General features: G+C 39.2%; 3 protein-coding genes across 3 annotated transcripts; 2 read left to right on the forward strand and 1 right to left on the reverse strand.

Moving 5' to 3' along the window:
• Window positions 1–5,229: 5,229 nt before the first annotated feature.
• LOC139739766 (ras-related protein rab-6.2-like) lies at window positions 5,230–6,843 on the reverse strand. Its single transcript, XM_071650363.1, has 2 exons — window positions 6,652–6,843; window positions 5,230–5,727 (listed from the first exon to the last, which is right to left on the reverse strand). Exons 1-2 carry the CDS (start codon window positions 6,841–6,843, stop codon window positions 5,230–5,232), a joined length of 690 nt encoding a protein of 229 aa, XP_071506464.1.
• Window positions 6,844–10,144: 3,301 nt separating this feature from the next.
• On the forward strand, window positions 10,145–20,008 carry LOC139739767 (uncharacterized). The gene is made up of 9 exons (XM_071650364.1): window positions 10,145–10,190; window positions 12,339–12,504; window positions 13,392–13,441; window positions 14,336–14,391; window positions 15,136–15,354; window positions 16,897–17,007; window positions 18,019–18,063; window positions 18,973–19,078; window positions 19,614–20,008. Exons 2-9 carry the CDS (start codon window positions 12,350–12,352, stop codon window positions 20,006–20,008), a joined length of 1,137 nt encoding a protein of 378 aa, XP_071506465.1. The 5' UTR covers window positions 10,145–10,190; window positions 12,339–12,349.
• Window positions 20,009–25,441: 5,433 nt separating this feature from the next.
• LOC139739764 (carbonic anhydrase-related protein-like) lies at window positions 25,442–101,360 on the forward strand. The gene is made up of 9 exons (XM_071650361.1): window positions 25,442–25,607; window positions 53,981–54,175; window positions 55,118–55,165; window positions 56,453–56,577; window positions 76,798–76,893; window positions 82,110–82,172; window positions 92,165–92,216; window positions 100,035–100,147; window positions 101,226–101,360. Exons 1-9 carry the CDS (start codon window positions 25,442–25,444, stop codon window positions 101,358–101,360), a joined length of 993 nt encoding a protein of 330 aa, XP_071506462.1.
• Window positions 101,361–144,179: the final 42,819 nt, after the last annotated feature.

Here is a 144,179-nt window from a genome sequence, read left to right on the forward strand (position 1 = left end):
AAAGTGCGTATGAAAAAAAAAAGGTAATCCAACTTTGGAGGGCTACCGATTCTATAATTGCCAGCTATGGAGAGCGCAATGTTGGTTGTGAGGAAAGGGAAACTCTCCCTCTATCCATTGATACACTGTATCTAATTATGCTGACAAACGTCATGCATGAAAGAGCACATCGTTGTCCACACATACGTCTTAACTTCTAGTGGTCTCCTCATCAAGCGGTTCCAACACCAAAACTTTAAAAATTCATAACTTTTGCATCGATCGTCCAATTTTCCTCAAAAGACAACAATGACAAATGAAGTGGAGGAACAATGCATCTCTTACTGCATGATGAGATCTGTCAATGAAAGTGGCCAAATCATGTGGCCAGCCTGCACGACTGCAGGTTCGTATTTCGGGTTTCTTCTAACCTTTTATGCTTCATATAACATTCAACATGGCCGTGCTGTCGATAACTTGGTCCTTCCCATGAAGGCTAAACCATTATCCATTTTCTCTCTTCATAATCAAGACATGGTTTGTCGCTGCCAGCTATGTGTTGAATATGAACTGAGAAAATGGAAAGTGTGGGTTGGCCGCTGTGGGAGTGACCAAGTTATCGGACAGGTGGCCATGTTCAAGGTTATGATGCATAAAATGTTAGGAGAAACCCGAAACACAAGCCCTAAACACAAACCTGCATTCTTACAGGCTCACCTATTTGGCCACCTTCATTGCCAGATCTCATGAATGCAGTGAGACGTAACATAATGTCGATCTTCTGTTTGTAGTCCGATGGGACCATAACCATGTACGTTATTATTTTTCGATCAGTCTGCCTGTTGCGCTCTCTAAGCACTTATTGTTACACTCGATTGTTGGAATTCTTGCGCGTGGCAGCTATCTGTTACCATGGCCACACGGCCTGCATGGTTTAGGACCCCGCTGGAATTTGACTCCTTATGAGCTCCATTGTCCTTGTGTGTATGTTTTTATATTCACGACAAATTCTTATTAGCCCACCTTCCATTTATGTATTTATGCCAAACTGTTACGCCATCATCTATACCTTCACACCCACTTGAATCCGTACAATCTCAGTCGTTGTTCTCCCAATGTCCTTACTTGAAGTAGGTTATAGTTGCAACATGTGACCTTTCTGTATTTTATTTAGTAACACTTATTTGATCTGATCTTTGTTCGTTTTAACCGGACCCCCCAGTTATAGTGTGGTCTAAAAAAATATCTGTACTTATGCTTCATTCAATGTACTGTAATGTAGCTTGGGGAAATATAAGACTCATATAGATAAGTTGATTGTTCTTCAGAAAAAAGCTGTAAGGTATATTACAAATTCAAACTATAGAAGTCCAAGTTTGCCATTGTTTATTCAACTTCATATTTTGCCATTTGAAAAATTAGTTATTTTGAGTTGCTTGATTTTTATGTTTAAGACACAAGGTGATCCGAAATCTTTCATGAAGGATGCGTTTGTGTTAAATTCTACCGTTCATGCTTATAATACGCGTAAAAGTTATCTCATTCATCGACCTTTTGTAAGAACTCAAACTGCCCAAAATTCATTTGTATATGTTTGTATTAGAGAATGGAATAATTTGCCATTGAGAATTAGGTCAGCCTCAACACTATCCAACTTTAAACGTACATGTCGCATTTATCTTGAGGGAAATTTGTAAAACAAGAATTGATAAGGGAAGCTGAATTTAAAAGTATAGTAAAATATAAAGTATCTTTCTGCAATTTCATGTGCACTACATGTATGTGCATGAGCGTTTTTGTGACATGTGTTTGTGTGATTGAATGTGTGTGTGTGTGTGTGTGTGTGTGTATGTGCTTGTGTTGCATCTGTCCCATGTAAATATGTTACTATTATACTTCTTGTTAATATGTTTAAAACTTTAGTATGTTTTGTCTTATATGTTTATCCGGGACCCCCTTTTTTTTACAAGCTCTGCTTCTTTTGGGGTCCCAAACCATTCATTATTCTTATTCTTCTTATTCCCCTAATCTGATTTTATCACGGGACCTGCGGCTCTATACAAGCTTGCTTTTACGCAGGCCCCATCATATTTTCGTATTATGATCTCAGTTTAACTCGCATGTATCTATACAGACCTTGTGTTTATACCAAGACAAACTTGTGAATATTCCGGTGAAGTTCTATTTTGAATTATGTTCTGCACAATTTTCGTATCAATATACTTTAATATGATATATGTGAGAAATATGAAAATGAATTGAATTGAAATGAAATGAAATGAAATGTTCCTTCACAATAACACACAAACTTGGAAAAAGCGCAATTTGTCACTGTTGTCTTCAAAGTTCATGTGCTCAGCCATGCATGACATTTGTCAACACTATCAGGTAGCAATGGAAAGAGGAAGAATTCGTCTTTCCAAACAACCAACATTTTGCTCTCCACAGCTCACAATTATGAAATAATAGCCCTCCAAATTCGGATTACCCTTTTTTAAATATATACGCACTCTATAGGGGTCCAGTACTGATATCTACTGGGTATATGGGTATATCTTACAACAACCACTGCATCTAGATTTCAAAATTGCAACGGAGGCCGATTTTATTACTACTATAAAACTATGACCTAAAAATGTAACAACGAACACCATAACAGACAGATAATAGTACAGCAGACCACTGTATCTTACGTCATGGCAATAAAAATATAGTTGAGGTGAAAGTGCTCAATCTTCTTAAGACGTAATCTAAATATAAATCAGTTCTGAGTTCCGGGTTGAATAAAAATACTTCACGTTACATCATTGCGTAATCTCCATAGATTTCATCGTAAATATGCGAATGATTAACCTCTATGAAAACTTATGTTCACTCGATTATGATGTCTATGTATTGAATCGAAATACACTGCTCTTTTGTTTTCAATGTCTTCCAAAATGCAACGGGTGCACGTCACGAGATCGACATCCACGAGTCATACAGCTCACGAGTATGTCATACAGCCCATGAGTTATACAGCTCACGAGTCATACAGCCCATTAATTCGACACTAAGCTAACAGGGCCTACGAGACCGACACATTAAGCCCCGTGTTGTATCTGTCGAACTCGTGGGCTGTTTTTACCTTGTGTCGAACTCATGGGCTTTATTTGCCTAGTGTCGAACTCATGGGCTGTATGACTCATGGACCTCTTTTCAATGTCGAACTCGTGGGCTGTATGACTCGTGGGTGTCGGCCTAGTGGGATGACCCTAATGTGCCGGTAAGTTGTGAGCCTTCTATGTAATTGCGTAGCGACTCTTCTATTCTTACGGCTCTTTTCAGACAAGCCAAGTCAACTCATCCAGAATGATTCGCCGGAACATGATGACTTAACGTTCCATGTCCGTTTCCGGCTGCCATCGACTCAATAGGGGGCCTTTTCGCTCTATAATTACCTGTCACGATGTTTCGTTTGTATCTGGGGATTCTTTTTGTTTTGCCGACCATCGGGTAAATTGGCAAATTACGGTTACAGGACCATAGGAAGGCAGTACGGAGTGCGTGCTTATGGGATGTAATTAGCATTACTACACCCGCTGCAGATTTCGCATTTCAGGTTTCTCCCTCTTCCTAATAACACCGTGTTACTTGATGAGATAAACGCGGCAACCCAGCCGCTGTGTTGACTGCTCAACACTGAGGTTGTTCAGCTTTTCTCGAAATACAGTATACATGTACAATAAACCACAATTAACGAGTGATGCGATTGAACTACCAAGTAGGCCTAAGCGGCGACACCCCCTACAGAAGAAAAACAAAAGTTATATTATCTGTATCAAAATTCGTCGCTTTGTCTTGTCGCTTTTATTAAAGCTGTTGATCCTGTAGTTGTCAGGAAAATGAGACATTGCAATAAGATCTAAATCACACTTTTAACCCATCGCCTCCGGACTATTATAATTCCCTACAAGATTAATTCTTGGCACATCCGGCCCTGTGGCTATGAGCTCAGAGTTTTGAAAAAAATGTCTACAGAAACTGGAGATCGAGTTAGGCATGTTAGATGGTACACAGAACTGCTACGTATGCTACAGAATCTTAAAAGTGTGGAGAGAAAGCGACTTACTGACACCCACTAAGCCGCCTTCTTCCGGACGAGAAGGCGGGAAAGTGACTCGAACCCTCTTTCACGCCTTCTTGTCTTAAAGAAGGCACCTTAATGAGGCGTGATCAGACAGACACCAGCTCTCCGTAGGATTACATTTCCAGTGGTAATACCCCATAATGAAGTCGAATTTCCTCCTCCTGTTTTCTACTCTATATAAAGTACCTTTGAGGAAAGACTACAATCATTGAATCGCTTGTGCTGCTTACGATTTCTTTTTTATTTCACTGACAAGATGCTGTATGGATTTGAGGCAAGAATCTCCTCCATTACTGTCACGGCTTCAAGAGGTTTCACTACTGAACGTGACTCTGTGGTTGCAATTGTGAGAGATTAGCAATATATAGTGTGAATGATTGTCATTCACTATCTCAGTGACGTCACGAAAGGTATCAGTTTTGAATTACCGTATTGAGAGTCTCTTTACAAAGAGTAAGAGTGATAATTTTAAAAAATCTGAATACAGTCTCATGAGGTATAACTCTGTATAATGTTACAAAAACAAACAGATCAAGGGAACACTGACATTGAATTGTGAAAAACTTTTTGAAAATACATTTTAGACTTCAATATTAATATTCTTAGCCATAGAAAGAGATATTGCCATGGCATCAATATTTTCAAAAGTCCTAAGAAATAGATGTAATAAATTCTATCGTTGGCACTATAAAGCGAACCACAGAAAAAAAACTCGTGGTTAAGTTTACTTGAGGAATGCTTATAATGGCACGTGGATCTAGACCTACTACGGAGCAAGTCTGTCCTGTTTCTATGTATTAGAAATGAAAGGGACCCTCTGTACACACCACAATATTAGATGGACCCATTTCGCCTGCAATGTGGACTGATCAAGTGGTTGTTCGCTCGACGAAATCGAATACTGCAATGCAATCACTACACTTTTATAGGCACAACGTACTTTATGAATGAATACTACCCATATATAGTCAATTATTTAGTCATTTATGATGATGTGATGATGGCGAAATGTAGCTCACTGCCTACGAGATACCACAATGTGTAACGTAGTAAATATTTATATTCCCTTGGCTTGTTCAGCGTATTTTCTTCAGCGATCTGGCTGCTGGAGAAAAGGGGGATCAATGACAGCATTTCTCCTTCCTCCGCAAAAACCTCAGCCTCGTACCGCGCTGATCCCTGCCGAGCCTGATGGTATGCATTCCTTCCGGTACATCGGGAAGGCTCCGGTTGCCCGTGCTCTCGCGTTCGTCCTTGTAATTCTCCCAGAGCGATTGCGCGATCCGATGGAACATCTCCTCCACTTTCACGTCCTCCTTGGCCGAGACCTCGTACGCGCACATGACGTCGTCAACATTGGCAGCAAGTACTTTGCGCGCATGATCCACTGTCGTCTGGCCGCCCTCGTACTCCGTGGGTTCGAGATCGACCTTGTTGCCGACGAGGAATAGCAACGTCCGTTCTGCGTGGAATCTGAGGTCGTTCCGCCAGTAGGAGATTCTACGCAGCGACTGCGCGTCGGAGATATCGTAGACCAACAACGCGGCCGTGGTCTCGCGGAAGTAATTGTCCGTCAAGGAGTGCATCCGCTCCATATTTGCAGTGTCCCACAACTCCATCTGCGGATGAGATGAATTAACGCTAATCAAACGTTCCAGACTAGGTCTATTTAGAGTTAGATATTTCTACAAAGTTTGTTTCAAATCGCTGTTCCCCTCATAAATGTGTCGTATAAAATGACCTAAATTTCAATGCATGAATTTGGTGCAGAGTAATCCCTCTTGTTGGTTGCACTAGATTGACTTCTTTTTCTTCACTTTAAAATTTACTCTACAATATCATCATAAACTGCTTATGAGTACGTACAATACTTGAGAGTGGTAGCCAGTTCTATTCACTGGAAGCTACAAAACAATCTTTTCTTCTTTTTGGGGGTAGGGGTGAAAACCAACTGAAGGGAATGACCGTACAGTTGTAGACACACATCTTAAAAGCCTTCTCCATGCAGTGTGTTGTTTTCCGAATTGGTTTCCGAGGGATTTTTTTTTTTTTTTGGCAAGGTGTCACTAATATTTCCTAGCGAAACTATTGACATGGCTATTTCATGCCCCTATTAGTATAAGCTTCCTTTCATGGAGCTTCATTTCTTTTTATTTCATATCAAGTCTTATCTTCCGTCATATTAATTATCATCATTGATGGTTTCAAAACGGAAATCAGTCGGTCTTTAAAATTAAATATAATATACGTTTATTGTGTCCTGACTATTCTATCAGACAAAATAAAAATGCATTGATGGAAACGGCACGTAACTAATAATGGCCATTTACCAATGCATAAGTGACAGCACTACACAAGGGTAAGGGAAACATTTGTCCTATAGTTAAGGACTGCATTTTTACTGTTAGAAATCATAGTGATGAAAATATAGGCCTTATTGAGTTATGCCCATTTGTTGCGTCTGAACGTGATGAAATGTCCATCATTATAACATTCGCTTTCATATTCACTCAACTAGACTAGCAATAAGTTTACTCAATTACCTGTACAGGTTTGCTTTGTGGGCCGACTGGAAACTGTCGACAGTACTGGTAGCTGTCAATGGTAAGGGCCGTTCGCTCCGTGTTCGGAATGTCACGGGCGCGAAATCGCTGGTAAAGCGACGTTTTTCCGACTCCTGATTCGCCGAGCAAAATGACTTTGAAGGTAGGCGGGCGATGAGTACTGTACTGCATACTTCTCTGTCTTTAGGCTTCGAAGAATTCCCCAACCGTGGTCGCTGACTTGAAGAATGGCCCAAAGAGTATAGGCCCATATGCTTTTCCTATCAAGAATCACATAATATATCACTGTATGACAATATAGTCACACGTATCTCCATGGTGATCGAACTTGTTCCATTAGATGATCACAGAACAAGGCTACATTTTCATCGTGTTAGCGCAATTCGCTTTCCAGTCAAGATAATATGGGGACAAGAACGCAGTATATGTTCCCTCGTCTTCCCGCCAACCTTTTGCAACGCCTCGTAATGTCTTGAACTTCGATAAGCCACGGCATAAGTCTATACAGGGAGGTGGGAAGCTCTCTGGTCTGTAGCACATGTAGAGATTTGACACGTACTTCAGTTCCGGCTGAAATCTACAGGACAGGACATCCACGGATTTCGTGCCGAAGCGAGAAAATTAGGCAAGAGGAACCCGCACAGTCCGCGGGCAGGCAGTTTGTCACTTCGTCTTGAAATAACGTGAGGGAAAGGGAGAAAACAAAAGTTGTTAGCAGGTGTGAGTCATGATTCCTCATCGAATCAACGTGTGAGCAGAGCTGAGAGCTCGTCACAGAGGATGTGTTCCGCAACTCTGTCGCGCGTTGTATGAGATTTTGCCAGGGACTGTTAGCTGATCTCATATTGGAGGTCGTGACGATATACCCTGGAATCTGAGATCGTCGAGTGTACACCATGTGTACTGCGATTTTATTTTGATAAACCAATCAAATCAGGAGAATGTATAATCATTAACAAATATGCTGCGCATTCGGTCAGTTGAGTTCTTGGAACAGCACATTTTAAGAGCAAAAGATAAGAGTTAAACGACAATACTAAGCAAAATGTTGATTGTTTGTGTACGTGTATATTCTTTAAGTAAGAGCATCATAAAGACTTTATTATTCATCACGTATAATGTTCACGAAAAATAGGAGATATACTGATGAAAATAAAGTATCAAGAACAAATCTTTAAAAAAAATTAAAGCTATAATAGTGTACCTAGTGGAGTACAAAAGAGGGCAACGGCAAATGTGATTACCAATCCGATTTGCTATTTCGATATTCCTGTGGTGTAGAGCACGTTACTTTCTTCTTGATGGGGGAGGGGTTCAAAGTCGGAAATAGTAGACCTTTCGGAAGGCGTAAATTGACTACGATTGGTAAGGTCTTCAAGGGGCATATGGCCGTGCTCTGGAACCCTTTTCTTGGGGAGGGGGGGGGGGGGCGGGGGAGAGAGAATGCTTGACCATGGGGGAAACCACGCAAATGGAGGGAACGTTTGCGCCATCCAAGAGCAGCACAACAAAGCAGGGGAAGGATGGGGGGGGGGGAGGGGTAGCTCACCCCCAGGGGATTTTGCATTTTAAGAATTAAAAAAACAAAAACCGACCAAGCAGGTAAAGGGGGCGGGGGGGGGGGGGGGGGGTTAGCCCACTTACCCCATGAGGGGATCAGGAGGGGATTTTGTATTTTAAGAATTGAATGTCAAATATCGATCACATACTTTTGTTGGCATATTTGGAAAAAAAAAATTGGTCCAAAAAAAAAAAAGGAAAGACGATATGCTGATTACTTATATAGATTGTAAAGGGAAGAACAAACTAAGTACTTTAGTTAGGAATATTATGTTAGATCACGAGGACAATGATTTGTTTAATGACATTGTTATTGTTCAGTAGGTGCTAAGTCCACTTGATCTCGAACCACTGCTAACCTCTTGAATAAACTATGATCATAACTTATAAAGCCACACTGAGATAGGACCAGATGGATTTCCTACTGGAATCGAACAATTTGATTAAAAGCAAATATTGGGTGATTAGTACATAGTTTTACGTGCATTGTGATCGAAGACGAGAATGTCACGCAACTCAGTGTTCAAACAGGCCGACATCTTTTTATTGGTTGTGTCTATGAATATAGTAATTATTGTAATAAAAAAACACAAGACGTTATTATGCAGTTGGATATGGATATCAAATTCCCCTTGTTTTCAACGGCCCAGGTTATCAAGAAGATATGAGCAATTTGTGGAAAATGTTTTAACTTTGTGTGGACTTTGTAAAATCATTTACCAAACAGGTTATATAAAATTAGTTACGTCAAAGACAAGCGAATGATCAGATAAAGAAAAAAAAAATCGAAGCAAACATCTGAAAGTAAACTAAACGAAGCCATTCGGTGTTGTGGAACACTGGCTGTAGAGAAGATACATTGTATTGGACACCGAAGAACGGATCAGGCTACAATAATGAACGAACCAGCCACATCAAATCTTGATTATAAGCATTTCATAGTTTTGTTTGTGTGTTTCTATGTTTTATTCATACCAGATTTGATATACTTGCAATCAGCCGTTCGGCTGTTTTTCAAGAATTCCGTATGATATATAAAAACAGCGTTATCAACGTAAGGTAATACGGACACAATTTATCTTTAAAATGAAACACACCAAAAAAAAAAAGATGAGAGAAAAAAACATCTCAAATTATCACACAACACTCTTTGGCAGAATCAAGTTCAAAAGCGGTAAATCACGAAGAGAGATATTCTATCTCGGAATTAAAGAGTGGAACTACAAAGTATGATGAGCAGTTCAACAATTTGTCAAGTTCAGAATAGATCAGCAAATCGTTAATGCACAGATGAGCACAACAGCTGATCGAACTTGTAGTGATTAAGTTTTCTATGAAGAACGAGACAAATATTTATTGAGAAAGTACACTAGCGCCTTGTTCCTTTCTTCTGCCATGCGTTCACAATACAAATTAGATCAAAATAGAACGAAATTATCGATATAAGATACAACATAAACTATATCACTCAGCAATTAAAGCAAAGTATCAAATTAAAAGTGTCTGTACCTTCTATTTCAAATTCAATTTCAAAAACAATTCATAATCATAATGTAATGATGGAAGAAGATTACCTTGTTATTGCCCCACCTCCAAACCAGCTCTCGGCTCAGGCAGCAGGAATATACTGCGGAAGTTATGCATCCATCGTAAGTTATGCAGCGCCCTCTTCCGCTCACTTCCAAAATATTTGCTGCTGAGCAACGACCGAAGCGAATCTTACTTGACAGAATGATTCCAACGTCAGATGACAGCCTTGTCCTGTCGTATTTGTAGGGAACTCGTAGAATCACTTTTGATCACTGCTTGGTCGAAGTTGTTTATTCAAAAAGGTAATTTTCGCGAAGCAAATTATAGCAGTCGTCAATCGTAAGACCGACCTGATGCAGTATTGAGAGCGTTGCTATTTTATCTTCACCAAGTGCTCGACAACGGTCCCGTCTACTGGATTTGCTGTGGTAAGTGTGCTGCGTGAAGGTAGGCAAGATTTATCAACTGCGACCATGTCATTACCTACGATGACGCCCAGTAAGTTGAAAACTTGTAGAGGGCCATTCAAAGGATTTAAACCTGAGCCTGAGGAGATCCATGTGTTGTACTGTATCCACGGAATTATCAGTTAATGCAATCTGGATGAAATTTGTTATGCTTCTGCTTCCAGTGATCATTGAGCTTGGACTTGATACGTTGAGCTTGGACTTGATACGTTGAAGCTATTCACAGATGCAGATGTTGCCACGACAGCATCTGCACAAAGGCTATTCCAAGTATTTACTACTCTCTGACTGAAAGACTTCAACCTTTTACTTGTTCGACACCTTCCTTTATACAACTTCAACTTGTGACCGCGTGTAACATGATCATTGATGACAAAGAGAACAGCTGGATCAAAGTCTTCCATACCATGCAAAATTTTGAACACTTGAATCATATCTGAACGTTCACGTTGATACTCTTACTAGTTTGTCTCTGGGGATGGAATCCCCAAATGCTTGAGTCTCTCAGGATATGACAACAATTTAACCTCTGATACCAACTTTGTTGCTCTCCTCTGAACTGATTCAAGCTTCTTTGCATCACTCTTTGAAATTTCATTCCACACACAAGAGCAATATTCCAAGAGAGGTCTAACAAGGGCCTTATACAGTAGGACAAACACTTCCCTACAGTTGTAGTCAGATGAGTAAAAGTCCTTTTGATCAGACCAAGAACTTTATTCGCCTTTGCAGCTACTTTGTGTACATGAAGACTAAAATTTAGGTCAGGAGAAAAGTACACCCCGAGATCTTTTTCCTCCTTGACTGTCTCAATAACTTCAACATTATCGTAGTTATCATATGAATGCATCTGATACGAATGCATCTGATATGAATCCATCGGCATCGACCTACCCAAACGCGTAGCGTGTTTGGGCTGCGGATGTAAGGATTTTTTTGTCTTGTACGTATCGGCTTTGTCCGTGAAATTCAACATCAAAATATGATTTTATTTTAAATTTGAATACATACAGATCAGATGTAATTCAATTGAATGATGACAACTTGAGTCTATGGTGTCATGGCTCATGCTATGCAAAATTTAACCAGTGTTAGTTCCTCCAATCACTTCCCAATACTATTAGGCCTAGTTCCTTTCTGTCCTAATTCGGTAATTGATGATCCGATCAGTAGTAATGTTAGACCTGTTGGTAGTATGACAACTGCTCCACTTGAACCTGTGTGCATATGCCTGCGCACAGCCGCAGGTTCCAAATTCTTCAAGTTTGATCAGTCATGTACTACGGTAGGGATGGGTTGACCGAATTAACGAATGAAGAAAAATCGTCATTTTGGACATACATTGTAAAGAACTAGACAATCTAGAGCCATGATTGGAGGAACCAAATTTTGCACGACATGAGTTGTCAACAACTGAATTCTATCTGTATGTATTCAAATTCAAAATAAATCAAATTTTAATGTTGAATTTCATGGGCAAAGCCACTAAATATGAAGACACCAAATCCTTATTTGACCTAATTGATCCTTGACTTAGTAGCCCGAACACACTTCGCATTTGGGTGCTCACAGTTGCCCTAATAAGAAGACTAAAGTGGCCAATCAGCTCATAGAAAGCTAAATTGGGATGGTTGATGCAATGACGGCATTGGCCAACGATGTTTGAAAGTACTTTCAGTTTTACTATTTACAATAGGATGATGTGTGTGCAACTACAGAAAAAGCTTTCAGGCTTACTCTTAAGATTTACAGCATTTTGCCCATTTTGAACCCTCTGTAATACCACAATTACAAATAAAAGAGGCTACAACCTCATTTTGGGGGGAATTTCATGAAGCGTTTTGGTCGGATATTTTTAATGTTCTTACAAGCTACTGAAATCCTTGCATCTGATTGGTTGAGAGCAAATTTGTCTGACAACTTTGTCGGACAAAATGCTTCATGAAGATGAAGCATCAAGTAGATGAAGGGACAAATACTAGATGTACTGGACTTTTTATATTTTCTGATTGACAGCCTGTTTGCAAACACTTGCACACAGAGGAGTAGAATAAAGGTGAAAATGTGAAACTTGACTCTATGCCTGATGTAACATTTCTGCATGTACAGGTTGAACCAGGATGAATCGCCTACACCAGCGGGGATCCAGTGCTGGCATCGATAATCGCGCCTTCAGAGAGGCCATCGCCAAGATGCGAAACGATGTGCTGGACAGTAAAGCTGAGACTCAGAGAGTGAGAGATCAACTGAACTGTCTCATCATGCTGGTCAAACGGTGAGTGTCCAGTTTGGATGGATGCCGTATGATTTTGATGTTCAATCTATCAAAAATTTGCATTAATTTTTATTCTGTATTTAGGGGTTGGGATGAGGGAAAACACCAAAATCATGATGCTGTCTTGAAGAGGTATGTTTTTGGAAAGTGTCAGAACCTAGCATTTTCAGATTTAAGGAAATGTCTCTCTTTATTAGGCAACTGATATTGGTATTTGGTAGATAGTATGTGTAGTGATATAACATGAATGTGGTCTCAACTTAACTAGCCACCGTGTATGTCTCTGAGATGGGGCTTCCTGTATGATTATGGAACTACGTATTAAAGAAATGTATAAATTGTATCTGTGTGCTTCTCACATTTGTAGATAAGCAGTTTAAACCCGTCGCATTCATTCTGTGCTTTTCTTGTCTCCATGTTTTTTTTTAATGGATTTTAAATCAAATGTACAGAAACACAAATGTGGATTTGAGAAAATACAAGTTTCTTTACAAGCCTTCTGATTCCTCCTAGGTACAGCCTGTATTAATTACATTCGTAAAACTTGCCCCAATGCATAACTTGTAATATATAGACGTAGTAAAATACAAATTTGCTGTCATGTTTTGAATTAATGTAAAAGTAGTTACATGCATTATAACCCCATGATTAATGTTCTGCAGCAGGATATACTTGAGACAGCTTCAAATGTTCTTGATTAAGTGGTTTAGGTCAAATATACATACCTGTAAGCTGTCAAATGTGTTATTTTAGTTTGTTTGAAAAACTTCAAATCTTTTACCCCTAGTTATAAGCAATGTCACACTTAATGATTTGTGTATCGGTGGCATTTTTTTTTTCATACTAGTGAAATACAAGTGTCTAATTCAACTTCTTTGCCCTCACAGCGCGTGGACTGGTGACAGTGCAGCTGCTGTTCATGTTTCAAATATAGTCGGTAAGTAAAGAACATGGCCATTGTAGATGTTCTTTATAATTGTACATTATACATGATTGTTACTCAGCACTATACACAGAATCTCTATGATTTTTGATTTTTTTTTTTAGTAGCATCTCCTTCCACAAAGATACAAATTGACCAAATAATTCCAGACTCACCCAAAATGTACTGGAGTCGGCTGTTTGATAACATTTTCTGTACACCTCTTCAGACAGAGTGCTTTGTTACATTCAATCTCAAGTTATATCGTACTCTCCATATACTCTATACGCCATGAATTTTGCAAACAAAATATTTCATGAATTGGAAGTTGTATTAAGACAATTTTTGTGTTTGATTGAATTTTTGATATAGATCTATATTAATAGAATGAAAAAGCAGTAAAAATCACTTTTAAAAGGAAAAATTTGCAATTTCCCACTGTTCAAGCAATACATGCACTTCTGAGTATCTTAATTGAGTTAATTTGTTTTTTTAGTTGTTAATTTTGTAAATATTAGCCAACTCATGAAATTTACATGTGCAATACAAAAACTGAAATAAATAAACACCACAAATTGATTACCATGCACATAGTCTTTGAATTGTTCAGTATTGTCAGAATTTACCCAGGATTATTCAACCAACTGGTTCACATTTACATGTGGGGATTGCTGTAGATGTTTAGCACTACCCTGAATGTTCAGGTCTGTATAAGATAGTCATTTGTTTTAAGGTTTAATGTTTACTTTATGTGTCCTGTGATTTAATGCTGCACAGTTCATGCAATTATGCATGGTGCCTTTGAAGTCTTCAGACCAGCAATTCAAAGATAGGGTCAGTCCATCCATTAGACCAAGGCTTGCTTTAGACAGTCAGGTTCCTATCAACTTGTCTTACATTTATGCACAGGTGTTCCTCCTCCGGCATTCAAGACTGAAGGAGAAGAGGAGGAAAAGCAGTACAAGGTAGTTGTTATGATGTTTGTCCGAGTCTGAACAGGTCTTGAAATGTTGTTGTTTTTTTTTTCCCCTCAGAAAAGCATTAGTGGTTCAGTATCCCAAGTTTGGAGTCAAAGCAACGATATTATGCTGATGGTAGAATCTGTGCAGTGAACACCTTTTTGTAACCATGATTATCACATAATCTTCAAAATCATGTCATACATTGTTGGCATTTAATGATTTTCCCTACAAATGCATTCATATGAGGGTTCAGAGGGACTATTTGTGTGTGTTTTTTATGTGTGTGTAGCCTAGGAATGTTTGCTAAGTGTGTATGACCTAATATGACCTTAATAATGCATTAGGTAAAGTTTGAAAATATTCCCAAGTGAATTGTAAAACCATAAGCAGGCTGAATTGCATTGTGGATATAGAGACCAAAATAATAACTATCTCAGGAAATGACTTATTGTGAATTAGAATGCACAGGTTTTGTTTTCACTCTGCCGATGTAATATGTACTGTTTTGTTTTATGGATAATCTACTGTACTCTTCCAATGTTGACCCTCCCCAGTACAACCAAAAAGAAAGGGCACTCAAATCATTATTGATTACTAAAATCTCTGCCATATCATCACATAATTTGGATTAAATGTTTTGCATGTGTCTGGTATGACATTAAATTGGCGCTGCAAAGAGGAGACACACAAAAGTTTGTATCTCTGCCTTCACCACAACTGCTTGTCCCTCTTGCACACTCTGAACAGAATGCACCCGTCCACCACTGGGCGATGCTGACCATTGGCCTCCTCAACCGCCACTACCAGCAGATGGAGGCGGAGGGGCTTGCCCTGGCCAGGGCCCGACTCCAGCACCGACAAGAGTTCCTGGATGAGCAGCTCCAGTGCCACCGTGAGATGCTGCTCAAGGAGAAGCGAGCCCTGAAGAAGAGATTAGCATCTGCCCCGCCCAAGTCTTATGACCAAGTGAGTCCTCCGTAGGGGAGGAGGTGGGTGAGGGGATGGCGTTTGGGAGGTGTACTTGCTCCGACTGCATACACAAGATGACACTTAACAAGAGACTGATGAATTATTAATATTCAATTAAAACCAGCGAGAAGAAAAAAGTGCTTGCCTTGGATATCTGATCCATTTTCATTGTGTCACTGCCATTAACTGGCTTCAGGTCAGTTGGAATGGCCACTACCGGGTAAGCAGCAGACGATGGGTTCAAATCCCAGGCTGGTTCTTTTTCTTTCATTATAGCTTTCTTTGTCTGATTGTATTCCATTTATTTCAACAAACTTAAACACTATGAAGAATTGCACTCAAAAGCATTTTCTCTATGAAGCATGTTTGATTTAACCGCAAAGAACAAATGTATCCTACAAATCTTAATTGCTGAACCCTTTGGCTCGAAATCACGAAGGTGGTACAAATTTTAAACCATGGTGTATACAAATTTTAAACCATGGTGTATACAAATTTCTTCTGTGTAAATATGATTTTCAGATAGCGAATGCCAACAGACATCCAGTAACAAACGCGCATTGATAGAGACATGTCAAAGGTACACCTATTTCATGCTTATTAGACCCCGTTTACAGTGCGGGGCTGGGCCAAGCCGCGGCCGTGCCGCAGCCGAGCCCAGCCTCAATTGCGGGGCCGAGCCCCGCAATTTTGTCCGTTTACACTGCCGGGCTCGGCCGCGCTTTTAATTCAAACCTTTCAATATTTTGTCATAGTGGCGCACTGCTTGTAAACAAACGCAATTTGGTATAGTCTGGTTTTCAGACCCTTTGCCAACTAGATTCCGTGGCGACAAAATCGCCGTTCGGGCAAAGGCCTTTGCCGAAGGAAAAATCCTTTGCAGGACAAAACCACCTTAAATTATACTAGCTTTCGTCGTTGAGGGGGTTAATATCCTGAATAGCAAAATAGTACAGGCAGAGGGTTTGGAAGCCAGACTAAAATTGGCCGCGCATTTGGCCCAGTTTGCGTTTACACTGAGAAAAGGCCCGGCTCTAGAGCGAGGCCAAATGCGAGGCCAATTTTGGCCCCGCATTTGGCCTTTTGCGCGTTTACACTGAAGCGGGGCTGGGCCGAGCTGCGGCCGAGCTGCGGCCGAGCCTCACACTGTAAACAGGGTCTGAGACCATGGTCTAGGTTTAGACCAGGTCTAAACCACCTCTGGTCTAAACCACCTTCATGAATTTGGACCTTTTAGTCTAGGCTGCTGGTGAATGTATGCATCAGTATTAGATCAATAAGGGGGGGGGGGGGAGAGATTGGTGTAAGCCAGGTAACCTCGAGCAATCAAATGCAGGATGGATGGTATTGTTTGGTCAGAATATGTATTGTCTGTTCTGTCTCATCGTCTTCTCAGTTTTGTTTTTGTTGTTGTTTTTTTGCAGGTGCCGATGACTTGAGATATTTGAGATTTTACGATGAAATTATGAAAATTTAGGGAGTTTGTATTTTAGTTTTTGTTGATGAACATTTTTGCTCATCATTATCAATCCCTTTCAGCTCTTTCACCCCGCACAGAGCAGACTTAGGGACAACAGTAACTCAGAGAGGGTGGCTCACCCAGGCACTCTAGTGGAATTCCTCTATCCTGGGACCAAGATAGATAACCAGGTACTGCAAAAAAAGGAATCTTTGCTTGCATTTTATTTCACAAATTTTGCACTAGCCAAGATTACCGAAAAGTTCTTGTCTACACTGTATGCATTGAATGCCAGTGACAATTCACAATAATTTCATGCCGCAAAAAAGGCCATCACCTCCAATTTACGAAAATTTCCTGCCAGGAAAATATCTTGCTTTGCAGTACGACATCTGCAACTAGGCAACAAAATCAGAAGCACTGATAATGGCAAAGACAACATCGTCATCATTATCATCAACAATAGCAACACAAAGATCATACATGTAAGTTATGTGAAAGAAAACTTAACTAGTATAGCAGAGCTGCTGACTGGTAAGCTTTTATGATACCACATGTGCTTTTCTTTATGAAAGTTAAGAAAATACATTTTTGAAATGGAAAATATGCTTGATTTACTATCCATAGTATGCTCACTTTTTCAAATTTCAACAAAACTATGATTTGTTGTTTGTTTGTTTGTTTGTGTGTTTTTCAGCAAGATGAATTTGTTGTTATTGGTTGTTGATTTCTACTGTGCACCTGCATTTTTTTTTTATATATACATGCATAGTTTGGCAACCCTGATACAAGTGAGAGAAAACATCAAATGGAGCATGTGGTCATCTCCTGAAACTTGTTACTTTTGATAGCCCTCTGGTATGGGGTACATTCAAACCCCGTATGGTGGTGGGTGCCTTCTTAACAGTACCTCTTTGTTGCTGATGGGGCCAGGATTATTCTGTGCTTAACTTTCACAACATAGACTCTATAAAGAAACAACAAAAACAAACAACCAAACAAAGAAAACATGCTAAGGTTTACATTCCATCCCATCTCTCATTACAGTCAGATCAAGAGATGGGAGCTTACTGTTTATTTCTGTTTGACTCCTAGATCTATGCAATTTGGTCTAGAAAGCTTTTAAGTGCTGGTATTGCAAACCACTCAATCACAGAGACTTTTATGTGTGTGTGTTTTGTTTTCTTCATTCCAAGCAGCAGAAACCCTCAAAGCAGAACAGACAGACAGGCCGAAGATTCTCTCAGGTCAGCGAATGAAACTTTTGTTGTTGTTGTTGTTGTTGTTGTTGTTGTTGTTGTTTTGTGATATTTCAGAATGTACAATATTCTGATTCCTGATTTTCCAGATTGTTAAGAATATTCAAATATTTTAGTTTTTACGGCAAAAAGTGATTTGTACAGTGTATGTGTGTATGTGTGTATGTGTGTGTGTTGTGAAAATAAGTGGCCATCATCGCTGGGTGTCAGTGAGCAGCTGCAGGGTATATATTCCAAATTTATTAGATGTAAACCACAAAGAAGAGGTTAGTTTACGAACACAGTGTTTGTTTGTTTTTTCATTTTTGAAATATTTGTACCAGAAGACAAATTAACAATACATATAGTTACGTAAGTAGTGTCCATGTTAGGTGCATCAATAATATCCCTGACAGGGTGGTGACAAGTGTGATATCAGCTCCAGGGTCATTGTTGTAGCAACCCATTGTTATAGCCTGTATTTCGGATACATTTCCTTGGGTTTAGAAGAAAATATATGCTATTATATTTTACCTTGAAATAGGCAACAACTCCTGTGAGTTACAAATGGCAACTTCTGACAATCATGCACTTTCCTCCCGAGTTGAGTGAAATGCAGAGAACTGGCCCATATCCTTTTGCAAGTCCTGCCAGAAATGCAAATCTCTGGAGAAGATATTATTCTCACATTATCCTTTTGGACTGAGGTATAACAATCATTAATAATACAGTGCATGGGTAATAAATGTTGCTGTTTTGGTGATGATGGTGATTACTGTCAGTATCATTATCATTGTTATTTTAGTTATATGTGGTAGTAGTAGTGGTATCCTCTTCCCCCTCCTCCTTGTCAATATCATCATCATCATCATCACCACTATCCTTCATGTGGCATATTTGTGTTGTTGCCTCTTGCAGCCAGGGCTGTTTGAGAGTGAGGGGATCGTGGAAAAACCCAAACGTCCTGTCAGCGCCATCCACCAACAGAGGACAGATGCCCAGAGGTCGAGACCTAAGAGTGCAGGTGAGAAACGTTGAGAGTTGACACAAACAAATCAAGCAAAGCCAGGGCAGAAGATATCTTGCAAAGTTTGCATCAAGATTGAATTTGTCTTAAAGTTCAGGTTAGCATCAACACTGCCCCCATTTTGTTTTCCATTGCAGTAGCATTCATAGTTAGATAGAAGATAGAAATAAAACAAAAGAAGGAATAAAGAACTGAACTGTACTGTATGTAATTTGTACGTTTTATATCAAGAAAAGAAAAATATCTAAAAGATATATAACTACTGTGAAGAAAAAAATCTCCTGAAATACAGTTGTAGGTCTTGTGATATTTAGAAGCTTGAGCACTGTGGTTTATCGGTTATGGCTCTGGATTCTACAATGAAGAGCCTGGGCTTTTTGATGATGGAATGGTTTACCAACCATACTCCTCTTAACCCAAGTGTTACCCAGCATTGCCGAGGTATTGATAATGGTACTGCTCTCAGGGAGAACAGGCTTCTCTGGGTACAGAAGACTGTGTCACTACCATCTTATTATCTCCTCTTTTTCAGTGAAATCGGTGAACGTGAAAGGGGAGAGACCTCTCAAGTACGAGACGACTCGGCCGATATCCGCCAAGAACATCAGCACCACTTTCCTCACCAACCCCACCAACCCAAATCTCCCCAATGCAACCAGAGATGGCAAGAAGCCCAGGGCCAAGAGTGCCAGGGCGTATCTTGGCATCAACTCGGGCGACGCCTTCTACCAGGGCGAGGCAGCCGGAAGCCACCCAGCCCCCACGCCCATGCGGGACCACGAGGCGGAGGATATGGGCCATGTCAGTCCCTTCAGGGACGGGGTGTCGGAGGACCTCCGGAAGATCGAGCTGATGGAAGAGGACTTCCGGAAGACGGCTTCCCTGCTGCAGCAGAAGCTGGGTATCTCAAATTGCGGTGCCATATGACCGGAGCAAGGAGGAAATTAACCCGTTCATCACCGTCTAGCTGAAGCGAACACTGCTCTGGTTGATTTACACAGAAAGTGCTCTCTATTGTCTGCATTGTTTACCCCACCCGTGATCCCCCCGTACAGAGTAAATGCAGCCCCATTATATATCATTCTCTCTTTAATAGACCAGTAGGTGTTAAGGACTCCCTCACTCTTACAGTACTTGATGTCGTGAATATGATAAATAGACTTTCTGCCTAATTTTGTAGTTTGATATTTATGCTTTTAAATATAGTGCTGCTGTTAATTTATCACTTGTGGTGTTACAGAGTCAATAGAATTTGTACATAAAGTGAGAGGTTTGATTTTTGTACCCCAAAACAAAAAAACGTCTTTTTCAGTCAAGCCAAAAAACCATCAAAAAGGTTGGTTTGAGAATACCAGGTATTTTGTCTTGACATTATTTATCAAGTAGCCTCCGTTATGTCAAATGATAGGGCAATATGGATCTTGCAAGTCTATCATCGCTCAGATCATCAACTGATGACTACAGAAGAATTTTAGAGTGGTGAAATCTACAATGTGATTCGTGTGGCGTACACATTACAGAGTCATCTTACAGTAAAGTTTGTTGCTAAAGTCGTATGTATGTGCTTCACTTGGCTGCAAGGTTTCATCCCCATAATGATTTCCATGGAAGGTCTTGTTAGGGCTTTGAGAGATTATATTTGTAGAAAGCTGGGCATGTCTAAACAAACCACATCTATAGGCAAAAGCAGCAAAATGGCAAGTGGTAGTTGAGGGACTCGTGTTGTAAAAACATTTACAACATATTCAAATTACATGAATGCATGCAGCTGCAGCACAACCAATGCGCTTGGAGAGTCTGTGTCGTTGTGATTGTAACATCAGCTGTTGCAAGTACCGTCTGTTGCACCCATCTTGAAGGCATAATTTACCATTTGCAAATGAAACAAAAACCCAGCAATAGTGCTTCAAAATAGTTCTTAAATGTGAGTTAGGGATAGAAACAACCACTGTAATAATTTGAATCCGTATAATCAATGTCAAGTATTGTTAAATACACAAAATGCGAACAATAGTTATAGTAAAAATGTTTCCAGACTAAACTGTCTGCAGTTACGGTTTATTGAGAAAAATACAGATAAAAACCTCCTTATTTTTAGGCTTTATCGCGAAACTTTTATATGATAGGATGTTTTGTTATACAACTGACGTACACGTATGCATCAAATATGATATCTTGAACATTTTTAAAATTACTGCTCCCAAAGGTAAATAGGACCTTTAAATGGAGTGCAAGTAGGATACTTGTACCAAGTGAGGATACCATCAACTGTCAGTGAGTGGGGTAATGTAAGGGGTAAAGGTTGGATGTGGACAGAGGAGTGAGGATTTATCTCATATGCTGTTTTAAAGTTTTATGTGATTGTGACTTTTAGATGATGTCACAAAGAGTAGTTTTAGGGTTTGATGGATAGCAAAATGCATTTTTGGCCTAGGGAGTAAATTTGCGTGTTTCATGGTAACACCTGTGATTCAGTGGATTTCGGACCCTGTAGCTCCTAGCTTGCCAAACTGCAATATGGCATCTTATATACACTACAGTTGCAGGGATTCGTTTGTTTTGTTAGTACATGTGATGTGACTATGGCTTTATTTATTTGGTTCTTTAATCCCTCAACCATGAAGTTTCCTTGGTGCCACCTTCTCACTCATGTAAATGATCAGGTCCGAGGTTTATTTTGATGCAGAAATTATCACTTTGTCCTCTAATATGTGCAACTCTGAATTTCACAATGTATTCTATGTTGGAGAAAGATTGGATGGAACTGGTGTTATTCATCGAAAAGGTTGTTGTGCACAAGATTAAAAAGATGTGTGTATATATACTGTATATTACACCCTGTTAAAGGATTTTCTCATTTGAGAAAGAAACAGGAATTGAAAACTTTGAAAATGATGGCAAGATGCTAGTTGCCGTGGCAAAATTTCCCCAGAACACTGAGTTAAGGTGATCCCAGTTCAACGGTGGGAGCCCTCTATAGTTAAACTTAGGGGAAGGAGTCTGAAACAAAAATGGCTTCTTTTGGCTTGACACAGCATTTTATGTGGTGAATCAGAATGCATAAAAAATTCAGTTGAAAACATGTAGACTTTATTATCTACCGGACAGCACTGACTGTCTTGTCCAGCAGCCCTTTCAAATCGAGCTATCAGTTTGCTTATTCCTGCCAAATACACTTCATTACTTAGAATGTAGTTTGCAGGCATCAGTAGTGTTGCTGTGTCAGGCAAGTCTCAGGGTAGGCTTTCTGGTTGTTGGGGATAACCCCTTGGAAAATTGTGCACGACAATTTGATATACAGTGAAATGTAATGAAGTTGGATATAGCAAGATACCTGATATTGCAAAGTACTTTTGCTGGTCCCATTCCTTTTATATGCTTTTGTTTTTATACCTGATATAATGAGATACCTGATATAACAAGGAAATTTCCTGTCCATAGCAGCTCGTAATAAAGAGGTATCAATGTATCAGTTAACCCATCCATTGGCTACAACAGCTCCATCCTTTGCATACACATGTTGCAATAGAGGCTGTGCCGATTACATCGAGGACTCTTTGATGTACAATATTTGGTGGTAGTAATGAGAGTAGAGCCCTGTTATTACTACCTTTTTTTTCACACTTATTGGGACTAGCAAGTGGATAACGATGATGATGAAACAATCTATAGAGTGCCATTTATCTGTAGAAACACTCGAAGAACAAAGAGTATGCAAGAAGAAATGGCATAGAAACTTTACTATGGCAATAAAGTGAAAATCGAACCTATGCAGCCTTTTGTATGGTTCCTTAGGGACGAAATGTTGTTATGTTATGCTGTAGAGGGCTTTTAGCAAAGCAGTATGATGGAATGTTACCATTCATTCACTTGTAGACGAAATACTATAATTTGAGACATGCCTTTAGAGTGTAAGCATGCTCATTTCTGTTGAAAAAGGAGCTCTACCTCGCCACACATACACTTCGAGAAACTCGATTCAATGTCCTTATTGATGCTTGAAATATGGTCTAAAGTAAAAACAGAAAAGGGAAGATGTCATAAATATCCTTTGGATTAAAATTCTAGAGTCTTGATGCTTAATCTGAATTAGAAGAAGTAATGGCTTAATCATTGACCAGCAAGTGATTTTAAGTACAGTACCTTTGAGGTGCAAACCAATATTTTAAATGTGATGATATTACCACTTGGTCTTATTTTCTCATCTGTTTTTGATCCAATATAGATATTATTCAAAATGCAGATGTTTTGAGAATTCCTATGATGCAATATTAAGTTTCCAATTTCAGTTAAACTTTCACCATTTTTGCTTGCTTGCCTTTGCTGTATCTGGTGAAGTCAACTTTAATATGGACTGGACATTCTCCTGTAAATCAATTATGGTTGTAGATGCCATTTTACCAGGCAAATACTAGTATAGTCATCTTATGAGCGTCATCAGCATATATGAATGTGGCTAACAGATGTGTATAAGAAAACATTACCAGTACTTGATGCTTCATCCTTTTTTCCTTTTTTGATTGGGGGTTATTGGTACAAGGTATGGCATTTGCGTGACTTATTTCGGCGAGATTCCATGTATGGAAAGCTCTGTTTCATCATCTTGACAATCAGCTAAATTCTTCCAACTAGTGTGTTTCATCAGTATTTCAGCATACAGACCATTTATGCTTGTTTTTTTTTTTTCATTCGAGTTACACTTGACGGCATAGGACATAACTGTACGCCATAATAATGGTGTCTTGAAGAACAATAGCAAAATTGAATATCATTGTGTCCTGTAATGTACCTTGGCATTAGCTTTTTCAATAAAGGATTTTTTGATCCTACTATCCACAAGATGTTTGCAGAATGTTTAATTAAGAGTGATAAGTTTTGTGATGCATTCACCGTGATTTTAAGGGCGCTGGGTTGTCATATCATATTCACGTTATTTTCCCTTTGAGCTTCACATGGAGAACTTGCTTAGTGTGTGTGTGTGTGTGTGTGTGTGTGTGTACTCTGTGCGTGTGTGTGAGATTTTGTGTATCTGCTTGTGTGTGAAGTAGATATGTGTGTAAGTGCGTTGGCGGACTGTCTACCAAGTTATTTTGCAAGATTGCTGCGCTTTGAATTGGGTCAAAACAATTCACGCTACGCATTTTCCCCTCAGAACTATACAAAACAACAATGGCAACCCCAACCGCTTTCTCAAAATTTACATGATACAGGTGTAACTGCGAACAGCTGATGACTGCAAACACCTTTTTGTTATAGAAAATAGATCTATAGAGAAACAGGTGATTTAGATTACTCGCCACCAGACATTAGACCAGACTGTACCTTGCATGGGTCCGAAATAGTTGAAAATCTGTCTGCCGTATGAAAAAGAATTGCACAGGCTCTCCAGGTGTTGTTAGATGCTATTGGTATCTTAAAGGGATAGTACGGTTTTGATTGAGACGGGACTTCTGGTTTTCAATTTTGTGAGGTAGTGAAAAACATGAAATAATGAGCATACATTTGTAGAGAAATTAAAAGTTTATTTGATAAAATTGGTTTTGAAATGACTGAGATATCCAAAAACAAAGTAGTCCTTATAAAAGGCGAGGCTCAACTAATATTATTTTTTAGGGCCACTTTGTCTTACTCTTTTGCAATATCTAAGCAATGCCAAAACTAATTTTCATCAAATAAACTTTGAATGCCTCTTGGAATTGAATGTTCTTTAATATTTCATAAGTGATTTCTAATTATGTCGTAAAATGTAAAAATCTGAATCTTCCATATCAAGCAAAACTATACGCATCCCTTTAAGGTTTGTCTGTGTTTTTTTTTTCTCTTTGTTTTGTTGTATAAAACGAAAGGCCTAGGCACAGACTTGTTGGAAGTTGAGTAAGTGCTCGTCAGTTTGACTTTTGTCTCTGAGGAGTAAAAGGAAATAACTTTCTCAATCTCTAAAACGGCACTGACATCGCGACAAAAGAGGGAATATCAACAGATCAGTTAACACAAGAAAGCTATCCCTTTCGAGGAATGCGGTCTGGGCGCAACTCTACTTTGTTCCACAGGCAAACGTCGGCAGTAGAGCTACCATTAAAGCAGAAGTCACGCAGTCCTGCCACCATGCCCTCGGAACATATTGAACTCAAACCACTGCGTACTGGAATACTGGGAGCGAATCTTCCATGCATTAGATAATCGTAAACGATATTGAGCACTTTCTGGAAGGCAAGGGTTTTTATTCTACCAAGTCTGGACCTGGTGTTGTCATCGTATATACATTTTACCATGAGTCGCAAAAGCTTCAGAGCTAGGGTGCTACTTTATTAAGTTTGTTGACTGATTAAATGAGTGCGTTTACCAGCGAGGCGGAGGGGCATGACGTCCATATTGAAGTTCACCAAGTTTCGAAAGCGCTATTTGCGCGGGAGAATCCTGACACGACGCAGCGCCTCCCGAGAGAAACTCCTGCCGTGGGTCAAGGATGAGCTGTCCGAGGAGGCCGTTATGACAATTTTCCCGGTCTCAACTTATTCTTACAAAGGTACGTATACTGATTCATATCGTATCTTGAAAACATCTCAAATTGTAAACCAAACAATTAAATCATAAAGAATGCCACAAAATCTTGCCACGCGGTCCCTTTTTTTAAGCTATCTTTTCAATGTCTGATTTCGTAAATTACATGAAATTAATGTAACTTGATTTGTCTGTAATCCGACTTTACTAAATACATCAACGAAAAATTGTTCGTTATTCCATGATAAAATACATGTAATTTACAGTGGTTGAGACTAGTCTATATGCATTTAATGTAAACAAATTTACATTCTCTGCAATAGTTCTGCAAGTACAATCTAAGACAAGTGCAGAGTTAGGTAAGGGCAGGTTAAATTATGGTTACGTGACAGCACATTTTCCGTATACCATTGGCCATAGGACTCCTTAATCATTTTTTCTTTACAGTTATGCAATGGTCAAAACCTTCACCTGAGTTTGTTTTTTTAATCCACGTTGACATTAGATCTTGGCCCTTGGGTCCTAGCTCCAGGCAACTAGGCTACTTGGTAGTATCGTGCTTTTTGCCACTCCATTCACTGCCGTTCAGTCATTGTATGTAGCTTTACGTGGTGAGATCTCTCAGCTCTAGAACTCGACTTTAACGTAATGGATGGACGTCCACTGAACGGGTGCCATGTTTTACCATTAAAGGGTGCATCACATTCCCTCTGAAACATATTCTGTCTGAGCTCCGAAAGTCAGGAATGCCCTGGCCCAAAGCCATTTTGAGAGCCCCGTTTATGTCATCACACAATCGCGTCATTATTGATAAGGCTCGTTCACTAATGAGGAAATTTTATCATTTTATCATTTTATCTATTTGTTTGTACTTTAGTGGGGTTTTTCCTTTTGTGTTGTTCTTTAATTGATTTTTGTTGTTTGCTTTCGATTCTTTGTGTTTTGTTTTTGTTTTTGCTGGGGAGCTAGACGCAATATCGAGTTATTCAGTTGTTATTGTTCATACTTAATTTGATTCCCGGAATCCTGGTTGCATGTGTCTGTTGTAACTATGTCGGGCGAGCCTCGAGCAGCTGTCGGAAAGTTCCTTATGTCCCTTTTGAGACATAACCTTTATTTAGTTTATCATTAGTAAAAAAAAAAATAGTAATTTATTTATTTTGTGCAAATCAGTGGGGGGGGGGGGGACATAAGGAACTCTTCCCCAGCTGTCTAACTATTCGTCTACAACAGTAACGCAGATATGTAAATGATGTCTGCAAACTGATCTATTGTTACTATTGTTTTTACTGCCCTTTGTGGTCAATAAATATGTCCTTTCGCTGATTTCGCTAATGGTTTAAGGTACAATGTACATTCATGGAACTTAATGAATATTCATGTTCTGATTGGCAGTGATTGTCTTGGAAACTTTAGAGTCAGCGATCCACGTCAATTCAAACTTTCATTATTTTTTGTGTATGCAGTGCCTGAGAGTTTCTTTCTTGTTCGAATTGTTCTTGTTTTGTGTGAGCCTGCGTGTTATTTTGATTTTGTAATTTTACATTTGTATATTTATGTTATACTGTGTGTGTATATTTTTCACTTTTGTAAAATCATTTGTAATTCAGCCCCTGGCTGCGATCAATGATTCGTTGAAAAAAGGTACCATTGATAATAAAAAATATAATAATAATAATATTTCAGTTGCATTGCTGTTCTTGTCCCGTGTGCTCTTTCCACCTAGGAATTGAAATAATTATACTCTTGTTCTCGAGTAGATAGAAACAGGAAGGTGTTTCCAATTGCTTTAATGTTCCACGCTCCAACAAGCCGCTCTTCCAGAGAGTCTGGGTACATTGTCATTGGGGCATGGCGACCAAAGATAAGTGATTCTTAATTCAAACGATAATTTAAAACCGTATTTCAGAGGAAATGTTGGAATCCTCCACTGTAAAAACATCGGTGTTAGATTTAACACCATGGGTGTTAAATCTAACACCGATCAAACTTCAATAGAGGACCACACCCACAGGTGTAGAAAATGTATTGTGACGGTGTTAAAAGGTGTTCACCTGGCACTTCGTGGTGTTGATTTGACACTGTGGCTGGTGATATTTTTGACACTGCGCTAGAGTTAATTCAATAATGACACCGCATGGTGTTGATTTGATATTTTTGGTGTTAATTTCAATGGTATAACACCCTTCCAGCTTCAATAGGGGACCACACCAACTGGTGTTACTATGGTGTAAATGTATTTTCACATTTTTTTTCAAAAATCAAGTACTTTATCAGAAAATGCTTTATCGTCTTGTTGAAGTTCGAAATTACCAAGAAGTGCAGTAACTAAGAAACTATTCAAAAAACAATTTTAAATTTTGAAGTGACACCCGGAGGTGTTAATCTAACACCATGAATGAGCACCGGAAATTTAACACCAGCTCGGTGTTTCATATTTAACACCGGACTTTTTGCAGTGTGTATGGGATTAGGGCATGATATTGTACGTTACCTTGAACTTTGGATCTCGAAGTACTCTCACTGAAAAAAAAAAGCGTAGATGCTGTCCTGGAGAGGGTTGCGCTGTATCAGGTGCTGCTAGTGCTCTGGATGTTACAAGTGCCTTGTGGCATCGGTACCCTGATATTTACATTGCATAGTGTGCTATAGGTGTAGTGTGCAGGTGATGTATGTGTGTTATGGGAGGCAGCATGTCTCGAATGACAGTTAATGTTACTCCCGGAATCTAGCTACCTAGAATTTGAAGCTACGACAGAGTTTGGAAGAGTATTCTATAGATGCAAATAGATCTTAGATCTCGAAGCGGTTCACTTACTTCTTGACTATTCTGCTGCGTTTGACACCATCAACCATGTACAGCTCCCCAACAGACTAGAGTCTGGAACGATCTTAAAAGATAGATTGCATCTTACTTATATGACCGCCACCAGATGGTTAATGGCGCCTTTTCCCGCTCGTTTCCTCTTAGACATGGCGTCCCCCAACCAGCCATGATCCGTATAATTAGTCCTTATGCTGTTTTTTTTTCTGTTAGACACAGCCACTCTTTCCTTTATAGTCGTTGATTCTTGGGAAGATGTATATATAAATCCTGCTATGTATGCCCTACGCTGACTATACTCGTGTTCTACAGTATAGTATTTGTAATGAGTAAATAATATTTCGCAATGGTGTTTTAATAAATGTTCAAAACCTAAATTGCTTTAAACCAGAGTTTTTACATATATATTCACCGTTCAGGCTACGCGTATCTCTCCCAGAACTTTCTTTTGAAAACAGTGCCTTCCATGCAGTCCATCAGAGATATTGTATTCATAGTCATTTTAGATAAGTATCCAAATCGTCAACAGCACATTAAGAATTCATTCGTGCTGCTGTACGGGGTGTTTGTAAAGCTGGTAAAAACCAAAAATTATTCAATCAGTTTCCACTGAACTTCTCACTCATGCACTCATGGTGTCGTCTCATCTCGATTACTGTAATTCCCTTCCTGCTGGCTTTTCTACTTCAACGTACAAAACTCAGATAATTCATACTACAACTTCTACGCTACCCTCTCAAAAGATCTGATTATGTGACTCCAGTTCTCCGATCCCTACATAGGTTTCTCTTAAATCAAAGTATCACCTTATACTGTAGTCCTTACCTTAAGGCTTATAAGATATGTAATATAACGTTGCCACATCATAATAGTAAAGACTTGATTGTCTCCGCTCCTCTATTTCAACCCGACAGCACATTCTGTTCTTCCTCTACTCTGCAATTATCATAATGAGTCTGCCATTACTCCGTTTCTTTTGAACAAAGCTTATCTCATATTCAAATCGCTCAAAATTTAGACAATTCTTTATCAATGCTCAAAACTCACTTATTTTAAAGCCTTTTTTTCCCTTTGCTATATACATATCAAAATTTTTGTGATTATCGTAATCTACCTTAATTTAATTTTTCAGTTCTGTATTTGACAATGCTCCTAGAAATGCCTTTCTCAAGCGCAACATTAATGTTCTTTATTAAAATATGTGTATGATTATTTAGTGTCAGGTTATTGAGAGCCATCTGATTGTTTTGTATATTGCTTATCTCGGTCCTTGGATCCCATAAGCATACACACAAACACAGATACAAACGTACATCATCACACAAATACACCTATACACAGAGACAGAGAGAGATACGTAGAAGGAAAGAACACGATTAAAGCTCACTCTCATAACCCACAAAGCAGAAACATAAAAGCTGCAGTGCTCTGGGGGAAACTTGTTACGCACCGAATTATGACTAGGACCGCCTGAACGTCTGAGATAACGTCTGAGATTTTATAATGCCAGTGTCTTTATGACACTAAAACACCATTAACATACGCTGTGCTTTCAAGTTGAAGCGTTTGCGCGATTACCACGGTGTTTCACAGCATCACACACAAGTTGTACCATATGCGTTTTTTTTTTAAAGTTTTGCTGTAGTGGTATAGTAAACTTGTGTATTATCTGAGTGAGGTATCTGCCACCTAAAGTAACAGAAAAGAACAACAGCAATGCCTCAGTATATTTCTTTGCTTCATTATGTTTTTGGTCAGGTTTTCTTTGTTCACATGTTTTTGCCCATACGCAACAGTTGTGTTTAATCTTTGCTTGACACCATGAATTCACCTTGATTAATTTGTCTCCTGTGGCAACGAAAAGTATTTAACTTGCTTGTATTATCGCCTTGTGCCAATTCTAGCATATCTTTTAATGGCATGACTCGTTCAGCGTATCGGTATTATAGCTTCACCGATAATTCCATATCGTACTTTTTCTCGCCAACAGCTGACGCTTGCGACGTAATGCATTTTCCATGGCGCTGTATTCCAGCATTAAGCAGCCGACCGTTCCTCCTTGAGATACAATCGAGCTAAGGACTTATCACGCTATCAAAGTTGCAATATCTAGTATGCCGTTTTCATGGCAACAGCAATCTACCGTCAGTCCGTCCGCTATTTTTTTTCTTTTTTGCCTTCACCTAAGTAATACGAGCATTATGCATGTGGAGTCTTTTCTCCCTCTCCCAAACGCTATTTTTAAAGCGAGTCAAACTGACAGGACATATTTTTCTCTTACTTATTGTGCGTGCCTCATTGAGATGCCAGCAGCGAAACCCGCGATATTCTGGTTCTTCGCCTTGGATGCTTCAGTATTCTCATAGGAAATAGAGCAAGAAAGAGAGAGATGGAGAGGTAGAGAGGTAGAGACGTCTATCTGAATCAAGGCTGCTTACAGACGAGCATCCATCACGGGTTGGGAATGTCCATCGTTTGATTACCGGGAATCATCTTTTTCTGACGGCTGCGGAGAAATTAATCGCTTCCCATGCACAAGAAGAGCTTCTTGTCGCGCACTCCTGTGTGATGCTGATGCGGTCATCTTCGTGTTTTTACGAGGAATACATATTTAAGTACACTGCTATGCGTGGATAGATAGCCATCCGCGGCATGTAATTAATATTGCACGAAAGATGGAAGTTTGACACGTGAATAGCACCTGTCTCGACATCTTCTTCTTCTTCCGTCTTGTCTCTACCCCTCCTCTTCTTTCCTGTACTCTTCTTGTGATCGTTTTCTGCTCTTTTCGAACCGACGTCTGCAACCAACATTGCATCGTCTTTTGAAATCTGAAATATCCCTAAATAAGACTGTGAGAAAAGCAGGACCACAACGACTCTTGCGTTCTGTCTGCATCTTGCGAAGAGTCCAAGCAGCAAGTCGAGGTCGGAAGAAACCATGACGACGCCGACGAAAGTCAGGAGTATGGCCTCCTCGTACGGTAAGACATCCGTTTGGTTCTGTGTGCCCATGTGTAGGAGTGATTAATAGCTAATTATCCGTTGTCGTGGCTGGAGAGGAAAACATCACATTACATCTAGATCTTGATGGTGTTGTTTTAATGTCTCCTCTTTGGAGACTTGGCTTCTTTCTCGACCCCCAGCCTCCCCCTTTTCTCAATCACATCCATGTTGACTCGTAATGTTTATGACTGCTCCCTCTCCAAGCACACAAATCAGTACCTCATTAAGCTCACATTTTATGGCCTTTGGCGGATATTGCGGCCTGGAGTGCGCAGTCTGGCGTGACAACCAAGCCAAACATGTCGTGGGAGTTACGAGAGAGAGAGAGGGAGAGCGTCAACAAGTCATGGCGACTGCCCTGCGGCCAGGCCTTTCCTACGTGAACGGTGAAAAACAAAAATTAACGCATCCAGTCGCATTTATGGGGCCGCATGGAGTCATTTTCTTCCTGGGCGCATGCGCATTGCGAGTAGCCGAGGTGCGTTCGTATGCGTGCATAGTTGCTCTCGACTCGGGGGGAGGTTCTTGTTTGCTTTCATCTAGACATCAATCGGCGTTAGCACGGTCATGGTGAAAGAGACGAGAGCGGAAGAGAGAGGGTGAGAGCGGAGCCGATGTCAGTCTAATTCGTGTGTGACGTGGGGTAGGAGGTTGCGATCTACCGAAGATGTCCGGTTTTGAGCAGACCACCTGTTCTGAGCAGACCACCATTCGGTGGAGCTACCTTGATGATGGTAAATATCCATTTCGGCAATGCTTATCCTGGAACTTATCTTTATTTATCTATTAGGCCGTGCGACCGTTTCGGTCAGCTATTCGCTTTTTCATTCATCTTCCTGCCAGCACGCCTTTTTGTTGCTGCGGCTTTTGTTGCCGCTGCGATAATGGAATCGTTTCTGTCACTATAGCAACGCGTGCCTACCTCGAGCAAAGAACTGTGCAGATTTAGAGAGAGAGAAGAAAAAAAAAGAGAGATGCATTTTGTGTGTGCATTGTTTCAGTGTAAATCTTTCTTTCACGAAAACAAACGAGAGCCGAAAATATAAACTCTGTATACGGAAACCAAATGTTCTAAATGACCTTATCAAAACAAAGTAAATTGTGCTGTGTATATTCTGTGTCTAGACTACGAGGATTGCCATAATCCTAGAGAAAATGGTTCAAGAAATCTCTGATACGAGATATTGTAAAGAAATGTAATTTACCAACTGCTGATTTGCTATTGCTTAGGCCATACTTAAAACGCATTGGTGCAAAGAATCATTATACTCATATAATACTAGCTACTGCCATATGTTGCATTTTTATTCATTTGCCACAAAAAAAAAAAACAGCGGCAAGAGAATCATACTGGCCCAACTCCATATCTACCTGTCAATCAAGATTTTCCTCCGCGAACAAAATACGATCGTTTTAACAGTGCCATGTCGAAAGGCTTGTTAGCCGATTCGGCCGCAACCGGGTCCTTGCCTAATCATGTACCATTGTAAGCGAGTTCGCTAATTGGAAAATTGTGGCAACCCCCATCATCCTTTCTGTTCATTATCTCTTTCTCCCTCCGCCTCCCCCTCTTCTATCTCTGAATCTCTCCCCTTCTTCCCCGCTTTGATTTCTCATCATCTATACGTACATCTTGATAAATTCGCGTCGCTTAATGAGGTCGATTAGAACTACACTAATTTGCTAAAGGGTCGGGAAAACATGTGTGGCGTGTTTCTCAATCCGTTGCTACCATGCAGCATCAATTGAAACAAGGTTGCATGGGAAGAGGAGAAGATGAGATTGCACGGTGAAAGACTGATTTCTGATATGAAAATGATGTAAAGAAATTTCTCTGTGGGGGGCTTGCAAGAACAATATCACAACACCGATTATTTGCAATGATTGACCAGAGTGTCCTAAATGCAGCAATTTCAAAGGAGGTTCGCCGCAAGTCTGAACAACCCCTTTAAGGCTTCAATTTGTTTACTAGTATTTGCTTGGACGCCACAAATGTTTTATTGGTCTAAATCGACTGTCATGTTCACTGTTGCTAGGTTGAGACAGTCTGTGCATGGCTTTGCTTGTTATGATATACCTAGACCCAGGTCTATCATCATGATCATGATTTTTTTTTTCTACAGTCTGATCATTGTTTGAGGGTTTTTTTCCCTGACAATTCCAGCATAGCAAAATAAAAGAATATCGTTTTATCATCTACTCCCCTAATTTTACTGCATCAGGTGGTTAATGTATTTCTGGTCCGAGTTTTCTGAGAAATGTATTCAGCGTGAGAGATTGTATCCATTAATGTCTTACCACTCTAGCAGCATCAACGTTGTATAACTTTCTTTTCTTGTACAAGTATAAAAATAAATGAAGTCCTATTGTATACCAAATGCACCTTCAGGTATAACAGCCGCGCTCGCACTCTTTATTACTTCTTGCGGGGATTATGGCAAGATCTATGGCACAACAACGAACGGCGAATAGTAGGGCGATACATCATAGGTATCACGAAAAACTCTTTTTTTTCTTTACTGCTCCCTCATTAACTAATAATTTGTTTACCAACTCCTACATCCGCCTTAGAAGCAGATCTAATGACTTTTGAAAAGTAGCTTGCTTGACCCACAAACTAAGACCCCCGCATGATGCGAACTGAAAGCATCTTAATCTCACTCCGTTTCCTGTTATTTTGATACTGCATATGGACTGGGATTCTGCATCATACAAAAAAAAAAGACACACACACACAAAAAAAAAAAGGTTGCACGGGCTGCTTTTCCACTAGCGTGAAAGTAGCATTTTTGTTAACCAAGGAGGTAGACCTACTAGTACGAAGCGAGTCCATTTTGAATCCGATGTCACCCCTCCTGTCCTAGCTGTCATGAAGCAGACACTCAATCCACCTCTGATTCGGATGTTATTATTATTATCATTATTATTATTGTTATTATTATTATTATTATTATTATTATTATTATTATTACTATTATTATTATCATCATCATTATTATCATCATCATCTTCATCATCTTCATCAGTATCATCATTACTATTACTATTATCATTATTATCATCATTATCATTATCATCATCGTCATCATCATCATTTATTCGACCAGATAAAGTGTACATACCACAAACTTTACAAACACCAAACAGAATCTAGAGTGAACATTACAAGAGGATACACTGTACTATTACATGTAGCACAAAATCACAGAGGTAAAGATGGACAGGTGACAACTGTGGGTCGGGGCACACATAAGTAAAGACATTTACTATTGCCCGTATTGTATAGCAGGTGACCCAAACAGTCATCTTGCCCCCAAGGAACATTGATAAAATCCAGAGGGTGTAGGATTTCGATCCCAAATGTGAGAAAGTCGCGCACCCCTCCTTCACCCCTCTGTGGAGAGGAGTAGGTCTACCCCTCTTTATACCATCCCCCACATGCAAGAGAGCAACCACACCCATGATCATAACCACGCCCTCATCATCACCCATCAGAAGCACGCACACGAACATAATCTGGATACAAGTGGTTACTGAAGGAAGACAAAAGTAGGCATTTTGTGACATACAAAAGAGGAAGAGGAGAAAAAGAAGAAGAGAGGAAGAACAGGGGAAGAAGATTGGAAAAGAACGCGAGAATAGGAGGAAGATAAAGGAGAAGAGAGAAAGGGAGCAAGAAGAGAGAAAAAATAAGAAAATACGAAATAAACAGAGGAATAGAAAGTATAAAGAAGAAAACAAGAGACAAGATGGCAGATACACGTGAGAAATGACATAAATGTCGATCAAGTATCTCTATTATCAAAGGGTCTTTGGGTCATCTGTGAAAGCATTTAATGATTTGATGTGATCTTATCGAATCACTGCCAAATACTGTGATGTGATGGTGATACACGCTTACCAGATGAGCTCCCTCCTTTTCTTTCTTTCTCTCTTTCTCTCTCCCTCTTCTTTTGTTTTGTTCATAAGCTAAGATAAGCTAATGATGAGTTGAAGATTGTTACTTTATCTCGCTTGTCTGGGTTGGAATATGATTTAATTTCGAGATGAAATCACCATTTTTAGCTTAAAGATGTACTCAAGCTTTTAACTCCTTCTTGCTGTTGATGGCGATGAAAAGAAACGTTGCCGTAAATTAGCCCCTAGAGCTGTGGTTCGCTTAATGGATTCCCTAACTGCATGAACTGGTTGTTCTGTGTTTGATTAGAACGAAGACTTATGATCCCCAAAGTTTTTGTAAGTTTTACCTGAGCGACACCTTTCCGATTCTTATCCTCGAGCCGAAAGCTGATGTTTGCATGCTTCAGCTTTCCGAGAGATTTGACATCTTTGCCTTAAGTGTCCTTTCCCAACACGGTTGATCTCAGTCGTTTCCGCTTTAAATCAATTATGTCAACGCGGCAAAAGGCGGTCTGCAAACATGAATGCGTGGGCACTACCTTTGCTCGGCAAGCAGAAATCGTCGGCGTATCCACCACCTTTCACAAGATCATTACATGAATGATTCTCACGTTTTATTTGTGAAAGATATATTGCTAGAGATTTTTCCCAAAGGAAAGTGGTAAAGATAGGCCAAGGGCTTGAAGGGGGGGGGGGGGGGGGGGATGTCATGGTTTTATATTTTTGTCCCCTCCCCAAGAAAGACGTTCTTAAGACGGACACACATACATGACCATGCATCACATTAATTTCATTTGTGTCTCCATGGCAGTATGCGACCGAAATTTATGATACCACGAGCAGCGCGTGATAATAATTCTAAGCAAAACCGCATCGAGTAAATGCCGTTATGAACAATTATTTCGATCTTCCTATTTGAGAATGAAATTATATCATGAATGAACTTACAATGACGCCTAATGACGTGCCAGCAAAGGACGGAAGTCACACACAGAAATGATTTTAGGGTGTGGGTTAAGATATTGGAATAGCAACAACAGTCTGTGATATATAGTCTTGAGCTTTTTCATTCTGTTCTACTTTAGGTCAACTCATTTTATTGATCATAATTATAAAAACAAAAACAAATACGTTGGCTCCAAATGCTACAACTGTCTTTACACTTTTTGTATAGGGTGGATGCCCCTTGTAATGAGGTCTCCATGCGCTGAGACAAAGCGGTCACAACTAAACAGGGATTTTTTTTTCTGAGCGATTTATTCATAACGCGTAAAATCAATAACACAGTTGACACCTGTGTAGAGGTTTCTTGACACCTGAGAATGTAGATTTTATTGATTAATGCAAGCTTGGGAGAACAGTCTGCGCTCGTGTGAATAGAGAGCATAAGATACTGAAATGAAATCATTTCCCTCGCCCACGCGCGTGCTATATCAATCTTGCGTGTGCTCGCACTTTTATGGGTTTCGTGCAATCAAGGACATGGACACTGCGAGGGCACCATATACACAGAGATGATACTGGTGTCTCCATAGGCTGGGAACATCACTCTCCAGTGTGTATAGCTGTGAGTTAGGAGAAGGTCAAGTTTTTAATAAATAATGACAGCGTGACACTCATGTAGTTCACTCCAATAGACTTGCATTATTAATGGCTATACTCTGTGAATCCCCTCTCAGATGAGTTCGAGGAGCGTGGCGCTCCACAATAACTGGCCGGATGGATACTGTGTATGTATGTGACGCTGCCAGTCGTTCGCGGTAATGGAAGAGAATTACCGTTCCCATGGTTACAGATGATACCGCACCGAATCCACTCGCATCACCGCATTGCAGGTGGTTATAGGTAGATGGGGGAGGGGCAGTCTGTTTCCAATAGAGATTCCCCAGAGATTGTGGTTCCATTAATCGTTAATATCAGTCTGCTAATAGAAAACACTGGGGATCCGTGTTCTCTTCGTAGCGACTCTGCTTGTACATGCATGCGAGCTTCATTGTATTTAAACAAAAATAACCAAAACACACACTAATACGACTAAACAAAAAACACGAACACACGCATTACACACAGAAGAAAGCACGATACAACATGATAAATAAAACTGCGTTTGTTACACAAGCTAGTATGAGAGTACTGTATGCATGAATATCATCTGTGCACTTTGAAGTTGTATCCGTCAGAGATTGATTCTGTTCGACGTTGCTATTGAATACGTCACCAACAAAGCGCGATTATGGACCCATTAGGAGTTAACTAATTACTTACGGGAGACGGGCGCTTTATGTATCAAATCTCATGGAGATTGCCACATCTCGGAAACATCGAGTTAGTATCATACAATCTGATATTATTATGTGTGTGAGCGTGTTTTTTTGTAAATACAGTAGGGCCTATAATGAAAGCACGCTCACACGCACATATCATGCATATTACCAAATTTTACCATATTACCATGTTACCCAAACTAATAAGTATGTGTGTTTATATAGGCCTAAATAGATTGTATTAGGGTATATGCCAGGGATTGTAAGGTTAAGGGCTTTGGTGTGGTTCGATGTCTGATACGTTGTATGGGGTGTTGTTGTGGTTGTTTCTGCTCGCATTCAGAAGCATGTATTAAATCGGCAGTTTGTTTGGATAAAAACAAGCCCCGTATTGATTGTAAGTGGAGGTGCCCGGTATCAAAGTTAATGATGTTACAAGATTTTCAAAGGAGATTGTATGGTGTTTGGGCAATAAGGTCACAACATTTGGGAATAATTATTTGTTTAAAATGGCGGGTTTAACTTTAATTTCTGTTAATGTTAGAGGTTTACGGAACAGGAAAAAAGAAACAGAATTTTTGAATGGGCTAAAAGTAAAGGAGGGGATGTCGTATTGTTACAAGAAACGTATAGTTCACCCGATATCGAAGATTTGTGGAAACGAGATTGGGGAGGTGAAATGTTTTTTAGTCACGGCTCAAGTCACAGCAGAGGTGTTCTAATTTTAATAGCTTCTGGTGGTAATATTAAAGTTGATCAAATAAAAGTTGATGATATGGGTCGTTATATTTTTTTAAAAGGAAACATTTTTGACTCTCAGTTGTTATTAGGTAATGTTTACTTTCCAACAAGAGATAAAACATGGGAACAAACGGAATTTCTGGGAAAAATAGATGCACTTATATCAGATTTCTGTCCTTGTGAATGTTCTCTTATTCTAGGAGGAGATTTTAATGCAATTTTGAATGAAACTTTGGATTATATATGGCCTAAAACACCTTCAAAGAGTAAATTTATAGAGAATTTGAATTTTTTTTTCTTAAGAAATATAGTTTATTAGATATATGGAGGAAAAGAAACCCGGACAGTAAGCAATTTACTTTCAAACAGTTAAACCCTTTAGTACAAACTCGTTTAGACTATTGGTTCATATCAGACCACATGGTGCGATTAGTAAGAAATTGTGAAATTATGACATCTGTTACTCCTGATCATTCCGGTATTAGATTAGAATTACAACTTGTTCCGGAAAGTTATAACTGTAGGGGCAAATCGTATTGGAAATTTAATAACAGTTTGTGTAATGATAAAGAATTTGTAGAAGGAATGATAACGGAAATAGAAAGTATTATGAAAACGTGGGAAGATGCATTTAATGATAAATTAGTTTTTTGGGATTTTTTAAAAATGAAGATGAGTGAATATGCAAGAAAATATTCGAAAGGAAAAGCAAAGGAAAGGCGAATGAATATTGAAAAGTTAGAAAAGGAATTAAAAATTTTAGAGCAAGATTTATTAACTGCTGCTGCTTCTTTAGAAATAAATACACAATATGTTGAAAAGAAAAAAATGTTGAGTGAATTATATGATAGATCATTGGAAGGAATTAAAGTTAGATCACGAGCAGCCTGGTATGAAAACGGGGAAAGAAATAAAGAATATTTTGAACAATTATTAAAATAAAAAGAAAAAGAAAACTATAATATATGAAATATATAGTGAAGATAATTCTGTTATAAAAGATAGAAATGAAATTTTGAAGTTAATTCGAAATTTTTATGAAACATTATATTCAAAGAAGAGGGGTGCAGTAAAAGAGGTTTTAAATGAAAGTTTTTTTTAAAAAGTATTCCAAAGTTAAGTGAGGAAAGTCAACAATTTTGTGAAGGAAAGATTACTATAGATGAATGTTGTGAAGTTTTAAAAGAAATGAAAAATAATAAAGCTCCAGGTAATGATGGGCTTTCGGTGGAATTCTATATCATTTTTTGGCCATTTTTAGGCAGGCATTTAGTTGAAGTATTGAATGAAGCGTATGATAGGGGTAATTTATCAGTATCACAGAAGCAAGGGACCATTACATTAATAGAAAAAGATGGTAAAGATCCTCTTTATATTAAGAATTATAGACCGATTACACTTTTGAATGTGGATTATAAAATTCTTTCAAAGGTTTTGGCGAAGAGAATGAAACAAGTTTTGAGTGAGATAATACACATGGATCAAGTGGGATACATGGAAAACAGAAATATTGGGGAAGCTATTCGATTAATAGATGATATGATTTTTCACTGTCTGTCATATAACAGAGGTTGTTATTTAATAGCTGTTGATTTTGAGAAGGCCTTTGACTCGGTATCTCATTCGTTTTTATTAACCGTTTTGAAAAATTTTGGATTTGGCCCTTCTTTTTGTTCTTGGATAAAGACATGTTATACTGATATTAGCAGCTGTGTAATGAATGAGGGGTTTTCAACCGGTTATTTTAGAATAGAACGGGGTGTGCGTCAGGGTGACCCATTATCACCTTATTTATTTTTAGTAGTTATTGAAATTTTGGCACATGCTTTGAGAAATGAGACTACTTTGAGAGGGATTGATCTTGGTGATTTTGAAGTAAAGCAGATACTGTATGCCGATGATATGACAATTTTTATAAGAGATAAAGAGTCAGTTAGGTTACTACAAAACTTATTTCAGATTTTTTCGGAAGTCAGTGGTTTAAGGGTTAATATGGATAAAACGAAGGTTTTGATTATTGGTAAGGATGAAGAGAATGTAGCACAATTTCAGTTTGGAAGTATAGTTACAGAAGTTAAGATTTTAGGGATTACATTTGCTTTAGAAAGGAAGAGAATGGAGGAAGTTAATTATAAAGAAATATTAAGTAAAATTAAAAGACTTTTAGGTTGGTGGAAGCAAAGAGATCTCACCATCATGGGGAAAATTCACTTACTTAAAACTTATGCTTTATCTAAATTGATTTATGTGGCGTCATCCTCTGTTGTTCCAAAATGGTTATTTGATGAAATTCAAAAAAGTTGCTTTGATTTTGTGTGGAAGGGCAAGGATCGCGTCAAACGAGCCATTATGTATCAGGATTACAAGGATGGTGGATTGAGAATGATGAATTTTGAATTGTTTGTGAAAACTCAGAGAGTGATGTGGGTAAAAAGACTTTTGTATGGAGAACGAAATATGAGTTGGAAAGTATACTTTGATCACAGTTTTAAAGCTGTAGGAGGTAGAATTTTATTTCTTTGCAATTATGAGACTAAAAAACTTTTACTTAAGGCACCATCGTTTTATTTAGAAATGTTAGCTGCCTGGGAAGACTTATATAACTGCAGAAGTTTTGAAGAAGGGAAAATTAATCCAATTATATTTAATAATAAAGATTTTTTATTGAGAGGGAAAATGATATTTAATGCAGATTTATATGAGCGGAAGGTTTATCACTTAGAACAATTATTTGATAAACAATCCATAAGACCAATTAGTTATTTTCAAAGTTTAGGTTTACAAAGTGAAAATATTGCTTATGTATGGAGTTTTTGTGAGTCCATTTTGAAAAGTGGGAAATATGATGGAATTTTATGCAATTGGTATGAAGTAGATGTCAGTGATTTTAATATACCTTTAAAGTTTTTTGGCCAAATTACAGATTTAAAAAAGATACAATCCAGGAAGATTTATTCACATTTCGTGTCTCTTTTAAAGCAGTCTTACTGTTTAGAAATTAGAGATGGACACCAAAAATTTGTTTTCGCTGATAAAAGTATGAGAGATATTTTTATAAGGCCCAGAAGTTCAACTCTAATTGGAGACTTAAGAGAATTTCAATATAAGTTATTACACGGGGCGATTTATACTAAGGAACAGCTCCTAAAATTTGGTTTTGTGGCTGATAATTTATGTTCCTTTTGTGGAAAAAGCTCTGAAACTTACTCGCATTTATTTTGGAACTGTGAAAAAGTTAAATCTTTATGGCATGATTTCATTGAGTACTTTCAGTTAGAAGAGTTACGTAATTTAGCTTGGCGGGATATACATATTGGTTTAGAAGGAACTTCTCACAGAATCAAACTGTACAACACTCTTATTCTTATAGTTAAACATATGTTTTATAAAGCGAGGTCACAGTTAATAACACCGACATTGGTAGAATTAAAAAAGGCATTAATGACATGTCGAAAGGAAGAGAATGATATTGCCATAAGAAGAAATAACCGGGTTTGCATTTGCTGAAATGGGAATGTTTAAAAAATTTGTAAAGGATTAGTTTATTTATGCACCCGTACTTCTCCCCTTTTGTGTGTGTTTGATTACTGACTTCTTTTCTTTAGATATTTTTGAGTTCAGAGATAAGTATTGTGTATATAAAATATATATGCAGGTATGTGGATATGTATATTGTGTGTATGATATGTGTATGTGCATGCATGTATTGTGTGTATGCAGCATATATCCGAAGCATAATTAGCATAATTATTATGTTCTGAATGCGAGCAGAAATAACTGTGTGTTGTGGTGAGTGAATGTGTGTGCAGGGGGTGTGGAAGTGTTTAAGTGGATGTGTGTGTGTGTGTGTGTGTTTAAGCAGATGTGTGTGCAGGGTGGGTGTGTAAATGGGTGGGTGGATGAAAGGTGGATGAGATGAGAGGTGGATGAGAGGGAGTGTGTCTGTCTCGGGTAAGGAGGTGGATGTAGTGTAGAGGGTAGGGAGGTGGTTTAGAGATGAGAAGGACTTTTTTTTTGGGGGGGGGGGTTTAAAGTTTAAAGTTATGAGTAGGTGAGGGTTGGGTATGGTGGAAAGGTGGGAATGAGGGTGGTTTATGTTGTTGTTGTTGTCATCGTTCTTTTGATATAATAGAAATTTCATTTCCTGTTATTTTAGTGTTTGGCTAAATTGCTCACAAATGCATATATGAATTCTGCTTGTTTGTTTTGTAGTTAAAAAGGAATGATCGGATAATTCATTCTATTTCCTCTCTTCTGTTTGATATCTGCCTTAAAATGAATTGAATGATTATTCTTGTTTTATGGATTATGGATTGTGTGTAATTTTTTTTGAATTGTTATATTCTCAAAGGAAATGGAATTAATAAAAAGATCACTGAAAACAAAAAAAAATGAATGTACACACACACACACACACACATACACACCTACACATCTATATATGATGATGATGATATATTACATAATCTGAATAGAGAAAGTAAAATTATATGTTTAATGGAGATTTCAATATAGACCTGCAACAGGATAACAACAATGTCAATCAATTCAAAAGTGTAGTATACTCGAACGCCTGTTTCCCCGTCATCGACAAACCTACAAGAATTGTAGGTATTCGTCTACCCTTATAGACAATATATTTATCAATGTACACAATTGTCATATTCATTCAGGTCTTGTATATTCTGAAATCTCAGATCATATCCCTGTCTTTGTAATGATTGATTCCCCTCCTCCTCGTAGAAATGGACAATCATTTTATGCTCATAAATTCACCACTGAAAATGTAGCTAGGTTAAATGAAAATTTGCAGAATGAAGATTGGGAAGATGTTTTAACCTGTGACGATACCGAAAGAGCATATCAGTTATTCTGGGCTAAATTTGAGATATATTTCAACATTAGTATACCTAAGACCAAGGCAGGGAGAAAACGTAATAAACCTATAAAACCTTGGATAACAAGAGGAATTTTGAATTCTATAAATAAAAGAAATATTTTGTATAAAATAAGTCTTTATCAAGCTAGCCCTGAAAATGTTTCTAATTACAAGACATATCGAAATAGATTAACAAGCATTATCAAACAGTCCAAACAAATGTATTTTTCTAAAAAGATAGATAATGCTCAAGGTAAAAGTTCAACTATATGGAAAATAATCAATGAAATTCTCAATAAGAGTAAATCATCATCTGATTCTCAAGTGTTTTATAAAGATGGCAATACTGTAAGAAATCCGGTAGATATAAGTAATATGTTTAATGAGTATTTTGTGCATATTGGTCCACAACAGGGCTCTAAAATCGATAAGAGTAATTGTGATTTCGCAGATTTTCTGCCACAATCAATAGATTCATCCTTATTTTTAAACCCAACTGATTTTATTGGAATATTAAGAATTGTTTGTGCTTTTAAAAATAGTTATTCCGTCAGTTATGATGAAATCAGCACCAATTTACTTAAGCAGATTATAGGTAGTATTTTGTCTCCCTTAGTCCATATCTTTAATCTATCTCTTTCTTCTGGTATTTTTCCAAGTTCCTTCAAAATTGCTAAAGTAATACCGATTTATAAAAAAGATGATCCCACGTGTGTAACTAATTACCGTCCCATTTCTATTCTCTCTAGTTTCTCCAAAATACTCGAGAGAATTGTGTATAATAGGTTGTATGGATTTTTGTGTCAGAATGATTTCTTCAATCCTGATCAATTCGGTTTCCGAACCAATCATTTTACTGATCACGATGCAGTTATTTGATAGAGTATCGAGTGCCTTGGCAGATCGCAAACATGTAATTGGTATATTTATGGATCTGAGCAGGGCATTCGATACTCTTGACCACAAAATATTATTATATAAGCTACGACATTACGGGGTTCGGGGTACTGCACTTACATGGTTTGAAAACTATTTGTTATGTAGAAAACAATTTGTTTCCTTTGATTCAGTATCCTCCAATACACTACCTGTAACATGTGGAGTTCCCCAGGGTTCGATCTTAGGGCCGTTATTGTTTTTAATTTACATTAATGATATTTCAAACGCATCATCTATGTTACAGTATATATTATTTGCCGATGATACAAATGTGTTTTACTCACATGCTGACCTAAACCACCTAGTTGCTACTTTGAACAATGAATTACCGAAATTATCTACATGGTTTAAAAGTAATATACTGGCACTTGATTTAAGCAAAACTAATTTCATTCATTTTAAATGTGAAAAGTCTGATCTACCAGAATATGAATTGTATATTGATGGCATATCTCTTGAAAGGAAAATATTTAATAAATTTCTTGGTGTGTATATAAATGAAAACCTAAAATGGGATGATCATGTAAAACACATCATTTTGCCTATATCCCGAAACGTTGGCCTGTTAACTAAGCTTCAGTATTTTTTACCAACTCGTGTATTGTTTACCCTGTATAATGCCTTAATCTTACCATATATATCGTATTGCAACATTATCTGGGCAACCCACAAATGTAACACAGACCGTATACTTCTCCTACAGAAAAAAGCAATACGAGTGTGCAGTCGAGCACGCTCTCGAGATCACACCGACCCATTGTTTTTCCAGCTTAAATCCCTTAAGATAAATGATATAAATTTTCTCCAAAAAGCTGTATTTATGTTTTGTCTCAAGTCAAACCTCTTGCCTCCAATATTTAACATAATATTTCGGTCAAATTCAGAGATTCATTCTTATCCAACCAGACAATCCACAAATTTACATTTATTTAACCCCAAAACCGCACTCGCGCATCATTCTATCAGACACTCCGGCCCTGACACTTGGAATTCCCTTCCCATTGAAATTAAAAACATGACCACTGTATGTATTCATTTAAGAAGGCTGTAAAACTTCACCTCCTTAAGCAGTATTCCCCAGGATAACATTCTGATTCCTTTATTGTATTATAATCAAATGTATATGAATATGTACATGATACATAATGCATGGATGTGTGCATACATATATCGATTTATTTATCTATCCATATTATGAATATGAGTATGTATATGTATGTATAGGATAGGTACATCATGTATATTATATTAGCATGTATGTGTACGATGTGCCTTACCATTACTGCGTACATAAAACAAGCACGATATATTTTATTCAATGTCAGATAACAATATGTATAAGATATTTTGTATTCACACATTATTATTTTCATAGTGCATATTCGGTCATTACTCCGGCAAAGGCAACTGAACGTGTTAACTTTAATATCATTATCATATTGTATTTATCATCATTACTATTATTGTAAAGTAGTTGGAGTGGTACCCATACACTCTGTAACTTTCCCTATTCCCCCTACCCTTCCCTATTTCTCTCTTTCTCTATTCCCTATTCTATTCAGAGTAGGTAAGCATATAGTCTCCATACCGTCAAGCCTCGGCTTATTTTGGAGACCCTTCTGTTTAAGTTCCATAAGCTAGTATGTTTGTATTTGTCTTGTATAATTGTACTAAAAACTATGTGTCGATATACTGTTTGTCATAAATATATATGTATGTATATATATATATATATATATATACATATATATATATACATATCAAATTATACATAAACATGTATATAGATTTTATATAAGCTTTTCTCCCATTTCAAGACCAGTCATCGATCCACCAATCTCTGCGATGAGACATTTATGAGGGCTTCGTGTCTCGATTCATAGTTTACAGAATGGTAGATTCCATTTTGTCTCCTTTTTTGTCGAACGTTAAGTTCATACGGTGAATACAAAACAAAACGAGGTGATTTTTTTGTTTTGTTATAAAAATGACTTTGGCCGTACTATCCTTCAGCAGGTACTTTTAACAGCATGGATGGATAATCTGATGGCTATCCATGGTGTCTTAAAGATATTTACGTCAATACTGAAACAGGTCTGATGTCGAAGTTTGGGATGCATCATGTTTTACCGGCTTTTCTCTTCCTGTATAAACGTGCAGCTTAAGCCTAGATTCTAAAATCATGGTAAACCAAGTTTGAATCTCGGAAGACTTTCAAATTGGTATGGTGTGACTAGTATTCTAAAGATACACTGAAGCTCATTAACAGAATTATCGCACTTAAAACACTCTGCGTGGATTCGACTAAAACCGATGGAGAGTTTGATTTGAACGTTTGAGTGCAGATTAATACAGAACAATCCCATAGCATAAGACACACACTGTCGAAAGTGTCTGGCACAAAAAGGGTTAAAGACGAACTATACTTTCTCTTGTGGGGACAGTGTTTACCCCATCGTGGTTAATGATGCGAAACATCAAAACAGAGCAACACGCACAATTGCAGCCACAAGATCAACGTCGTGACGTCACCTAAAGTGAAAGACAGCCCCATCATATTCCGCAAGTTGACCCAAAGGAATTCACTAATATCAAACGGGTGCAACAGCGAATCCTTATACAATATATACATATCATAAAAGATAAATAATGGAATTTCCAGCTTTCAAATGTTCTCAAGGAATACGGAAATTTCAATCAAAATAACATTGTTATACTTTACAGTTGAGAAGATTTTATACTCTTACAAATTTCCCGATGGCTCGCACTCAAACGTTGACAGTCAATATTTCAAGAAATATGAAATAAGAGGAAAATAAAAACGAAGAATATAAAAATTCTGTTTTCATCAAAGCCTACTGGAGTTGTTCAGCAGTAACTAAGGAAATTAGAAACACTGAGTTCTTTACAAAGGATCTGCTTTACCCAGGGTAGTATCTTCAATGTTGCCACTGTTCTACCAGAGGGCCCTGAAATTATTATTACCCTAGCGTTGCCAAGTATACCCATTAGGTCGCGAGGGACATGGTGGGTAAAAACATCTTGTCCGAGGACGTAAGCACTCGACTGGATTCAAACTCGGCTCCTCCGATTGGGAGTCGGGAGTCTCATCCATAATGCCACAGCGCCCCCACCCTTTTTCGACTCAAACTAGATTTTTGAAAAAGATTCAATAATGTTCGATCCAGAGAGAGATTGTTTTATGTGACGCATTGATGTCCTCACCTCATCTCATTTAAATATGTGATTGTGAAATAATGTTTCGTGAAATAAGTGAAACTTAGAAATGTCAAGATTTCATTTTCTTTTCCTCCGATTTGAACGAAACTTTAATTTCCTGTCTGTTTGAATTATACACTGCACTCCCGTCATAACAACTTTGAGTCCTCAGGGAAGGCGGTATTCTTTCGTTGTATCGAAATATCCTTATAGCCGAACATTCTAGTATACCTAAAGATAATTATAGAGATGTTATCATTTATTAAATAGTCATGGACCTGAAGTTTAACTTCGTTGTAAGGAAAAAAATTCGTTAAAATCGTGTTCGTTAAAACGGGGAGTGCACTGTATTCCTAATGATTAAAGTCAACCTACTTCAGAGTGGATATTCCCTTTAAAGCGCGCTGTCTGTACATGGACTTGCAAGAGCAACTGGCGGCGACATTCCGATTTCTGTCTAGTCAAAATGTCAGTGTTATTCCTGCAAATGTTCGCCTTTTAATGGATGGGATGTTTCATTTTATTTTCTTCAGATTTGCTGCATTATCAAATTTTGTCCTCGTTTGGAACGCATTTCTTCTCGTTCAATTTTCCGAGTAGAATAGTGATAGTCTGTCGCAGCAGATTTTGATATTCACGATTATATTTACGATTATCGCAGGATTGCTAACGTCGCTCCCCGAACTTTGCGACTCCTCTCTCAATCTACCAGGTCATCGAATAGGACGCGTTCCGATGGCGTAGCAGTTTTGTTTATTCTTCTCTTGTTTGTGCGTGTATGTGAAAGAGAGAGAGAGAGAGAGAGAGAGAGAGAAAGGGGTGGTAGATAGGAGGGCTTGTTGCCCTGTCACGTGACTCCCCGAGCTCCTCGGCGTTCCTCTTGTCTGGCGCGCGCGCGGAGGCGGCTAGCTGATGAACCAGAATACACAAGGCCGAATGAGTTGAACCATGTAAAGCGTAATGGGCTACACCGACCGTGACATCCCGCGTCGGTTTGAATCGTGTCTCGCCGGCTGGCGTCGCAAACGAGGCAAATGAAGACGGAACAACGGATTGTTCCGAGGTGACTCGCCCCGTAACTATCCCGTCATCAGCCGTAAAAAGATTCTTGTCATGGCGCGCAGGAACCGGAAACGGCGGGCGAAAGCGCGCCTTGACCCAATGTCTGCTGCTAATCGCCGAGGCTAGTGAACACGCGCCTCGAGAGCAGACAACCCCACGACGGAGAGTTAAGTGCTGTATAAATTCAGTTAACCCGGCAGATTCGCTCGGCTCACCGCCGTTTGATCTGTTTGATATTACGCACTATCTCTCGGGAGAACTCTTATCCAGGGACCTCATTAGCCGATGATTGAAGCTAAATCTTCCAGTGGCCGATATTGTGCCAGGGCTGATTACCGTCTCTTTACAAGATGCAGCGGAAAAAGGAGTCGATATTTCTTCCCCGGCTACATAGCTGTTGTATCCATTTTTCTCAGAGATATTGTTGTTGCGCACCGATGTGTTTTCTGGTCCCTTTGGACCATTAAATCTATAAGCTGATTTTATTGAATAGGACAATCACAGATAGAGACATTTCTCTTGTGACTTTTCTAGAGAGCTAGTTTTGCTTCACTATGACCGATTCTTTGCGTGCATGTTCTCCTTCAACTCGTGGACTGGATTATCTTCCGTTGAGACATCCCAAGTACAAAGAAAGATTAATTAGAATGCATTTTCTTGTATTGACACCTGACGAGCCATTCACTGCAGAACGACGTTTGGAAGCCTCATGTTTAGATTTATTATACGTATCTGTTTGCTTGTTTGTTTGTTTTCCACAGTGTGTAATATTATGTTTAAAGAGATATTGATATTCACAACCATCGTCATCATCGTCGTCAGCGTCAGCGTCTTCGTCATCATCCTTATGACCACCATGCAATAATCGCCAGTCCACTGGAATATCATCCAAATCATTGTCTGGGAATCTACTGGTGGACAAACACGACGAGATTAAAGTGGAATGTTGTTTTGCTGTTAATACACTGCGTAGACAAGATTCGTTTTCACTGTCACAATAGAATGTAGATGGTTCTCTGTAATGACGATCGTTTTGCGTGTGTTTGTGTCGTGTGTGTGTGTGTGTGTGTGTGTGTGCTTTCGTCCAGAGACTAGATATAATTTTCATATACTCTTACGGAACGAGAACATCAGTTTTCTGGGAAAGACGAATTTTCAGGATATTTTGAGTCCTTCCACTGACGGACTTCACGGATAGATTACTGGCGGAATTCGCTGAAAGTCTTTCTGCAAACGTTTGATTGGTATTACCGGATGAAATCGAATTCACAAGAGAAAATATTGCCGCCAGAATACTAAGATGTCATTGGCAGTTAGTTAGGCTCATGATATTCTTTAAATTTCTTTACTTCGCACACAACAATGTTGTTTCTGTCAGCAAAACGTGTACGGCTACCAAACAACGCGGTCACCATGCAACAAGGGTACAATCGACGCGTTGGTCAGCCTTTACAGTCTATCATGGAATGCCATACTTTTACTATTTTGAGGATGTAAAATTCATCTCCGATAAGAAAAGATTGAAATCGACAATTAATATCGACAGATCGTGTCTTAGTATTCAAGTTACTATGAAGGTTTTTCGCTGGCTTTAACAAATCCTTGGTCGTGTTTCAGAATCAAAGAGGGGACAAAAGCACAGACTTTTTGCGATGTGAAAGGCGCGTTTGTGAAACGGACGAGTTTTGACAAACTCCCATTCTTCTCATCCATCACACTTACGGGGCTGCGGTTGACTTATCTCGCTCCTATAGCGAATCAGAAAATCTTCGGCCGTTAAAGACGCCTGATCGTCCGCAAATGATCCAGCGGGTCTCCGCCTTTTGAGGCAATCAATTGCCGTAATTGCTGGCAGGAAATTGACAAAATGTACTCTTTTATATCCCTTTGCTGCTCTTTTTTCGCCCTTTCGACCCCGAAAGCAAAGAATCTTAGATGCACGGAGCATGGCGGTTTCATGGACTGACATGTCTTGTAGAACCATGTGGACTGGGGCAATTGATTGGAACTGAATGTGCGATGGCCGAGTTGGAACTGCACTTTTAGTCAACTAAGAATAGAACTTCTGCCTCGAGTATGGCGTTATACTTTTTTTTTCTTAATTTTGTCTATTTTTGTATAAACTTGTTTTGTTCTCATTATATTATTTCTTACTTTGATGAAATCCATTTACATAAAAAAAAAATTGTTTATTTGTTTCCCTTGTATTCGTGTTCCCTTGCACAATCCTGAAATAATGCATTTCATTCAGCGGTATAGCTCCTCGGTTTCAACTTCGGCTTCTGACAACAGACGTGCTTTCGACGTCATTAAAATGGCCCTTCTGTCTGCACAACACACTTACTTTTGGCACCGTATATCAACGTGGCATTCACAATCACAATTTGACATTCCATGACACAAAGTCATGTTCATCACCACAGTGTGACGCCCATCGTGCGAAAAAACCACAACAAGCGTTTGATATTAAGTCAACATTTAGGCCTATAAAGGAAATAAAATATCAATTTCATGTCATCAATTTTGAGAGCAAATCCAGGAGGTGTTATGATTTGAAACCATTCTGATTTCATCCAGCAATGTTAATGTCGTATGCCGAGTTAATTACGTTAAACGAAAGTACATTCACCAGAAATACGCCGACAAAACAAACCGTACGGGTGAGCGGAAGAGTGTGTAAGGCTGGAGCCCTGGGCTGGAGTTCCCGCCCATTTGGTAAAATGGGTGTTGGGATATGGTCAACATTTTACGGCTTTTTGCTCATCATCGACTAGAGCTGTGGAGAGAAATAAGAAATGGGTTACCGCTTCTCAAAATATGCCAGCTGAATATATTCCATCACTTACCTATCTGAGACCACTTCAGCTAAAGAAAAATATATTGAAAAAAAATTAAAATGGCATCAAGTTTTAGATGTCTGTCAGGCGCGTGCCATCATTGGAACCAGTTGTTCATTTCGGTGTGGTAAAGCAATGAGTATCCACAAAACGGTGCTTCAAATATTCTTCAAGTTCGTCATCTCTCTCATTCTCTCTTTACGGTACTGTATATAGCGGCCACTAACCCATACCAGCCGCAGCCTAGCCAATAATTCAGCGTGTTTCTCTGCTTTGCCAGTCGAGCATGCATGGCGAACAGTTCAATGATCGCCACCATCACTGCATTTACCCGTCGTTCAAGCATAGTCATGCAAAAGTGGAATTAAAGCTTGCTTGCTGTATTGTGGTCTCTTATTATGCACGCTAGTGTGCAATAACGCGATCAATAACCGCATTGTTCAATGTGTGAAAAACATGAATATTTCTCTACATTAAAGGACAAGTTCACCTTCATCGACATATGGGTTGAGTGAATGCAGCAATATTAGTAGAGCACATCATTGAGAGTTTGAGGAAAATCGGACAATCGGTTCAAAAGTTATGAATTTTTGAAGTTTCTGCTTACTCAAGGCTGGATGAGAAGACTACTATAGCTTGTAATGTCACATGCGTACAACGGTACAAAGAAAGAATAAAGAAAATTCAACATATTTTCACTTTTCTCGCATAACAAAAGAACACTTGACTTCTCTCTTTCAGAAGGCAGGGGGAATAATATTACCCTTAATATATGTCAGTAACAAGTCGAAGAAATGTGCACTTTATTCAAAAAGTCAAATTTTGTGAAATTCTCTTTTTATTTTCTTTATACAATGGTTGTACGCATATGACATCATGCACTGTAGAAGTCTTCTCATCCAGCAGTGACTACGCAGATACTTTAAAAATTCATAACTTTTGAACGGATTGTCCGATTTTCCCCAAATTTTCACTGATGTGTTCTACTAATATTGCTGCATTCACTCAATCCACATGTCTATGAAGGTGAACTTGTCCTTTAATGTCCATGACTATATCATCAATATACTTACACATGTGTACAGCAATGATACAGCTAGACAGGTTTGACTGTATAGAATACAAGAGTGTGATGTCATAGTTATTCATTGCCATTGAAACTGGTTCTAAACAACAACCTCACCTGGACCAAATATCTGTGAACACTATAGTTGCTAACCATGCTCGCACCTGATTCCATCCAAAGCTATAACAAAAGCCTCTAGCATTATCACTTTGATACTCATGGGTAACAGCATAATAAATGAATACATGCATCAACAACCAGATTCCAAGACAGTGTATAAAAGGTTTCATTATATCATATCTGTTGATTGCTTCATCGTAATCCCTCTACATAAGTATCATCTGTTTGATATCATCAGAAACTACTGTCTTGGTTTTGCGAGCTTAAAGAGCTGCGTATTCTTTGAAGAAAGAAAAACATGAACAGAACATGTTTACTAAACGGTTCATTAACATTTTCATATTTTTTGCACTCCTGTACAACAAAGGGTGATGCTATCAACTGGAAAATGTGTTTTCCCAGGCTTACCTGACGTAGCAACATTTACTACTTGCACATTGCATTACAAGAATAAGCCATTTCACAGTTACAATCCGAGCATGTGCAGATTAAGATCATTGCAGACCTCTTTGAAATTGACCTGCAACTGAGGTATTATATATAAAAAAGTATAAGTCTTCATTATAACGATATTGTAAACATTTATGTGTGTACCAGGTGAATGATATTGGAATGTACAGGTGCATAGCGTTGGAATGTACAGGTGAACGTGTATTCTTTTCAACCAAATTAACAAGACATTCTTTATGCAGCACTTGCGTGTGTATTACGCTTTCTGCTTTGACTATTTCAAACTGCTCTTCTTAAAGAGAATATCTCTCCTACATTTTAAATTTGAGAGGTGTGAGAGCATGTCCTAAGAACTCTAAAGAAAATTATTCAATGTTTTGTGAAGTCTGTGGTTCTAGAGATTATTGCAGATTATAAAATGGGTTCAAGAATGTAGCCAATTGGAAGCGCTGAAATGAGTCTCGTGTGCGTGCATTAATATTTACTATCATGCACGGCCTTGCAAAAAAGCGTAAAATCACTGACGTCACAATGTTTACACTAGCAGAGCGCACTTAATCAGTTGTTACAAGTGCGTCGCGCGCTACATACACGCTGTCAATCCTGTAAACAACTTCTCGTTCGGGCTGCCAGCCGGCCTTTCTTGTGCACAACAATCATGTGGCGTACGTATACGCTTATACGTACAGTACTTACATGTGCGGGATTTCCGAGTGCGACGTGCATAAATGTTTGGGACGAACATCCTCGGACGTCTTGACCCACAAAGGTACGTGAAAAACGCTGACAAATGCTGTTAGTTTTCGAATTTTCGACCCATTTTATAGCACAAATGATGCACAGGATTATTTCGTGGCGTTAGTGGAGGCGTAGCTCACTCTCGGGTATTTACAATGTAGTGCAACATGTACTCGGCTTCGCCTCGTGCATGTTTCACAATTGTAAATACCCTCGAGTGCACTATACGCCTACACTAACGCACTCTATCCTGTGCATCATTTGTATACTAGTGCCAGCTGTGAGTGAGCTGTAATATTGAAATGCATATTGTTTCATTAACGCCTCTTTCTCACCTTTACCGTGATTACCTAGGAACGGCCGAGTGGGGGCTCCATTTCAGCGAGGCCAACGGTGACTGTCAGTCTCCGATCAACATCAACTCCCGCGAGGCCGTTTTCCGCGACAGCCTCAATCACCCACCGCTGGAAACCAACTACGCCCTCTGTCGGGAGTGCGATCTCATCAACATGGGTACGGGGATACAGATTATCTTCAAGTACAAATCGGGTGAGAACCAAAATTACATGTGAACTTCGAAATTCCAAAACTTCCGTTATATATCATCGATTTTAATGAAATGTATTTCATTTGTGTGTGTGTGTGTGTGTGTGTGTGTGTCTGATTTAAAATGTTCTTGTAAAGTTAAGTTAGACATGTTGTGAAATTGTACCTTACTGGAGCGGCCGTCACACACGCCTCAAAACACACACTTAAACCTACAACCCACTTCACGGAAGTGAGCACCATGTGCTATTCATGTAGCTGTCTATGTTTTTTTTTTTTTGAAATCATGATGACATAATAATTAAAGTAAATTAAATCAAAATAAAGTATAATGACTTCACTATCAAACAATTTGTACAAAACAGGGGCGGATCCAGGAATTCTGTAAAGGGGGGGGGGGCGTGACTAATATTTCTGGTGCCACTTCCGGGTTTCATTTCATTTTTTTTTCTTTTTATTTCTTTTGTTTTTAACGAAAAATAAAGGGGGGGGGGGCGTGCGCCGGTTGCGCCCCCCTCTGGATCCGCCACTGCAAAAGAAGCAAATGAGTCTTGGGACCAATGTGGCAAAAATAACTCAAATTGTCAGATTATCTTCATAAATCTTGTAGTTGACTTCTGTCGCAAATGTGGTCATTGCTATCATCGAATCGATAGGAATGAATAGTTGATAAATTTATTTACAGATGTTTTCATATTTGACGATATTCTACTGAGCACCTGGTGAAGATCAGGGCACTGTTTCATGAAAGTTATCAGCCCTGACAAGTTGTCAGTTTCTGACAATTTTAGTAAAATCCTTGGTTTTGATTGACAGAGAAGCTTTGGTCACTGACTGCTACTATGGTGATTGTCAGAGACTGACAACTTGTCAGGGCTGACAACTTTGATGAAACGGCGCCCTGAATTCATTTGTTACCATAACCTTTCCTTTTCGACATCGCAGATGGAATATCGGGTCTACGGGATACAAGCATAGATGTACCCAAGTCACGTAAGAAAACACTTTCACAAAGTTCTTTCTTCAGTAGATGTTAAACAAAGTAAGAGCAAAAACTATTTGTTCCGATGTTTATGGACGATAGCATCGCCCCAGAATAACAGTTTGTAAAAGCATCATTAACCAGACCATCGTAGATATCACAAATTCATGTCACATTGTTTCATGAAACAAACATGCCGAGGAAAATGTAAGAAAAAAAAAAGAAAACAAAACAGCCATGGTAGCGATATGAATATATGAACTGGCAATAAATTATGTAGGGCCTAGTTGTATCAGGGCCTTGTTCTGCGTCTTTTGTTCATTTGTCATAAATCACATCATATTTTGTTTTAATTCAACAATGACGAAAGCTTTTAAAAAATGCAATTGCGTCACCTCGATGATCTCCATGATCTTGTCTTTCTACAATTTTTGTAGAATAAAAGATCAATTTTGTGAGAGAAAGGAAGATTATACGTTTTCAAAGTAAAGTTTGTCGTTTACTCGTTGACAAAATGAAATTCATGCACGGCAGAAACACTACTATAGCGCCCTCTTTTGTGTTGGAATGAAAGGCGTTGCCACAATTTCAGACAAAGTAAACGATACATAACACTTTCATTGCGAATCACATGTAGGCCTACCGCTTCGCACTTCCCAAGTACAACAATGCTGACCTGCGTACCTGCTGCTTTAAAAAAAAATAAGTAAATAAACACACACCTCGATTTCTCCTTGGAAAACCCTGTACTGTTTATTCCGTCAGGGGATCTTTCTTCCCATTTATTTTCTGATCACCGCAAATAAATTTTACGTTATGGCGGAGTAAAATGGAATTTGTGACGCGTGCATGCATGCTTTGCAAATAATCGTCATAAAAACATATCACATTGACATGCACAGGGACAAGAAAAGAAAAGAAAAATGCAATCATGACATGAATGCCAAGGTATAATTCCGATATTTGTGATCTGGATTATCAGTCCATAGTTAAGAATTCTCTCCAAAAGAAAGACGTCGTTTTACTCTGACTGGCCGAAAATAAAAGAATTTCGAACCGGAAAAATATATACCGGTCACTGTCTGCGGCACGCAGATTGATCAAATCAACAGATCTGGATATCTTCCGAACCCCACCCAGTCCAAAATTTTTGTGATGAAGTTCTGTTGCATAATTATATTAAAACTGTTAGAAATATAATGTATACATCAGTAACTAATAGTTTCGACAGGATAAAAGAAAACACCAAACGTAGTGAATTATAGACGTTCTCCATTCTTCCCATGTCCACTGCACAGTGCTGTCTGGTGGACCTCTCCCACCAAATTCCAAGTTCGAGCTGGCCGCCTGCGCCTTCCACTGGGGTCAGAAGGATGACCGTGGGTCAGAGCACACGGTGAACTTCAAGGCATACCCAATGGAGGTTGGTGAACACAGTGACAGTCTTTGGTTAAACATTACAACATAATATATATGAAAGCGGACTCTTCAAGTTGCTACGAAAGTTTCGAGTGCGATCGTCAAAGTCTTAGTGCTGAGTGAACGCAGTGATTGGGTAAAGTTAGGTATGATGTCACAGTGAGAACAGTTCTTCATCTCGAACGACGGGCACGTTCAGGGTGGGATGCTATCCCGACCCAGATGGCGAACAAGTGAGATGACAGGGAGCACGCACAGAGGTTAACGTTACGTTTAATGACCAATGTGTTGCCGGTATTGCTCTTATTGAGATCTATTTTGTGTGATTAGCACTATAAACCTTATAATTATTCTTACTATTGGTACTAGAATGTCTTTCAACATTCAGCGTTGTTCTTGTTTATTTTTTGTTCGTTTATTTATTTATTTATTCATTCATTTGAGGGAGAGGTTGAGGGAGGACTGTTTTTTTGTCTGTTTGTTTGTTTGTTTGTTGTTGTTGGAACATCGTCGCAAATAAGTAGCTGCGCAAAGGATCACCCCTGAAAGTTAGTGAATGAGCGCCCTCTCTTGTCATATTTTTGTCACTAGCGTACTCAGTCGATGGCATTGTGCGTAGTACATTAACGAGAGAAAAAAAAAAAACATAACAAAACACAATCATGTTGCTTGGTGATTACACTGTCTTCCTAAGCACTCCCGTGTTCCAAAGCGCCACTTATGAGCCTATAATGATGTGAAACGTAGGCTTTACATGAACTGCAGAGTTGATCTAGAATATCAATTTTGTACGATGAAATTCGGGGACGAGATCACTGCGTGCCATTCTAATCTCCCTCATGCCGGACTGTCAAAATATCTTCAAGAGGAGAATTATGAACATTATGCTTCTTGACTTTTCTCTCTTTCAAATCAAGGCGGAATTTTAAAATGTCCAATCGGCAAAATAACATTAGTCATCGAAGGGATTTATTACGATGGAATTCAAAGTTTTATATAACAGTTTAATCGAAGGATAAACTTAACAAACAATCTTTGTCAATTGAGGAATATAGCAATAACATAGTAGTGTAGAGATAATGATAATATAGTGATGATGACAATATAAATAATACATCAACAATAACAATATCAATGATAACAGTAAATGTCAAGCATATCAGAAGCTTTTGCAGCAAAAAATCATATATGCATACATATACACTTATATTATCATTATTTCTACTATGATACAATGATAATTTACATTTCATAGTACTAATGATCCTGGAAAATGTTGTAAGTGCTTCGTGCTGAGATACGCTGTTCATCTATTCACGACCATTGTAGGCTTCATTTGCTTTGTGCATTCAAAAAGTTGCCAAGCATCGCCCCCATGTTTATTGGTAAAGCCTATACTTTTCCTGCTCGAACACAGCAGATAAACTGCGCGCGCACAACACACACACACACATGGATAAATTTACATTCTCTTAATATTTTCGGATTGGTAATACCCCCATCTCACTAGACGGCGATTCCGCTACGATCATCAAAAATCGACAAAGCTCGGCGGTTAGTGGCTTGGTCGCTTTAGATCTTCTCCATCGTATCTTGAGCGGTTCAGATGCGCGGAGCATCGCCACCATCGCCATGGTCGGCGACCTTGCTACGGAAGTTTTGAACATGTCCAAAACTTCCGTAGCGAGGTCGCGACCGATCGCCGTGGTTTTAGAGCGTATCACCATCGCCTCACGAGCGCATTAAAAGCGCAACAATCGTAGCTTTGACGGGGTAGCATCGCGCAAAGCGTAACTCAATCGCATCAAAAGCGGCTCCCATCGCCCATGAAAATTACCGCTTGTACAGTATTACGTAACAGGAACCAACCATGAACGATAGAAAGTGATGCACAGACCAGGAAGGTGGACATGGAGAAAAACGTATAAAATTAATTTTTTCCACGTACACTCGGTACGAATCTGTCCTGTTTATTAAATTGTTTGTTTGTCATATACCATTGCAAGACAATGAAAGTAATTAAGTTGTAAACTTTTCAAATATATCTTCATAAAATTGTCTCATTGTAGGATACGATTTGTAGTTTGCTCGTAAGCCCGTTCTTTAATATCATACACGTTATACCCTTTTAATTGAATGGATGACCTAACTAATAGTGCAATTTCACATCAGGTTCTAACTGGTGTGTTGTAAAATGCTAAGATATAAGGGTAGAACCATATTCTTCATATCCATGTTAATTTGACACTGACATCTGCCTGAAGAAATTAAATCATGAAACACATTTTATATCCCGATCGCTTGAGATCGTAGCATGAGCCCGGCGTAAACGTATCACTGTCGCTCCGATCGTATCACTGTTGTAGCGAGGTCTTGATAAGCGTACGAATATCGCAACACAGTCGGTTCGATCGCAGAAGCAGCGCGTCTCGTCGGCCTGGAAACGCGGCAACAACGTGGCAGAGTCGTATTATCATCGTGGCGCTATCGCCTACAGCGCAGGTTGAGCGTGGAGAAACCGTAGTGTAATCTCCTCGGAGGCCAAAAATGGAGACGGACGGCGATCGCGCCACGATTTGTTAATCGTCACAGATCGCCATGGTCGCCATGGTCGCCTTCCCAGTGAGATGGGACCTTATCTGCATTGAATGTTCAGTGATTTCGAATTACGGACTTGTGAAAAAGATGATTGCGCAAGCGTTTCAAAATTATGTACAATATTATTATCGCCTTGTCTCTCTCATCAACTTAAAGTTCCCCACGATGTTTCATTGAGGTCGGAAGGCCTCTACGCGTTCGATCACTCCTATCTTCAAGTATAATTACACTTAAAACAACAACAGCAACAACAAACAACACCAACAGCAATCTTTTACTGTCTTCATATGATCCGAATACTAAAAAAGTAAGATGACTTTGCAAATCGTCTTATACATTTCATAACTTCATAGGCGGCAATGCCTCATTCTGATAACATTTTTTCTTCAAATTTCTGTTTTTAAAATTCCTATTCGTAACAAAGATTTGAAAACATAATATTCCTTTAATGTTGTATATCTCACGCTTTTGAGAGGAGTGGGAAATAAATGGACGAACTCCTCGTAGACCTGGCACAGGCTGATAAGAATTTTAAAGCCAAAAGGTTTCACATCCTTAAAGATCGTTATGTCCTAACATAAGAACTCGTGTTGAACACAATGGAAATGGAAAAATCAGAGTTGTTCTGTAAAATTGACAGAATATTTGTAAATCCTTGTCCTTTATGTTTTATGAATTCATTCAGATTGCTTCACGTCTTATTGGGGTCGTTATCATAACTAAAATTGCTATGAGTTCTCTATTTTTCCCCTGTATAGGAATGATTTTTTTGTTGTTGTTATATGCTTATTTTTTTACTGACATGATTAATCTCTTTCTATTTAACTAAGAACAAATCTATCGCCATTGCGGGATGCTTTTCTAATGAAACTCCTAATTAGGTCACAGCTTGCCTTTCAGCATCAAACTTGCCTGATTTTTGCCGTCATTTTGACTATATGTCCAATCTAACTTAATAAATGGTGCGAATTTGTGGCTCACAAACAGTTACATTAGGAGACTCGTGCACGGAGTAGGAATTACGCCCTCTTGCGATCTTGACTTTTCGCAAGCAAGTTTGTAGTTTTGTTCACTACTTATGACACACGTCCTTAACTACAGACACAAAGACATGAGAAGATAGGCTGCTTTTCCCTGTGACAAATGAATTTCCGAAAGGGCATTCGTGCAACTATTTCGGAAATCTCAAGTTTTTGCATAATCTATTATATCCACCCGACATTGATATTGGTAACAGTCACTGATAGGAGCGAGAAAAAGACATGCAAAGGTTCCTTTGGCTTGAACACACACACACACACACACACACACACACACACACACACACACACACACACACACACACACACACAAGAACAAATACTAGTAGAGAATAGTGAGAGAGAGAGAGAGCATGACAACTATTGTTAGTATTATTGTTTTTGTTATTATTGTTATTAATATTATTATCATTATCATTACTAATATGATTGTTGTTATTACTATTATTATTATTATTAACATTATCATTATTATACCATTTAACTGAAACATGCAGTGCTTTATTTGTTTAATTTTAGTCTTTCTAGAAATGGAGAGAAGTGGAGTTTACGTTTAAAATCTTATGTTGTTATCACTGGCAAATTAATGGTGATTACAATTGTTGTTTAGTACTGTCTTGTTTGTTTAATACCCTGCCTTTTGTACTAATTCAGTAGCTTTGATTAACGGTCATTTCATCACCAGAAGAAGCATGCTTAATCGAAAAGCAAAGAATTGAGAATAATGGAATATATTGGTGTTTCGATCTAACATGTCGAGAGCGGACCAACGAAAAGCTAACAAATCCGTGAATGTCGGGAAATCTGACAAAAGCAAAGTAGCCCTAATAAAACATGGGTCCACCCTTTCTCTACAGGACCACTTTGTTTTTGGATAGCTGTGCCATTTCAAGACCGATTCTCATTCAACAAACTTTAAGCTTCTCTTAGAATTGTACGCTCTTTGATATTTCATATAGGTGGTTTCTAATTATGTCGCAAAAAGTTAAAATCTGAATCCTCATCTCGACCAAAACTATACCATCCCTTTAATGCTCGACATGAGTATACAAAAACAGACAATCTTTCGTCTTTCAATCAAGCCAAAATAATATGTACACCTGTTGTCTTCAAAAATATTGAATAAGATAGACTAAAACAAGACTAAAAAAGCAAAACAAACTAAACCTAACCCGCTAGGTCCGAGCTGCACTGAAATGTTACCACCATCGTGGGTTAATGTACCGAAACTTAATAAGACTTAATGATTCTTAAATTGATTGTTCGTTTATGAAACCTGTCCACATTTTTTTTTGTACCTGCGGTGTCCTCTGTTAAGTTTAGGAAAAGTACTCTATCAATGAGCTAAAATTTCTCTAAAATTTACCCCGTAATACAAAGCGGCGTCTTATGGCCTTAGGTCCTGGCATCACAGCATAAAGAAACCTTTCGAACTTCTAATCTCGGAGGATCGGCCTGTACGCAGTCATCACATGCGAACAGTGGTTTCAGCAACCTTATGTTAAAAATCATGAAGAATATAAAAAATAATATTAAAAAAATGATTATCAAGGAAAAAGTGCTATGATATGGGATAATTATTGGTATCTCTGTCACGCCTCAGTAGCACCAGGACATCCGAATCCAGCACCCATCGAACCCATAACTTCCCCGCAGTTCCCCAAGCCCCACCTCCACTCCTCCTCCTATAATCTATTATGTTTATTCGCATTTTGTGGATGCCCGCGACGCATGGAAACTTGCACCGTTGACAAACGTTGTCATGACTCAAACACGATGACTCGCGGAATACGGGTAACGTTGCCGACTAGGAAAACAAGGCAACAACAACGACCACGGCTCGCATGAGGAGGTCATTCGTGAGCAATGTTGCTTTTCGAAAGTAATTCGGGCGGCCCCCTTCCCGCCTGCCCTCACCAGGGGAGGAAGCAATCTTCATGTGGAGGACATTTTCTCCAAGCATGCCAGATTTGATTGACATTACTTTCGACACGCTATTTACACCACAGCATTGTCTTATGCTGTCTCTAGACACAAACAGACAAAGATGGTAAACTTGGCACTCCTTTTCTTCTCCCCCTCCCCCTCTGTCTTCTTTCTTTCTTTAGAAAGAGCCGAAGGGGGCTTTTGGTTTGACTTTTCATTTGCTACTCGTGAAAGACCAGCAACACTAAATGAAATACATTTCATTTTTTAATACAAATAGTACATTATTTACATGTGTTTTTCTTTGTACTACCTGCTAGATTCATAATTCGTGTGCAATTGAATGGATTTGGAAGATTCGTTTTCAAGCTAATCGTTCGCTTATATTTTCTAATTTTCTACCAAGATAACACTTCTTTGTGACATGCACACACGATGCCGAAAAAATATGAAAAAAGATTAATCAAATCTGCCCATAAATGATATGGATATCTAAAACAAACAAACAAAAAACACAAACAATACTGAGTAAAGAGATTAGAGAGATTTCTCTTGCGGAATTTCAGAGCATTATTTCGGGGGGAGGGGACATTTCACGTAGCGCAAATTTGCTCTCAGCCAATCAGATGCAAGGATTTCAGTAGCTCATGACATTTTGTCAGAAAAGATATCGGACAAAACGCTTCATGAAATGCCCCTTGATTACTGCATTAGAAGTAAGGTATTACAGAGGCCGAGAAGTTCGCATGCCTTTCCTCCAACAACCTAAACAACAACAACAACAACAACATCAAAAACAAAAATAAAAAAGCAAACAAACAAACAATAGCAAGCAATGGTCTGCAGATTAAATTACTTAATGAACTCGGGAACCCAGAAAGGTATAGAGGGGAGGAGGAGCGAGCCAGATTTAATCTTATATCCTCATTACGAACGACTTTCTCTCGTTATATAGATTTTCATTTTGCCCACTCTCGTATATCATGTCAGTTATCTTGGCAACTTGTGTATAATCAGACTAAGTAGCTCTTATTGAGATCAAATTGTCATCAACAGTGATTATCATGCCCCAACGCAAGCATAGGGGTATATTATTGCTTTACTGCCACGGTAACCGTTCATAGTACTACGATACGTCGTCTCACGATATTCATACAATCAAATCCGATTCTTTTTCTGTTCACTACCGAGACCCTTTCTGTCAGATCTTAATACGGACACTGTGGGAAAGGTTTTGTTTGATAATATCAAAAATGAAAGATGAGGTGTTTGTGTTTTTGTTGTTATTGCTTTGTTATGTGTATAGACGTTGCGTGTTTAAAGGTCCTGTTCAAAAAAATGTTCGAGATATCACTTTTGATGCATATTGTGTAGTTGCATCACAAAACATCCTACCATAATTATACAACTTTTGCAATAAAGCCTAGAATATAAGGAGACATCTCTACTTTTCTCATTAAACCATTACTAAACGGTTTAGTCTGGAAACATTTTTATTATAACTATTGTTCACATTTGGTATATTTAACAATACTTATTATCCATTACACTGGTTCAAATTTTTACATTGGCTGTTTCTATCCCTAACTCACATTTTAGAACTATTTTGAAGCACTAATGCTTGGTATTCGTTTCATCTGCAAATGGTTAATTATGCCTTTAATGGTAGGGATTACCTGCGACAACAAACTGACCTCATTTGCTCTTAAGGGGATTGCGCTTCTGAAATGAATCAAAAGATTATGACGATAACATCGGTAGTGTGATGACGACAATAATAATAATTATTTAAAAAATTGATAAACAGCTCCTGATGTGCCTGACTCAATGGAAAACAGAAAGGTCGCTGCCATTGACATGAAGTGGAGAGTTGCAAGGACATTTTCACCCCAAGTTCATCTTATGTGACGATTTTATCTCGCCCAGCCACCGACAATAAAAATATGCTATTTTGTTTAAAAACAGAGAGCAACTCAACAAAATTTCGGAAAACAAAAGGATTTAGCTCGACCATCAACTTCCGGTGATACAACATTTTGATTTGGGTTCGACGCGCTCACTCTTTATAACCTTGTAGCCATTTTGATGCCAGCATACGATAAATAAACGGAGAAATCGTTTAATCCATGCGATTAACTTTTATTGGCATCATGGGAAAGCGGCACTACTAACCGCGTGCGTCATCGTTGGAAAAATCTTGGGGTCTCCTCGACTTCAAAGTTATGTTTTGAACTCGGCATTTGCTCGCAGCAAAACATGAAAATGTCACGGGAAAAAAAAAAGTGGCGGCCACTTGACTGCGGGAGAAGGCGCGCTTGTGTATATACGAAGGGAAAAGTTCAAGTTACGAAGCAAGTACCTTTCTAATTTGGCATTTGCCAGAACACTTTTGTCAAATGGTGATGAAATAGATTTATTTCTTCACAGATCTCATGCAATTACGTTCCATCTCTGCATAGCCGATTGCCATCACTGACCGTTGTTACAAGACACCAAAGTCTCTATTTCTTGTCTGGTGAATATCTCTATCGACGAAGCGCTTGTCCCACTCTTGCTACATAAAGTAACACTTTCTTTATCGTTGGTCGTTGGCTCGCGCGCTATTGACAGTATTTCGTACCAACGAGTGTTGGCACAAATTGAAGCCAATACGATTCTCTTTTCCTTTTTCTTTTAATATCAACAATGCTCGTGATTTCTAGAAAGGCTTTGCAGTTGACGAGGCTTCAGCGTATGGTGTGTTTAGTATTGGTCTCGTTGTAATTCTGTTTCGATGAATCTTCCATAGAATGGCCAAATCGTATATTACGACCGCACAATATTCACGAAAGCACTTTAGCTTGTGGGAAAAGAGTTGCATATATTATCATGTCTCGAGAAGTGCAAATTTCAAATATTGATGAAACAAAAATTATGTGAGATATTGACTTGATTCATCTTAAACCGCCGTAGCATCAAGTTATCACAAAAAGTCCAGGGCCCAAGCGTGTTTGTATAAAGCGAACCTTCACGTATATCAATGTTTCATCGTTGATATTATACTCAAACCTATCTTATCAACCAAAATACACTCTTTAACCCCCTGATTACCACCACCCTTTAAACCTATTGACTTTGTACGTATGGATGTTGCCTATGGGACTGAAAGGAATCTGTACCAAAGAGCTCATACAACATGTATCGCAAATTCCCATTCAGGATATCCAAATTAAGTGGATCCAAACAAATACTCACAAACTTATTGATGTACGTGTTAGAAATGTGATGAAAAATGACAATGTCAATATTACTAATCCGTGGAAGAGAATTTAGGGGAAAGAAGAAATCCAGGCCTTAAAACTATAAGCACTATAGAACAATACAATCTAAAAGAAAATGAATAGAAAGCAAAAATTTGAATTTTGTTGAAATTGCGTTATCATGAAGTAATTAGGAGATATTTAAGAACTTTGAACACTTCAGGAAGTTCCAGAACTTCCTCGTCATAGTTTGCTGATTATTTAAAAAAGCCACTCAATGTTAAAACACTCGAATTTCGGTCAGAAACTTACCCCATCCCCATCGCAACACACATACACACATTTTGTGTTTTGTCAATCTTGTATTTTTCTTTCTTTTTCAAACAAACAATGATTTATTTACAAATTACATGATACAAATTTCATTATGACAATATAAATTCCACAATGTCAATATTACGAATGAAAAAGAAAGAATTTTGTATATAAAGAAGGAAAAAAGAAAAGGGAATGGGAAAAGAACAAACACATCAAAAAAAAAAAAAGAACAAAGGCACCCCCCAACACAGCCCCATATCCGGTGAACCCGCTCACATTCTCACTTCCTCAAATACTTAATCACAAAGTTACAGTACTGGTACTGCCCGGGAAGCATTGATTATGTGTGTGTAAGAAGGTAGGAAAGAAAGCATATAAACAGCAAAAACAAAAACCCAAACAATTACATCCTACAGCCTGCCAAACAAAATGATCGGAAAAGTTCGATAAAAACAGAGTATTATACACTTCAATTCCCTAAATATTTAGCTCTTCCCATTTCAGTGAAGGGAGCCCTATCTTACAAGTTTAATCGCTAATTCCTTTTCCTGATCTTTATAATCTATAATCATCATTGAAATTTCGTTCGTTGAAGCAGGGAGGTATAGAAAAGGAGAGACAACTCTTCGTAATTCATGCAAACACATGTTTGGGTTCAAAGCGTTACAATGGGATGTCTAGCATTCCACTATACGCTTTGAAGTCATTCTCTGCACCGCTCTAGTTGCAAGTTCGGAGACGAAGAACGCATTTCACCTTTCGTTGAATTACAAGCTTTATTTCCCCGTAAAATTTTAAATGAAATACTCGAGTTGATTAAGAGTAGTTGAGGAAAGAATTCAATATTATAAACATATATTTCTAGTTTCTTCGTAATGCGCAAATCGAAATGAAATGAAAATTAGGCCCTCTTAAAAATCTAATATTTTTCTATAATGCGCACATTTTCGCATGTTAGTTTTCTACGCTTTAATCTGGGATACTTTGATCTTTCAAATAAAGTACTCCGCTAAAGCGTGCTCCAGCGTGCTTTTAAACTATTTGCTGTTAAAATTGTCAGTTTTACACTGCATTTTGATTCGCTGCTCCAATTTAAGGTACACAAATTCATTGTTGCCATCACATTGAAAGAGAGAGAGCGAAATGCAGTAGGGGCAAGTATTTCTAGATGTGAGAGCGCTAGTCCTAATTATTGATACTCTCTTTTGTCAAAGCACCTGATTTCCACCTGTAGTTAAGCGCATAACTTCTCGGCGGTGTTGCGCATGACTTCAAAGGAGAGCAGGAGTTGTCTCTCATTTTCTTACACCTCCCTGGTTGAAGGAAGCACTCCTTTAAAGCTAATAGATCTGGAAAAATATCCTATAATGAAAATAATGGAATTGCACGTATCAATTCTATGAGAATTGAAAAAAACCCACACACATACAGACACACACACACACACACACACACACACACACACACACACACACACACACACACACTCACTCACTTATAAGAACCGGAAGGAGAGAACAACACCAACACCACTACCATCACCTCCACCACCACCAACAACAACAACACCAAAACAAAAGACAGACTCGACAAGAGGAGGTGCTGCCGGTCAGGATGAGGTTGAGTTTGGAATCAAGAGGGGGAAGATGCCCCTCTTCTCAAACATGATAACAAAATTAGCCCGCACTCTACCGCATCCCAAGTGCTTTGGAGCAAATCTCAGCAATCAGCCCCCGCCGGATACCGCTACTCCATAATTGGGCGACAATTAATTGAGGAGTGGGGAAATGTACGTGCGCCCGCTATGTTCGTCCAAGACACTTCTCCTTTTATAGTCTTCTCTCTTTTTTTTTTACCTCTTTCCTTGTTGTTTATTGAGAGCTGTGTCAATTTAATCAAACTTGTGGCGCTATTAATTACGTATTAAAAATATCGCCGAAGATTGGAGGGCAAACACGGCGGAAGGGGAAATATTATGATGAAGTGTCTCTGATGGTGATCTATAATCACAATAAAGTAATTAAATCTTCATCCCTGCTTCCTTGCCCGAAGTACCTCTTGAAGTACCTGGTAGGAAAGAGAAAAAGAGAGAAAATGAATTAAACATCAAACAGGGACGTCTCCAAACAGTATCGCGTGCAATGTTAAGCTTTGATCTTTTTGCAGCAAGGGGTTACATAAAGATATCAAAAAGAAGATGTATTAAATCACCGAGAATGAAGAAAAGACTGGTAATTTATTGCGTGGAAAGTCATTCACAGGTTATTACGTGATGGCCTGGGACGGTCTACACCCTTGAGTGAGAATGAAAGGCCCCAAACGCTTGAGAGGGTATTCATAAAGATAGTGTTACCAAGGAGCTTCGAAGCTCCTTGGTGTTACCTTCTGGAAATAGTAATTGAGTCTGGTGTGCAAGAGTTTACCAATGGTAGCGACACCGTATCAAAGCGAGTATCTAACCATAAAAAATGATAAAGCAGGCTGATGTAGGTTTTGTGTTGGTTTTTGCTTGTTTGTTTTTTTTTAATACTGAAATGCTATACATACCAGTCCTCTTCTCTTACCTGATAACATAATATCATGCTCAGTAATATACATATTAGAAAGATGAGTTTGTTTTACTTTGTATGATACATCGCATTTTTGTTTTTCACTTCATTGTATCTTAAATGAATATGAAACATATCTACAGATCAAACAATAGCATCAAAATGTGAAAATCCCATGTATACAGAATTAACTTTGCACATTAGATAATAAAAGTTACAGAATACACTCAAATAAATCAGTCTATATAATAAGAGTATGTCATATTCATATTTGGAATCCAAATAATGTGGGGGAGAGAACCTACAGAAAAGCGATGGGGGTATAGGTTCCCAGAAAATGGACCTATAACAGTAAGTGCTACGAATCTAAAGTTTTCTAAGCCTCAGACGAACACAAAGGTGTATCAAGTAATGAAAACACGTGTACAGAATCAGTCGGTCATCAACATACTTTTAAACCCACCGATGAAGAAAGAGAATACAATAGTGAGCTTTAGATCTGCGACGCGAACGCTAAAACGACGCAGCCTCACGAGTTGGACGACGGAAACGGCTTTCTCGGGCATGTGTAGAACACCGTTTTTGCATAATTAGCGTCGTCATAGCGTTCGCGTCGCAGATCTAAATCTCGCTACTAACAATGATATACATGTACTAAGTAGCAGGGGAGATGTGTCATGGAATATGAGTATCTATGCTCAGAAGTGTGCGCAACGAGGCATGCTTTGACCGCTTTGTCCGGGAACATCGTGGCAGCATTCTCAGATGGGCTCAGTAGCCTTCTCGTAGAAAAACAAAAGCAAACACAAAAACGAGGAGCCTTCTTTCCATTTCCGCTCAAAGTGCTATTGCACAACGTGTTCAATTCTCTTTTCAGGATACATGAACAGACAGGATAAAAGATCGGGGATTCATCAAAATCAAACCTAACAAAAAAAAAAAGAAAGTTCCGGGGTGTTTAATTTGGTTATGTTTTCACGTATAATTGCTCAAAGCTACAACCGCATAAAGGCAAATTAGCTGAAGTAATAAAATGATGGTGGTGTCATGGCTTCGCATCGTGTCTCATTCACCTTCACATAAAACCTTGTTTTGTTTTGTTTGTCACGAAATTGACAAGAAACGCTTTAGATCATGTATGTCAAATTCCGTTGTATTGCAATAGCCTACATTAATGAGGAAAGTGGTTGTAGTGGCAAACTGTAGAAAACCTGACTAAATTTGGATCATGCTATGTGGTTGCAACTAATATCGTTTTGTTTGTTGCTGTTGTTGTTGTTTTTCAGTTAAAATCGAGTAAAAAATCAGAATTTCAAGAAGGTGCAAATGTGTGGTACGATTTTAGTGACATTTCTGCCATTTTGCTTGATAGTGACATTATGCTCTCAGTAGTAAAGCTGTGTTTGGCGTACGGACATGACTACGGATCGCGAATAGAATGCAGAGCAGTATTTGCCTTCTACGTGCTTAACAGCGAGGGAATGACATGTGGGGGGGGGGACGATGGCTGGGTGGTAAGCATGCAGTTAAAAGGCGACGCAGCCCTTCTCTGTTTCTCCTAACCACGACACTGCCCATTTCTTTTTTATCATATCTTCGTTGAATAACAGTCTGTGTTTTATTTATATATTGTTTGTTTCTTTTTTGTAGTTCAATATCTTTTGATATTATAACTGGATCCTCTGATATTTTGCTCATAATTAACATCAATAAACCGTGGTTATTCTGTCCAATTTATGTCACATTATTTCAGAATTTGTTTGTTCTCCATGTTATGCGGGAGTAGGGGATGCCATTGAGGCAAACCGCATCACAGAATAATTGACAGATGCGAGATGGGCTAAAGAATCATTTTAGGAGCAATTAAATAGGCTCTCTGCGTGTGTCAGTCTGAAACGACTCTACAAAATTTGTCCGAGGTTGTCGTTAGGTTTGTCTGATACTGTATGATACAGCAACAATTTGCGTCAGACATCAGTATCTCATGAAAAAATATTGAAGAGATTTTACGACAGGTGGCTATATGTGATCACGACTGATCAGGTAGGAAAAATCCAGTTCTTGTTGCAATAATCAGCACAAAGGATTGCCTCCCAGAAGTTTAAGTATGATATGACCTTTAATCGTCGTCGTCACTGCTGTGCTAGATGACGACTACCCCGATTTTATAATCTCACCATGAGGATATTAGATTTAGTAGAGAGACGCCTCGTCATAACAAATGTGTTGACCTATAGTGAAGAATATCCCGTGGTTCTTTTCTTGCTCATTTTTTCTGAGGAGGGAATAGTACGATATGAAGTGCAGAAATAGTGCAGCTAACGTGGTCACAAGTTCGATAGCAACGTTGTAGCCTGTTGGTTTATAAGGCTTAACTTCATTCGAACAAAAGACGGTAGAGTGTGGTACATGAGACAAAGCCCATCACTGACTCATGTTATTCATGGGTTTGGGGTAAGGGGAAAAAAAACCCCTGAACATATCAAGCCAGACATTGGGCGCGCTGGGATGATAAGGTTAAGGAATTATCGGGCATTGTTCAACATTTTACATGCTCTCGCTTAAAACACCCCCTCCTTTTCCCTCCTCCTCGCAGCAGAACTGTTAGATCATTCCACTTTGCAGTCCTGATCGGGGCTCCCCATCAATTTGTGATGAGGGAACTTCGCGAGTGTCGGTGACAGTTCGTTTTTCTTTCCCTTTTCCGTATGCTGTCAATTTCTGTTTGTATTTGCAGGCATTTCTCCCCCTCTTTTTTTCTCTCCCTCCCTCCTCCTCCCTTCTCTTCCTCTTCGGTTTTTAAACGAAATTATGTGAGTAAGACAGTTTGGGAGGTTTATTCTGGCGATCAGGATTCGTGTTTGATGATCGTATGTTTCCCTCAAACAAGAGACGCCACTCCGCACTGAATACCGATTTATCAGCTCAGCATTTTTTTTTTCAAAGCTGCTATGTAATATCTCCAGGCTATGTGTATCTGCGCACGGCGGCGGTCGGAAAAGGAGCGTTCTGGCGGACGATCCACGACAATGGTACACACACGTCGTTGGAGACCGAGCGATAATTGGCAAAGTACACAGTGCCCGGCAAACAAAACGTTTGGGAACGATAACTGGTAAATAGTGGTGTTCGTTTTTCCTTTTATTTTTTGCGCTCCGTGAACTGCTCATTAAGCAATAACGTTTTCTTCCACCTGTCACGTGACTGCACAGAATGCAAAACACGTTTTGCCCCCTGGTGTCCGCTAGTGGAAAAGAGTTGGGCGCCATTAACAGTCGTCTGGTTGCACCGTGTCTCCGTGGTCGAAAACACGAGATACGATCAGCCGATAAAGCAACGATGGAAGAAAGAGATGTTCGGTTAGAAGAAAAAAAATACAATTCAAATGGAGAAACGGTCCCGATAAAGCAGAAAGAGAGCGAAAACGTTCAACTTAGATCAATTTATTGACACAATATATTGATTATGATGATAGTATACGATAAACCGTCGGCCGCAGCTCTTTACCCAAGGCTGCACTACATGTTTGAAATGCGTCGACGACATAAGCCAACGTCACATTTAAGATTGAGAATCCTGAAATTGACAGAGAGACGGCTCATTTCAAAACAACCTTAAAGTGCACAAGTTATCATAATATAAGTTATCATGTAATATATTGTTGTATTTGTACATAACTGTTTTATTTTGAGGGAAATAAATACATAACAACTTACCAGCCAGAAAAGCTTAATTACCGGAATCTCACTGCTCTGGAATGTGGACTTGAAATCTATTGATACGTTGATATGGGTTTATTCGTCTACAAATATGTTTGGATGAATAAGAAATCATTAAACCGTTCTGGTGTGAGCCATGTTTATGTTGCTCTGCACTGATGATAATACATAGCTGTTTCCTAGCACCCCTCTATCCTATATATAGTGTCACCCTTATATCACGCCCTATCGACGCTCCATTGCACCATGACATACTTCAAAGAAGTGGGAGCACTTGAATTGGGATAAAACGCTGTTAAATGAGTTTTATCTAAGTTATGAATTTTTGTATTCTTTATTACCAGGTTACTGTTTTAACAATCATCTGACTGCTAAAAAAACATACAAAAAGTAAACTCACGAATCTCATGTCTTATTGGTGATAAATAAAATAATTTCAAAGCAGCTAAAAATACATAGCCTATAACATCTAGGCCTATGTTGGATCTGTTCTAAAAACTCAAAACATCAGATGCATTGCGATATTCTACTGTCACTGACACCCTTTAACCGGATGACACACATTATTCAAAGGACGCATCAAAATGTCGTTTCATTCGCAGCTGGAAGAAAATGTAATTACGACTCCTAAGCCTCTTTAGGGTCATAACTTACACTGCGATATTGCTCATAAGTGCATGGCTTGAGACAATTGGTACGATTTAGTAAGATCCCTCGTGCTTGCTCTTTGGATCATCGTTTAGCGCTTTTGATGACGTCACTCCATCTCATCTTATCTTGCACGTTCCGTCTTCTTAGTGCTCGTCCGTATTAATGATGAAATGATTTGTGGAAATTAGAAGGACCGCGAAATGGGCGGGCAGTACTATTCTGGTGAATCCAGGCATAGCGCAGGAATTAATTACAATGGATTCAAGTAATTACTGAGAAAGGAAATGGCTTCATGCTGACGTCGTATTGCTGTCATGTGTTTGACTACTGTAGTAAAATAAATTGCGATGGACGGTACTTAGTAGCACTGCGTTTCTGCCTCCTCCGCCAATGCAGATTATAATATTCTATACCACTGGATGATTGATCGTTTGATTTTAAAGTAAGTTGTTTCAAGGATTTGACTGTTCTGCGCTGGTTTTTAGGGGACCCCTATTTACTACATTTTTTCTTTAAGGGCCTTGTCAAAATGCCCATGTTCCCCTCCGGTGTGTTACCGGACACAGTGGATTTGAAACGAAAGAGAATCGACTATAACCGATGTATTATGCAATAAAAAACAAGCAAAACCACATAAGACAGTCATTCCCGCTTATAGACCTTTAGTGATGACTCTTGAAGACACTCACCCCCCCCCAAAAAAAAACCACCCATACATGCAAAAAAACGCACTTACACACACACACACACACACACACACACACACACACAGCGAAATAAACGTAATATTATCACTTCACCATTTGCCCACTTTGCATCTTAATCTAAAGCATTCACAAAGAAAAGAGTAGCCATACGAACTCGCCAATTGCCACTCTTCCATAGATACATAATAACAGAGAGATGTAAAGGGATTGTGTAGTTTTGTTTGAGACCTTACTTCAGGTTTCTAACATTTTTGGGTGAGATAATGAGAAACCTCTCATGAAATATGAAAGAACATATAATTCCAAGAGGAAATCAACGTTTATTTGATGAAAATTGGTTTTGAAATGGCTGAGATATACCCAAAACAGAGCAATCCTAATAAAAGGTGGGACCCACCTTTTATTACAATCGCTTTGCTTTACTTTGTTTTTGGATATCTCAGCCATTCCAAAACCGATTTTCATCAAGTAAACTTTGAATTCCTCTTAGAATGGTATGCTCTGTACGATTTCACAAGTGTTTTCTTGATATCTCGCAAAAAGTTAAAAGCCCAATCCTCATCTCCACCAATACTAAACCATCACTTTAAAGAGATTAGAAGAGAGAAAGATAAATACACCCCAAAACACACATACTTTTTGTTTTCAGTGATCTTTTTATTAATTCCATTTCCTTTGAGAATATAACAATTCAAAAAAAAATTACGCACATTCTACATAACATCTGTCATAAATCATGTAGATATTCCTACAGTTATGAGACATAATCCATAATCCATAAAACAAAAATAATCATTCAATTCATTTTAAGGCAGATATCAAACAGAAGAGAGGAAATAGAATGAATTATCCGATCATTCCTTTTTAACTACAAAACAAACAAGCAGAATTCATATATGCAATTGTGAGCAATTTAGCCAAACACTAAAAAAAACAGGAAATGAAATTTCTATTATATCAAAAGAACGATGACAACAACAACAACATAAACCACCCTCATTCCCACCTTTCCACCATACCCAACCCTCAACTACTCATAACTTTAAACTTTAAACCCCCCCCCAAAAAAAAGTCCTTCTCATCTCTAAACCACCTCCCCACCCTCTACACCACATCCACCTCCTTACCCGAGACAGACACACTCCCTCTCATCCACCTCTCATCTCATCCACCTTTCATCCACCCACCCATTTACACACCCACCCTGCACACACATCCGCTTAACACACACACACACACACACACACACACACACACACACACACACATCCACTTAAACACACTTCCACACCCCCTGCACACACATTCACTCACCACAACACACAGTTATTTCTGCTCGCATTCAGAACATAATAATTATGCTAATTATGCTTAGGATATATGCTGCATACACACAATACATGCATGCACATACACATATCATACATACAACATACATATCCACATACCTACATATATATTTTATATACACAATACTTATCTCTGAACTCAAAAATATCTGAACTCAAAAATATCTAAAAAAAAAACAACACATGCGCACACACACACACACACACACACACACACGCATACATACACTGCACTCAGAGCATGGGGTATAAACTGGAAACTTACCGTGTATACTACGGAAAGTTTTGCTATTCTCTGGCATTTTCTGTAATATCTGATGATATTGAATAATTTTTTCTACCTTCCAGTCATATGAGTATACCTTACGAGGACAAAAATGCGCATACAGTGTGTTTTCACAACATTCCTCACGTATATAATTATACAGCTGTATAACTCTTGACATACGCTCACACATAAACAGCTTAGTCGGACCACGAATTCAGTCTTAATTATTAACAAATGTCAAATCATATTTAATGCAGTGTCAGAGATGAACAATTCATCAAATTCAATAACAACTTCGTTCCGATGAGCTGTTCTGATCTCCCTTTTCTTGGCGAGCTATATTCACGGCGGGGGAGATTGAAATACAGAAATGTGCGATGACAATGCATACAATGGGCAAGTAATTTGTAATTTCCTCTTTTAATTGTCCGACTGTAGACCGGGTCATTGACAGTGTCACGCTTCGCCAGCCCTGATCTCCCGCGCGGTGTCAGCACGGATTGGCGAGCGAGCGACTCTCAGGAAGTGGAACAAGAAGCGGGGACGAATAGTAATATTATCTGGCTACAAAACAGCCGTACATCATCATATTCTCATCTGTGTTTTATGCAGAAGGGATTGTAAACGGGGCAGATAGAGAAAGAAAAATCCGGAAAAGCCCGCAATAGAAGGACAGTTCAAAAGCAATTATTGCGATATTTTAATTTTCTTTGTTATGAATGATGATCACCCATTTTCGTCAGCAACGTCCTCGAAAATTATGGAGGGTGCGATCTCACTTTCTTGCTTCCAGAGAGATTCAAACAATTACGAAAAGCAACGCGCTACCAACCAGGTAAAAGAAAGAGAGAGAGAGAGAGACAAAAGAATAGTCCTCAGAACACAAACAACAGATATTGTCTGTGGGATTTTGTCGTGAGCTTCACGCCCATTGTTGGAAACTAGACCAACAAGCTCCGACGCACCGATCCAAATTCATATTGATCCGGGTGATTTGGATTCATTATGTTTACAAGGTTGTTTCTTTTTGTTGTCGATCGGCGAGTGCTGAATCTATTACTCGGAGATCGAGCGCTGCAATTTTATTGTTTTATTTATTTTCTTTTTTGTGCGTGTGCGTGTGTGATAGAGACTGATCGGGCAGATTTGAACAAACTTAGTACATTGTAATATGATGACGATCTGTTTGAAGTGAAAGAGAAAATTGCTCGATCGATGCGTTGGCATTTTTGTTTCTAATTTTGCTGGGGGAATTCTGTTTGATTAAATGAAATAGATCTAGCCTCCGGAAAGGGGGAGGGGGAGGGGGAGGGCATAACGCGAAAAAAGGGGGAAAATCTATACATCGTAGCAAACACGAAAATCGTTATTAATTTCATTTGATATCTCAAGACCTGAGCGAGCGATGCAATAATAGCTGTGCTAGTCCTGCCATCGATGTTTTGTAAACGATTTGTCCAACTCACTGAATCTCCGAAAAAAAAAAGAAAAAACTCATTAAAAACTCCGAATCATTGTTTTCATTTACTAGTAAACCATTTTGTGCAGCCTGATAACAGGAAATTCGTCCAAAATGGAAGAAATGAAATGAGCATTACCGTCTATATGAAATATGCCCCGTTGCATAACATTCATAAACAGTCTTTATATTTGTGTCTGACTCGGCTCATCTATTCATGCGTCACTTTGTTTTATTTTTCAATGTTTTCATTAAAATCTGCCTTGTCTGCCTTGTAGGCAGAATAAAAACAATCAATTCTGGCCCGCCTTTCTTATGTTTTCTGGTTTCTCATAATTATCAATAAACTTTGAAATTGAGGTAATTGACTTTTTTTTTCTCTCTTTTTTCTCCATTCACAGTTACATCTCATTCACTGGAACTGTACACTGTATGGCAGCCTAGAGGAAGCAATGGGGAAACCAAACGGAATCGCCATCATTGGACTCTTCATCCAAGTACGTAATAAAAATGAATACATTTTTCATGTATTCACTTCTACAAAAGGGATCAATTTTTGTCTCAAGCCTTTGGCTTTCTTTGTAAACTCTCCGACACATTTTACACTGTATTATAATGTTTATGTATTACGTGGAACACCGTTAAGTAAAAGTGTGGAGGTTGTTTCTATGGTTCCTTATATTCCACTTAAAACAGAACAAGTCTGGACAATGCTGAATGGGCCTTTTCAGCAGTGACTGCAAGCACGTCATGTGCGACAAGTCTGAACTATGGTCCGCGTGTTTACGCGCCGGTCAAGATTCGAACCCGTGTCCTCCAATGTTAGAACTGGCAATACATCGCGAGAAGATTGTAATACATTTATCTCCAATCACGGATGAATATATTGTTCATAGCATAAGGTCGTTAAAATGATGATGTATCATCGTCCCTTTTGCTATCTCTTCATCTCTTCCCCCTCCCCCATTACGATTACCTGTACAGCGAGAAGAAGAAGAACAACAACAAAATGCTGCTCGTTGGGCGACTGATCAGTCATATTTGGCTATATCGAACACAACCAAAAACCACTCATCAATATAGTTCTCTGACCCTATGTGACTCGATGTGACTCTGGTAAGCTCTGATTCTTTAAGCTCGTCATCATCCTCGCTGCTAGGGTCATTTTCTGAAATGAAAATTGAGAGGGAAGAAAAATAAATCTGAAATAAAGATGTGTTTCCCCCCGTTTCAGAAGACAATTTGCCTTTCTAACCACATTTTTTTTTTTTTGGGGGGGGGGGGGGTTTACTTATTAAGTTTTATTCATTGTGATGTGTTCATTGTGAATTTAAAATTGGGATAATGCGCGATATTGCGACCTGCAAGTAAGATGAGTAAAATGCTTCATTCCCCACCCCACCCCCGATTCCTCTCTTAAATGACTCAGACGATATGCTTGCCCCCCTGCCTCAAACGCCAAATATTCAATTTAGCTCGCCTCCTCGCCTCCGTTATTGAGCTCAATAGAGAAAGACGCTATTCAAATCCTGCGCCCGTAGCTATGAGAACGAGCGAAGCCATAACATTAAGCCCTAATTTCACCGTCCTATAATATTGGCTCGGAGCGCGGCTTTAAGATTTCTTCATTCTGGATGGAAATCAAACGTAATCTGCTTTAGTCGGGGATTGTAAATGAAGCCGCTTTAGACGGTATCATCGTTAAACATCTAAGCACCTTCAATTTTCTCCCCATTCAGCTTGAAGAATAAATATGAATTATGACATTTTGAGCGTCGATATGCCGTAATTTTTCTATCGTTTCGCACACAATGCCTTAAACTGTAATAATGACCGATTAGGATGTTTTCCGCATAAGAGAGAAGGGGACTCAAATGGGGGTACAGGATGTTCGGTAGTTGGAGACCGACGAAGACGTTAACTTTGTTAACTTAACATGGAAAATCATTCTATGAAACACGCGTCTCCGCGTACAAAAATTAATAACGGCAAATCAAGTCGTTTTGTGCGATACTTTTCCCTTTATGAACTTTGTTGGTGCTTACGTAGAAAGGAAACTTCCGTTTCAGTGAGCGGTAAACTACTACTTTGACATGTTAACGTTCTGTTCAATCTCTCACATAATTATACTCATGCTTTTTTTTTTCGGCCTGTCATTAATTCACTCGAAGTTACGCGCCGGCATTGAACAAGCAGGCGCAGAAAATTATGCTACGTCGTAAGCATAGTAAGAAAACCTCCGTGACACTTTGCAATATATTGTGAAATTCAATAGTGTGATAGAAAAAGATTTGCTGAATCTCCGTTATTGTATCCTTTTAAGTAATATCCCGGTGAACGCTTGCTTCTACATGCAGAATAATTTGCCGTCTTTGCAACACGAACTTTGCTGTTGGCAGAGTAGAAGCTACTATTTTTTTTTCATGATAATAGTTGATGGAAATGCGTGCGGGAAAGAATCTATTCGAATTCCGGCGAACAAAAGACGAAAAAGAGATGCTATGTGGTTATCCATTTTTACCGTTTTGCAGAAAAGATTCCACCATCAAGACTACTGTGTTTCTGTGGGATAAAAACAAAGGATGATTTCATTGTCATCATTATATCATCATGACGTCATCGAAAGAAAAAAAAAGAGAAGGAAAAAAACATCGGTTCAGATAAGCAATAAGATCAACTATCCGGAAGGTTTGTGGTGACAGGGCAACGATGTCCTCATCAAGCCCGAACAAGATTAGACGGAAGAACCGGGGCGGATGAAATGAAGGGGTGAAGAGGGAGAGGGAGCGAGAAATGACAATCTCCTATTGTGTTTAACCCCTCGCCAATATGACCGGCACCTTTATCATTTTTCTTTGGACAACCAGTGTTGTGCTCCCCCTCTTCGGTCTCCTCTGGTTCATCAACTCTTTCACTATCGCTTCCCTTTTCCCCATTACCCCCGCTCGCCTCTGAGCTCCTTTCCACTTCATTTTGACTCGGTTTCCCTCCCCCCGTCGACCCATCCTCACACCCATCGGTGCCTTTCATCTTCCCGACCGGCTAAGAGCCCGCCGATGACCCACCATGTTTTCATCTCATCCGATCGCTGAACATCCCGCGGCGCTGTCCGACAGTTTATGACGCCGATACGGAGCCAATCAACGCGTTACTCAGAATAAGTCGTCTTTTTCTTCAAAGTTTAAAAAGAAGAATAAGAAGGAGAAGGAAAAAAAAGCCGAGAAGAATACGAAGGGTTGAGGTTAAGGACTGCGAGCGGAGGAGTAAGTTATAACGGAGTCCTTACCAATCTAACACATGAAATTGCTTTATATTCAGAATTAATTATTACGACTCGACTGATGGACATGCGGAGTTCAAAGGCGTGACATTTTTATCGCCGACAAGTGGTGTGCCGGACATGATTATATAAGAGGAGGAGGATGAGTCTGTGCGCGGGTTCTTTGCTTGCTAACAATGTCAGATATAATGAGGAAGAGACGAGAATTGGGCTGGATGTGATTAAAGTGACAGTGGACGGTTAACCTGCTTAATGAATAAGTGGTAACCTTCCAAATGAGCCGTCCCAGACATACGCAGACTGGTAGAACGTCCTATAAGACGTACCCCGTACCCCTTAGATTGATGATACTCGTCTGAGCTTGGAGCGATCTCTGAACACACGTTCGATGTAACAAAGAGATGGCTAGGTCACACAATACATCCCCGCTTATACCACGCGTTAACATAATTGACCCACTTAATACAAGAAGGGTTGTGTTTCCGAACTGATTTTTTTTTTTCGTTTTTACGGACCAAAGAGTTCCAACGAATACCCAACGAATTCGAAAATTTGAAGATACGTTCTCAACCGTTGCTAATACCAGAATAATTCGAAACATGTTTGACGTTCTTTGTGTTCATTATCTATTCGTAGGGATTCGCAGAGATACACTAGAGATTTTGGACATGTTCAGAATAAGGAAATCGGATCCATTGTATCTATGTAATTTCTTACGGATAGCTAATAAATACAAAGAACGTCAAACATGTTTAGAACTATTATAGTATTAGCAACGGATGCGAACGTATCTTCAAATTTTCAAATTCGGTGGGCATTCATTGGGCTTTCGCCCTAGTGTGACGGGGCCTGAATACTGCGTATAAAAAGGTCTAGAGTTTTGTATTTGGATGCATTTTTTGCACCTAAAACAGAAGAAGAGCTTATCAAAGATAATATACAACTACCATGGAAAAGGCTGAATGGACCTCTTCAACTGTGACTGTACAGATTTAGGAAGAGAAGGACGTTGTCAATTCAGAGTCTATAGCGAATGTTTTGTTTTGGTTTGTTTTGTGTGTTTTTTTTTATGCCTCCGCCAACGAAGTGGCCGGAGGCATTATGTTTTCGGGTCGTCCGTCCGTCCGTACGTACGTCCGTACGTCCGTCCCGTTTTGTTTTTGTCGTTATCTCAAGAACCGTGTGGTGGTTTTACATCAAATTTGGTATGAGGGTATATCCTGGGGGTATAATACTTTGTTTGGATTTTAGGGTCACGGGGTCAAAGGTCAAAGGTTATTTTGTGAAAAAAAACTTTGGTAAAGTATTTTACACACTATGAGACATGAACGTTTAACTTGGTATGAGGGTAGAGTATGACAAGACAAATATTCACTGGTATTTTGGGGTCAAAGGTCAAAGATCACAAAGGTCCTTATGATATAACAAAAATGAAATATTTTAATAATATCACAGATGTTAAACCCATAAACTTCAGTTTAAAGCCACTGATTAACATTGTGTTTGATCGATTTAAAAAATTCTAAAACTGAGCTGCCTGACCAGTCTGATTATGTTCAGATGGATGACAAAACAAACAAGAATGCAAAAAAAAAAAATCAAAGTAACACATTAACTATGAAGATATCTATGATAATTGCATTTATTCTTGGTCCGAGAATAATTCTAGCACAGCAGTCTATGGAGGTGATTTCAAATTTTTTCTCCATGCCTTGAAAATTACTCAATGCATAAACTTATGAAAGGGTCAAAGTCAAGTTAAGTTCTTAAATCCCCAAGTACATGCTCTCCTATTCATCCAATTAAACATAGGTCGAGGAAGGTGAACATTCAACACATTTGTGACAAACATGTAATTTGAAATATTTTTCCAATTTTGTGAAAATGTAATCACACATTGGCCACATGAACTATAGACCTATTAGGAGAATCATGCATTATGGCGGAGGCATACCAGTCGCCTTAGCGACATTTCTAGTTTGTTGTTGTTTTTTTTGCTCTGAACTAACAATAGTTGGAAGTGCAAGAAGAACGACAAAACCCAAGAAAATTTGATGCTACTTGTAAGCAAATATCAACCAATCGCTGCAAGAATTTCTGAGGATCTACATGACATCCTAATTCATCTTCAAGCGGTACGGATGATTATGCGCGCGACCATGATAAACAGAACGTACTCATTCTCTTGAGTTTATATAAATCTCTTCAATCTATTGTGATTGTCATCATGTTGATCGTTTAAAAAAAAAAATCAAAATAAAAGAGTTATTCTTATTAATCACCCCCCCCCCCCAAAAAAAAAAAATGATAATAATAAGAGAAAGAAAGTATAGCCCCTGATTGTAGTGAAAGCGCTTACCGCATGAGATAACATACACTTTTGGCGGAAAGTCATGTTAACACTCTTGTATTTCTCTCTCGGATTTCTTACAGGTTGGACGCGAGCACACAGGTCTTCGCACCTTCACCGACTACCTAGAGGCCGTGCAGTACAAGGTGAAAATGAACGAGGGTTCTACATTCAGGAAAGGGGCTGGAAGGGGATGGGTAAAATAAAGAAACTAACATAGGGGTGGGATAAAAGCGATGATAGTTATCACCATGATACGCAAATAAGTCAAATCCTGCTTCCTCGAATGTTTGCAATTCTGTTCACAAGAGGAGAGAAAAGGTAAAAATTAAGGCGGCCATCGTTAATCGCACTTTGGCCAAGCAACAAAAGACGCGCAGGGTAAACATCAGAATAAGGAGAGATAAGACCATAAAGGATATAAGCCCTGTGTGGTTTATCATCCCCCTCCCCCACTACGCCCCTCTCACCCATCTCTCTCTCTTTGTACTCTCTGTCTGTCTGTGTGTGTGTAAAGCAATATTCTAATTTTGACAATTCCCCATCTCGACTTGATTTAAAAACGACAAGAACATTATTACAACTTAAGATTTGTTGGGAATTTATTTCATTTTATATCGAGAGATCATTAGTTTCACAATCTTTATTTTTCCTGCAGTTTGCCACCTCAACGTTGACTGTTATCGAGATTTTATACAAGGGTGGTGTACACATACGTGTCGAATATGTACTTGAGGCGAAGATATACATATTATCTTACTCTTTGATTATCTCTCTGAAGAAACGAAAGTCATTAAAGAGTGCAATCTATCACGGTTAAGTTCCAGCAATGTAGTAATTGAGTGAGTTCGCCTTTTTGAGATGCCGGTCACTAATGATTATGAGTTCCACTCTCATATCACGAACGTTTTTTGCTACCAATATGAAAACAGAAGTGAAAATAGTAGAATTCTTTTTTTTTTTATTTGACTTTGATTTTTTTTTTGTCTCGCTTTTTAGTCCCATCAAATGTTGATTGGAAGCAACTCTCGAAATTCAATTAAAACTTCAATAGAAAACACCTGTCTTTTAGCGTCTTTGTTTGTAAGGTATCTGATAATGAATATCTTTTTATTTCCTCTCCTTCTGCGTCTTTCATTATTTACATCCCGCACTTCTATCGATGACTGTCGGACGTATATGGAGTCTGACTCTCTCGAGATGAAAACTCCCAAGCTTCCAAACAATGGATCGGTCTTGTATTTCTGCTGCTCCGTCCGCGCTTAATTAAATCTCATGGGTATGTTTAACAGGACTGGTTACATTGGGGGCTATTGTAGCGAGGGCTTTTATCTACCGGGTTGCGGCGGCTATTGGGGTATAGGGGGGAGCATCACCAGCCCCGCGGCCCGAACCGGCCCGGTGGTATCAAGCTGTCAATGGGACTATTTCTCGCCTCATTCTCAGCTCTCTCCTTGATTGTGAATTGTTTTGCTGTCTTGCATCTCCGCTCCTGAAAGATTTCCTTTTTATTTTTGTTTTCTCCTAAACAATGAGGGTTTTTTTTTCAGTCAAATTTTGTCTCCTCCGGCTTCATCTAAAGAACGTGTGGGTTCTCCCCCGCGTACCTGCAGGCTGCCCCCAACACGGACCCGAGATGTCGTTAATCAACCCCGAGAAGTGGTAAACACTACATTCGCCAAAATAATGTTTGATTCTCGTCAGCTTGACGATATAATCATTATTTCTGATCCGTGCCAGGCGCATGCACAGTTGAAGTAGCCAAATCATTGCGTAAGCTGTGAACTTTTCAATTTCTTAGGTTTCAACTGAAATTGATAGTTTGTCATTCAGCTTTGCAAATTTACTAGAGCAAATTGTAACCCTGGTATATTCTTGTTCGCGATACACGGATGAGGAAAAAAAAAGCATATCGGCCACACTTGAACTGGAAAGAGGGGGAAAACCACTCTCTCTCCCTCTCTCTCTCTCCCGTTCTGCTCCGACATACTGGTGGCCGCAGGCTGGCAGTATTCCTGTCCAAATATCAATATTCCTCGCTCTCAACAGCGAGAATTTAATGAAGAGATCTCTGGCGTTATTTGCGCGCCATATCATGGCTTCGAAGTTTGAAACAAAATATCGGGTACGCCTCCCGCGGGCTACGGTTATTTGCACTTCACTTCAACAGGAAACGGCGCGCCTTCTTCGCTCCTCCAGCAGGAAGGGATCCGCGCGCTTTTTCTCCCTTGCTCTCTCTCTGTCTTTCCGTCTCTCTCTATATATATCTCTGTCTCTCACCTTCCTGTGAGAGATAGAATATATAGCAGCACAACGAACATTATTAAAACTCTGATGCCTCCTCGGTGTTTTTCTTTTGGTTCAGAGTCGATAAACTGATTCTACAGGCGTTTGCACGCTCTGTTTATTGAATAAATAACAAGATATTAAGATGTTACAAAGAAGTCGAACAGGTTCCTGATGTGGCTGGTATTTGTTGAGGAACCGCGTGTGCGAATCGTGAACTAGAAAATTGACTTTTCCCTCAACACGGTTATCCTACCTTTCCTTTTTTCCCCCCTTCTCGTTCAACGCCCACGAACCGGGCAAAGATCTTTGCCATCTATAGTAAGAGCAAACATGCTACAAGAAATATAAAAAGACGAAAAAAAGTTGTGCGTAACAGTTGATCTTAGCTCGGCGCGTTTTCTTTCAATAAACGTTGGTTTCCGTTAGAGAGGGATCTTGGAATGAAACAGAGATTCGCAACTTGAAAAGAAAAAAACCCAGCAAAACCCGAAACGGTGCGCTTTATCTGGATTTTTGCTTCCATTTGAGCATTCTTGAAATCACGTGTCAATATTGATCAGCTAGAAAGAACGAAGAAAGAAAAAAAAATCGCCGCACAGTTCAGACAAGAGCAGCGGTTGTGTCGACAACAATCCAAAGAGACTCACGCGCGGAAGAGACCGGGACGAGATGTCAAACACTGTATCTGTTCAGAAATTTTGACTGGCTGAAGTAGCCAGATAGGAATAGGACAGACATCAGTTCTTTTAATTGATTTTGATGACATGTCGAAAAAGATTTGCACTTGATTGATATCACAAAACAAAACACGCACTCACACACAAATGTACAATTAGGCCCGAATTCACGAAGGTGATAGAAATGAAACCATGGTTTAAACCATGGACAAAAACCATGGAGCGCCAAGTGTCGCATGGAATATTTCGTTACGAAATCAGTCATTTCGTCAATGAAATGATTATTTTGTAACGAAATGACAACATTTTGTAACTAAATGAACATTTCGTCCACGAAACGATAATTTCGTCAACGAAACGGTCATTTTGTCGACAAAATGACCAATTTCGAAACGAAATATTCCGTGCGGCACTTGGCGCTCCATGGTTTTTGTCCATGGTTTAAACCATGGTTTCATTTTTTTGTACCATCTTCGTGAATACGGGCCTTGGAGGCTAATGATTATTCGGCCTTTGGCGAAACAAATGAAGCAAAAGAGGGCGCTCCTATTAAACCAGTTTCTCAATCTTCTTCCTTGTGAACCTTCTACAAAAGGACAGAAAGTAAGAGAGACTATCTGAATAAAGATTGGCATATGAATAAAACACAAACTTGCTTGCACACACACACACATACGGACACCCCCCCCCCCCACACACACACACATACAAACATCTTGCCATACGGTCTAGTCAATGCAGGCGAATGGTCATCTTTATTGTATTATAGGCCTACCTCAGGTGAGAAAGAAAAAAGAACAAGGCACTCCAAGGATTAGAAATATACATGAACAAAACGGAAGCCATTCTTTCAAATTAATGCTTCCTTTAGTTACGACCTTTCTTCAACACCCCTTTTGTTTGTCTGTTCTCTTTATCAATACCCCTAAAACCTATTGCTCCTTTTACCATCTTCAGTACTTGTCACTCAATAAGCGATCTCATTACGTGGCCTTCGTTGTTAATAAAAAAAATACCCATAAAGATGAAAATACATTTAATGTTTTTTTCTTTTCTAACCAATAAAGTGACACGACATTTGCTCCTGCGACAATTGCTCTGGCCCTATTTTCTCCAAGGACTTATAGGGTTAGGTTTAGTTTGACGTAAAGATTAGGATTAGAGTTAGGGTTATGTTTGTGGATAAAATCTATGCTTGGCTTAGTGCGCATACAGATGTTACATGAGAGCAATTGTCGCATGAGCAAAAGTCATGGAACCAGCCAACAATTATGATTCAGGTTTTGGAAGACTAAGCAGTTCCTCGACGTGTAACGATGTACATTGAGAGAGAATTGCTTGTCAAATAGAAACATGCAACTTTGGCTTTTTATCATTATTTTTAACACGTACATGACCTACAAGAGTACTGGACTGGGGGGGGGGGGGGCGGTGTTTCATAAAGCTGCTCGTAAAGTTACGAAGGACTTACGAGTGACTGGTGATCAGTTCTTGTGCTGAATTATGGAAATTCTGATAAGTATAGCACATCAGAACTGATCACCAGTCGCTCGTAAGTTGTTCGTAACTTTACGAACAGCTTTATGAAACAGGGCCCTGATCTACCTTGTGTTTAAAAACTTGCTTATGAAATTTGTTAGGAATCAGGTAACAATAAGATTTAAAGACAGAATTAAACACGCACACAATCGCATCCAACACGGATAAACTTTGGTAATCTAATGGGTCCATTATCAATTTGATGTCAACCCGACTAAATGCAAAGTGTGTTTGTATACATTGTTTCGTATTGCTTTACTAAAGCTCGTTTTACTGATACATCAACAGGGGAAGAAATTGAAGCATGTTGGCTTATTATATAGGCCCTACATGTATTTTGTTCCCTCTGTTCTCGAACAATGGGTTCAAAGAAAAAGGTTGAAGGTAAGAGGGTATGAAATTTTGTCGAATAATGATCTCTTTAGCAATGCGCTGACTCGCAACGGCATGTAAAATAGTGACGCGAAAGAAAACAAGACGTTAGGTTAAGGCAACCACGTATACGCGCCAGGCCCGACTCTATTGGCGCGCTCGGAACGAACGAGTTCCAATCGGCCGTCCTCCACATTGCAACGCGCGCCCACAATGCTCGAGCCGCATTACCTCATCGCCGCGATATTGTATTTCGCCGTCAAGTGGAAATTAATTTAATCGTGATTTTTCATTAGTCGGTCTCCGCTTTCTCTCCCCACCTCCGCCCTTATTTCATCCCTTTCCATTTCTCGTCAGCGCTCGAAACCGAGTCCGACGCAATAGTAACCTACCCATCTGATTTTATTAACTTGATTACCCAGCCCGAAACTTCTCGTATTTATTGAGCTACTTCAAGTCCCAGGAGCGGCGTTATTTCTTGTTCTTATTTCCCTCCTCATGAGGTGTCTCCCTCTCCGCCCCCCCCCCCCTCCTTAAAAAAGGAGGGAAAACATGCACCAAGAAAGATGAAGTAACGTTTCTTGTAAAACAATATCACTAATAGGATGTTTATTTGATTTGCAAAAAGTGGTAACATTACCATGCATCCGGCGACAAAATGATGTTAAAAGTTTCTCGGCAGAGTGCAGCTTGGGGGGCAACTGCTGGCGTTGGGGCGCAATGCTTGGAACATTAATTTCATTGCAAGGGTGGTTGATTGGAGACATACATTGTCACACGCTTGCTTCTCGCCTGGCTTGCAGTGCTTTGGCGAGGGCCATCATCAGAAATCTAGCCAAACCTCATTTTCTCTTCATTTCGGATTTGATATTTTCGTAGGCTCGAGGGTCTTTAAAAGAATCTCTTTACCTTTTTTTTTTCTTGCTGTCCTCTTCTGCGTTAACTCATTACTTTTCCCTCTGCCCGCACGTATAGCAGTGAAAGAAGGAAGAAAGTACGCTGTACCACGGGGCCTTTGATTCAATTAGACGGGATCTTTCGCTTTTTTTATGATAGTTTTCTTGTTCTGCCCACATATCTGAAGGGAGGGACCATTTATGAGACTGTTGCTCTATTTCTTCGCCGTACCATTCTTCTCGAATTGTTTACGCGCAATGCTCCCTTCGTACCATTTTCACGAAAAAAAAAACGCAACCAAATGTATAGGAGTAAAAGTGAGGAGGGGGAAAAATCCCGCCCTCCCACACCCTACGGGGCTATCGAACGGACTCGGCAGCGGACAGAACCATCCCCCTTATTACGCCCTGACCGTATGATTTTTACTAAACAAAACAACCGCAGCACTCCGCACCTCCGAGTTATTGGCATCGATCGAGCACCACACTGGTTTACGGGCATGTGGGTGGATCGATAGAACTAAAGTTCATTGTAATCTATGAATCGATTGCTTGCACGGCGACTGATTACACGCTAGGCTTACATGGGGGCGACGACAGTCTTTTTCCCCCTTGTCTATTCCTCCTTTTTTGCCACCTTTTCAAATTCGACACGAAGTGAATGGCGCAAACAGTAAACAAGCGAACACTATTTTGGCGTTTACAACGACGACTTTGATCACGTGAAAGCTATACACAAATTGAAAGGAACTGGTACGAGTCATCACTGAAGCCAAACTATGGCGTTTTTCAATCTTGCATTTCCTTCTCTTCGATATTAATTGCAACTGATTACGAAATTTAAATGACTGTGGAAGAGCTGAATGACGTGATTATCCACGACGTAATGCAAACATAAATGCTGCTTTCTTCACCATTTCCATTATCTATTTTGTTAGTTTTCTAATGAAGGAACTGTGATGGATACATTAGACATTGTGGTATTTAATTAAGAGATGATCATCTAATAACTACGTATGGATGCTGTGTTTGTGGTAAAATGGAAATGTAGATAACAATCCAGTTTATAGGGAGCGAATATCACAACGACTGTAAATGCACGATATAGGGCATATAGCGTATCGTAATGGAATTTAAACGTACGGAGAGAATCTCAGGTGAGAAATGCAGAATAAAAAGCCCACTACCTGAGTTGATGAAATTATAATACATTATGACTATCATGCCTCTACTTTGAGTTTTAAGGTGTGTTTTAGGTCTGTGTTTAACCACCAATAACCATTACGATCTCCTTTGGTTAACTTTAACTTTTGCTGTCTTCATAAGATGTAGACTTACTTCATACTTGAAGCGAGAAAAATGACCGACAGTCTCATTATTTGTACGTAAGTGAATAATATGTGAGAATTGTACTAAATATCTTTTGGTATTGTACCAAGATTGTGACATCCGGGACTTTGTCGGCAGTTAAGATAATGTTTGATTTCATAGCATAATCAATACACCGTTGGTTTTCTTTGCTACTATCTGCCTCCGAGATACACTGATCTGCAAAAGGGTGTTACATGGAAATCCGACTCACTTCTAGCAAGCTGTCTATAAAGACATCCGCAATGGAGATAAAAATGGACATGAAAACAAAAAATTAATATGGGTATAATGTCCTCTGGTGATGATTCAGGATTTACATTAATTTGTCGTTTGATGTGGTGAGGCTGGTTAGCTATATTACCCCCAAAAGCGTTGCGTGTGACGCTTGCAGACAACACTATCATCAAAATGAAACACACGTGAACCATCTACCACATCACCAACAACGCTACAGGGCTCCAATGTGCCCTCGTTTCCCCGCCATAGTCTCATGCGGAACCGGTGTAGAAATATTGACTCAATTAATTTTGACGTCACGGGTACTTTATCTTTCACTAATAATCAGGCAGGGGGTATGGGGCTAAATTTGATTTGATATTCCAAGACCAATTTTGTCATTAAAATATTCTTACTCTTATGTCTACATCAAAATAGGAAGCGCAATATTTGTGTGTGTGTGTGTGTGGTGTGTGCGTGTGCGTTAATGGCATTATCTGTGACATTTCATACCTCCTAGTCACAGACACTCATAGGGCTTCTGGAATATGAAAAGCTTATAGCAGTTCAAAATAAAAATCCATGAATTACATATGATATACGTGCCATTGTCTATTTATGATTTCTAGGAAACACCATCTTGCCTAAATAAAGTGTTGGATCTTTGAGAGCGACTATGTAGAAGACTAAAAGAACCGACAGAAAAGTTGAAACAAAACTGTAAAACACTTTCAAATCCCACAATTTTAGACGCGATGGCAGTTTAGTTATTCAAGATTTTGAACATGTTATCTTCACTTCAAGAGCATAATTTTATCTAAAGTTTGTTGGAAAGAGAATTGCCACCCCATTTTTTATGTCAGTTACTAGTACTGCGAACACGCAACATTCTGAGACTTCTATAGACTCTGTTCATCAGTCTATCTATGACAAAGCGGATCGGGAGTGCCCCTATTGATGCAAAAGGTATACGATGCCCGCCTTGGGTAATGAAGTCAGACAAGTTGGTGCTGCTTCGTAATCATATATATAGATCTGTGATGACATGGGAGAGGAGCTGCTGTGGTCAATTGAATGAGACCACGGACTATCAATCATTAGGTCGCTGGTTCGAGTTCCCTGTATTGCAGCAGTGGTTGTGCCCCTTCGCGAGCACGTTATCCTCATCTCGCATAGTCTTTTGGTAGGGACGCATAACCCGTTGGTCCAGTAGTAGCTTGCTTGGATACTGGCGTTCACTGCTTTCTTATCGGCCGCTTAAAACGAAGTATCTATTGATTAGATGCCGTTTATGTTACCTAACCGACAGTTTCCGGAAATCGGTAGCACGTACATTGTAGTTTAAACCCAACGGCGATTCGCAACATCTTGGCGCTTGAAGTATCGTGAGAGCGTTATTAAGTGAACACTGTCTTATTCTAGATTTTAAAGAATTACCATACCACGAGAGGGAAATTAATTTGTTTCGGTGGAGAATAACATTAAAAAAAAGAAGAAGAGAAATATCTATGAGAAAGGATGAAGAATAAGACACGAGACTTGTAGCATCCTAAAAAAAAAATGAGGACAAATAAAGAAGTGCTTATACACTCGTTTTCTACCGGGGTAGTATTGACTGTTCAGAGATAATACGGTAACTGCAATTTGTCAGAAAGTGTCACGAGCGACGAAGTAAACACAGACAGAGAGACGGACTTCCATCCTCCGACAGCTGGTCCCCCTCTTGAGATTTGAGCATCACTGAAGCGCTCTTATCATCAGGGCGAAAATAATTTTTGTCCCTTCAGTATTTTGTTTCTCTTTTCCTCAGGAGGTTTAGTTATTTTATTTTAGAATACCGTTTATTAAGGTAATGCCGCCAACCATTTTTAATGCCTTTTTTCAGTTTGGAAAATTTAATTTAATGCTTAAAGAAATGGAGTACACTGATGATAGCTATGGTGATAATATTAAGAATAAAGATATTTGCAATATCGTCTGATCGAGAGTGTCTTCGTCATAAATTTTTATCGTCTTCATCTTCGTAAATCATGACATATCTGCAAAGTCTACACTGGCTTGACCACCTGTCGAACACGGGGAAATTGCATCCTTTTTAGCTCATTACAGGAGGTTGATATGTGGCTGAAAATTAACTTCCTAATCAAGTCCGCTGTTCGTACCCATCTATACGCTCTATAAAGTGATCCCTCCAAAAAAAAATAACAACAATCAACCTCCACGAACGTATAGTTTTAATTCTAGGCTTCATCCTCCGAGTAATCATAATCTATCATTTTGATTTTGACCACATTGTTCTTGGAGAAAAAAAAAAAGAGAAGGAAGCTGTGAGATCATACCCTCCACCCTTTCTTTCTTTCTTTTTTTTTTTTTTTTTAGTTCTGGCACCGAAAATTGCCTCAAATGTTACAAAATGTTTTGATGGTTATCTCAGTTGCCTTCAGTAGCTGCTCAGAAATCTTTGCTTATGACTAACTTAAAAGCAGCTATTCTGATTTTCTACTTCTTTGTATTTTCTAGTTCTCTTTATCATTATTGTGATTTCATCAATATCAAAATTATCATCACCATTGGTATTTTTATGATCAATGGTTGTCACTATTATTTAGACTTTTTTGTAACAATTTTTTTTGGTAACAACAATATTGTATCAAAATTATTCCATTTGCTTGATAGATAATTTTTTTTTTTTAAAATCCACAGACTAGCTGGAGGTCTGGTTCCAAATGATTATTTTGACTCATTTCCCCCTTTGTTTTATAATTTCTTTACCAACAGGGCAGGACCCTATCTGTTACTACGCCATTTCACCCAAGCTGCCTTCTACCAGGTAAGAATACATCTTTCAATCAATCTTCATAGCAGTCCATCATTTCAGAGATCAGTTTTGTCGAAATAGTAATAAGTTAATAGAAATCAATGGATGTAAGAGTGACATCTTCATCTAAGTTATCTCCAGCTGTTTATATTGTGATAGTATCTATGCAAAATGACTGTTTATAAATGAGATTAGAAAGTGAAAACAATCATCTGGCCCAATGACTTCGGGAGTACGAACCTTCAAAATACATCAATGCACTTTGTTATATCTGTGTGTATTGAATTGAATTGAAAAAGGTCTTTACTAAGATCTGCCTGGCAACCAAAGCTCGAATTGCACAGATACCAAAAATATACATTGACATATAGGAAAAATAATTTCCTGTACATAGTGTGCGCCCGTGCGCCGCAAACGAGTGTAAATTTAAATTTCAAAATGGAGATACTATTGGCAATGCAGGATTACATTAATCTAAATTCCCTTATTCAAGTAAGTGAAAACCCTGTTTACTGGTTACAGGATTTTGTGGCTATCTTGCCAAGATGACAATGGGTTGCAGATAACAACCCTATGACCGTAAAACGTTGAGGCACCAGTCTCATGAACATGAAAGGATTGATCGGTTCACTTCTCGACGAGCATATGGTACTAGTATTAAAGGTGGACAAGCGGGTGTGTGACACAGCTATGGCCCATGCAAAGTTGGTGTGGGCGTCACTTTTATTTTTTGCCGTCACTTTGCAGTCACACAGATTAAAACGTAGCGTACTGAAAATCTAGTTTTATTTCTGCCCCGATAGGAAGGTAATAGCGCACTACGTTTTCTTTTTGTGTGTGTGTTTGTTCTCAAATGCTTTTGCAATGTAGGCGACGTGACGGCTCTGATTTAAGCTCACGCAAAAATCTCTTTGAAGGTAACATTTCACTCGGACAAAAACCGATACCACGTTGCAGCGAAGGTTTGAGAACACCTGTTCAGCAAACGCCCCCAAGAGGCGGTCAGCACACAGCGACATGCTACTCCAGCGACCGTCTCGTTTAGTCGGTCAAAAATGCACGAAGTTTCTAGGTTTTCAATAACAATGGAATCTCGCCGCGATCTGCCTGCGAAGAAAAAAGGGGGAAAAAAGTAAGAAATTCTGAAGAAGCATTCATTCTCTCAGCCGAAATCTCGGACATGTCCTGGAGATATTCGGCCAATCAGGGAGCCGTTAGAAGATACACTATCCAGCATTTTATCGTACATCTGTGAACATGATCGAGGGTAAGACGTGCCGCAACCGGCCCAGCGTGGCTGCTTCCCGCCCTCACGACATCGATTCGACTCGGCCCACCTAAGATTGCAATACGATCAAGTCCCTCCACAAGTCGGCTTGCCTGGCCGACACGAGGAAAGGCGACACAGCCGAAAGGGCGGGTTGTACTTTGTAGCACCGCAAAGCTGCGGGATGACGATAAACTGCTGAAAACCGGAACAGACAACAACTTTTTTTTTTCGACTTACTTATTTAGTCTTTCTTTCCTACTGATAATCATCCGTCGCCAGTTCCTTCTGCCTATCCAATTTGTTGTGACGGCTACCTCCCTTTATTTTTATATGATTTATTTTCTCCATTGTGGAAAATATAATAATTTCTAAATAGGTATGTACGTTAATGTTTTTTTTTAAACTTTTTTTATCGAATATTTCCATCGATCAGCCTATGTCCGCTGTAACTTTTGTTGCATGAACCTGGTGCTTATATGGATTGTTGGATGTAACCATTAAGTCAATCAACTCCACCTCTATGATGAATTGTCGTTCAAGTATAAGAGCAATAACAATACATAAACACACAAGGAAAGCCATGTTTTCAAAAACTTTATGGTAACGGTAACGGATCACCAACCGATTTCAGAATTTACTTTCTATTCGTAAAAGAGAATGCCGAAAGTTTTCTAATTCGTCCATCACACTCCCACCACATCTATCGTACAGTGTATCTAATACTGTCGTCAATATTCCATCACATTATCACATTTCGTCATTCTCTCCCCCCCCCCCTCTCTCTCTCTCTTATTGATATATTCCTGTTGTCATGTGCTGTTGCTACCATGTTGTCCTTATTTTTTTTTGTCTCTTTGTCATCACTTCACCCCTCATCCTGATGATGTTAAATTACATTCCAGTTTTGTCTATGTTGATGATGCATTCTCGTCATTTCAAAACCTATATCTTACATTATATTCTCTTTGTCTTTCAAATTCACTATCCCCCAACAGTTTCTCTCCTTTTCTCTTTCTATTTTTCTTCTGTACCCCCCCCCCCCCCCTCTTAATCTTTCACTTGCGCGGGAACTGTGCCGGCGCTCCCCGAATTCAATCAAATTTGTCGAAACTTCAATTAAAGTTTGGTGGGCAACCGGCACGCCGATCAATCCGGTTCGACTTCCCGCGTGTATCGGGTATCCGGCTCGACTTGTTGGACAGTTTGGACAGATGTCTTCCACATCCTACTCATTGGACGCCACGAAAGAATGCAATGGCCGCCACTCTGCGGAGACCCGCATAAACCTATCCATGCCTTCATGGCTACAGGGTGACGAGAATGCACGCGCCATTATGGAACATTTATAGCGACATTTATGATTTCAAAATGATGGAAACATTTTTTTAAATTACATTTTCATCAGCGCCGAACCTTCCACACAATCAGAGATGTCTCTTTGACTTTAGTGGATATTTCAAATCAATTGCAGGGATTTGTACCCTCATTCGACCGATCATTAATGACTATGAAACTGAAAATAGGAAGGGAAACTTTTGTATACGGAAGCCACGTGATTCACGCAGTATGACTAGGGCATTTCACTTTAAAACAGTTTTTGTTAGCAAATTTTTGTTTTGGGTGTAATTGATACTTCACAAGCCTCTTATCTCTTAAAGGGGAGATCCAGTCCAAATATAAATTAGTCTGATAAGAAAGAGTAAAATGTTACGAGTTCAACAGTATAAATTTTATTGAAATCGGATGAAAAATAAGGAAGTTATGACATTTTGAAGTGTCGCTATTTTTCGGGGAAACAGCTCTTGAACAGTCAATATGAAAATGCAAATGGCAAAGTGAGCATGTCACTCCCTCACAACTTAACATATAGTTTGTGCATAAAATATTGAAATTTCCCATTTTTCATTCAAACGCAATTATGCCCGAGGTTCAAATCCAGGTATATCTAACTGATCACTATTCTGAAGTTACTCAACCAGGAATAACATCATGTTTCAGACTTCAATGACAGAAACATTGAATTTTGGACATTTTTTGTACACGATCAGTGGAAAGTTGTGAGGATATGACATGGTTAGCTCACTCATTTGTATATTCATATCCACTGTACAAGAACTGTTTTGCAGAAATTAGGAAAGCTTCAAAATGTCATAACTTCCTTATTTTTCATCCGATTTCAGTCAAATATTTACCGTTTAACTCGTAAGATTTCACTCTTTTTATCAGACTAACTTATATTTGGACTGGATTTCCTCTTTAACTCTTTCTGTGCCAGTAAGTCAAATGTGCACAAATCGGACACACAAACCTATGGACAGGAAATAAACGTGGCACTCAAAAGAGTTAAAGGTCAAGATCGTCACAATCCTACTACTGGAAAATTGTCCCGATAAAGCGGAGGAAACTGTAACGGTCAAACAATTATACAATTTCTCCGTGACAATCTAACAATGACAGAATTGTCGTTTCCTTTTCTTTCTTTTCACTTTCTCAATTTAATCAACGTCTTTATCCCGACTTCCGAACAACTTATCTGCGTAATGCAATCCATGAAAGTAGAATGCTTGACTTTCGAAAACAAAATGAATATACTGACCTTTCTCGTTTTACACAGCATGGGAGATATGGTTTTCTTTGTAAAGGAGGAAATTTTTAAAAAGAGAGCATTTGCAATCTGTATTAGATCATGATTGTTTTGATCATCATCACCATTATCATCATCATCATCATCATCATCATCATCATCATCATCGTCATGGTTATATCATCATCATCATCATCATCACCATCATTGTCATCATCATCATTATCGTTATGACAGTTTTCTTATGATCAGTTTGTCAAATGTCGTCAGAGTCGCGTTACATAACGCCCGGAACACTGATTGCTACCTAGAAGTATAGTCTTTAAAAATCAATAATTGAGGAATCAGAGTGAAATGTTCAAAATAATGGTGATGAGCACTGATGATTTGAATGATTTTATGTGCTGCAGTGCTAAGGTACTTTTCAGTTGCTTTTATGTGAAAAAAGTATACTAAATATACACATTCCATGACCTTTACGTTCATGATAAGGAATATATATGTATTACATATATATATATATATATATATGTATATATGTTTATATAATACCATAAAAACTATTGACTCATTGTGCAGTTTCTGTTGTAAAAAAAAACAAAACAAAAATAAGACATGACGAGGTCACAATCTGCACAACTTAATAGATGCCAAAATGTATTTTGTCGTAAAATTTGAAAAAAAAAATCATCTAGTTTGTTTTTTTTTCATTGTAACCTGGCATTTTTCACCAAAGAACTAAACCACGTAAAGGTCACGTGCCAAACGGTAATTGATGACGGGTGAAACGCGATAGCATAGATCAACGAAAATGATATATTCATTTGGTCCTGGAAAGCAACACATCGCGTACAAATAACGACATGGCCCTCCCATTGATGGTAACCGTGCCACTTCGTGCTCACTGGCAGGCGCCTTCTTTTTTTCCCCTCGTAGTAGTTTGCTCCCCTGTTTAGGTAATAAAGCTATTACTGAAGGGCAGTGTTTATAATTCCGTGCACCTTTCAGCCGCACGTGAAATAGTTTCTCCAAACAGCGCTCGTTCCTTCATCGATTGCGCTATCACCAGTGGAACCTCACCGCGAATGGAGGATGCAAACAGCGCGCGTCTCGGTTGGCGGGTTTGTTTTCAGACGAAATAAATTCTCGCTTGCATTCAACGCGACAGGAGTGTGTGTGTGTGTCAATGTGTATGTGTGTACATACGTGTGTGGCGTCATAATTCAATTTAACCTTCTTCATACGAAGACACTAAGAGTTTTAGACCGTTACGGGACCCATTAAGGTAATCAACATGGGGGTAAAACAGAGAAAGAGGGAGTGAGAGATAGAGAGAGGGATGAGGAGGAGGGAAAAAGTCGACTTTCACGTTGCGCGCGAGCTCGTCCGCTGACGACTAACGAAGATTGCAGAAACAATTTGCGCCGCCGTAGATTAGCGAGTGTGTCGATGAAGCGAACTATAGGCCAATCACAAAGGCATCACTCCTTCATCACTCATAGTCAATACCTATGGGACAAAGCAAATAGAACCAGACTTTGACGCTCGAACGTGTGGAAGCCATAATGGCGGATCCCCGCGCGGCTGGACGCACACGTGTATTAGTTTGTATTTAAACTCCAGTTAACACACGGGCTCGTCCGTCAGTGACTGGCGACCGTTGGGTACACAAAATCTGAGCGCGCACCAGCTCTGAAATGCTTGCATATTCGCCTCTCGAAAGACGTTTATAATGATTAGATTGTATTTTATTAGGTGCCCGTATTTGAATAGGGTGGGCTGGCGGTGGAAAATTTTCTTTACTCCAGCAATAGGTTTTTAATAATTCGATGATTTTTAAGGTATTGACAGTTTATGACTAATAACCTAATGCCTCAATCTAATCTCGCTCTTGGCTATCGGCAGCATCACTATTTTTTTGTCGTTTTGAAGTTGCGCCATCTGCACCGTCTTGTCGGCAATGAACGGCGATGAGTAGGGGCAAGAGGCTTCTCCAGTAGCCAGTCCTTGTTTGCTTGACTAAAGATAACAGGTGGCCCGTGCCACTTTGTGTGCATACACCACTCTGACCAGGAGCAAGGAAAGATGTGTCGGAACACGAGGTTATCGTGAGAAAAGAAGAAGAAGATGATGGAGGAGGAGGAGGAGGAGGAAGAGGAGAGAACACGATGGCTTGTATCTTAAAAACTCCTAATTTTGATTCAGTCACATATATAGGGTCCATAATTATATATCATTATGCTACATGTGAGTTTAAAAAATATTTCTGAATTCTAATTAGGGGGCCTAGGCGAGTGGTCTGAAAATTGCGAAAACATGATTTTGTGAATTATATTTAATATGCTTTAAAATATGTTTGATTTTTCAGTGTTTTTAGATTCTCCTGAATTTAATCATTTAATGAATATAATTTTTCCTCGAGTTTATATCTCAGAGTCTTCTAGTTCTCCACGCCGAAGTCATGTAAATTGAAAAGATAACTCGAAGTTGATTTTTTTTTTTTTTTTTTTTTTGGGGGGGGGGGGGAGGGTCTAATCATGAAATAATGTTGCCTTCCAAGTAGAAGACAAAATAAGGGTCGGTTTCTTAGGAGTAATATAACAAGGCCACGAAACATAACACCGTTTGCACGCGAGTTGGTTGTTGGTTCAGCAACACGCACTCACGCACACACACACGCACACGCACACACACAAACTCCTATTATTGAGTATTGCATTGCGATTTCAAAGCAGACAAACCCCCTCTACGATAGCAATCGCCACCTCCGACTACTATACAACGTCGGATGTCTGCGCAGTAGTCAAACTGTCCTCACTCGCCAAAATGATCCAGGCAATGCGATCGGTGCCGTGAAGACTTTAGAACCGCCCGGTTAAAAACAAAAACAAAACAAAACAAAACGGAACAGAAAACATGGTGACGTCACTGAAGGGACCAAAATTACTTAGAAAAATGATGATAATGACAATGATTGTGATCATGATAATGATTATGAGGAAGAGGACGACGACGATAACATCGTTGTAGTAATGATAATGATAGTAGCAGTAATTTCAAGATAGTGCTAACATTGAAATATAATACATTATGTTACATAGTGCTAATATGAACAAAAGGAGGAGAAGGGACGAAGAGAAGGGAAAAGAATTAAAAGATGGAACCTCGTCCACCCACCATTTTTTTTTTTGACACTTTCTTCTCGTGTACGAGAGTTAATCCTCACCAGCCGTACACTGTTCGTTCGCCAGCATATATTTGCATACTCGGCGTTGCGAATTTAAACGTGGTAGAAGGCCTTGTTTCTGTGAACGTGAAATGCATGGATGCGATCACGATATCTCTATTATAAGCTGAAGAACGCTTAATTTCACTGAATATTGTTTATCCGTTCCTGTAAGGGTTTTACCCTTGTTTTCGTTTCCTACGTACATTCCTACACTCCTACAACCATTTGCGTACGTTCAATGTATGCCAGATAGGGGTGGCAAGTATAAATAGTATTCACCAAGAAGATGTCGATGATGGTTACAAAATAATAATGATATCAACGATGATGATAATAATGATGATGAAAATAATGTTTATATAAATCTATTTTTTAGCTATTTATTTACTAATTCATTTATATATTCATTCCTAATAATTGAAGCAAGCATTTATTTTAATCACCCTCTGCGTAGACATTGTTCAGTATTGGTGAATAACCAAAACTTTTGCATTGACATAACTCATATTTTGGCGAAACCATAAAGATGACTAATTGTAGTTATGATTGTGCTAATTTGCCAATTAGTGTTCAATGGACACGTGGAGTGGGTTTCACAAAATGCGTGCTGGACGCATGAATTTCTGTCTCATCTTGTGGCGTAAATTTCATTGGTGCATTAAGCATGTGTCAAGTTACCAGAGCCAATGAAAAATAGAGATATTGTCACTATTTTGTTCTTCGCATGTTTTACCCTTTTCTGTACAGATCCCCAGCTGCATGACTTTTGGACTTACCAGGGATCCTTGACCACGCCCCCTTGTTACGAGAGAGTCACGTGGATAATCTTCCGATATCCCCTCACCATTTCGATATCTCAGGCGCGTGTCTTCATCCATCTCGTCAATCTATTTGCACATTAAACAAAATATGCTTGTTAACTTTTCCCCAGCACCACACAGGCATTTTGAGTCATATGAGTGACCCACTTAATCACAAGCTTTTGTGACTCAAAATTGTTTAGCATGCTTGCCATAATAAAAAAATATTAATAAGTAAAAAACTGTGAATGAAATAGTCTCATTAGAAATACATGCATGCAAAGTTATCATAATATGATAATATTATGATCATGTTCAAAAACACTTGCCTGCTCTGACAACTCATTCGTAAAAGTATGTGTATTACAATTATTTACCAGCCTGATTTTGAAATCTAACTAGCTATCTGATATTGTTTCATGTCTGCCGGGAATATTATGCTTCCGTCATGTCAGTTCAATTCAATTCAATTCGATTCAATTCAATTCAATTCAATTCAATTCAATTCAATTCAATTCAATTCAATTCAATTCGATTCACTTCAATTCAATCAATTCAATTCAAATGAAATCAATTATCATTTATCGTATCAAACAAAAGAGTGAAACAAAATACAAAGATTATTCATGACACAAATCACATGGTTCATCAATTTCAAAGAAACACATAATCCAGTGTGGATCGTAAACGGTATAACCAAGTACAACCATGCATACTTTGTAAGGTTGACAGAAAAGTAAGTGTGCAAAAGAGAGATACACTGAACAGCAGGGCTTGTAAAACCTGGATCACTCGAAATGTAATATGTAACCAAATATCATCCCAAATCTGTGGTCAGTCAGTGTAGAAATCAATTTGATATTTTGTGCCCGTGTTATACACCAAGGACAAAGCTGATATTAACGTAACATGAGATTTTGGAAATATATTGTATCATGTAAACGGTAAACGATTTTTACATTTTCTCATAATCTTATTTCTATCGTATTTGTTTTTCAAAACAATTCCATTTATACCATGCCATCGTTCAAGTACATTTTGGGAGCTCCAAAGTGAATAGTTAAATATCATAATTCATCATGTCCGAGGGGTGTTTTGGGTTCTTCATCAAGAGAATTATTTTTGTTTTCAACCGCAGATGGAGGAATTCCGACGCCTCAAGAACCACGTAAAAGGAGACTTCTCTTTCCGAGGCGAAGAGGGATTGCTTGTCGACAACTTCCGGCCGACGCAACCCTTGAACGAACGAGTGGTCGAGGCGTCGTTCCAATGACAGCCCTGCCAGTTTAGCAGTGCTCTACTTCTGTAGTCCCATTAAGTCCAGCTCCAATTGCGTTTTTGGTCCAACTTATAATAGACCCACATACGACATAACCCAAGAGGAATTGTTACGATTTAGGCGGAGACTGATTCACAAGGTTTGTGATGATATGAGTACAAAGAGAAAAGTGTCGGAACTGATGTACGAAAAAAACACAACAACAAATACGTTGCATAGTGCCCGGAACTGTGACTAGTTGATTGGTCACACAAGCTTTGAATGAACACTACCGAATTTCATCGTGTTCAGAAATGTGTACATCCAAATGTGTAGCATACTGGATAATGTGTGATCAGTTCCACAGTTTGCACCGAATGTGCATTGTTACGTAGTCAATTTTGAAATATTGCACACTGGACAAATTATTCATTATAATGAAATCTTCATACCATTTTGTTATCACTAACTAAGTGCATCATGCCATATAATTATATATACCCTTGTTATTCTTTTAAAGGAATCAAATTAGATTATTCTCGTTTGTTTGAGTCTGCCTATCCTAAAAAGAAGTGTAATACATGTACAGTCACTTTGTAGATATGTTATGAAAGTGTTATGCCCACGCCATGTGCGATCTGCATAGTCTATTATGTACATATTGATAGAAGAGATCCTGAGGAAAAGCTGTAAGATAAGAATGTGGAGCATTGTGAACAGATTGGATTCCCAAGCTATTCATGATTATAATCATAAATATTCATAATTTCTACTCAGTGTCAATGGACGGAGACTATCATTCTTGTGTTGTTCTTTTCTTTCATGCTCATTGTTTAGTTGTTCTTTTTTTAACCAAGTGAAGCGATTCAGCGGTACAAAATATCATTATGCTGATATCACCTTTCTTCCCTGGTATTAAAGTAAAGGCTAATACTAGTAGATCATACAAGAAAATTTTCCATTGCCACGTGCCTGTTGCTCTCTCGATGCTAGGGAGAAAAAATAACTTTGACAAAAATTTTAATTTTATGTTGTGTATCAAATTGGATATCATTCAGCATTGAAAGGCATATCGGGTTCAATATTTTCGGTTACAAGAACCACGTCTTTTTTAACATTTACAAACGTAGAGGCAATATGCGCAAGAAAGATAGTGATGACTCAGGAATACCGCTACTAAAGATGGGTAATGTAGCATATATTATAATCATTGGTTTGAAATGATTGATCGAACATCTTTCAGTTTGTTTGGGGTTTTTTTTTGTGTGTGAAAGGAATCAGTTTATGAATACAACTAATAATGTTCGTGCTTGTTCTCAAAAGAGGACTGTTTTTGATTACTCAGATGTATATTTACTCATGATCTTTTTTTTTTCTTTTATATTTTGGCGTATGATTTTTTGATTTTTGTGATACTCAAACACAAATGTCGCCGTATGTGCCCCGATGTGCAAATGAACAACTAACACAGTGCCTGTCTATCAGAGTAATTACGTGAGATTTATTTCTATAGGAAGTCGTCATGTTCATGAGTAACAAGAAAAATACATTTTGAAACTGTACATGGTTGATATACGATGTATTTATTTCCCTTCTCCACTAAACGTAGAATTTGAGGTGTATATGGTAAGGAAGGGAGAGGCAGAGTTTTCCTTGGGTTTTAAGACAAGATCGCCAAATGGTCTGAAAATCGAGTATAACTTTGGAAAACATTCAGACATATTCTATATATATCTATCAATCTTAACATCTACTTTAACATAACTATGCAAGTTTGTTTTTTTTTCGAAATTTATGATTCAATTTACTTTCTTCTGCACAGTTTGGGTTGTTTTCATTTGGAAATAACAGTCTAAATAATTGCAGGTCTCTCTTAAATTACAAAGCGAAATATGAAGGCCAAAGAAAATAGAGTGCATTTATTTTAAATATACCAATGAAATTAAAAGATGAGAATTGCATTTCCGAACATATCTCTTGAAAGTTTATGATATCGTTTCCCTGTAGATTATCAATGTCTTGCATAAGTTATAATCGTCGACATTTCTTGTCATGGGGTCTGACACCTTATGAACTCGAACCCTTCGCTTTTCTTCGGGATCCTGTTTCTATGGAGGGTTATAATGTCTATAGTCACCATAAAACAAACAACGTTTACACCACCCATCCAACTGATAGTCTTATCAGAATGTCAGATGTAAAACCCAAAGGCAATACATCCTTGTACTAACACTCGACGCGTGAGTTCCGTTACCATTCACTGTGTTGCTGTTGCTTTCTTCTGATAACAGCAGACTACAATAATTATTTTATTGATGTACCCTTCTTGCCATACTTGCAGCGAAATTCGATTACGATTTCCTTACTGACAATCGCGACAGAGGGCCGCGACATGGTCGTTGTTTTACTTATCAATAATTCCAACCTTGACGTCACAAAGTAAGCATTAACTTCTCTGAGACTTCCATTGTTTACCCTATAAGGCGATAGTGTGAATACGCCGACAAAATGACTCTTTTTGAAAGCCAGTGTTTGGTCGGTAAGTCGTCACTTTGCTATGAATGATTGCTCGTTTTGTTCCGGAGAAACTCATCAATATCCAGCAGTTCACGTGTGTGTGTTTGAGTGTGTTTGTGTGTATATGTGTGTGACCATCTTGCGTCTCCGTCAGTCCGAGCCGGTGTTTTCACACGTGTTCCCGCCTCTCACAATAACACATGAACAATTTGTTTTCAATTAATCATAGCTATCGATCGTGAGGCTCAAGACCGCCGGCGGAATTCCGCTGTGCACACTATATCGCACATCACTCATTAAACATTACAATACAATAAACTTAACCGTTTCCATGGCGACCGCATCCCTCCTTCCACCCCACAAAATTGGGCGAGTGGCTCGTTCCTCCCTGCTGAGTAGATACTCAATCAACCTGCTCACCCATGCCCGTGTACTTTGCTACACCGTCCATGAATGAGGGTTTAATCTAGCCCGATCGATGGAACTTCAATTTGACACTGCCGAATCGATACCTAGCACTTTTACCTCTCGCCTCGATTAAATCGTCAATTTGCAGCCAGACATTCATATTGACGACCACTCGCTGACACGAAATGTGACAACCTTTTTTTTTTCTTTCTGTGTTTGTAGACAATTGTCGAAGTACTCCATTCGACAAAATGCATGCATGTTATTGTGTACTTTCCGTTGCAGCTCACGTCGATACTCTTACTACGCTATTCCATCGTGGCGTTTATCTAAATGGAATGTTTGTATAATTTCTGCTTCTTTTTTATAACGTTTTTCTTCTTCTTTCAGCTGATCGTCTCAAATTAAGTTTTGAAAATCAACGTCGTCTGTCATTTGGCGAGATGTACATCCCTGGCTCCGTTTGAGGAATTCATTGATCAAAATAACTGTCACTCGTTGTAATTGTAATCGAATTACGACCACTTCTTCATTCTTCGTCTGCGTATACCTCCAGAAGCATATGTTTTGAAAAATCAAACAAAGCAACAACCACACACACATACACATATGAATACTCACACACGCACACACATATACACAAATGCATTATATATATATATATATATATATATATATATATATATATATATATATATATATATACATACAAAAAAAATCGGTATTTAGAAGCAACAGTAATAAAGCACATTATCTGGGACCAACAATTCAACATCGTATCTGGGACCAACAATTTAACATCGTATGTGCCAGTAAGATTATCAGTGTCGTGAAATCAGTGAATTTTGGTGTTCCGTGGATCGACGTAATATCATCTCTCATTGTACCACCACCCCTTTACCATCACCACGACGAGATCTTTTTCTTCTCCCACCCTCGTGCGAAAAAGAGAATGCCCAATGCCATCTCTTTATACGGTATCGAGTTCATCGTGGGGCCTGGTTTCAAATTTTATTAATATTGTGGGTTTATTATTATTATTATTATCTTTTGTGGGTTTTTTTTTTTACCTCCTTTGGTCTTTCACTCCTTGCGTTGGTGCAGTTCAACATCAAAGGGATTGCGTGGATGTATCAAAATCGAGATTAGCACCTTACTTCTTTGAAAGGTGAATGTTGAAATATTTCTTGACTGTTTTAATATTCAGATGATGAGGGTTTTTCTGTAGATTCCAGGCCCTTGCCCGCTTCCCCCCCCCCCCCCAAAAAAAAGAAAAAGAATCAAGTCAATGGAATACTATCATGTCGAAAGTACTGTTATGAAATATTGACGAGGTTTTTAAGCCATCATCATGCGGCTAGAAGATGACGACGTTTCGCCTCAGCCAACGACGCTCAACGTGCTCTTCAAGCAAAAGTTCTAAAGATGCAACTATTTGTGGCCTGGATATGTGGCTTTGGTATCACGTCTTGTTCGGTGATAAACATTGCATTAATTGCTAACTCCCCTCCCCCTACTTAACAGCACGTACTTTAATCAACCCTCCGAAAACCCAATTTCTGTCATCACCAACTTTTAATTCCTTTAGCTCTCATAATTTTTTTCCACACTAAATGGGCGGATACTCGCTTTTCAAGCACGGTTGTGAAGCCCTATAATGCGTTTTGCTTGCTGCACGAGAGCTGGACGATCCTTTAATATGCATTCGTGTCCGATTAGGTGAATTGTCAAATGCCATTGGACTGGAAGGCTCGGAGATGCGAGCGGGAATGCCTTTCCTCTCTCGCCCAGCGTCTCCCCGGTGCTCTCCTCGCTCGACTAAGTGCTCATTTAGCGGCTAATAAATTGAAAATGGATCGCGTCGATAAAACAATTGCTTTCACGCGACCCGGGACTATTTTACATGCTTCTCCGTGTAAACATAAGAGACGAAGCCGGGAGAGGTTCCTTTCGCCTCCAAGCGATTTTCTTTTTCCTTTTTTTAAAACAGGAACGGGAAATTTGTCGCCCCGTAGAGCGACTCAATTGAAGACAGAGAGTTCAACCATTTCCCAAGATTGGCTTGTGTACACACATCAAGAATAAATTCGGGGGTTAGGACACCTGAACATGATCGCAGCAGTGTTTTCAATTAAACTCTGACTTTTTCCCCTCTGCTCTTTCTTCCCTACAGATTCTTTTTCCCCTCTCCTGTTCTCTTTCTCTCAATAGAGTAGGGAAGTTCATTGGTTTAGCGCATTATCGCTGAAAACTGCGGTGGGTGATGAAGTAAGGGGGAAATTACTGTAGACGAGCAGAATAAAGATGGAAGGGGTCGAGCAGAGAATAAATGCGCTTGAGTTCTATTAGCTGGTGAAGAAGTGAATAGTGACTAAAAAGGCAACGATGAGAATTCAGAGATAAGAGGGGGAAAAAGAAAGGCATAAGGACCGTTTCATCAACTGAGAACGCACACGCGCGCATATTATAACGAGAACATAGAACAGAGCGGGTTGCCCCGAAAGAAAAAAATCATATGACATTATAATGCAAGCAGGATATGTGGCCGTAATACAGGCACTGAGGTTAAGATGTTTTGACGTTCGGAGTTTGGGAAGGGAACGATTGAATAGCTCTATGGGCAATCATGTTTGACAGAGTCGAAGCTATTAAAGCACCGAGTGGTATTCTCACTCTGAGCAAGGAGCACTTAAGCGGCGGAAGTGGAGCAGTAACAGGAAAAGCTCGGGCCCCCGAGCCAGCCTTGTCTCGTCTCGTCTCGTCTCGTCGCATCTTCTTCCCCCCGATATAGCACCGGTATCTTCAGTGTTGCGAGAATTCAATATTGCTGCTCATGAGCTTATCCTAATTGAAGCGTTTTGGTACACCAGAGCAGCAAAGCAATTGGGATCCATTAAATCATCAAGTCTTTCCCATTTTTGTCGGGTTTCTTTTCCTTCCTTAAACTCATGACTCCCCCTTTCCTCACCATCCTTTTATTTTTCGAAAGAAGATCAAACGTCCATTGTGTAGCATCAGGGATGATTTTTGTCTGCTGATGTTTAAAGGAGAAAGAGAGAATGAGAATTATCTGTGAAATTATCTCTCATTTGATGAAAGGTCAGGACGATTAACCTAAGTGGCTCGAAAATTTTTGCCAAATTAATAATATCTTCGCATAGGCGTCCAGTCCCATCTCATTGTCATCACAAGTGCGCAAGTAGGATGACCCAAGGTGCGTTTTGCAGATCGGACAGTTTATTAAGGTTCTGTCCTCTTCATCCCAAAGGCAATAATCATGAAGAGGCAAGATTATATGGAGAATATTAATAAAATTCTGTCGCGCATAGCTTATATTGCCAATTTGATATACACAATTATTATTTTGTGAGAAAAAAATGTGAGAGTTTGAACAGTCGTGACAGCCACACACACACAAACACACGCACACACACACACACACATACACATACAGAGAGAGAGAGATAGTTGTCTGTGGTATGAAATCTACGAAAGAGTCAAAGAACTTTGTTCGAAATAATTATTGTCTCTTTAGAGTCCGTTTCCTGTTCTAGCTCGTCAGATCTCTCATGCCACGCATATTATAACTCATCCACCGGTAATAAGCACGGACACATTGATATTGTGGAACCTATAAAAATGATTCCATATTTATCATTCATAATATAATCAATGCATTATGGCATCAATCGATGAGTAGTTAAAAAAAATCTTTGAACAATCACAGCGTCTCGTATCTTTCAGTGGCCTTGTAAGACTTAAGTTTTGGAAGAGGTTAAAAATCGTACTCAGTGGACGTTTAGAGAAATCATATTTTCATCTCTGGATAGCCTGTCACTGCTGGCAATCACTCTGTGTTATTGCCAAGATACCCCTATGTAAAGAGGGCTACAGTTCTAGATTATCTGTCCAATCCTTTACAGTTCCATGGCAATCGGAGAAAAAAAATCACCATGGCAACGCTGCGAAAAAAACCTCCGATTTCTGGCCGGCGTCTGGTCACTCACCACAAGAACTTATATTCCCTCCCCCCCCCCCTCCTTTCAAAAAAAAAAAAATGTAAATGTTGCCGGTCACAGACCTGCGATGGGAGGTGTAAAACATTTTTCATCTGCTTGGTGGGCCAAGGAACTCGAGTATCTGGGCTACCAGAGACAAGCTGAATAAATGCGCCCGCCTCGGGACTAGGGCAGTGCTCTACTTCCCAAGCCGGTCACATTAGCGACAATTATCGCGCGATTTTCGCTGCGTGCGCGACAGGCCCCGTGCAACGGCCATGCTGCGTTCAAAGGGAGGGAGAGAGAGAGAGAAAAAAAAAAGAGATGGAGAGGGAGAGGGGGAGAGAGAAAGAAGAGAGAAATATAAGGATATGGACAGCATGGGACGAAGAAGAATAAGAGATGAAAGAATTGAAAAAAAAAAGCGCGACCTGAGTGTAAACTTGTGTCATTCGCACGCCCGACGCCATGAACTCCGAGGAAAAAAAAAAAGTAGCCTTTTTTTTTCCCTTCTCTTTTTTTTTCACCCCTCTCCATTCGTCTTGGATGATGCATTCAACTCGTAGAAATGACGAAGTGATTTAGGTATTTGACGCCCGAAGCCAAAGGCAACACTCCGCGGTTGTTTGAGAGGGTCCCATTGTAGCTGCCCGTAAAATCCCACGGAGAACTGTGAATAAATACGAGCGGTTCGAGCCCGTGGGAGCACACATGTCAAAATCTAACACTCCACCAGGTAGGGGCCCACCGACACTCGAGTGTTTAAACACCCTCTGTTCTTCGAGCTCGTGTATTATGGTATCTTTTCATAAAGGGAGTAATTGTGCGTTCACGTTACAAGTAACTCTCTTTCTTTCTTCATGGTGTTACACCTAGGGATATTTTTGTGGTAAACACGGGTTTCTAAACCAGGCCTAACATGACTTCGATCACTTCGGAGCAAATTGGTTACATGTCAATAATAGTCTACAGATGGAAAGCTTTTAGCGGGAGCCAAATAAAAACAGAGTTTTGTGCCCCGCAGAAAGAGCAGTGGTAACCGAAGCGACGTGTTTCGTGCGTTTCTGTCTCCCTATTGTTCCCCGTGTTTTTGTGTGTTTCTTTTTTGTCCGCCATTGTTCAAAACTCACACCTCTGTTGACATTTTCTTTCTGCCAGTTCTGTCAGACGTCAGTTTGCATTAGATCCCCGCTACGCGGCTACTGCTCCCCGCTTGCTCGCTCCGACATCGATTGGAAACCTCTCCGTTAGACATTAACACTTAACCACATTGAATCAGGCGAAGTGAGGGAGGGAGAGAGCGAAACGAATAAAATTCATGAAGCCAATTGCGCTCGTACGAAACTCTTCCCATTTTCACTATAAATCCGCCAGCAGGAAATTCCCCCCCTCCGCCGAATTGTTTCCATGTTGAAGGAATAAAAAAACCCAGCCCTCCTTGGCCCCATTAACACGTTTTGATATAGTACTCTATATGCAAATTAGCATGTCCGATTATCAGCGTAGCGTTTAATCACGCGTGTCAGTTGCTGCAAAGCTAGCCGTTTATTACATTTCTATTCATCCTCCCCACTCGGCCGTCTTCCTTTGGGTCGGAGCAGACGTACCCCCGAGGGAGTTGTGTAATCGGCTACCTGCATCACCGACACACTTTACTTCCAATAATGCTAATTGCAAGTAACAACCCCAACTTCCCTCTTTACTTTTCCCCTCTCCCCCCTCCTTCTCTCTCTGATCGTCCTCCCCCCCCCCCTCCCTCCTCAATCCAAGATGGGTGAGAAGCCCCCGGACCACCTTTTCTTGACTCAGTCTCGCGCCAATTAGGCTTTCAATTTTGGCAGATCGATATTCCCTCGATTGCGAGTATTCTTTTCTGCTTGTGTTTTATGAGTATAGGAGGTGAGGGGAGGGAAGCCTTAACACAGTGTCTCACGCTGAACTATACAGATATAAAAAGAAAGTAAGAGGTGTGAAGAGAGGGGTAGAAGGGTAGGAACGAGAGGGAGGGGGAAGGGGAGGGGTGATGGGATAAAGATGTGGGAACTGAAGAGAACACGAGAAGGTTTTGTGAGGTGGGTCTTCTATACGTGCCCCCTTTTGCCGCAGGCCTGGAAACTGAATGCGATGCTGGGGCCCCCGTCGCCCGGGGCGGTGATGTCTGGGTGAGAGAGAGGGAGGGAGAGGGAGAGGGTATGGGGTTTGTATCGTGCTGCCGTGATGTGCTGGCGCTCGGGGTACGGGGCGAAGACGGATATCAGGTATCTCTGCCGTGCCTCCATCTCTGCAGGTGTTCTCGGTTCTACGCCGCATCACCGGAGAACGTAACAAAGGATGCGACGCTCAGGAAAAACAGAAACCCAAGACCTGCTACAAACTTGTCCTACAACCTTTCTAACATCGCCAGCGGAGCTTTCCTACTTTTATTAGCTTCTATCATTCTTTAACTCTCCCAGCCCCCTTGGATCCATTCTTATTCCTTATCATCTCGATAGTGTTTTTTTTTTTCCCTTGCGATTCCACGGGTCCACGGATGAAGGACGTGCATCGTTCACTGAACCCCATTAGAGACCCGTGTGGACGATGAGCAGGGCTTTCTGGCGGCGTGCATGTAAGGCTTCCGGCGTGACACACGGGTGCCTGCTAACTCATAGGGACGGACAAGACAATTTAAAGCGTTATGGAAGCTGTCTAAACAGCCCCGCTGCCTGGCGCTGGTTTAACTCGGCGAGATGGCTTCACTGCAGGGTCACGTGTCATCTGGCACCGCCCTTTCGTCCCGCCTCTACCTCCCAAGCTCTCTCCTGTCTCTCTCTTCTCCTTCTCCCTCAATCAAAGTCAATCCTGTATCAAACAACTCTATGAAAAGCGATTTGACAATGTCATTGTGCTCTTACATTTTATACTGACAGACTCACTGTGAGTTGCTTTTTTTTTTTAATACGTCACATTGAAAACGAATGTTCAGTGTCTAAACTATGCAATTTTATATCGCTGTAAATAAAAAAGACAACAACTGAAAATTGAGAAAATGTCTACACTAAATAATTATGGCAAACAACAAACTACACGAGAAGGTCACAACCTAATTCTTGAACGTTTTATATTATGTTTGATGATCAGAGACATGTGTAAAAAGATTCTCCGGGTTTTTTTTTAAATCTCTGGTAATGTTTTACGTTACATTGCTACCTTTCGAGATAATACAATTCTTTTCTCGCATTACCTTTCGCTCAGCACTTTTAAACTTCACAGACAATATTTGTGAGTGATCAATGGTCATTTAAGATCATTTCTTCTGAATGATGTCTCTTGTCGATTTATAAAAGTGCTGTTTCGTGCTTTCAGGGAACACTAAAGAGTCTATGTCTTTGCGAACACTGATCCTAGCTGTGATTACAATTCTTTGCAAACAGTTGATGTTATATCATTAGCTTGTATTTCTCTCTCTCCCTCCCTCTCTCTCTTTCTTTCTGTGTATGTGTGTGTGTGTGCGTGTGTGTGTGTGTTTAGATCCAGTCGACAGGAAAAGATCCGCTACAAAAAATAATAATGCTAATAAGCTGTTAAAAGGTGAGGCTCCAAGGGCGAACTTGCTATTCATCGCCAAACGGATGAATTAGTGCAATTTTACGATATTTCGGCGGCAAACACAGCGATGAATTTTTCTCAATGATAGTACACGAGTCCTAAAAAGAGTCAACATACACGGCGTCTACCTCAGCATAATCCCACTGGTGGTATTTGCTGGGAATTTAACGCTTCGATTCCGCCAAATAATCCTCAATTTCCATCACCATCCCAGTTTTGTCTCCTGTTCACTGGACCGGGCATGTGTACATGCCATTTACCACTTTCCAGTGACAAATTTGCTGTTCCAATCGCTTCCTCAAACAAAAAAGCCAGCAAAGCTCCACTTTCCGTGAAAATTACCGCCTCCTAGTCCTTTCAATCTAAAACAAAACGGGGCCGATGTTATATCTAAAAAAGTGAGAGGCTTTTGATACCTTTCAGGCAGTAATAATTAGTGTCGTATCCATTCGTTTGGAATAATACCAAATGCATCAGGGTTTGATATGCAAATGATGTACGGTCGAATTGTCTTGGTAAGAATGGGAAAAATTATCCCTTTGATTTTTCTTCAGATGGGTAATTGATTGTCCCTGATTCAATTCATAATTACGAGAGTTTACTGTTAGCTCTGTCTGGGCCAACCCAAACGATGGAGAAGAGGTTACGAGCACTTAGGCCATACTAAGAGGCGTTTTGCTATTATCAACGAATTTTGATCGCATGGCGAGAATTGGGCTAATGGAATGATCTTCCCTAACTAAACTGAACTGCTCCGCGAGCATCAATTTACTCAACTGCAAGGCCGAACATCGTAAACTAGTGATAATGATCACACTGTACTCTTTAGAGCAATAAAGGCTTTGGTGCAGAACATTGTCATTGGAGTACATTTTGTATATAACGCCCTTGTCGCTGAAACGTAACCGAGTCTTGCCAGGAAGATTTCACTCATTAATTTGGAAATTATAGTATCATGGAAATCCAATGCACTGTCAAACATACATACCCTTTCAGCTGATATTTTGTTAGTCACGTTTTTAAGATAGACATCATTATCATTCTAACGCTATCATCATCATCATCATCATCATCATCATCATCATCATCATCATCATCATCATCATCGTCATCATCATCATCATCGTCATCATCATCATTACCAGTAGTCAAGTCTATAAAAAAGGTAGAGTCATCAGCTAAGCGAGCAAAAGCGAGCAAACCACATGAAATAAAACAAAACATCATGTCTGATACAATGATGTTAAGTTTACATTGTTTCAATCTTCATTATGGTCTCCAGTGTCAATCCAACATCAATCGATAGCAGAAATGATAACATTAGCACTTGCCATACCCTCAATCCTGGAACATTTCCTACCTAGCCGTGACCACCATAATTATCTGAAAGGTTCTGAGGTGTTATTCCACGAGACCTGTCTTGCTACTATGAGCTTGTGCATTGTACTAGTCAGTGTAAGGTGCATAACATTAAGCACTGTGATGCTGCTCCCTTCACCTGACTTTGCTGTCGATTACATTACGAAAGGCAAGGGAGTTGATATTTCAGGGGCGAATCTTAGTGGGTGCCGAAAAACTGACCCCCCTCCCTTCAAAAAAAAAAAAATCAAGAATTTGCGTGACATATTTTGATTAAAAAATCTAAAATTTGTGATTTGTAGACATATTCACTTCAGTTGACGTGAACATGTAATGGATGTCGGGGACATTTAAGCCGTTTTTAAAGAATTTAATCAGTGCAATACAATAGTTATCAACATTGCAACAATCATCGTCGTTACCAGTGCTATTATCATCGTCATCAATATCTGTGATGTCATCGTCTATATTATCGATCACGTGGGTTTATGCCGGCCTGCACGAGCGATCTTCTGAGTCACTTGCGGGCCAAATTGATAACTCGCCGATCTGCTGGCGGTTGATGCGGTCGCCGAGCGTTATCGGCTCCGATTTCCCGAATCTTTCCGACCACAGCCGATCAAGTGGCCGATCGATTCGGGTACTATCGATCGCGAGCCTCGCCTCTTTCCCTCTCTGAAATATCAACAGGTAATAGCGTGCCGTCTGTGACTAATAACAAGATTTCATAACAGTGCAAATCGGGACGATGACATACTACATTTTTTCCTTCCGTTAAAGGGATTATCGGTATTATTAAATATCTAATAGAAATGATAATAATAACACGTCTAAATTGATCAAACACTCTGTATGTTTGCCTGCTAAGTACTTCATGTAAATAAACTTATAACTTTATGAAGACTTTTTGAGTAGAGTCAGATAGAAATTTTCGTCAGGCTTTTTTTTTCTGTCAGAATGGCAACAAAAATACAATTTTCGAGTTTGATTCTTCTTTTTCCTACCGCGCCTTTCAACTAACTATTTGCACATAAAGTACGCTGAAACGTCATTAAAAATACTGTTTGAGCAAGAATGTTTTCCTCTTTGTATCGACATTTCCACGAATACGAAATGCAACTTTATCAGTGGTGTACAAAGAATAATATTGTAACATCCAGATTGATGTGAATAGAAGCGAACGCACAATATCAGATTTTCACGTCGCTCTTTTTACGTCACATTTGATGATTAGGCCTGAGAAAAATCCTGACAAACATGCATTATTTCTGTTGCGATGGTTTTAAAGAGACACGATATACTATGTATCTATTTGGCCCTGTGAAGTGATCATAATCATACTCATCAATATGCATGTCTATTATGACTGCATGATACAATATTATACTATATGTGCGAGAAAACAGAAAACACACGGAGATCAATTTCTAAGCATTCGAGGGTCATGAAAGAAGATTAATGTACACTGGCTTTAAACTCACACACACACACACACATACACGCACACACACACACACACACACACACACACACACACACAGAGTTCATTTGAATAAGGCCAGTTCTTCCTTGTTAGCAGTGACTGTGAATGAGGGTGATTTAAAGAACACAAGCTGTTTCTCAGAGTGAAAATCGTGTCACGTCAATGCATATAAAACGCTGCTAAAAAGTGGAAAATCCTCAGAAAATGAGAAAAAAATCGACTTGCAGCGTCCTTCCTAACACCACTATTAGCACTGGTTTGTGTGTGCATAGTTTTAACAAAAAGTTATTTCATTATCCTTTTTGACAACATTATCACCAAAAGTTTTGTAGGTGAGAGTGTGTAATCATATGCCGTAATTAGTACGATCGACTGTTTATTCGACATTATGTACACTGCAGTTACATTGTAATGTATGTGACTTCACTCCTCAGGTACATTTGATTGCAGGGCGTGTCATGTAACGTATCAAAAAGGAAATAATGTCAAGGAGGTAACGTTCGATGTAGGCATGTCGACGCCTTTCAACTAGAACTTTAAAGGATGACTACGCCTTTAACGCCATGTCCACATCTTCGGAAGAAAGTAGGCTAAATGAATCTCGACGCTCGTCATATTCGAGGGTGGGTAAAAGAGGAGGGGACTATGGGAAGGGGGAAAAAGCGCGGTCGGTGTGCCGGGCGTGCGTCCCGAAGCCCAGGGCTACAAACTCTCATCTTACTACGGCTGTCCATTAAAACTTTCACTACAGACGAGTATTCATCGACCGCGGCAGGTACGTCGACTCCCACCCGCCCCCCTCCCCCCGCCCCCTCCCCGGGTGGCGATGGCCAACAATCGTGCAGGTTCAAGCGTGACTGAAATCATCAGGCTCGTTCAGTGTCAACGGGAAATCTCACCACGAGCACACAATTTGATGTAGATAATCACACTGATGGAAGTTTGTATCAGTCATCCCACTTCCATGCCATACACATTTGCACATTTGCACGTACCACACGCACAGGAATATTCTCATAAAAAAATGGGCCGTTTTAAAGGTTGATTAGTCTTTTATGTATAGCCTTTCCGTTATCCAAAACAGATTCTAGAATATCATACAAAAGTCTGTAATATGCTTGATATATTTTCTTCAACATAATTTCACACATGAATCAGAATTCTTTTCAGTAATATCTTAGACAACATCAATAATATACATTACTATGTACATGATACAAAAGAGAAAAGATAAATGTGTACGTTGATTCTATTACCAAAAATATATGTATTACCAAATTTGCAAATAATTACCTAAGAAATTATGCTGAAGGACTGCCACTATAAACGGATGCTTAAACGGCATGAAGACTATTGCCTAGACAGTTTCCGCCAAAATTGTATAGAAATGTTGGCCTAAAAAATCTTTGAGGAGTAACATTCAAAAATCCTAAACCACTGAAAATGAGAGGCAAGTTCGCTGGCTAACAAATATTTGACATTCAGAAAGATGGATGATTTGTGGTTCAACACTCAAAGAGAAGAAGGACAAAGAATATCCTTTTGTTGTTGTGATAACCCATGTCGGACCACTGACTGCAAAATTTTGAAACAGTCTGATCAAAGGGTATCGATAATTGTTCTTCAAATTGAAATAATTTTGCACTCTATTGGAGAAACATTGGGGAGGGGAAAGTGGTCAAAAAAAAAGGTCAGTGCAGTGTAATGTATTCGAGAGATAAAAACCGAACCCTCTCCACTAATGGGATGAAAAGCCACGAAAATTATTCCGTCACGTGTGGAAAGAGGACAAGAAAACTCGGCACAAGGGGTCCCCAAGGGCAAGAAGGAGGTGGTAATTTGTGCCCCCTCCTTCCCTCCATCTCCTCCTCCTCCTCCATGTCGTTTGGGCGGGTTTGAAAGAGCGCACGCGCGGTATCCACCCTGTCAGAAACATTCCACCCCGACAAGCGACTGGAAATCGTTAATCGTTGTAATTGAATAATTGAACACGTATTTGTTTACACAGAAGAGTGTTGAGGTGATGCGGGTGTGTTGAGTGGAGGGCCATCGATGGGATTCGGGGGAGCGGTCGGCGGTCGAACGCGGTGTCCGAGACTGTAGTTTGCCCGGACTTTTATTAAGTTTTCACTGGGAGCTGATACCATGTTACTGTCGAATTATGGGTAAGATCCCATAGAGAAAAATACGCAATGACAAGAGATGGAGAGGATTGGAGGAAAAGATCTCGAAGGAGCCTGATAAGATCACAGAAGATTGAGAGATAAAAAACACTTTCCTACACATGTCACTGCATGCTATATTGTATCCTAACGCCGTGTCAAAATACACACACAGCAGCAATGCAGCCATCCCGATACAGGCATAATGTGTGAGCAAACACGTTTAGCTCTACACAAGAGTAGGCCGAAACAGCGAAAATTTGCACTGTTTGATATCGATATGATATCTCAGACATAATGTATAATATAAAATAATACAATATGATATAATATGATATGATATGATATGATATGATATGATATATCATATCATATCATATCATATCATATCATATCATATCATATCATATCATATCATAATACATAATATAATATGATATAACGGTGAGGTACCGTTGTGGTTAAAGTTGTTTTACAGAACATTCATTCATGCATGTCTAAATGTCAAGTCAATGATAATATATGATTGAAATATATGATTTTGTCAAAAAATATTTTTGGTTTGAGGAAGACAAAGAGAGACGCTTTTTAGCGTGCGTCAAGTTAGATGCATGATAATTCCAAAAAGAAGTTTACATGAAATGCAAAGAATGAGCGTTTCTGGACCTTTGAAGATAAATGACATCGGTGTTTCACAGATTCAGTTTGCTATCATGGCCTCCACATTCTCCCTGACGATGAGAATGAAAATTTGCTTGGTGCCCTCTGATATATGTATGTACAAGCATCACACTCAGTGACTTCGTCAGGTGTAAAAAAAAGTCAAACAATGTCGATGTATTTTTGCCGAAGGAGAAGCACAGAGAACCAGCTAAAATTCTTTCCAATGTGTAATTTATATATATATATATATATATATATATATATATATATATATATATATATATATTGATGTTGATAAGGTAGTCCACGTGTTGGCAAGATAAAAAGATAAGTAACAAAGCTGCAACAAAGTTCATGCTGTATTCACCAACGGTTTATTTCTTCACACAAATTTTCGAGCGTCTCGCCGCCCTTTCTCAAGTGTTGATATATATATATATATATATATATATATATATATATATATTATATATATATGTATATCAATATTGATATATTGATATATTGATATATATATATATATATATATATATATATCAAACTTGCTTCCAAAAGGCGCTAAATCCATCAATTTTCAATGGATTTAGAGCCTTTTGGAAGCAATCTCTTCATATTTATTATATATATGTGTATGTGTGTGTGCGTGCGTGCGCGTGTGTGCTCGTGTGTGTGTATATAAATTTACGTATGTATGTATGTATAAAATGGATGTATTCTTGTACAAAAAGCTCATTTCTTTAAAAAGTAGCACATTAAATATTTTTACTGTTACAAGACGGTGCGAACATAGAATATTCGCTATGAGGATTTATGCTCTTTAAAGCTGAAACTCATGCAAACTCTGGATGACGTGTCAACCATACACCAGTCGTATAATTCAGCACGGTTTACTAATGTAATCATGTCTAAGTGCTTTGAATGACATCATCGCCAATATCGACTCACGATGAGTGGTAAGTGCTTTCTTTGACGCGATCATTTTTACACACCAAACGGTCATTTAGCGATACTCCGCGATCACGCTCGTCACTCGTACTCGGGTAACCGCTTTCGATCGATAGGCAACATTGGGTTTCGAGATGGAAGCGCGCGCGTGTGCGTGGATCTCCCTGTACGCCTTACAGGGGACAGCTGGACGTACCGTACTCATCTTTTTATTGTATGTGTATATAAATTCCCCCTCAAACTCCTACTTGTCACAGGTCTGATCAATAACGCCTGATATTAATAATATTGCCCTGTAACAGTGGAGGAAAGGGGGAAAAAAGCTGCTTTTATTGGATGCGAATGGGGGATGCTGTCAACATGAGGCATATGCCGAACAGCGGGTGTCAATTTGAAGACGCCACTGCAATAAAAGCGCAGGAAACGTGTTTTCAAGATGATACACTGAAATCAATCGGGTGAGTGTACGATCATGCACTCCCTGTTGTTTCAACCGATGCTTACTGTCAGAGAGCGCTAGAGCGGAAATTGACTTTTTCTCCTCGGAGGACAAAGTATGAAGTTTGCTCTTGGCCTTTTTTGCAATATAGGGAGCTTGATCCGTCTGCTCCTCCGTCTATAATATACACGCCATTATCGGTAGCATTCGGATTGCGCAGAATATATAGGGTGGAGACACTAATTTGAATGAAAAATCAGTTTGCTCTGTAATGTATTCTCGCGCTATAATACTTGTGGGGCGTCCCCTATGGAAGATTCAAGGGAACCTGAGCAAGGGAAATCGAAAATCCTACAGGCTCAAACAGTGAGCAAATAGGAAGACGAGATAAGGGAGAGAAAAGGGGAGAAAGAGAGAAAGTAAGAAAGAGAGAGAGAAGGAGAGAGGGAGAGAATGAGAGAGAGAGGAAAAGGGCGAGGGAAGATAGATAGAGTAGAGATTCATAGAGTACAGCCCTTGAGCTATGAGCAGCAATGGTGGTAAGCGCACATGTCCGCTTTCTTCGCGCGTTTGGTGACCCCAGGTCAAATGACGAGCGTCGATGCCCTCTCGAAAAATCAATCAAACTTTCTCCTCCTACTTCTATTTACGAGCCACCCTCGTCCCCCTCCCTCTCTCTCTCTTTCTGCTTCATCGTGCATACAACACAAAGAAAGCACAACTATTTGGGAGCAAACATAATTTGCTTAAGGTTGCTTAAGATACAGAATGGTATCTTTTTATGAAACGTGAAAAAATGAACACTATTCGTGGTTGAGCGTTCTTGCTTTGATCATCTAGTCTATTTACTTATATATATAAATTGGGCCGTGATGCGAGAAAAGGGCCCTTAGGGCATTAAATACCGAAAATGAGTTTTCACCGCCACATTGTGGAAGGAACTCTGACGTATTTAGATATACAAACCTTTTTCTGAAATTCCAATCCTAAATGACCCCATTACGACATTCAAAACAGCATGTTTTGTCCAAATATTGTCACGTTTTGATGCGTCTATGCATGTGCGCGCGGTTAGCTAGTTGATCTTTTTTGCGCGTATTGCTTTGTCAAACTTCTGCGCCGTTTTCTGGCGTTTGCGCGCAGCGGTGCTAAGGGCCCTTTTCTCGCGTCACGGCCCATTATATATATATATATATATATTATATATTTTTTTTTTTTTTGGGGGGGGGGGGGTCTTTTTCGTGATTCCGAGCGGATAGTTATGCCAACATCACCTCAGCACTCTATTATGTCTTTATCATATGCACAGATGGGTTTGTGTATGGATTTAATATATAAGATTTACTATCGACTGAAAGTGATTACGGCTAACTCATTTTACGTCGATTCTGTAGCAAGTTGATGATTGACATTACCGCCCATCTTGTGCTCAAGCCCAACTGTTTGATGCTACGGATAAGCTAATGTACAGTAAACGAGCATAATAATGCCAGCAACGTATCAGACACTGACATACTGATACAGAGTGTAAAATAGGCAAGGTGTACATCTTTATGATACAAGCTGCAATTTCTTGAGCATGATAAATGATTGCATGATATCGTCTTTTCTACTCAAGATGACGACTACCTGGACTCTGATAACACGGATAGTCCAACGGAACAGATCGCTAAATTTCTCGCTATTGCCTTCTCAAATCTTTGCCCTCCTTTTTTTGCTCCCTTTCCCAATCTCGACACCCCCCTCTGTCATTTCTCCGCCACCTAGCCCTGTGTGGGTCAATATAAAATACATTTGGTTGATTTAGCTCGTCCTGCAACTGGTTATTGACGTGATATATGAAGTTGGCGGGGAGAGGGGAGCGGAAGGAATGGGGATATAACTTGTGGTTATGAATGTGTGTCAATGAAAAATCGTACGTCTGTTAACCTAGTCTTTGTATCTTTTCACTGCCATTTTCGAGTATCATGCAAATATATTTACACATGTATGTATATATATATATATATATATATATAATTAGGCATACACATATAGCCAATATATAATAATATACATATACATGTGTGTGTGTATTACAGGGTGAAAATTCATGCATCCAACAGTACACATTTGTACATCGCTGAAAAGATAGCAGAGGAACAGAACTATTATAGTATGTTCAAAACCCCACTTAGACAATATATATATGTAAATATATATATATATATATATATAATTATACATATGTGTGTTTGTGTGTGTGTGTGTGTGTATTATAATTCCATTTTTTCCTGTCTATTGAAACCTTCTTTGCAAATAAGACAGTCATTATTGCCGAACTCAACAGCGAAAAGGGAGTCAAAACATGAACACTTTTAAATTATCCATTTTTTTTTCTAAAATGACGAATACCACCCATCATTATAATCATTATACGCACGTTGTTCACATTTTTTGTTGATATCTTTTGATTTTTTTACCACTTTTTAAGTGCATATGAATAGTTTCAGACGGCAAAATTCAATTGAAAACAGATTGTGTTGCCTAATTACCCTACAGATCATATAAGTCCGCGCGAAGCGTTTCAACGTGCATTTCGATGTGTTCACATCTTGGTAAGACGAGTATGTCGAAAATCATATTTTTAGGCTTTTGGAGGTGAAAGAATCAATGTTTGTGACTTACTACACAACGTAGTCGTCAAGGTTTGTTAAAAGCAAATTATGCCCTCTATCTTAGTTATATGTGTTATATGCAAATATTTTTTTCAATGCTTATTTCATTGGCTTCTGCCTGCTGTTATTATATCTGTCTTTTTATCGCCAAAGCGAAGTAGATTTTTTTTTTTTAGTTGAAGTGCAATGATTCTAGTGTAGATTTTATAACATAAATTTAAAGAACCGGAAGTAAAAACACTAATATCTTCGATGAAAAGATGCACGCTTTCTTGGCCAAATAATTTGTAGTCCTTCACTTCATATTGTGTGTAAATTTGAGCAAATAACCTCATTCTTTTTTCGTGAGTGTGTGAAATGCTACACTCTTACTTATCTCCTACACTCAGCTATTCAATATTCAACCACCTTCTACACCTCCTCTCACTGCTGCTGCGGTGAAAAAAAGGAAGAAGCGGCGATGTCTCTCTTCCACCACATCTTATACGATGTCCAATCTGAAGCATATATACCCAACGACAATTCGATTTGATAAAGCCATCCTTCAAAGCGGGATCGAGGAGGTACTATGACACTTCTATTACTTCTGAAGCGGAGGGCAGATGTTAGCCGTTTGCAACATTTATAGCGCGCCTAATTGAAGTCATGGCAAAATTACCGTGTCAGCTATCTTCCCGCTGCCTGTCAGGCCTGGATGCGTGCCCAGAATATACCGGTATTTTTCCACCTGTTGGAGTGAAATAAGAAATACGATTGCCGGGCGAATTACCGTGTTAGCTGTTTATCCTCCCCTCTATCTTTTTTTTCTCCTCCTCAAACTGGTTACGTACTACTCAACCGGACATGGATGAAAGGAAAGTTAGAATCAAGATCCTTGTTCCGGCTAGTCTTCGGGCATTGTTGTTTCGACCTATTATATGTGACAAATGAAATGTACAGGGGTGATTTTCTAATCGAATCGGACACTAATGATAATAGGAAGATGCTCAGAGATATTTTTCACGTCGGTAAGATTTTTGAAGAAGCTTCTTTTTCAGGTATCTACAAGATAATCACATCTGCTTTAGTAAAAAGAAAAGAAGTACAAATATGTCAGTTTCGAATTCAGTGATTTGAAAGGTTATGACCTTGCAAAAAGCGTTAAGCATTTCAAAAAACCCAAAGAAGATACATATAAGGTCACTTACAGTAAGAAGTTTTCTAAAAGAAATCACCCAAAGAAAGTAGCAGCTAGGTACAAAACTATGTATATATATATATATATATATATATATATACATATTATATATATATATATATATATATATATATATATATATATATATGAGATATGAGAAAGGAAGAAGAAATCGGTGCGTAGCTTTGACATCATTATTCCTCTTACTGTTCCTCCTTTTCGGGATATATATATATATGTATATATATATATATATATATATATATATATATATATATGTGTGTGTGTGTGTGTGTATGTGTGTGTGTGTGTATGTGTGTAATTCCAACAAGAAATGAAATTGATATTCTGCCTTCTAGTTGCTGCTTGTATCCCCCATTCCTTTCAGTAAATATCCAGAGCGCTGCGAGTGAATTCACGGACATTTTTTTTTTTGGTAAATCTGTACGGCTAGAGAGTTATCTGAACAGAACACACGTCGTTTTATCTCCTTCAGAGGGTTTGAGAAATGCAAGTACTTATCACTACGACATTTAGACTTGCCACTTAACTACTTTCTGCAAGAGATGATAATTGTTATTTGTCTTTTCTTTTAATGAATAGCGTTTATGCTTTTCGTGATCTTAATCATAGCAAACTGTTGGCGCCATGTAGCCATTGATTCGCTCTGGAAAATGACCCAAAACAAAAAAAAAGGGGGGAAAAACCGATAATGGAACCTTAGCGAGTAAGAACTCACCTTGTTACTGGACTATCGCGGCTACGGTCGGCGTGTTGTGAATGCAATCAGGCGTGTTGTGACACCTGTTAAGCCCACACTCCATCCTCTTACTATCGACCGATTTCAAACGATTTGCGGGGAATTGGAAAGTAAATCTAGGCGCAAAGTGTCATGTCTGGAGCGGCGTAAAACATCCCCCAACTCCATCCCAGCCGCTCTCGCCCTATCTTACGGGGTATTGGCTTGGTCTTGTTGAATCAATTAGGATTAAGGAATTAGCGTCAATAAGCCGAATTCACCCCTCTCGTTTGGGAATTCGATTTGTCGCCCCACTCTGAGAAAAACCCCTGTGAGAGCCGCGAACAAAAAACAAGGAGTACGCGAGTGACTGAAGTATTCGTCACTACTTTCTTTCTCAATCGTGAATATAATGTCATTATCGCAAAAAAGAAAGAGAAGAAAGAGAGAGAAGAGAATGATACAGAAAGGGACTGAAAAATAAGAAACAGGATTGATATAGAAAGACAAGAAACTGAGAAAATGATAACTAGAATGACGAGATGATAAGAACGCATGACAAGCATAGAAAGACCTAAGCAGAAAGTCTAAAAGGGGTTATGTTTGTAGAAAAAGAAAAAGGAGGAAACGTTTCGAAGAAATTATTATCTTCTCTGCATGTGAAAATCATTATTGTCCGATACTAACCTTGAAACATTGATATTAGACTCGAGTTGTTGAACTACAGAAATCAAAAGCGCCCTCTCAATGAAGGAAACAGACACTTTTTTTGTTTCCATCAGCGTTGCAGATAAAAAAAAATAATAATTGAAGGGGAACGGTTGAAGGATCAAGTTGCTGGATTCATCACTAGTGTAAACGTCTGAAGACTCTATTAATTATAAATTATCTATATGATAAATTATTATTTATATTTAAATAATAATTATAAATTATAAATTATACATTTGTGTTGCATTTTCAATATCATTTTCAATAGCAATGTCTTGTCTCCTCAAACTCATTTCATATTTCTTTGGTGTTACCAAATTTAATCAGTAATCTCGAGATAATTTCATTTCATTTCATTTCATTTCATTTTATTCTTCTCCTCTTTCCAACAGAACATAACACAGTACAAATTAGGAATCATATCACAATCGTATACATACATCTTGCAAATGATATCAAATGATACAATGATAAAGTTACATATATATGCATGTATACGCAAAAAAAAATACAAGGTTATGTTTCAGTTGGGAAAAAAAAGAACTGAGAGGTCCACTAAAAAGCAAACTTGTAGATTGTGAACCCCTCAAGAAAAATCTAATGAAATACTTATTTGCATATGCTTAGCACAAGTATAATTCAAGACAAGACGGAACAAAATAGGAGACACACAGCAACATGACACGACTCGACAAAATAGATGGAAAAATGGAAGGACGGAAGGAAGGAAGGAAGAAAGAGAATGCCTACACGCTGATCAAGGAAACGAAAGAGGGAAACGAAAGAGGGAATTGAAGAGGGAATTGATGGGGTGCTTCAAACAGCTGGTGGCTGCATACAGCCGTGCAGAGATTATGATGGCTATTTCATTATAATAAATTCAGAGATTAATTGATTGATGGTTGGATGATGAACCCTGTGGTTGTTGGGACTTGGTTAATAAAAACGAAAAATCAGAGAGGGTTTAACAGAGAGGATTTCAATCCTTTCTGTCGATAATGTCCAATCGACTTGGAGCAATGTTGTTTCATAGCTGTAACGCTACTGCAAACTCTATTAAAGGCTATCTTTCATTCATAAGGAGAGGAAGTGGTACTGCTCAATATCGCCAGCATGATTACTTTTTCTGACTATTAATTTCTTCATCAAAATCCTTATTTTGAATGAATTATTTTTAATAAAAATCATAAGTAGGTATAAATAGAACGTTGATCTGTTGTTCAGTGTAAATTTCGAAACAATTAATCATTCTATGGTGCAGTGTGTGCAGCTTTACAGTAGAATCCTTGGACAATCCATATAGTAATGATACGGAAAATGCCTCATAATATTATTAGCTTAATAACATTACAAAGAAGATGGAAGAGGAAGCAGCGAAAAATGCTCTGACTCTTTGCTCTCTCGAAATGCCATCCATGAAGTCAAATAATAAACCTTTCAATTGCGATGGAATATTCGTGAAGCCAACACCACATGAGTAGCACAGTGGCCAATTGCTACGGTGACAACATTAAGATATCGGGAAATGAATCAATTGAGATTGAGAGAGAGAGAGAGGGAGAGAGGGAGAGAAAAAAGCGAGGGTGAGGGAAAAACTAGCGCGCTAATCAATATTTACACCTCATACCCGCAGTTCTACACGCGTCCGTAACACCCACTGCGGTATAATTGACCAAAAGTGGTTGACACCTTACGCGCGCACATGCCAACATCCCACACTCAACGTGATGGCGTTGTGCGACATACCGGTTCAACGACCACCGCTAAAACCGTTCGATTCTTCTAAAATTCAGTGATGAGGCCCCCCGTTCAGGTGCCGCCGCACCTCAGGTTCACCCGGTAAACCGTGGAGTGAAATGTCGCATAGTGGACAGACTATGACGAAACCTGAGGACGCCATAACATCTTTTAAATGAGGCGTCATTTTTTCTTATCATCTTTCAAGACGTCGTCATCTATGTCTGAAAAAAAAAATTGATTTCACGCCTCTTCGCGATGTTGTTTCATGCGCTGAAGGGTTATAATTGTGACGGTCAATTTTCACCGTGCATGGAAGAGCACTGCGATTTTTCTACACAATTACGAAATACTTGCGATTGATTCAGTAAATACAGGAAGCATTAAATCAACGACAAACGCAATGGTACTGATATCGTTGAAGGAGACCTCCGGATGATTTTCAGACTTTTATATTTAAACAACTATAAATTGGTTATACTGGGTACAGAGTTTCAGAATTTATAGTGAGTTTGAATGAGGAATATGAATGTTTTCAAAATTCATAACAAATCACAATAAACAAGGCTGATGACATGGCAGCTTCATCATAAGAATGTATGATTGGGTTCTAATAGAAGCAGAACATAAGAAGAAAACATGCATGAATTCTTTACTGGTGAACTTGCTTAGCAAGCGATATTGTAATTGAATTACATTGGAACATTTCTGAAATATGTGAGCCTCCTATTTCATCATCCTTGTTCAGTATGATTTGTGGATATGGGGGGTTTTCAGATGATTTGTTTCTCTTCCTAAGGACCACAATAAATTCCACAAATGTAAACATGGAACTGTCGATTTATATACTACATGATAAGAAATTATGAAAATCGCTTGGACTTCCCCTTTGATAGCGACAACATCTAAAACGCACACACACACAAACATACACAGGATCCTTTTTTTAAAGGAAATAAACCCAAATCATATCAAAGGTACTGAATGAATCCTGTTGTTTCCTCAAACATTCTCCAGAATCATCCTACGAATTGAAGATCAGAAGGAAATTGGTCCATCCTCCTCAGCAGTAAAAACGAAAAGTTACAATAAAATTATTTTACAACAGGGGATTTTATTTTCCCCCAGAAAATTTAAACAGTGGAACATAACCATGATTTTCACACTCAAATTTTATTCATGGATGATGCATGCCATCGGTGCGGTTAGGTAATTCCAAACAACGAATGATGTAATGTATACTGATAGATGGTTTGTATTCTAAGCTCACTTCCACGTCATATTCAAGCAATATTTCAGCTTATTGTAATTTTCGTCATAGGAAAAATGAAAAGGAACCAGTTCATTTAAGGCCATCAGAACAAAGCGTTATTCACACAATACAAATATCCGTTCAAAATGTGATTATCAATACCAATCCGTTCCTTGCGATATTCTCTTATCTATATGAGACTATAGACGGGACCCACGAGGTTCTCGCAGGAAATAAAGAGGGAGTTTAAACCGCATCATTCCCGCGATGTGTCCCATAGCCCCATGAGACTAGTATCTTTCCGCTGACAGCATGGCTTTTACCTCGAAAAGATCATGCTATGTAAGTTCCCTTGTCACGAACTGTCTTTCTTTCTTTCTTTCTTTGCCGATTTGAAAATGTCAGTCTGCGCACGCCTGCATTGGATTGACATTATAAGCCATAGCACCTGCAAGGTGAGCATGTCTAATAATATTTTTCACATTGCCCTAAATACCGGAGCCATTACGTCACAAGCACATCGTTTCCGCGTCAGTATTGTGTGTGTGTGCGTGTGTGTGTGTGCGTGTGTGTGCGTGTGTGTGTGTGTGTGTGTGTGTGTGTGTGTGTGTGTGTGTATCCGTGTGTGTTTGTGACTGCAAAATTCTTCTCTGTCTCACTCTGTTTCAGCTAAGGCGTCTTCTTTGTTTTACTTTTTATGTAGGAAATAGAAAATGACATGTAGGGACAGAAGGGAGTTGGGGGGGGGGGGGGAGTGAAAACTCTTGGGTTGACGTATCTAGGCCATTGGGGGATGATTGGACCTTGACAGTTTCTGCTGGGGAGCCGGAAGTCCTCTTGGGCATTTGCCTTAACTACTTCCGGTCAGGTCGGTAGAGCAAGGTCATCTTCGCTTTACTCGGAAGAAGCCTGGCAATCGGATTTACCCTGTGCATTGGTCACCATGGGACGGTCACCATGTGGAGAAAGAGAAAGATGATGATGAAGAAGAAAAGGAAACGAAGAAGAGAGAGAAACAACAACAAGAAATCGAAGCAGAGAAAATATAAAATAGGAAGAGGGGAACAAAGAGAAAGAATGAAGAAAGGAGGAAGAGGAGGAATAGAAGAAAAAAGAAGAAGAAGAAGATGGGGATGATGACGACGATGATGATGATGATGATGAGAATGAAGAAGAGGAAGAGCATGATGACTCCTATAATCATCTGACAAGTTTTCATGAATAGTGGAAGATGACGCGGTCATTTGAGCACTTCATTCATTCATTCATTCAATTTCCTCACGAGCACTTGCTACAGCCAAAGGCTGCTCTTCCACAAGTCAAGTCCTTGCATCTTAAAAAAAAACCCAGTTACATAACATGATACAGGAAAATACAGGAACATTATATACAAAAAGCCTCGAAATATAGGCCCAAAAATGTAGGCCTAGAGTAAAAACACAAATCTACAACGAAAAACAGCATCAACACTTTGAAATTACAGGCTGCAAATCACATTCCCTAGCCCCCCTCCCCCCCCCCCCCCCACACACACAAACACAAACACAAACACATACACACAGACAACCAACCTTGCACGTGCATTCGTGTTTGAACTTCCCCAAAATCCATCTTTACTATGCAAATATTAAGTTCAATGAATCTATGATTAAAGTCAGTCTAACTAAATAACAATTATATTCACTTTAAATCGGGTGAAACTCATGTCTTTCAAATTCCTAGGTAATCGTTTATCTTCTTTAAATCCAAGATAGAAACCCTTCACTGTGGTGAAGGGTTTCTCTCCTGTTTGAACGAATTTGATTCGACATCATTTAACATAATCAGTACCATTTAGTAGGAGTAATATGAGTATGTGAGTATATACACTGATGACAAGAACATGAGTTGAAGTTATTGTAGGGACAGAGGTCCTAAAGACTATCCCTTCCATGAAACCATTGCGTAACGATTTCGTCAAAGACAAGTTTCTCAGGGATCGCACGAGAGTCGACTTGAATAGCACTGGATTTCTGGGAGGAAAGAAATCGAACTCAAAAGCAAACCAGAAGGCTCGTTTCGACTTTTTGTTGATGTATAATTCACTGCTGATGATCCACTGCACCCCCAACACCTGAGTGTTAAGTTATTCCCTGCAGTTTCCCATTTCTGTTCTTAGCGTTCGCAGGGCCTCTTTGCGGCCTAAGTGTGATATTGAATATCGGATGTCCAGAATATGCGCGGGAGAGGTTTGGGGGCTGTCTGCAGATCGCATCTGTTTACCGATACACCGATTTGACAATGATCGAGAACATCGATCGGGCGATCTTAATATGTCACTCCAGGCAAGATGACGTCATTTTCATCGTGCCTATTGCCGGTGTCTTTGAGATTAGATATAGCTTTATCTCCACATTTGTTCTTCTCCTGCGTCTTCTTTTGAAAAGAAATAAACAATCAGAGAAAAAATGTGTCACGGATACATGATTCTGAATAAGTGCCAGCATAATTCATTCTATGCAGGGAAGAGTGTCAAATGTTTGATACAAATTTAATGTAATAAATAATGTTGGTTTGTTTACGGTGTGCCGCCCTGTATGAGCTCTTCATAGGCTCCCTTCTTCGTCCTAGCTATTCTTATTTATATCCACGCAGTCTCATGATCAATTTTACTTCATTTTTCTATATTGTTTTTCTATTTACTGGCGCCGCGAGAATGCCAATGGGCCATGGTTAACATGAGAAAAGATAATGGCATCGACACGCATGACGCTCAACAGGCGGAGAGCTATTGACTATGATCGCGATGTCATCTGAAACAACCAAAATAAATAGGGTCTTTTCTATGGGAGCTCGAGTTGTTGGCGGCGACTTACAAAAGTGTTGTCACAATGAATGGAGACAGTGAGTCATAGAAAATGTAATATAAGTTTGAGGCTCACAAGGAGAAAGGTTAGATTTTTATCGTGGACCGCTCGAGTCTTTCTATCACTGCGCTAATATTTCTCATCCTGGCTTTTTAAACAAGGAGAGATCTCACGTGCTTGAAGCCAAAGTGAAAATAATAAACGGAGACCTGTGCTCTTTTTCGAGCTGTAAGAAAACAAAGTCTTTTTGGTATGTATTATCAATTAGATATACAGTCAGTTTCTTGGCATGTCATTAATCATAATTGGTAAATAGGTTTCTCTCCATATATCACAGACACACAATAAAATCATTCATACATACATTTATAAAGACATTTTAAGGGAAATACTTTTCAACTCAGTGCGCTGATCTTCAACTATGAAGGATGCTCTTTTACAGAAGAAGAATAATCTTGTATTATCTATTTCTAAAACTGAGAGCTTATAGTCGGCGCGTGTTCTGTGCTTCAGTGCCGGGATGGGGTGAAACATTTCTGGACATGACAGACTCCGCTCAGATATTCAAACGTGCGCCATCAACGGCTGAGATTGAATACGTCTCTGTCAAACCCTATTTTAGCAGTGTAGTTCACCTTTGCGATAATCAACCATTTACCTAGGAATAAAGTATTTCCATTTTGTGAGAGATTATTACCTTCATACGTAGTTTTTTTTTTCACAATTCATATCTACATCTATATATTGTAGTTTTAATCTACGATGAGGGTAGTAAAAACTTGCCAGAGATCTTGATTTTTGACAATTATTCATTTATTTTATATTGACTTGACTTTATTCTTCGAAATCGCAATGTTGCTATACGCGTTGTAGATCATAATCATCCTTACATTTGATTTACTCTGAGATATGTCATGTATCGTGAAGTGTATGAAGAGATGTTATTGCTATCGTTGTTAATTTTTCAGCTAAATAATCTTCTCTATCTCATCGCAGATGTAATTCAAGATGGCGAGACAGATTTTCCTTTTCATTGGTAAGAAAAGATAACAATCCATCTCTGAATTGCGGTGAAATAATCAGCCATTCAAACGCATCAATATCAGTCAAATTAGAGACAAGTTTTTCTTTCTAGCGTTGTGGTTATACGCAACGATTACGAATTAACCAGAACGTCAGGCATTATCTCTGGACTTTGACGCGGTATACACTCCCCGAAAGCTCGATCGTGATGCCGTACAGTGCTCCCTGCCCACGCACTTGGAAGGCTAGCAACCGGGCTGTGTAAGCCCTTCAACGACCAAGGTATAATCTCTCATCCCTGGATGTTGAATGACAAACAAAACTGGTAGAAAATTAAACAAACCGATCCACATTTGCAATTGTTAAAGATACCGATCATTTGGATAACAGCAACAACAACAAAGAATTTAACACATCATCTTCCCTAATCCGTTCTAGCTGTGCGCGGTTAAATGCGATACAGCTGACACTGATAACGAAAAAGAACGAAGCAAAAGAGTATGTCGTCCACAGTAGCTTTAACAAAAGCGCTAACTAGATATTATTTATCGATTAGTCAACACACCTCTTGCAGTTGTACACTGTGTGGCGATAATCGGTTTGACATCCACTGATAATGCACGTGTCCTCTTCAGATAAAACTATTACGTGTGTGTAAGTAACATTGAAATCTGCGTACGTGCTGTAAAGCTTGTTCGCATAGAGGTCTGTCGCTACCATCGGGAATCTCTTCGTACGCTTTAGCAACGGCATCACGGGGTGGTTGGTCTTGAGAGAGTTAAACGCCAAGCCAACTTCTATCGGGTTGAAAGATCTTGCTCCTTTGAGTTTGCATGAGTTGCATTTTGTGGTTCAAGGTTGAGCAAATACGTGCAATTCTATCCTTGTTGTACCCCCTTAACCCCTTTCGATCACTCCAGACATAAGTTTCTTTACAATCATTAAATTTATTTCGAGATGATGTTTGAGTACAACTTCAAATCAGTATACTGTGCATGCGTTCATCAAATATATATATATATATATATATATATATATATATATATATATATATAATGATATTTATGTAGGTGTTGTGGGTATTGCGTATAATAATAGTTATGTGTGCATGCATGCATGCTTTTAGGTGTGTGTGTTTTTTTTTTGTGTGTGCTGGCTCTATATAATAAACACTGCTTAAAGTGGCATTGAATTACACGCAATGTCCGCGAATATACATCATACTAAGCTGTGTATGTAGGCCTATATACATTCATGTTCCACTTGCTCTTATATTCCCCTGGATCCACGCACCCTTGTTTCTTCTTTGAGAGGCTCGAATAGGCTATCGGGTTGTTGTTGTTTTTTCAGTAGAGTCCCCTCTCCCTCATTTTCCATTTTTTCTCTTTCTATGCATTTTATTTTCCCATCAGCCTCCGTAATGCTTAACCGCCATGTACCGTTCAAACAATATACCCACTTATGTACGTTATACACTTATTACTTTACGGCTGTCATTCGAACAGCAAAAACAAACAAACAAGCAAAAAATAACTCCTCTTGATTGAAAATTGCAATTCATGTATCACTTCTTTCCTGTTATGTTCCAAACTCGCGTATTATGATCAGTTGGTGTCGTGTTTAAGACGAAATGCGGAGAATAATACGTTATCGTGAAACGTGCATGTTAATCGCGTATGTGCGTATCCATTATGTATGCACACATTACCCCATAGCCGCATAAAAACATTCAAACGTAGGTCGCATAAAGTTGGACGACTCTCCTATCCTTCCAGTAATATAGTATGACTGCCAACATGATGATGTAACCAAATATTATGTGTATTTGCACAGCTGGAAACTAAAAGAGGCAATTAGATATACATTTTTTGTGGGTGCATTAAGAATACGGAGAGGAAAATGTATCTTTGTATGTTTGTTTGAATGTATTGAAGTAACATACGGTAGTAGGTGAGGGGACTGCTCTCTTTTTAGCAGGCCCTCAATTTCATTTCCATTCTTGAATGAAACAAGATGTGTTTCTATTGATGGATGGAATATACTATAATTTTGACATGGAAATATACTATCATTTTTATATTTTTTGTAATACATATGTTTTATAATTATATTGTTTGGAAATCAAAATAAAAGAGGAATGAATTTTAAAAAATGAAAAGAAAGTTATAAGTCTGCGATGAATAATTGTAATTTGAAGTCCGACAGAATCACGGCCGTTTCACCTTGTCGGTTATCCTTCGAGGCGCATGACCCATTGTATGTTTCCCACACTTCTAGTAAAGGGACCCTTGACTGTATGGTCAAATCAAAGGCTCGGTGATGATATTACTGACCTTCATGATAGCCATGTCTCTCCCCACCCCTCCCCTCCTCCCTCCCCCGCCAGCATTCACATTGTCATATTTGCGCTATGTTTTCCAGCCTTGTCTATTCTAAAGCTCCTGCGTTCGGCCTCCCTTTTTTTTTGCTGGTCATTTAAGCCGCCATCCCCTCAAAAACCCCTTCTCCCTCGCCCAACCCCTCCCCAAGACCCTTCCCCAACCCCGCTCCTTCGTCCCTCTTGTCAGAGCGCATTTCGTCCTTGACGGGTAGCGGAATGTCACGAATATTTGACACCCTACAAATATAAGCAAGGCATTGGGAAATTGCGTTTCTTTTGAAGTCCTTTTTACCCCTTCTACTTTTCTTTTTTCTTTTCAATCAGAGACGAGCTCCCTTTCAATTCGTAAGAGATCTGTGGTTCAGATGCTTGCCGAAGGTCAATTCTATTCCAGCTTTCTGCTCTATGATTGCACAAAGGCGGTACTCGCTTGAAGCAAAATAAAAGTTCCTAACCATGAAAAGGACATACCGCCTTTAGTTTTAACTCGGACGGAAAGTAAATGAGAAATAACGTGGCATCGAGCTAGGAAGAAATGGGAGGAAGGAAAAAAAAAACACCACACTATCCTCTGATCGCTAAATATTTGTTTTCTCCTTTCAACTGTACAACCCAATGAAGGAATAAGCTTTTCCATCGGCGGAAAATTGTTTATGACGTTTTTGATCACAAAAATTGCCCTAATTTGCCTCGCTCTCCGTACATAAGTACGATTCGAGAGGAAATTGAACCGTACAAGAACGCCGCCAAATGCCGATAAATACATCGTCATGAGTGATCAAGAAAACCTATGTTCATCCCATTCAGTCGACATTTTTCATTCCCCCATCCCCCCAAAATTCCATGTTTTCTTCCACTTTAATCTCCCCCGATGATTCCTCTCGATCGTCGATTTCATTCGCCGTAATTTCGCCCTCCGAATGATCATGATGATCTTGTTACTTTTTTTCTTCTCTTTTTTACCCTGGATGCACCATTGGCGCTGTATTGCCTCAAGGGGTGCCGACGGATCAGCGAAAAATTAGATGATACAAGCAACTCGGCTGCAAACACTGATTTACTCTCCAAATTCATACGCGAGATTTCGTTTCCTACCGAGGTTATGACCTGGACGATTGCGTCATACCAGAAAAATCCAGCCGTGCCTTGGCAAAATTTTGAGAAGATGATAATCTAGCGATCGGACCGCTGTGGCGAGAATTAAGACATGTAAAGAGGAGATAAGACAGAAAGAAAGTGAGAAATTAGAAAGAAGGGAAGAAAGCTAGGGAGAGAGAGAGAGAGAGAAGGGGTAAAAAGATGAAACGAAGATTGAAAGAAGGCAAAGGAGAGAGAAAACTTGACTGAAAGATGTACGGCCAATCTTGCAAAGTAAGAATATTCAGCGATGAGTGGTATCAGGATGGGCAGCTAATCGGAATTTGAAGCGAAGCAGTGAAAGAGATGACATGCGATGATCTCTGCTATAATATTTTGTAACATTTGAAACATCACGATTTCTAACAAATGTACCTCTTTTGATGATCTGTGCTATACTATTTTGTGACATTGTAACATTATAATATTATTTTCTAAGAAATAGATATCTTTTTGCGTTATATTAAAGAGATTTCAAAATCATGTTGAATATCGCGTCATGGTGTACAATCTAAGACATTGCAATTATGTATCTACGTCTCTAGGTCCAATGAGAGCGTTTTTGGGGTGTGTAGGTTTGTTGGGCGGACCACTTTGCATGGAGGTTGAGCGGGGATCCTCTAAGCGCGTGAGTTGTGGGTTCCTCACCCACGGGTCTTCCCTTAAAATATGCGTCCTATCCGAGAAGCAGAGTGTTTTTGCCTCTTAACCCTCTCTGTGTCAATAAGTCAAATGTGTGCACAAATTACACACACAAACTTATGGGCAGGAAATAAAACGTGACACACAGAGGGTTAATAGAGGGGAGGGCGTGATTACACACACAACATTGCTCAGCTAGACGCAATCATTGCAACGGGCCTCGAACTATTTGAATGTAATTAGGCAGACGGGACGGGCCAACCCCACAGTCCCATGCAAAACAACCATGATGACCGGATTTTGTAATTCAAATTAGTCGACCCCCCCCAAAAAAAAAAAAAAAAAAAAACAAACAAACAAACAAGCAAACAAACTTGTCTCAAGTTTAACTGATCTTACTCTGCGTTTGTACAATTGAAATTTACGTGAAAGAATTTGCATTAATGTTTTTTACAGTTAATTTAAGTCAGCTCTAGAACATATCGCGTGTTGTACAATGTTGACATACTATTGTGCTGTGTTGAATTGTGTCGTATTTATACTGTTTAGTTTCATTTACGCGCGTTCGGTAATCAACTTTGAGAGTAGCAAAGGTAGACGAATAAATACTCAAACATTACACACACAGACGCACGCACACACACACACACACACACACACAAAGTGCTTTCTTTGCAACGTCGTAGAAAAAGAATTCTTATGTGTCAATATCTCTTGCACCTCAAAGAACTCTCAAATACGGATTTACATCTGAAAGGAGAAAAATTTTATCACATTATGAATAGAAGCCAATCGGAATACCAAGGCAAAATCGGGAGCCATTTTTGATGAACATATAAGGTTCCGATTCAGTTTGATCGTCAAGAAGAGTTCATTAGTAATGTGAACCGTCGATCATATTTGCAAATAAATCAGGAGGGGGGGGGGGGCATGATGTCAAAACCCATACCTGCATCTTGTCCTTGGCAAAAGGAAAAAAAAAATAGATGAAGGATGTCTTGCAATTGGAATGTTGAGAGATCTTAAAGAATACCAAAAAAAAAACAACAAACAAAAACAGAGAAGAGATATACATGTAATATCACAAGATATGACTGCTACAAGTTTGTGGCCGCCAGAAGTCCAATTCACGCCAATCACGGGGAATCAACGTAATCAAGTAGCGGTTCCTAGTCTGCTTTCAGCTGCTGATTCACTGATTACATTGCTATTTTTCAGTTGCACTCTTCGTCAAAATAGCCCGGCATCCCACAAATTGATGTCGACTCCGACGCAAAGTATTTATGGATATTTTGCCCAGAGCTGTATGTTGCGCCGTAAATGATAGGCGCAGTGAACTGCGCGCGTTTCGACATCATCCCGAAACCCACCCGAGGCCTTAGACGATGAATATTACTGCACAAGATAGAGAGACGCCCGCTAGATTGGATTAGCAATATATCTGTGTGACGAATGTAGGGTGGAAAGAGAGATATGGGAAGAAGAAGAAAAAAAAAACATAAACAAACAAACGGAAAGTTTGGCTTCATATCGCCCGAGATGAATTTGATAAGATGTGAAGATATTCTGGCAAAAAAGGCTGGGATTTTTGATGCTATCATGTCTGATTAGGAGGCTTTCATTGTAGGAAGCTGCGAAAATTACGAGCACATGTACGTGACATGCATTGAGTCTTGAGAATAGGGGGAAAGTGTTTTTGAGCATCGGTTATACCGATAGTTATTACAGTTACAGTGGAGAAGCGGCAATGAAATTCTCTTGCCATGTCGGAAGAAGAACATCGCCAAGAAAATGAAATCAGGACATTTTTTTTTTTCCGAGAGACAGCCAAAAAGCACCGAAGGGGGGAAAATCAGATTTCCTGGTTGTTACCCCCTTGCTCAAAAAATGGAGCGGGAATTATGAGTTTTGAATTCGATGTTGCGAGAAATGTCTGTTGCATCGTCTGCATTCGAAAAACTCCCCCGCGCGTGCATGTCTTTTTCACTCCTCGCCCGAAGTTGCTCCCGAGACCGCGGCGCTGTTTTCCCATGATCACCCCAATTCGATTCTCGTAGTCCTAGGCGAGACAAAGCGAGTAATCAGAACTCAACAACTTAGCTGTTCCTTAATGCGCAGAACTAAGAGACAGAAACCGACTAATCCTATTGAGTCGCGGCGAGAAGAGGCGCTAATGCTCAACACGTACTGCTTGCAAAGACAAGGAACGCCATATCAAACATAACAGAGGATCCGCCATTTCAAATTTGTATCGGCGTCGGCACGACTAAAATCAAACAGAGTCTCGGGCGCAGAAGCGGAATTAGATTTGCGTTTCCTATCTCGTACCGTCTACTGAAGAGGCATGTAAACCGTGATTTCTGTTGATCTTGGGTAATCGTAAGCCGCTCACTATCGCCTTGCATGTACGGGACTATGACACTCGACAATGTGAAAGAAATAGTGAGCTTGTTTGCAGAGGTTGCGGTCGCTTGAAAGTCATGCCTTCCTTCCCTCTTATCAAACAGCGGTCAGTTTGAACCTGGATCCTCTAACCTTTAACACCTGTTTAAAAGGGGGAAAGGTTTCATAGTTTACCAAGATAATGCTCACGTTAAATCCCTTTTTTGTATTGTTATCTTGTTGTGTGTTTTTTTTTTTGCTTTGTCCTACGTGTACTATTAACAAGCATTTTTAAAGACAAATGTGTTTTTTTTTAATTCCGTGTTCTAAGAAACGATCTTCTATCAAAGGTATTCCACGAAAACATTTTGTTTGCCGTAATGACCACAATGATCACTGTAATCCAATTCAACGCTATTTTCACCATCAACGCTTTTTCGCCTTTGCCATGTACGCTTAGAATGAAAGTTTTTAGTTTAAAGAGCAATGCCAGCCATGGCGTTGATGATGATGATGATGATGATATTACTACTACTACTACTACTACTACTACTTCTACTACTACTACTACTTCTACTACTACTACTACTACATACTACTAGTAGTAGTAGTACTACTACTAGTGGTAGTAGTACTACTACTACTACTGCTACTACTACTACTACAACTACTACATACTACTACTACTACTACTACTAGTACTACTACTACTACTACTACTACTACTACTTCTACTGCTATAAACTACCTACTACTCCTCCTCCTCCTACTACTACTACTACTACTACTCCTACAACTAATAATGATAATAATAATGATGATAATAATAATAATGATAGTAATAATAATGATAAAGATGATAACAATACTGATAATGATGATACTATTTATAGTGATACTATGATACGATAAATATTAATGAGAAAAGACTTGAGACAATGTCAAACTAGGATTCAAGGTCTGAATGTGAATACGAAGGAATGAACATATAAGTTGTAAGGATATTTTTCTGTTTAATTTCTAAAATTGCGTTGGCACGGTTGACACTCTGATATGGAGAGTACTACACGCGTTAGATACTGCGTACAGAAGAGAATCGCGAGCAATGAAAGAATCATAAAAAGAAATTAAAATAAAAAGTACCTCTCTTCCATTCTTGCGATGAGATTGGTGTGCCCTCAATATGCCTGCGCTTTGAACAAGATGTAGACAAATTAAATTCATATCATTTACTTACATTAAGTCTTTCATACTCTCCGAAAAAGAAGAAGATAAGACAAGACGACAAAATTGGATGCTGTAGTGAACTATATGCAGCAGTACGATCTAATGCTTGCGTAGATGGGCGTGGATCATCTGACACTGAAACATAACAGTTTCAGCATAAAGATAACAGCTCTTCTTTTTTTTCGACGGAGTTTCCTTTATTGTGACAAATACGAGGCCACATTGCAACATCTCAACGGATCTCATAATAGCGGAGACATAAACAGAATCTACAGATCGCACCACAACTAAGACATGGCAAAGAACACCCCCATAATAAATAGGCATATCAAATACTGTATATAGAGACATAGAGAAAAAAACTATAGAAGAATGCCATCACTTTTAACCTTTTAACGCAAGTGAGACGCGAGCTTAAGCTTCATTATCATGTGATATTATATCATATTACATCATATTACATTTTATGTCATATCATATCATATTACATAACTTTATAAGGGCGCCTTTCAGCCAAATTGATGCAGAATTGGAGAGATTTAAAGAAAAAAACAAACAAACTCCAGTATCCTGCAACCAGAGATACATTGACTTCCACCAGTGTGCAAGCAGTGATTCTTTAATTCATCTCCTAATGATATATGATATACTTCATGCATAAGAATAGTCCTTTATATCGAAAGTTTCCCCACGAACAAATGATTGATGGCGTTAGAAATGGTTTTTTTTTTGGGGGGGGGTGCTATTTTCAATGCTGGACAATGATAATGCTCGAACACCTGTCTTTAATTGTCAGTGCTCTTCTCTTCCTTTCATTTTTTTTCCTATTATGTGTTGGTGTGTGTGTGCACGCACATTTATCCAGGTGTACGTTAAGTATGAGGTGTGCATGTGTGTGTCCGTAGATGTACTTGTGTGGTGACTTCTTTTCTGGGGACCTACCCCCAACAAACACGTGCTTCTCCGTGGGTTCCCTACATTATTTTGTATCCAAATAATGAACATGACATACTGTATAGATTGATTGGAGGATGTAATGTAACTTTAATTAATATGTAAGCTTCATTCTGTATACACCGGATTTTCATTTCTTTTGTGGCAATATTGTATGAACTGTCGATGTATATGTCTGGAATGTAATTTGTGAAAACTTAAATGAAATGAATAGGAAAGAGCATGCGAGAGAGGAAAAGAGACGGAGGGATTAAATCAAGGAGATTAAATACAGAAAGAGCAAGCGCGTGTGTTTGTTTTTGATTTCTTGCGTGTTAATGATAGAGAAAGAGAGAGTGTGTGAGTGTGTGTGAGAGAGGGGGGCGGGAAGAGAGGGAGAGAGAGAGAGCGATGGAGTAATGTCAATAGGAATAAACGCTAAGTTTCTCTCCTAATTACCAATTCTTAGAGGGCCATGGAGATATGCCGAACACCCGCTGAAGAGAGGACCACCTCCAGCGCTCAAAGCAAGAATTTGGATATAGGTCACTAGACCCTTTGATATGTTTCACTCATAACTCTAAAATTCCTTCAGAAGACGTCGGTGGTAAAACAAAACAAGTCTGACTGTCAACAGTAACATTCATTTTGTCTGAACTGTATGAACGTTCTCTTTTCCTCTGTTTTTAACATGTTTGAAGTCTTAATCTGCCAGTACGTGTCAGAGTGTGTTTGTAGATTGTAAATCAGTATTTTGGCAGGGGGAAAGATGATATAATCGAAGAAGACAAAAAGACGTGCTCATGAGTAATTGAGGTAAATGGAAATGAAAATAGCCGGGAGTTACGCTGCGACCCGGTATTCACTCAGTGGGTCGGGGATTTACACGCCTACCGCGGCTTCAAGTGCACAAATATCTAAAGGAGGTCTGGATATTGGCACACCAGCTCCAGACATTTATTACTACAAGCGTTGTGAATACACAGTAGCGATACCTTAGCAGCGAGATGACTTCCACCACCCTATTCGTCCTTATCCTGTTTAATGGTTGTATATCCCTTTTTCAAACGTCACGAAATTATTGCATGGTTGAAGAATAATGTCTCCTTACATCGTGAATGAAATCTGAAATATCAGAAATTATTTTTTTTTTTAAGAGATGAAAAACTAACTCCATGTCACCCGAGAATACTCTCCTATGATTTTTTTTTTCGGGGTCCGAATAAATTCACTGGAAATCTATCGTACTTATTCCCCGTCCTTCACAAAGAAGCTTCCAAATTTGCAATATTCTGAGTAAAGGACCAAATAACCTACTTCTGCAGTATATCAGCTTATGAAAGGAATCTAATTTGCAGGGCTGCAAAAGAGATACACGAAATTTAGATGGGTGAAGTGGATGGCGAAATACTCGGACATCTTTATGTCCTTAATGCTGTAGATATTTCGCTTTCAATATTATAATGCAACCATAACATCATTCTCATGTTGTGGAAGAAAAGCGAGCAGCAACATTTCAATCACGGCAGGGCAATTAATTTCTATATTTTTTTGAAAACTACCGATCGCTGCACAGATGTGAAAGTGTTATTACACCTTCAAGACGCCAGTGGTGGTGTCCTTGGCTTGTGCAAAAGTATTCTGGCATCACAACTTATAATTACACGTCTTTCTGTTAACATAATCCATGTTCTAGCCTTAGGGTGAATGAAGAGAGATGATAATCCCTCCATGTTATCCCGTCTGTCGGATGGAGACTAACTTCGGACTCTGAAAAGTTATCAAAATGAGTGTAAATCCCCCCCCCCCCAAAAAAAAAAAAACCTTCCCCTATTATCTTCCCATGCATCAAAATAATGTCATACGACTCACCTTAAAACAAATCTTTATTCCAAAGCGCCAACGATGAGTTCGAGTAGGGAAATAATGGCGCAAACTTTTGACATTAACGGTTAAAGAAATAAAGTCCAACTGTGTAGGCCTATACGTATATCCAAATTATAGAATAATGCATTTTCCTTCTAGTTTGATACGTGGAGGAAAATCAACAAAAGACTAAGCAGAAGCAAGCCAAAGCAAACCAAGCGTAATCATACCATTTTGTTTATACGTATATCTCTGAATGATTATTTATGAGAACAAAGAAAAGCATACCCGGGTATTGGGGGAGGGGGGGGGGCAGATACGATGGTTCAGAAGGAAAATTTGAAAAGCTCACGAACGTCTGTGTAGGTGATACCCGATCTGGGAATATTCAACAAAATTTAGAATTAAGATTTGTAATGAGGTTCCGTAAAGCATCGTTCGATATGGTCTATCACCGACGACGACCATTCTTATCAAATGCTCTTCAAAAAGGGGTAATTGCCAAGGACATCACCTGTCTCGTGTTATTTCTAAGACAGAAAAAAGCATCATCGTTGTTTTTTTTTCTTGCAGCCACATCAGGCCGTCTATGATAGATTTCACGGCGTTTTGTCAGGAGAACCGAATGCACGGAATATTGGGTCTGTAATCACAGACTAGACCACCGAAGAGAAGTTGTCAAAGGAGTTGGTGTCGGGACGACATCTCCGTGAAGAGAAACAGAATCGCGAGCATCTTGTCTGGCGGGACTAGACCGTGCCCGGGAGGTTGGACACGTTGAGGTACAGTGAGGCTGATTGGAACTCGAGAGGGGGCCCAGACTGACCCCTTGTTTAGTAAACCCAGGTGTGAAAACTTCACTCCAAACTTCTGACAGTGTTCTCTTTCCCTTGCGCTCTCTCTCCTTTTCTCTTTTTCTTTCTCTTTTTAGCAGTTTCTCTTTTTTTCTCTGCTGTATGGGAAGAGATGATCGTGGCTGCAGGATTCTTTGGATTTCTGTTCAGTCAATAGCAGCAGAGTATAGTGCATCAGGAAATGGTGAAATACTTATTTATTTCTCTGAAATAACAGCATTCAGACTCCATTAGACGAGTCATCAGCGTCTGTGTCATAAGATGCTCGTGAATTGCACTCCCATTCTACCTGAGAATGATAAAATTTGGAGTGCTAACACGAAAGGCAATGCCTAACATACAAAGTTTCATCGTGGCAGTCTTTCTTAAATAGAATGGGACGTCACGTACAAACAAACCCAAGAAAATTAAGAGGAAGAAACGCATATTCATGATGAACCCAGACAAAGACAGAGAAGTATTTGGGAAAATGATTGTAACGAAAATATATATATATATATTGACCGAAAAAGGCCATAAATATTAATTGGACCACAGCCATACCTTACCATAACACAACATAAACTGCACTAATTCGATTTTTGTGGTCGTTTTTGTTGTTGATAGTGCGATAAGAAAAGAGATGATTCTTCAGACCACCCTTCAACATTTATATAATTCATTATAATCTCAGCTCGTTCTTTTGACTTTCACTTTTACACTGTGATTACTCCGATATAGCCTCGACACCATCTTCAGGTAACGACCGTTGGCAAGCTACAAACTTTCAAAACATTTGACGTTTTTCCAAATTGATTACCACACACTTTTGGAAAGTTTCTCACTAAAACCGGATTCCTCCCCCATTCTACCAGGCAAGCAACGTTGGTGGATCGCTGGAAGAATCTCACATCTCACCGAAAGAGAGAAGAGGGAGGGGGGTGGGGGGGGGGGGAGAGAAAGAAAATCCCCGCGGCGTGGAGTAGTTTTTGGTGAGTTTAAGATTGTTTGTGAAGTGTCATTACTCCGGGCTAAGTTTTCATACACCTAGAGGAGGTTACAAGACGTTTTTGTTTTTCCAAATCCCGGGAACGAACAAGAAGAAGAAGAAGAAGAAGAGAACGGGAGAAGATGATGATGGGAACACAACGACTTGAACTTCGGCTGAAGGAGAAAAAAAGAGTAGAATTAGGGTGAACGACCGAGCGTTCATTGACATTAACCTCGAAGAGTGGTGGAACCGTGTTACAACAAGTGTTAATTTTACCAGAGAGCCGTGCAGAGCGATGGCATGTTAATGAATACATGTAGTTCCAATAAGGTATGATCCTTTTAGTATCTATTTTGAATTATTCGTATATCTGTTTGTGTGTTTAATGGAAATAGGTCTAATTATTGATGAATGATAATTTAGGTTCCATTTATAAGCAATATTTATTATTTTTGCTATCATATGAGATCGTATAATGCTCATTTCAGTTGATGTTTTCTTATTTCTCAATTGAAATAAATATTTCTCAATGTTGTTATCAATAGTGTTAAAATTTGACATGACATCATAAAAAGAGACAAATCTACTTATCCAACATTATATCTCATGATAGGGGCAAAAATTGAAAACTTCTCTTTTGGGGGACATTGTCTTGAAAGTGAGAGCCATCCTTAAACTATTTTCCTTCCTCCGTCCATTGTTGTTGTTTTTTCTTGGTCATCCACACCGTCAAATCATC

This window comes from Diadema antillarum, unplaced genomic scaffold (assembly GCF_040938485.1).
Source record: "Diadema antillarum isolate AM-2024a unplaced genomic scaffold, OU_Dant_1.0 seq00000817_RagTag, whole genome shotgun sequence".
NCBI lineage: Eukaryota > Metazoa > Echinodermata > Echinoidea > Diadematoida > Diadematidae > Diadema > Diadema antillarum.

Bases quoted from the DNA above. Each gene is read 5' to 3' on its own strand.
- LOC139739766 (XM_071650363.1), bottom strand. From the start codon at position 6,843: ATGCAGTACAGTACTCATCGCCCGCCTACCTTCAAAGTCATTTTGCTC. The intron at 5,728-6,651 runs GTAATTGAGTAA...TCTCATCCGCAG, and splicing joins CACAAAGCAAACCTGTACAG to ATGGAGTTGTGGGACACTGC.
- LOC139739767 (XM_071650364.1), top strand. From the start codon at position 12,350: ATGAATCGCCTACACCAGCGGGGATCCAGTGCTGGCATCGATAATCGC. The intron at 14,392-15,135 runs GTAGTTGTTATG...CACTCTGAACAG, and splicing joins AGGAGGAAAAGCAGTACAAG to AATGCACCCGTCCACCACTG. The intron at 19,079-19,613 runs GTGAGAAACGTT...CCTCTTTTTCAG, and splicing joins GTCGAGACCTAAGAGTGCAG to TGAAATCGGTGAACGTGAAA.
- LOC139739764 (XM_071650361.1), top strand. From the start codon at position 25,442: ATGACGTCCATATTGAAGTTCACCAAGTTTCGAAAGCGCTATTTGCGC. The intron at 82,173-92,164 runs GTGAAAATGAAC...CTTTACCAACAG, and splicing joins TAGAGGCCGTGCAGTACAAG to GGCAGGACCCTATCTGTTAC. The intron at 100,148-101,225 runs GCGCGTGTCTTC...TTTCAACCGCAG, and splicing joins TCACCATTTCGATATCTCAG to ATGGAGGAATTCCGACGCCT.